The sequence below is a fragment of the Haemorhous mexicanus genome, chromosome 22, assembly GCF_027477595.1.
Source record: "Haemorhous mexicanus isolate bHaeMex1 chromosome 22, bHaeMex1.pri, whole genome shotgun sequence".
Lineage (NCBI taxonomy): Eukaryota > Metazoa > Chordata > Aves > Passeriformes > Fringillidae > Haemorhous > Haemorhous mexicanus.
The window spans coordinates 11,523,913-11,651,284 of NC_082362.1; the positions used below are offsets into that span (position 1 = coordinate 11,523,913).

At 42.4% G+C, this 127,372-nt stretch overlaps 8 protein-coding genes across 23 annotated transcripts; 4 read left to right on the forward strand and 4 right to left on the reverse strand.

Moving 5' to 3' along the window:
• Positions 1–2,869: 2,869 nt before the first annotated feature.
• On the forward strand, positions 2,870–5,039 carry MED31 (mediator complex subunit 31). Of its 2 annotated transcripts, none has more exons than XM_059865657.1 (4): positions 2,870–2,997; positions 3,348–3,425; positions 3,941–4,037; positions 4,763–5,039. In XM_059865657.1, the coding sequence occupies exons 1-4, from the start codon at positions 2,988–2,990 to the stop codon at positions 4,953–4,955; spliced, it is 378 nt and encodes a 125-aa protein (XP_059721640.1). In that variant the 5' UTR covers positions 2,870–2,987; the 3' UTR covers positions 4,956–5,039. The 2 variants fall into 2 exon arrangements, with proteins under 2 accessions (XP_059721640.1, XP_059721639.1); XM_059865656.1 differs by having other exon boundaries at positions 2,948–3,030.
• A 1,079-nt stretch (positions 5,040–6,118) lies between these two features.
• Positions 6,119–8,308, reverse strand: TXNDC17 (thioredoxin domain containing 17). Its single transcript, XM_059865658.1, has 4 exons — positions 8,129–8,308; positions 7,333–7,414; positions 6,985–7,060; positions 6,119–6,404 (listed from the first exon to the last, which is right to left on the reverse strand). The coding sequence occupies exons 1-4, from the start codon at positions 8,268–8,270 to the stop codon at positions 6,336–6,338; spliced, it is 369 nt and encodes a 122-aa protein (XP_059721641.1). The 5' UTR covers positions 8,271–8,308; the 3' UTR covers positions 6,119–6,335.
• Positions 8,309–8,358: 50 nt separating this feature from the next.
• On the forward strand, positions 8,359–20,482 carry KIAA0753 (KIAA0753 ortholog). 7 transcript variants are annotated; one of them, XM_059865653.1, is made up of 16 exons: positions 8,361–8,764; positions 9,277–9,397; positions 9,568–10,180; positions 10,676–10,782; positions 11,070–11,132; positions 11,972–12,187; positions 13,266–13,476; positions 14,540–14,739; positions 15,359–15,528; positions 16,290–16,379; positions 16,544–16,631; positions 16,835–17,008; positions 18,065–18,146; positions 18,797–18,917; positions 19,058–19,282; positions 19,379–20,482. In XM_059865653.1, exons 3-16 carry the CDS (start codon positions 9,718–9,720, stop codon positions 19,494–19,496), a joined length of 2,328 nt encoding a protein of 775 aa, XP_059721636.1. In that variant the 5' UTR covers positions 8,361–8,764; positions 9,277–9,397; positions 9,568–9,717; the 3' UTR covers positions 19,497–20,482. The 7 variants fall into 7 exon arrangements, with proteins under 7 accessions (XP_059721632.1, XP_059721631.1, XP_059721633.1 ...); XM_059865649.1 differs by lacking the exon at positions 9,277–9,397 and having other exon boundaries at positions 8,359–8,764; positions 14,543–14,739; XM_059865648.1 differs by lacking the exon at positions 9,277–9,397 and having other exon boundaries at positions 8,360–8,764.
• A 1,366-nt stretch (positions 20,483–21,848) lies between these two features.
• On the forward strand, positions 21,849–56,757 carry PITPNM3 (PITPNM family member 3). Of its 5 annotated transcripts, none has more exons than XM_059865746.1 (21): positions 21,850–22,039; positions 28,700–28,791; positions 29,434–29,639; positions 30,445–30,540; positions 34,511–34,618; positions 35,822–35,898; positions 37,815–38,050; positions 39,057–39,246; positions 40,882–41,001; positions 43,391–43,572; positions 44,852–45,021; positions 46,520–46,690; positions 47,755–47,949; positions 48,747–48,895; positions 50,491–50,607; positions 51,262–51,378; positions 52,538–52,686; positions 53,715–53,864; positions 54,688–54,871; positions 55,268–55,396; positions 55,789–56,757. In XM_059865746.1, the coding sequence occupies exons 4-21, from the start codon at positions 30,480–30,482 to the stop codon at positions 56,095–56,097; spliced, it is 2,814 nt and encodes a 937-aa protein (XP_059721729.1). In that variant the 5' UTR covers positions 21,850–22,039; positions 28,700–28,791; positions 29,434–29,639; positions 30,445–30,479; the 3' UTR covers positions 56,098–56,757. The 5 variants fall into 5 exon arrangements, with proteins under 5 accessions (XP_059721727.1, XP_059721729.1, XP_059721730.1 ...); XM_059865747.1 differs by lacking the exon at positions 28,700–28,791 and adding an exon at positions 30,989–31,111; XM_059865745.1 differs by lacking the exon at positions 28,700–28,791.
• A 4,733-nt stretch (positions 56,758–61,490) lies between these two features.
• On the reverse strand, positions 61,491–69,017 carry PIMREG (PICALM interacting mitotic regulator). Of its 3 annotated transcripts, XM_059865751.1 has the most exons (7): positions 68,886–69,003; positions 68,293–68,369; positions 67,620–67,939; positions 66,497–66,828; positions 65,661–65,756; positions 64,772–64,818; positions 63,437–63,572 (listed from the first exon to the last, which is right to left on the reverse strand). In XM_059865751.1, the coding sequence occupies exons 3-6, from the start codon at positions 67,908–67,910 to the stop codon at positions 64,788–64,790; spliced, it is 750 nt and encodes a 249-aa protein (XP_059721734.1). In that variant the 5' UTR covers positions 67,911–67,939; positions 68,293–68,369; positions 68,886–69,003; the 3' UTR covers positions 63,437–63,572; positions 64,772–64,787. The 3 variants fall into 3 exon arrangements, with proteins under 3 accessions (XP_059721732.1, XP_059721733.1, XP_059721734.1); XM_059865749.1 differs by lacking the exon at positions 64,772–64,818 and having other exon boundaries at positions 61,491–63,572; XM_059865750.1 differs by lacking the exons at positions 64,772–64,818; positions 68,293–68,369 and having other exon boundaries at positions 61,491–63,572; positions 68,886–69,017.
• A 2,053-nt stretch (positions 69,018–71,070) lies between these two features.
• Positions 71,071–74,318, forward strand: FBXO39 (F-box protein 39). Its single transcript, XM_059865785.1, has 3 exons — positions 71,071–72,084; positions 72,859–73,035; positions 74,067–74,318. Exons 1-3 carry the CDS (start codon positions 71,071–71,073, stop codon positions 74,193–74,195), a joined length of 1,320 nt encoding a protein of 439 aa, XP_059721768.1. The 3' UTR covers positions 74,196–74,318.
• A 587-nt stretch (positions 74,319–74,905) lies between these two features.
• Positions 74,906–81,762, reverse strand: TEKT1 (tektin 1). 3 transcript variants are annotated; one of them, XM_059865786.1, is made up of 9 exons: positions 81,611–81,762; positions 81,340–81,481; positions 79,225–79,468; positions 78,687–78,852; positions 78,349–78,477; positions 77,775–77,918; positions 76,330–76,552; positions 75,545–75,741; positions 74,906–75,279 (listed from the first exon to the last, which is right to left on the reverse strand). In XM_059865786.1, the coding sequence occupies exons 3-9, from the start codon at positions 79,412–79,414 to the stop codon at positions 75,120–75,122; spliced, it is 1,209 nt and encodes a 402-aa protein (XP_059721769.1). In that variant the 5' UTR covers positions 79,415–79,468; positions 81,340–81,481; positions 81,611–81,762; the 3' UTR covers positions 74,906–75,119. The 3 variants fall into 3 exon arrangements, with proteins under 3 accessions (XP_059721769.1, XP_059721771.1, XP_059721770.1); XM_059865788.1 differs by lacking the exon at positions 78,687–78,852 and having other exon boundaries at positions 79,317–79,468; XM_059865787.1 differs by lacking the exon at positions 81,340–81,481 and having other exon boundaries at positions 81,611–81,755.
• Positions 81,763–82,660: 898 nt separating this feature from the next.
• SMTNL2 (smoothelin like 2) lies at positions 82,661–101,331 on the reverse strand. The gene is made up of 9 exons (XM_059865784.1): positions 100,709–101,331; positions 94,692–94,782; positions 93,734–93,976; positions 92,988–93,041; positions 91,393–91,468; positions 89,192–89,362; positions 88,508–88,625; positions 87,037–87,188; positions 82,661–85,081 (listed from the first exon to the last, which is right to left on the reverse strand). Exons 1-9 carry the CDS (start codon positions 101,111–101,113, stop codon positions 84,955–84,957), a joined length of 1,437 nt encoding a protein of 478 aa, XP_059721767.1. The 5' UTR covers positions 101,114–101,331; the 3' UTR covers positions 82,661–84,954.
• Positions 101,332–127,372: the final 26,041 nt, after the last annotated feature.

Genomic DNA, 127,372 nt, shown 5'->3' on the forward strand with positions numbered 1-127,372 from the left:
AAACATAAAATGCTTTCTGATACATGACATTTAATCTTGAATTTATCTTTGAATTCTAGTGTTTGTCTGAAGCTGGAGGAGTACCACAGTCACAGAAGTACATGTTCCAGTGCCTTCAATACACCAGTCTTTTTACACCATTTCATCCAATTTGCAGCTTGCTTGGATGGTATTTGGCATCTGTGGATGAAGTGGTTCCACCATGACTGTTATTGGCTGCCTTCTGAAATGCACATTACCTGCCAGTTTCTTGACCTCAAAAAAGAGAACTTCATGAAGAGTTAAGCCTTTAATTAAATATGTTCTGACAATTGTTTTAGTCACTGAAAACTATGATTTTGTTTCTATTGAATTACAATTATAGCATTGGAGTAAAAAAAATTGCAGACTTTGTGCTGGCTTGTTATATATATAACATAATGCATACTCTGCTCTGTTATTTAACCATATTTGAAGTAGGATGCTCTCCAGTCTACAGGAGCTGTCTTGCATTCTGTGGGTAAAATCCTGTCAGATGCCCATGTTGGTATCAGTTTGCATTCTGTTCCAAAGCAGTGGGCAAACGCGGGTGAACAAGAGGGGATGTCTTGGGTTTCATGCACTGGTGTGAAACACGTCCCTGTTTCATCCCACTTGATCAGTTTTCAGTGATGAAGTTGCTGGAACTTTTTTCTCTCTGGTGCAAATGCACTGCACTGTGGTGTCACATAGGAATCTTTTGTAGCATTTCTCTTCCTCAGTGTTTACCTTCAAGATTCAACAGCATGCCAGATGAGACCTTATCTCGTGTCTGATAAAACCTTGGTGGCCTCAGGTACCAGAAGTGGCTCCATTTAAGAGCTTTGTCTCTATGCCAGTTGTAATGAGTTAAGATAAACTTATTGTCCTAAACCATCACACTTCTGGGCAGACAACAGCAATTATAACAGTCTAGTCTCTATGAAAGGACAAACTGATGCAGCAACGTCATCCTGGTTCTATGACAATAGGACAAATTTCTGGCTCACATTTATATTAACACATGTCCTGCAAGTCACCCGACATTTAAAAACAAAACAACAAAAATCAAACTTTTCTTAGAGAATGTTCTCATATATAAAATCCTTTATACTATAAAATCTCATATACTAAAATCCCGATTTTCAATTTTGTTCCTAATTTTGATGGACAAGGATTGAGATGTTTGACTTAACTCAGGCAAACCTACATAGTAATTTATTTTTGTGACCAATCCTTTTTTAGGGTTCTCTCCTCTGAAGTCAGTCTTGGGAGAGAAATCCTGTTCTAGAATAGCAATGCAGACACGTGGGATCTATTTGATCTCTTCTTTTAGCTCAAAGTCTGTGTTTACTGGGGAGTGACTTGTTATGTTTTTATATAGTAATAGTAGTATTCCACAACCACTAAAATGTTGTTTAAGAAAGCAACCCTTCTTTTTATTAAGAAAAAACTATGCACAGATTCTTTTTATATGGTTTTTGTAATGCAATTCCCAGGGAAAAATTCATACTGCCAAGGAAAATATAGTATTATAGAAAATTGCTATGTTGGATGCCAAAAATACTTCAACAAATGAAAATTGGAAATGATTAAACAACAAAAAAAGGAAGAAATTAGAAGGGTTTCAGGTAAGTCTGTAGAGATTGCTTCCACTGCTGCTGCTCACTCATGGAGCATTTGCTTATTAATGGTTTTACTCTGAGACTACTGTGTCTTAATGAAGAATTAAGGTTAGAGGTTGACAGAAATCTCCTTGGCTGTCTGTAAAGTCACTACGAAAAACAAACAAAAAAAACCTGCAAAGCTACAAACATTGTCCAATATCCAATATCTACCATTAAACTTTAAATACAGTTTAGTATTTTAGGGTTGGTTCTCTCCACTTCCTTTTGCTCTGGAAGTGATGAATAGTGGCTTTGTCTAGTACAAAGCTAAAATGAATGTTCTGCAAATACAAACAAAAGTTCATCCTCTTTTTATCCTTCCCAGCTCAAGGGCTATGTGGGGAAAAAGCATACCTGGATCACTGACCCCAGAGCCAAATTCTAATGGCTCTGGGACTGACTGGCCTCTGTGGCAAACGGACAAAGCAGTACCCGCGCTCCTGTCAGAAGGAATGCTCATGTTCGGGAGGAGTCGCAGGAGCTGGTGTCGCAGGAATGTCACTCTGAGCTTGCACTGGACCCCTGGCACAAGCGGCGCGTGTGTGACCGGGCTTTTGTACCCTCCGATGGGGAACTTCGGCAGGGCTGGAGGGTGCCGCAGGACGGTGCTGAGTGACGCCGTCCGGGCAAAGCGATTGATGTAAAACGGAATGCTGCTCGTTTAAAAATACACTGGTTTGTACTTTAATGATTTCCGAGTTCTCTGGGGTTTGCCGTGAGCTGCAGCAGAGCACCGTGAGAAGGGAGGAATTTGTACGGTGCCATATTCATTGCGGGGTTTATTAGGATACTGGGATCTCTGAACTCTCTTTCCAAGAGCAGCTACTCAATGCCCTGGTGCTGCAGCCCAGCAGAAGCTGCTCCCTCACCCGGGGAGTGAGGGAATGGTGTCAATCGTGCTGAGCTCCCGACACCCGAGTGGTTTGCAGGCTGCCCTGCAGGGCAGGCATGAGGGAAGCGCTCCGAGCAGTGCGCGGCCCTGGCGAGACCCGTGAGCTCGGGAAACCCAGCCCTTACAATGACCCGCACGTGTTAAAGGGGCGCCCTGTCAGTGTCCAGGGCGAGTGCGAAGGACTGCGAGTGGCCACACAACCGGGAGCGGGACCGGGAGTGGGACAAGGAACGGGAACGCGCGGCGCCCCGCCTCCGCGGCGCCCCGCCTCCGCGGCGCCCCGCCTCCGCGGCGCCCCGCCTCCGCGGCGCCCCGCCTCCGCCGCCGTTGCTAGGCAACAGCCGCTGAGTTCCCAGAGTGCTTAGCGTTGCGTTTCGCCGGGCTGTCGGCAGGGGAAGAGCTCGCCGCAGTCGGGTGTGCGCGCCCCGGACATGGACGCAGGTGCGGGGTCGGTGCGGCGCTGGTGCGAGGCCGGTGCGCAGCCGGTGTGGGAGCGTGCGGGGCCCCGTGGGGCCGCTGCCGGAGCTGCCCAGGCCCCCAGAGCGGCGGGTCTGACGGGACCGCGCAGGCCGAGAGAGGCCGCCGCCCGGCGCTCGGGCCCCTTGGAGCCCGCGGCCCCGCAGGCCCGTCCCGTGCTTGCCGTGGCCGGGCAGGCCGCGCACCGCGCGGTTCGCCGCCGCCGGCCGTTCGCCCACCCCGGCCCGCTTTGGTCCCGGGTGACACAGCGACTGGGATTACTTTCAATCTGTTATGTGGGTCCAATTCTTACTGTTTTTTTTTTCTTAAATCAGATGATACAGGAAATCGACTTCGATTCCAGTTGGAGCTGGAGTTTGTTCAATGTCTGGCAAATCCAAATTACCTCAACTGTGAGTACTTAAATAAATACCAGGACCTGGACGAGTTAATATAGTGTATTGATGTTTATTGTTACTGGTAACTGGAGAGGGAGCTAAACAAAGAAAAGGGTTTTTCACAGCATAAAGGTAGTCTGTAAAGAAGAAAATAACAAGTTTGAGTCTGTTATTAAAAAGTAATGTCAAGTTAACAGCATTCCTTTATCTGATAACAGAATTTTACTAATGTGAATAGTTTTAGGTACTATACATAACTCATTGCTAATTTTGATGCCACAGTCAAATTTTCTTGTTTCAAAAAGTTGTTCCATTCAATGGAAGATGCAAACTGTAAGGGAGATGAGACCAATCTATTATTTTGTTGACATAAAAATCTTATTTTGCCCTGTGTTTTTTTAATTTGCCAAATATAAATTATTGAAATTTGATTGTAATGAGAAAGTTTTGACTTTGTGATTTTTTTCAGGTGTGCTGATACTTTACACCCATCTGTAACTGTCAATTCCTTATTTGTCATTTTATTTCAGTTCTTGCACAAAGAGGCTACTTCAAAGATAAAGCTTTTGTAAATTATCTTAAATATTTACTTTATTGGAAAGAACCTGAATATGCAAAATACCTGAAGTAAGTGCTAAATTCCCATAAATTTCTGCATTTTAATGGTTTGGCATTGACCTCATTTTACACACTGTACAGCACCACGTTAGGATTTCATTTCTGACTTTAACATTACTTTTGTCCTCCCTGCAGCATAGATTATGCAAGATCATGGTTATATGCAATGTAGATTTTCCTGTTTCCAATAGTCCAATGTAGCAGCAATGGGCAAAATTATAAAAATTTCATGAGTTTTGCATAGAATCTTCCTTTAAAGCCTTAATCTGCACTTTCAATGGGTTTAAAAACAAACTATTGAACATTAGGGTAAAAAAGCAGTTAAGATCAATTTTGCATTATTGATGCTTACATGAAGCAAAGGGTGATTTTGTGTTTTTGCAAGTGTGCAAATTCCTTCTGTTTTTGGGAAAATGGTTTTGGTCATCTCTAATTGGGCTCTGGAAGCAGGCCTTGCAAAGCCTGTTGGATGGATGGATGGATTTGGCCCATCAAACCAAGCCATTGGGGAAGATACTCTAAGTAGGCAGGAATGTTCATTTATTACTGGGATTGGATTCCTTGTTTCCTGGCCTGATGCTGCAGTTACCAAGTCACAGTGTGCATGCTGAAGTGGTTTCACATTTGGGTGAAGACATACGAGTCAAAACTAACGACCCACAGAAGCACTGGAGACTCTAGATTTAGTGTCCCTTGTAAAAACCTGTATTAAAGCGTGTTTATTTTTAACTCAGGTATCCTCAGTGTTTGCATATGCTAGAGCTGCTCCAGTATGAACATTTCCGCAAAGAACTGGTCAATGCTCAGTGTGCCAAATTTATTGATGAGCAACAGATCCTCCACTGGCAGCACTATTCCCGGAAAAGGATGCGCCTCCAGCAGGCACTGGCTGAGCAGCAACAACAAAACAACACCTCTGTAAAATGAAGAGCACGTGGAGTAGTGGTGATAAAGTGTACTTTGTGTTAGTGAAGTGTTTACAGGAGATGAATGAAGCCTTGTGCAAGTTTGGCTCTGTGTGTGTGTCCCTTTTATTTGAATTTATCAAGTGACTGGGGTTGTTTTTGTTTCATCAACTCTTTTGAAGACTAACAAACACCTGCAATTTATTTTATAGCATGGACAATTTTGTAAGAGTTTTACTACAATAGTTATTGATTCCTCTTGATTTTGAAAACAAAATCTAGATTTGTTACTTACTATCTCAAAGAAGTTTAACTCTAAAGGCTGTTCCTAGGAAGCCTTTTCCCTGGAGAATGATGTGTCTCAAAGTGTCACTGAGAACTCCCTGCTACTTACAGCTCTGGGACAAGCAAAGGTGATGATAGACAAAGTCAAAACTGCGCAGGTTTTCCTTGAAACCAAGCTGAGCTATTACTTGTCACTTGTCTGTTTCCCTGGCAATCATTGTTGGTGGAAGTTAGTTTTCCTTACAGCACGTTGTACAGATAGAAATCAGACTGTACAGGGTAAGGTCTGGGGAGCGGAGCAGGGATAGGTGCTGGTAAACTCTGCAGAACAGAGAAAGAAACAAGCTGTAGCTGTCTGTTCTATTAAACTCAGCTTCCTTGAATCTTGTCCTCTGCCCGTGCAGCAGTGGCTGCTCTGGAGTCTCTTTACACTCCATGTAACAAGAACAGGGTGTGTGGGGAAACCTGCCATTGCTTGGAGTATTGGAGAAGCACTTGCCATTTATTCCTGTATAGTTTTTTTTATTCTAAGAACATAGCTCTTGGCAGCTGCCAGGGTTTTAATTTTCATATTTTTAGACTGTATTTCTGGTGCATTCATGTTGTATTTCCTGTCCTTGTAGGAGCAGGTACTCCCAACTGTTAACCATTGGGATCAGTGACACTACAGCTGCCAGCCATCACATTATCACACTTAGACTGAACAGATAAGCCATTAAACATCTTTGACATTGAAAATTTATCTTAACAGTTGAAGTAATTATGTGGTCAGGCTTAGGAAGGAGGTCTTTCTCTTTCTCCCCTTCCTCCTTACTCACTGTAAGTGTAACTTGCAGTTACACTTCAGTAAGTGTAGGCTAATCTGAGTTTCTAACATAAGCTCACTCCTTTGAAAAGAGGTTGTTCACAAATTCAAGTTTATTTGGACACGAAAGGAAAGATACAGGTTTTCTTTTAAGATTTTAGTGTAAGGTTTGGACCCAGAATTTCAGGACATTTATCTTTACTAGTCTAAAGTAATTAATCATTAAACTTTTCAAAAAGGTCAGTGATTCCTTGAAAGGACAGTGCAGTAATTGAGACTACCATCTTCATCGATGATTGACTAGTGAGGCCTTTAGTCTTCAGTAAACAACATACGCACAAGCTCTGATTTAAAACATTCTTCTTCAACCAGCTTCTGAGGCTGAAATAAAAAAGGTTTGTAATTATAAAAACCTGTTCTAGCTGAGAGCCATTTGTACATTAGCCACATCCAGCAACTTTGTCCTGGGGAGTGAGGTACTGGGGGTGGAATAAGAAAAGTAACTACAACTGAAACATTCCTGAGGGTTTTCTGGCCTTGGAAGAGGCATGTCTAAGAAAGTAACTGCTAATTTAACTAACATGTACAAGTTACAACTTGAGCTGCAGTCCGAGTGGAGTGCTCCCAACTTGTTTCACTCCTGTAGCTCAGTGTTTGGAATTTTCAAAAGTTGAGGAGCTGCAAATCAGGAACAGTAACAATATGTAGCTAAGAAGTTTCTCAGCCCCTCAAGCACTATGAGCCAAGTACACATATTCCCTTTACTGCATGTTTATTATAGACGTTACACAATAAGCAGAATGGTTCTCTCTTGAGGAAGTGGAAGCAGAAGAGCTTTGGTCTCCTTGAAGAAGAGAGGGTTCTCAGAGAATACAAGTGACTAATTAATTTACAGCCCTAAATTCCTGCCAGGTCCCCATCTCAATGCCTGTAGATCCAGAACATAAAACAAATCGCTTACTGTTCCATATTTAAGTAGTGTAGGCACTCCTGTTAATTTCAGATTCCTCCTGAATTCATTGTTGGGATCCTTCCAGCTGTTCAGAAAGAAGGTGTTAAGTGCAGCTTGTAAAGGGGCATTTTGAAGTTAAAATAGCTTCAAAATTATTCAAAGGCCTTTCCCTCACACCTTCCCAATGCCCTTCTCAAAACTAGCATGCAGATAGATTATGTCAAAGATAGTGAGGACCTCAAAAATTATTGACTCTTTACAGAAAAGGACAGCTCAGTCAGTTTTTTTCAACAGGTTAACCACCGGTCCACCAACAGAACAAAGTCATCCCATCTGTCAGCATTCAAAGGTACTTACTAGGCTCTATCTCCAACTAGACAGTAGATGAAAACTGACTCATCGGGCAGGTTATGAAGTTCTTTCCTTACAACTGGCTCAGCTAGAAAATAATTTTAAAAATCTGTTAGTACTAAATACTCGTGCTACAGAATCACATGGATTAACTTGGACCGGCAAGGCTGGTAATTAATGTTTTGTCTACTTTAGAGATCTCTATTTCGATTCAACTGGCTATGCACAAGTTTTTCAAAGTTTATTACATGCTTGAACGCTGACTGGACTTGTGTTGGAGTAAAAGCCAATTTCTTCTCTAACATGAAGAGAAACACTCGTTCTGTCCTGTCCTGGGTGTGGCAGCCCAGCACAGGGCTCTTCTGCAGGGTGACGCTTCCATAAGGCACCTTCACACCTGCTCAGACATGTAAAGCCCAGCAGTTCAGTGCGGTGATTCCTCAGAAGGAAATGCTACTGCTGGACACCGTCGGGGAAGGCACCGCTGCGCCTCGACACGTGCAGCATAGGTGAAACTGACCGCAGGGGTCAGGTCTGTTCGTCTGCTGGGCCGTGTACCAGCCTTCGCGAACAGCCCGTGCCGTTCGATGTGCGCAACCAAAGCGGCAGCGCGGCAGCTGCGGATCCCAGCCCGCTCAGCCTGTTCAGTTCACCAGGGGAAACTGCGCCTGGAGCCTGGCACCGGCTCTGGGGCTGCTGTGCCCGCCCAGCATTTCCCGGAAAGGCACCCGAGGCCTCTCCGGCTTCCTCGGGACCGACACGGCCCATGCCGGAGGCAGGGCGCTCCCCCCACGCGCCTCACCCGTCACGCAGTCGGGACACCAGCTCCTGCCCTCGGCGTCCTTATCGCCACAGAAGAGCGCGAAGATGGGCCGGCCGTGGTAGCTCTGCGCCGTCCGCACGAACTCGGGGTACCCGCGGACCTGCCTCTCCTCCCAGCCCATGGCGGCAGCGGCGGAGGCTCCGCCCGGCCCGGCCCACGCGGCCGCCGTAGCTCTGCCCGCTCCCGGCGTCCCGTGCGGCGGCGGGCCCGGGTTCGAACGGCGCCTGGAGCCTCCCGGCGCAGCCCGCCCGTCCGCCCTCCGTCCCTTGCGGCAGCGCCCGGGGCCTGCCGTCCCGGTGCCTCCCGGCACGCCGTGAGGGGCAGGGGCGGGAGCAGCCGCGGGCCCTGGGCGGTTGCGGAGAGGCCGCCCCAATCTGTCCGCGGCTCCTCGGGCTGGTTCTCCCTTTGTTAGTCACATCAGACCCGGATGGTTTTTGCCAGTCTGAATAACGGTTTATTGTGCTCGCATTCACAGCTGTGATCACAAGCAAGGGATAATAGCGGATTTGCTCTTGAGCTGATGAGATGGTGCCAAGCAAGACAGCGGTGTCTGATGATGCGTTTCCATTCACCAGCCAGCGATACAGGAATGAAGCTAAAGCTTTACAAACACAGGTACCATTTGCCGTTTGTAGCTATGCTAAATTGGTTTTCTTTGTGATTGTAACAAAAATATGATTCTGACCCACTTCGTGAGACAGCCCAGCAGGGAGTGTCATACTAGCTTTCCTCGTGCTGGCACACATGATCTTGACACTGTTCTTTAGTAAGGCTAGAGATCACAAACTGTATGTGTAATTATTCTTAATTATTTGTTGTGGTTCAATCCCAGTAGGCAGCTGAGCACTTGCTCACCCTCTCCCAGTTGGGATGGGGAAGAGAACTAGAAGGCAAAAAGTATTGAAAGTTATGGGTTGCGATAACGGCAGGTTAACAGGGAAAGCAAATGCTTTCCTGTTTGTGTGCACAATCAAAACTAAGGAATATAAGGCAAAATAAGGAATTCATTCTCTACATCCCATCAGCAGGCAGGAATTCAGCCATTTCCATGACTTCAGCACATATAACAGTGACTTAGGAAGAAAAAAAGCTGTCACCAGTTTCCCCTTTCTCCTTCTTCCCTGCAGCTTTTACTGCTGAGCATGATGCTACAGGGTGTGGAATATCCCTTTTGTCAGTTGGGATCGGCCATCCAGTTGTTTCCTCTCTAGCTTCTTGCCCACCCCCAGGCTACTCAGTGGTGAGCAGGTGAGGAGCAGAAAAGGCCTTGACCTCTGTGAGCACTGCCTAGCAAGAAGGAAAACATTGGTGTGCTGTTAGCAGTGTTCATCATAAATCCAAAACAGTGCCATCATGAGTTGCATTGCCTGTGTATAGCATTCTATATAACATCAGGGTTTTTTTTACACTTTGAACAGCTCCAGTTTAATAGAAATGTTCCTGCAGTTCCAGAGAACTTGGCTCTCAGATTCTCTCACCCCCGTCCAATTATAATAGAAAAACTGAAAGCATCCAGTGATCAGAGAAATCTCATTAGAAGTGAGGACCTCAGCCTGAGAAGCTCTGGGATGTTCTCAGTGGTATCTGAAGAGAGACTTAAATTGGCTGTTCAGCTGGCAAAAAGGGACATCAAACAAAGACGTCTTGAAGAACAAGTAAAACGGCAGGTATTTGGAGACGTCGTCAGTACACCGTTGTGGACCCAGAAATCACAACCACAGAAGACTGAAGTATTTGCAAGTCGAGAAAATAAGAATACCCCAAAGTCTCAGACTCACTTGACATGTCAGCAGAGGCTCGCCCAGCCTTCCCGAGGGGAGTCTGCCAGCTCTGGCACGAATGTTCATCTCTGCCTAGTTAAGGAAGGAAAGCCAATACCAGCTGTTTTGGACTCTCCTCCCACCCGGGACACAGGACCAGACCACGAGCCAAATTTAAATAAAAAAGAACATCAAAATATGCAAGAAGTTCAGCGTCTGCAAAAAGAATTGAGGAGCTATGTCCAGAAAATTGATGATTTTATTAAAAAAGGTGTAAGACTAAACAGTAATTATATAAATGTACACTAGTTTGTTGATTTTTTTCCCCTCTAACCCCTTTTTGGGTTGGATTAGAATTTGTATTTATGTCTGGACTTTTGAGAACCATCTATTTTTTTGAAAAGTAAATAAAGGAATAGCTAGCCAGCTTAAGCAGTTGGTTCTTTTGTAATAACTAGCAGGAGGTTTAACCGTTCCTAATTTTGAGTGCTTTATCTGTAACTTTGTCATAAAACTAATCATAAACATGATTTTTAAAATAACTAATGAGCTATATTGTATTAGACTGTTTAGTCAAATTCTAAATAGAAACAGGATGTAGAGTTTACAATAACTAACTTCATTACTGTTAAAGGAACCCCCACAAATATGTGGTTTGGTTCTGCATGGAGAAGGCTTATTGCTGAATTATGTCTGTTGTCATGATTTAATTGGCATTTTCACAGGTTAAATTAAGATATAAAACTTTATATTCTATGCTTTTTAGGGAGAGATAGAGAACTTCTAGATCCTGAAAACAAGCAGCGGCTTTGCACTAGGAGACAGCAACAAGCTGCACGGTCAGCTCGGATGCTGTATGTGCTCCAGCAACAGGTAGGAACTGTGATTTTTAAACTGGGATGCATAGGAGCTTAGTTTGTTGTGACAAATTTGTCAGAAACTAACTGAAACAAGAGGAAGTCAGTTGGGTCATCTCTGAAGTTCCATGGCATTCTAGTTTAGATCTGAATGGTGCGACTGATTTTCCCCCTGGCTGGACAGAGAGATGAGCATCGCTGTTGGAAAATCTCAGATGCTACAGTGAAGATCTATTGTTCATTTATAGAATGGAACTAATTCTGATTGACTTGCTCCTCTCTGTCTTCTTTCTTGATAAACAGGTAAAAGAAATCCAGGATGATTTAGAGAAACTGAGTCCTCATACAATCAAACATACTAAAAAGGTAAGATGTAATTATCCTTCAGGCTGTAAGTGACTTATTGACAGAGTTTTCTGGATAATTGGGTTTGATTGTCTAGGGTGCAGCTAAGCCTTCTCCAGAAAGGAGATTTCCTTTGTATCTTACGTATTTCATCCCATTCTCCGAGAAATATGGCTTGCTTGGCCTGATACTGCCTTTGCTGCCTCTCCTCAGGTCTCATCTGCAGTAAATGAGAGGAAGGTAGTTGGTCTTCTGAGTTTATGTGGCTTCTAATTCCTTCTTCATTCCAAGTTCTTTTTGCAAGGAATTAACAATGTGTTCTACTCCTGACTGCTTTTTTTAGACTTCTGGTTGATGACACTCAGTCTTACCAGCCTTCTTTCTGATTTTTTTCTCTGCCCAGCAGCTTTCAGGGGGATGGCTCAGGTCATGCCCACAGTCTAGCCAATGGTGCCCTGTTGTTCTCTTGTGCTTTTTCAATCACCTGCATTTTCTTCTGTAACAAAACAAGGAGGATTGAGAATATTCTTGTTTGTGCAATTGTTGCACGTTAGACTCCAGCCAACTGTAAATGGCTACAGTTCTGTGTTGGCACAGGTAGTAGAAACATCACAACCTGATATACCCAGGCTGTTTTACCTGAGCCCAGCATGATGGTAATAGGAGTACTCTTGTGAGGAATCTGGAGTAAATTGCTTCAATGCCTGTTTTGTTTTGTCTCACAAATGGATTAATATCAATTAAAATTGTTCCAAGCCTGAGTGTTTCTGCATGACATTTCGGCAACAATTCTTCCAGTAGTATAAGTATCCACAGAAACTATAGTTATTAAAGCATTTATTTATTTTTCATTTTTCCAGTCTCGAGCAGTATCCAGGTTGGCAGCAGCACACAGAGGAGCTGTACGAACCTTACAGGCATTTGCCAATCAGTTTACAGATCAAACAGATGAGCAGATTCCTGCCCATTACAAGGAACTGGGCAGTCTCATTCGTCAGCTGTCTCTCTGCTCCGCCAAACTAGAAGGGGATTCTTCCATTTCTGAAGCTCTCATGGACATTTTGCTGCAAGTTGAGGTAGGAAAAAACCACTTGTTTTTGCTAAGGCAGGGAATAGGTAGTGAAATAGGAGATTGTGTTAATGAAATGGCAGAATATATTACTGGGTTTGTTTTTATTTTTTAAAGGCCATATTTTCTAATGTAAAAATGTACTTCTAATGTTCCTAAGTAATGGTGGTCTAAAAGAGACGTGCATACTAAACACAGAAGCTACCTACTGCTGGTTTTGTTGATGCTGTTCCTAGCTTTCTTGGCTGTTGTGGTAGAATGAGGACTGGTAGTGATAATTGTAACAAAGCATCAGTTTCTAATTCCTTAGTCATTTTCAGGACAGAGAGAATTCATTTTATACATAGGTGTGCATTAAGTGTTTTATTACTCTGGATGCATGCTTTAGTCACCAGCATCAGTGGTGAGCACCTGAGCATCTCATACAGTGTTGCGTGCAGAGTTGTCCAGGCAGAAGATAAAGTTGTGGCTGCAAGAGTTACTTGGCTCTGTGCCCTTCAAATATTTTTTTTACTGATATCTGATGACTTATACATGTCATTGGTATCTCAGAAAAGTTCTGATTTATGTTGTCTGCTGCATAAATTTAAAAAAGCAGTACCAGAGCCATAAGATATTTTCCTTAAAATACTGTAAGAGCTATGGTTTTAATTTTAGTGTTATGACCTGCTTATGAGAACAGTAAGAGTGCTAACTGCCTGGGAACAGAAAAGGAGGTAGTTGTTTAAATTTGGACATAGCATTGGAAGAAGTGTCTGTGTTAGCATAGTCATGTGACTGTGAAGTTTTTGTTGGTCTGTATCCCTTGTGTTCAATTCTTTTTGAGCATTCTGTAAGCAAATGGTTTGCTGGAGTCAGTTGTAAATACAAAAATGTAAGCCTTGTCAGGAAGATTGAAATAAATAATGTGAAAAAGCTTCTACATGAACAGGCTATCAGTCTGAAAAAACCTGAAAGTTATCATCTTAAAAAAAAAAAAAAAAACCAAAACCAGACCAAACAAGCTCCAGTGCTTAGAATGAATTTGCTTTTCATTGCATCAGATTTACTGAGAGAGTAATTAAAACTCTAAATATTTGCTGCAGGATCTGAATTCACTGCTGGAAAGCAAGCAAACACCAAAAACAGTGAAGAAATGCATTTCAGCTTCTCAGGCCAAATCTCCAAGGAACACTAAGACATTTCCAGACAGAAAGCACTTTCTGTATCCAAAAGGAGAAAACAAACCTCTCACCTTAAAGAGACAGCATGGACAAGAGTCTAAAAAACCTCCATGTGCCAGGAGTCTTTTGACTGGTTTGTATTTTGAATAACTAAACACATTTTTATCACTTAACTTGCCATCTGCAGTGCAATTTTTTAGTATAGTATTGTTGGTTAGAGGTTAGCAAATCAGTGTAACAAAAAACAGGCTGTAGTTGTTTAACTGTTCATAGTGATTAGTTATCCTGTGTCTTTGGCTCAGAATTCCCTTGGTTGGTACAATTTCTCTACTTCTGGGAGAAGTGGCTGTTTTATCCTGGGCAGTTCATTACTTTTAATATCTTTTGCACAGCAGTCTCACTTTTGTACCTAGAGACACGTGAACTGATGCTTAAGCTGAAGACTTGGGGGTTTTAACCACTCTCTTGCAGTGCAACTGTTTGGAATTGGCTTTCTATATCATTCTTTTGCTTTGGATATGAAAGGAAAGGAGTTTTATTCTTTCTCAAGGTGTTGTGAGATAAATATACCTGAAGTGTTTTGGCACCTCATGAAAGCCACTGTAAGTTCTCACATTATTATATAAACTATATTAACTGTTTTTCTTCTTTGTGTTGACTTTCTCATACCTCAGGCTGGTTTGTACTATAATAGTAAGTATTCCCTACTACCCCCAGGTAGCAGAAATTCTGTATGCTGAATTCTGGCAGTCCAGGGAAACAGTATATAAACATGTAATGGTTTCCATGTGTCTTGCTGTCTAAAAGAGGATGCTTTGTTATCACCACCTAGACCTCATATAGCAATTGCTCCCAAAAGACTTTCCCATGACTTGCATATATATGTACATTTTCAGGTAATCTCTGTACATATAAATATGTATATGCACACAAACCCCAAACCTTCCTGTTCATCAAAACAATGTTACAAAGACAACTTCTTTAATACTTGTCAGGAAATACAAGGCTTGAATTTTTCATTTTGTCTTTGATTTTTTTTTAAATTATAGTAGAGCTTAAAAATTCATTATAAGGTATACCTAGCATAACAGAGGTATCAAATGTAGAAAAAAGGACAATTCTTGCCCCTCTCAACTTACAGTTAACAGTTAATATGTTTAGTATGGATAAACACTGACATGTTGCAAATATTTCAGCAGTTCAACAGGCAAACAGTTGTGCTCGTATATTACACAATAAATACCAAGAAGAAAGTGGCCTGCCTACTTCAGAGAGAAATGCCGCTTTGCAAGGAAGGACAGATGTACTGGTGAGAGCTAAAGCTGTAAAAAAAGAGTCTGTCCTTGAAAGTGCTGCTTTGAAGAAGAAAGGTGTGTTATTGCCTGCAAAACCACAGGTATGGAAGTGATAAATCATTCATGCTGTCTTCTACCTGTTTTCTGGGATTTGTTGTATAATATAAGTAACTGTCAAAGCTTTGCACTTCCTCACAATATTGTTATTCTGAGCTAGGAGACATAGGGGGATAAACTATGTCATCTGCTATGTAACTTTTACTGCTTCCTATCCCTGTGGATGAGTGATGATCATAAGCAGGAAGGTTAAGCATTTCAATAATTGATATAGAGGGGACAAGCCCAAGTGACCTTTTAACATGGGGAATATTATAGTTTTGGGGCTGAATACAGTGTTACCTTGGAAATCTTCTATTTGGATTTATAAATAGTTGACATAGAGTCTAATTCTGAAAAATCAAATGGAAGTTTTTTCCCCATTAAGAGAAACACTGGAAAAGTTGGAACTGTTCACAAAAATAATAGTTGCAGTATTAAGCATATGTTCTGTTCAGGCACAGCTATACTTCCCTTTAAAGCACTTGTAAATTCTTCACATACATCAACTGCTGCAAAGCCAGCAGGCGTGATTTCAAGATAAAGTCTGAAGCAGAATGCCAAATACTTTAAAAATACAACAACTGGAACAGGTGTTTTTAATATGATCATGTTAATTTTAAGGGAATGCTGAAATCTTTAAAATCAAGACGGGCACACCCTCCAGGAAAGCATGCCGGATTTCAAGAGCCAACTATAGCTTTCCAACTAAAAGAGAACAAACGACCTGTTAAGGAGAGCAAAATGCCTTGCGTGCCTTCAAAGCCCTCACCTCGGTCTGTTTCACCTAAGCGGTATGTTTGCAGTCCCCTGGCACCCACCTTTGCCCTGCTTCCCAGTGGAAATGCTTCTGGATCTGTGCTAGTGACTAGGACAGAGTTGGCCAGGCTTCAGTCCAGTGGTACAGCACAGCCTGCTGTCACATAGCTCCTCTCCTTTCCCATTTGGCCCAGAGCAGCCCCATTCCCTAAAGCCTGGGAAGAGACAGGGGTTTAGTCTTTTGTCTGAGTAGATGCCTGGGAGTCAAGAGCAAACTGTGCAAGGCGGGGCAGTGACAAAACACAGGAGGAGGAGTGGGTGTTCCCAGCACTGCATTAAGAAGGTAATTATCTTCCTGTTTCAGAAGGACAAGATATATATATTTGTCCCAGACAATAATAAAGTGCAGATTTGTTTACTCTAAACTCTGTTCAACATACTGTTAGACAGGGGTCTCCAAATTTAGGTTGGTTTGGGACTGGTGTTTGTGGCATTTGAAGCCAGGAGATCCAGGTGCTGGATCCGTACTAGGCAGTGTACATGGTGAGATGAGGAGCTGATTTCTCTGGACAGTATTTGTGGATAAGCATGTAGTTCCTGTTACAGCAGAAACATAATTCAAGATCCCTCATTCTCAACAGAATTTTCTGGATTATATGGTTTTAAAGTCTATTAATTTTCTCTCTGAGATTTCTTGTAACTCTTCCAGACTAATACTGAAAATTACACTATTTCATTCTTCAGTTGTTAGAATGTATATTTTGTAACTCTCTATGCTACTGTGCTATTTTTAAAGACTAGCAAGGCTTGAAGCAGAAAATTCAAGGGGAGTGAAGGTTCTAACTGACCTTTGCAGAGGAGAAATGGAAAAAATACAGAAGTTAAGGTAATTACTTTCTTTGAAAAATCTCATAAGAGGCGTCAGATCTGATATGAGCTTCTCCCCACTCCCAACAGTGGGAGTAAATGTAAAAATACATTTATGTAGTTTGGTGTTAGGAGGCATACCAGGTTTCAGAATGGCATTGTCTTGTGTTCTTCTTTGTGCAGGTCACAAACTGTTTCTCCAGCCCGGTGTGCAGACAAAGCTGAGAAGGAGATACGGGAGTGGTCAGAGCTTCCATTTGACAGGACACAGGTAGTACAAGCAAGCTCATGCCACTGGGTGAATGATGCCTTGAGAACTGTCCAACATTTGTGAAGGGGCGACAAACAGTTCATTTTCAACTTAATGCAAGTCACTTTTGTTTTGGTTTGGGTTTTTTTCTTTCTTTCTTGTATTGGGTTTATGTCTTTTTGTTTTCTGTAACATTTGTTTTTGGGATTTGTTTTTTTAAGTAGCAGGTTGCAACAAATGCAGATATTCTGAGTGAAAAGCTATTGGATGATCTTTTGGAAGATACTGCTCAGGAACTGTGGAGCATGGATCAGCATGAGAGACTCCAGTCCGAGGCCCTACCTGTGGCTGACACTCATAGCCTGGAGTCAATGTTGCAAAGAATGGAAGAAATTGAAGTAAGATTTTCTGTCTTGCTCAGTCTCATTAGTGTCAATTTCTTATTTACTATCCATAAATTATAATAGCTGTAAGTATCTACATTCTTAAATGAAACAATGTCTGACTAAATCAGTTTCTGAGATCAAAGACCTGGATGGAGTTTGTGCTTCCAGAAGACACAGTATAAGAACAGAAGCACAGTGTTTGATTAATGTGTTGCTGTAAAGTTGGCAGACCTGAGTTTGCATCCCATCTCAAGACTTTGTGGCTTAAATCTTTGTGTGTGAATGGGTGAATCAGTATGGAGATTATATTGATTGTCTAGCAGAATGGAAAGTATATTAATATTAATTTGAATTTTTCCCTTTTGTGTGCTATGGAATCTCAGTGTTCTAGCAGCATGACTATCTTGAGGAAATATGCTCTGGCCATCCAAAGTATTTCATAGGGCAACATGGAGAAGTCAGACAAATACATGGTTATCCGTGCCTATATAAATATTTAAATATTATATATATATAAATATTCTTAAGGTTATCATTTACTTGACTTGAGTTTTCTCATATATTGCTTTCTTTAAAAGTTTTCTTCTATTTTTTCATAGTGTCTGGTTTGAGTTCCATTTTGACCTTCCTGTTCTCTGAAATTTATTATGACTTAGAACTACACAGTTTAGTGCCATTTACTCCTAGAGATCTGTTCATCAGTTGGAAGTGTGAAGTTGCAGTGTCCTTGTCTCTGAGGCACTGGAGCACACACTTGGATTCACTGTTGGTGAGGCAGGAGCAGCTTGAGAGCCCTTCAGTGGTTTGGCTAAGGGCTGTTGGTCTGAAATGGGAGGAGTTCCCATGGGACTGGCAATTAGTTTTGTATTTGAGAATGACATCTTGAACAAGAGAAATGTCTGTGTTTTCAATCTCCCACCTCTTTTCTATGTTGTGTTACTGGCCAAAGTAAGCCTGCTTAGCCCAAGGAGGATCCTGACTTGCTTTGCTGTTAGTGATAATCAGTACAGCTGAGCTGCCAGGTCCATGGCTGACTGACTGATGTGTGTGTTCTGTGTGTGTGTGCAGATGTACCAGGAGGCTGTCCGCAGGAGAGTCACTCAGATTGTCTACAGTGATTCCCAGTTCTGGGCCCAGGAAGACAAAATGGGTAATTGTCTTTTTTAATACAACTTGGTTTCCCTGTAATCTGTAGGTTTAAATTTAGGTGTTTTGAAATCAAGGTAATTGGATTATATGTGATCAAATAGCACCACTTGGACACATTTTTTTACCATAGGTGCTTCTTTCAGAGGACAGTTTCTAAGATGTAGTTCTAAAATCAGTACTCTATCAGCACTCCTTTTCTTTATCCTGTGGTTTGATTGAGTAGCACAGTGAAGCTACATTTTTTGGATCACATGCAACTTTACTGAAACTCTATTGTTAAACACAAGTTGGAAAATCTCCCAGTAAGACTGGTGCAGATTTACCCCAAATCTTTATAGATTCTTTTTCCATGTGTTGGATTTACCACTGAATTTGACAGACTGTGCTATTTTTACAGTGGTATTTTCTGTCTCTCTGCTAGAAGTACCCACTGGCAGCACAAATGATTTATACTAAAGGTAGTATTTCTAAAATGCTCAGCTTTAATACACTGAGCTGTATTTATGAGTTTTTTTCTAATTTCAAATACTTTACTTACCTGGAGGACTTCCCCTTAAAAGAAACAAAAGTCTTTGTGAAGACTTAACCTGCAGTAGACGTAGTTTTTCTCTTTCAAAAAACCAATTTAAAATAGTATTTTCTTCCTTCTAGAACTACAAATGGCATCAACAGCTAAAAAACTCACACCTCCTCATCCAGTTCAGATAACCAAATTAATCAGACACAGAGAGCTGGAAACAGACATTTTATTTGAGAAACCTTTTGACAGCACGTAAGTGGAATACTTGGCCCTACACTAAACTGTGGTGCATAAGATCTATATGACTTCATTATAGTGTTTTCATTACACTGACTCTTCAAAAAGAGACTTAAAAATTTAGCTCTGTCTTGATGATTATTTTATATTTTCAGTGATATTGATGAAAATAAAGAAGCAGAGGAGAAATTGCAGACTGGAAATGACATTCTGCAGCCCTCGCTTCTGAATTCTCTAAAGAAAGCATATTCTGTGTCTCTCTCTGTGCCAAGCAATGTGCTTCAGAGCATCTTGGATTATAACAGCAGATACAAGCATCATTTAAAGCTGATTTCCCATGAGATTGTGGGCAGTTTCGATCCATGGCAGATTGCTGAGAGGTATATGAACTGTCTTTGTGGTTTGGAAGTGAAAGACTGGAATTTGAAAGCTGACTTTCTGAACCTTCTCCTTTTTTTGCCCTTTGTCTCCCTCAGTCTTGCAGAGCAACTGACAGAAGAAGCCCTGTGTGACGTGGCAGCGGAGCTGCAGGATGTTTGTGAGGACTATGCAGAAGCTGTATTCACATCAGAGTTTCTGCAGCCGGTGCAGTGAATTCTTTCCCACCTGTCCCATCAACATCAGCCTCAGCCTGACAGTCCGTGAGATTTTCTGCACTGGCTCTCCGTCAAAGATTCATCTTAGGTTTTTTATAAAGCCATTAGAATAATATTTTCCTTTTCAGAAAGGACTTTCTTACTTTTCCTTTTATTGGCTAATCACATTAGCACATGCTACACTGGAGTGAGTTCTTTTTGGAGATGTAGCAATCCAGTGAAGGATTCTCATGGCACACCACAAATATGCAAACACTTGTCACTGGCTGTACTTGCAGGCTTGCTTGGGCTCTTGCCATCGGCTTCAGAATGGAGTTCCTGAGTACCTCTAGTACATAATGCACAGGCAAAAGGAGAACTTCCAATAGAAGCATGTGATAGAGATCTTACTTTCTTTTTCTTAAACTGGTCTAAAATGTTACATTTTTATCAGCATTTAATGAGTGATTCAACCCCACATTCCTTTCTCTTAAGAATCCCATTGAAATCAAGAACAACAAAATAAATGAGCAATTGGCATTTCTGCAACATTAAATTAACTTGTTTCAAGTAATCAAGGTACTAGTTCGGATTATGTCTGGAGTCAGAGCAGTGACTAATAATTATTTGAGGTAACCCAAAGAACATATGACAGTCTGTTTCCTTTGTCAATTTTTCCTCCAATCTATAACACATTCATTTTTAATCTTCTAAAATTATTTTTATTTCCTCCAATTAGAACATGTATTTAAAAGTAATTTAGTTTATCTTAAAGCCTCATTTACTATTTCAATTGTCTTCAAATTTACATCAAGTATAATGATGCAAATGTTACTGCTGAAGTGGAACTTTGTTGATATGTAATTTCTGTAATTTAAACCAGCTGATTTCTAAAATTATAAGTCAAAAATACTAAAGCAATAGTGTCTCTATGTGTATATATGTGTGTGAAAGTATTTTGAAGATGTTTTATTTTTTAATAAACACTTGTTTATTTTCACTGAACACAGTTTTAATTTAAGATAACTTCCCTCTGAATCCATTTGGAATAGCCCAGCATATTCTATGATCCTGTTATATCCATGGTCTTTCTCTAGGATTGCTTTCTTTGATGGCTCAGTGACACTAGCACCTTTGGGAAAGCAATCCTTGTCAAATCTTTTAAACAGGACTTGTGTCCAGCAGCAGAGGCAGTGTGACTCGAGGGCAAACTACTGCATGTACTAGCACTGTCACCCATAGCTGGGAGAAGGTGAACCATAGTTTACTTGCAGCTGTCTCTGGAGGTGGGAACTGCTGGGTGTTCTGGCTATTCCACTTAAGGCTCAAGCAAAACCACTTAGCTTGCCATGCTCTCAGGAGTATTTGCTATGGCTCTTGAATGAACTGCTAAGCAATACCCCTAGCAAATGATGCAATTATACGTACCAAGTTGGTGTTGGCACAGAGCCTGTAAGTTGCTTTAGGACTTGGTTGCGTTGTTTGCTTAGTTCTTTAATTGTACAATTTTTGGGGCAAAACTTTTGTTCACTGCCCTTTATTTAGTGGTGTTTTGAAACCCTGTAGTAACATACAATCCCTCCTAAGATCTCTGCCAGCCTCCTCCCATCGTTTCTAGAGGAAGGACTGTGACTTAAGTCATTCCTGAAGATTAATTTCTCCCGGTTCTTGGGAGTTCTGGAAAAGTTCGCTTCTCTGCTTTTAGAGACATGCTGCTAGCGAGGCTCTTGAAGAGGGACGAGCCCTGTACATTCCCTAATTCAGCTTTCAGCAGACTCTAAGCCATTTGCCTATGGCTGACTTAAAAGGCAGCTTTGCAGTTGTTCAGCCACTGCATTGGCACGGGGCTTGGCAGCACCCGGAGGAATTTTGCTGTTCAAGTCCAGAGCAGCCGCTCGCACGAGCACCTTGGCAGGGGCAATACCGCAGCAGCAGCAGCCGAGCCGTGCGCGCCCCAGCACCACGGGTCGGCGTGGGGACAGCGCCTCCCGTCTCCCGGATAGCTGAGGGCGGGAACCGGGCACGGTGCGGGGCTCACCCCCCTCCCGATCTGCGGGCTCGCAGCTCCGAGGGGCGCCAGGACGGCGAGGGAGCCGCGACCCCTCCCTGGGAGGCGTGTCGAGAGGGCTGCGGGCGAAGCGTGCTCCAGGCAGAGGGTCCTTGCCGGCAGCGGCGGGGCGAGACCCGCCGCCGAGCCCCTGCCGGGGCGGGGGGCTGCTCGCACCTCGCGGCCGCTCTCTCCAGGCCGTATATGCGCAGCCACGTCCCCGTGCTGGCCCGGCCCGGCCCGGCCCCCGCTCTCCGCGGAGCCGCTCACTGCGCCTTGAGCGACGGCGGCTGCGCCTTTAGCGGCGGGCGGGCGGCACCGGGCGGCGGCGGCGGCGTCTCCCGGCCGCGTCTCTCAGCGCCGCAGGCAAGGGGGCGGCGCGGGGCCTCTGCTGAAAGCCGATGGGGCGCCGGAGAGCAGGGCGCCGGAGCGCCCGGCAGGCGAGCACCTGACACGGCTGAGGACGGCTCGGCTGCGAGCGGACAGCCCTGAAATGGCGAAAGCTCCTCTCCCAGGTAAGTGCTGAGCCTGCGCGGCGCAATGGGGCAGTCCCGAGGGGAGAGCGAGGCCCCCGGGGCGGGATGGGGCGGCCCCGAGGGGAGCGCGGGGCCCCGGGGCCGCGGCGGGGATGAAGCTCCGGCGCGTTCCCCGCCCACCCGCGGCTCCGTGGCAGCCCCGTGTCCGCGTCCTTCGCCGTCGGCCCCACGGAGCAGTGAACGCGAACTCGTGTGAACGAGGCGCGGGTACATTCGACCTCGTCGTCGTTATCGAGCACGGCCCGCTCTGCCTTCGGCACCCGCATCTGCCGGTGCCGTAGTCAAGGCGCGGCCGTGCGGGTTTGCGGGGGCATCGCAGGCGCCCGCGGCCATCGCCGCTGTCCGGCCTCCTCCCCGCGCTCCGCCGGTGCTAGTCCGGGAACGGTCTCTCCCAGCTTCAGGGAATTCCGGGGCTGCCGCCTCGTCGGGCCAGTGCTCGCTGCCGCCCACTCGGGAGTAACAGACCGAGAGGCAGCAGCCGTGGTCAGAGAACAAGACAGGTGTGCAGTTGGGTGGAATTTGGCGAAAGCCTGCCCTGCGCCTTGCCCATTCATGTAACTTGTGCTTCCTCTGGAGCCTGAGCAGTGTGGAGGTTGGAGGTCGGTTGGCTGGGGCTGAGACCGAGGCTTGAGGATGCTCAGCAGCCGCAGCATCCAGATGTCCCGTGCCCGGTGGCAGGTGTGGCCTCAACAAGGTAGCATGTGTTCTGTGTGCACGAAGCCAGAACAAATGAGAGTGCAGTTGCTGATGCAGAAGTGGTTTTCTTCTAGGTTGCGCACAGAACCCATTGCCGTTGCAGGTGAAGGCCCAACTGCTATGACTGAATGGTCAGTATGTGACATTTCTGGTGTTTGGTGCCAGGTCTGGACACAGCTTCACAGCAGCATGGCAGTATTAAAGCTAAACCCAAAAGGATGTATTTTTCCAGCACTGTTTATTTATTTACTCTCCCAAAATAAACATGGATTGGTGACAGCCCAGAGATGTAACACTCAGAAACATGAGAGCATTAATAATTTCAGAGGATGCAATTATAGGATTGAACTATATGTTTCTTTTCTGTCCTTGGAAGATGAAGACGTAATCAAATAGGCAAAAAGTCTCGTGGTTTTTTTTTTTTTTTTCTTTTGGCATTAGCTTGCAGTTCTTTTAAGTTTGATAGGAAAATTAGAAGAGGGTATTGCTTTTGCTTTCCGTGATACATGAATAATGCAGCCTGCATACATACTTTCCATGTTCAAGTACACAATTTTGCGCAGGAATTTTAAAGCATAGTAGTTGTCTTGGATGTGATTTCACTGAAAAAGTGTGTATTTTGAAAGAAGCTTTGTAATGGCAATACTTATTGCAAAGAAAAGTAAGAGACCATTCACAAAGAAGGTCTGGAAGAAACTATCTGGTCTAAGCATAAGGAAAAATGTGCTGCTTTTATAAATTGAGCTTACTGAGTTTATCAATGTGAGCTGCAATATGCACAAATATTAAAAAGTTGTTTTGCTTGTATGTATCCTGCCTTGCAGCCCCTGCCAGTACTGTAGCCTTACCTCAAATAGAAAGGAAGGCCAAAATTGTAGTGAAAATGTGCTGTTTGCTCGCTGTTGAATGACAGGTGTGCTTGTGAAGGGCTTTTAGACATGGTCCACACTTGACTCATTTGAGTAGCCAGATCTCACCTAGTGAACTCCAGACCCTAAGCACTTGAAGTTGTCCCTATGCAGAAATGCTTGAGCATTTGCAAGTGTGGATTGTAAAACCACATAAAGACAATTGCAGATCACCACCTGGCATGTTCCTGTGGGAGTGGTAGAGTATCTGCTTTTCAGCTCTTACTTCTTTTTTTTTTTTTTTTTTTTTTTTTTTTTTTTTTTTTGAGCACAGTGACTCAAAAATGCCAGAGCCTCCTCAGAAAGCCAGAATCTCTGCACTATGAAAGTAGAGACTTAGAGATGTGTTGCAGGCAGTCCACCTACAGTCATTGCAGGAAAAGATTGGAGAATATTCATATCTTCTCTGGTTTTGGGGAGTTAGTTTGGAGGAGGTGATGACACTGCTGAGAGGGAGGGTGAAGTTAATTTCGGCTGTGGGGAAGCTGGCATCTGAAGCATCAAGAAACAGCTCTGGGAGATGTACAGTGTTTACAGGAAAGTTTGATCTAGGATTTGAAGTCTGAACAGTCATGTTAAACCTCTTTTCTCTCTTCCTCCACCTCACTAGTAATCCTGTAAAGTGCAACACTGCAAATGTCACTGATACTTTAAAATAGGGGCTTTAAGACCGGCATGGCTTAGTTTCTTGATTTGTTTTCTGTACTCGGTATTCAAATACATGCCTATCCTTACCATCTGCTGCAGAACTGCCAGTGGAGGGATATAAACAGTGGACAACCAGGGATTTCTCACTGTGAAATTGCTGTGGCATGGAAGACACTGAATGAGGAATGAGGGAGGAGCTGGTTGTGTTGGCCACTTCTGACCACAGTGGCCATCAGTTAGGTCTTTCACTTCTTGACAAGAGAACCTGCAATTTTTGTGGACTTTTTTCTATCTGTAACTATGTCTGGCTTTGTCAGCTCTGTATTTTGACAAGGGAGCTTGACATCTTGACTTGACCTTCCACTTTTTTCCTCCCCATCCCCTTTGGCATTCTATGTTCTCTCTACCCTTCCTCTCACCTCCCACTGTTATTTTTCTTCCTTTTCTCTGTTAGCCTCACAGTGTTTTAGGCCTCCCACTCCATGCCCCTTCTCAGCCCCTTCTGCTGAGTGTGTTCCATTTCAGCTTCAACTGATTTTATTTCAGTTCCAGTCTCTGATGCAGATTCATTCTGTGATTTTGGATGAGGAGGCCTGCTATCAGTGATGGCATTTATGGTCCATCTTTTTTGGTGGTCAGTGTGCAGGCAAGGACTTCCTCTGATCAGCATCTCCCTCTGTCTTGTATGAGCTCCTGAGTCTTAGGAGTGCCTCCAGTAGTTAAATTCAAATGCTTGTAATGTACGTCTTCAGTTTTACGATTTCCAAATAAGAAATAAAACATAAGTAGGAAATAATTGTGGGTGAACTTGGCCTCCAGTAAGTCTTAACTTCATAGTCACTAGGTAACACTGTGTGGGTAGCTCAGTTAAATCACTTAATGGGTAGGCAAGAAGCATCTGAAACCAGCAAAACAGAAGGAAATATTGTTATGCAACAACAGTCAGTAGCAATAGCAAAGGTCATTCCTCCTACCCAGCATCTCTATCCAAATGGAAAAATGACTTGTGCTTTTAAATTTTATTAGGACAACTGCCCCTGAATTCAAAATGGTGTGCTTCTAAAACAAGTTTTGACAGGTGGAAATTTTTTAATCTGTGTAATAGAGTCTATTTTTTATTATTTTTTTAATTGAGATTAAGTCAGTCCTCAATATTTGACTGTGTAAAAGACTGTGTTTCCAGTAGCTATGAGAATACTGTGTGCTGTTTCATCTCTACCTAGGTGTGGTGATAGTATTCAGGAGTGCTTCCTTTATCATTGCCTGTCTTCTGGCATGTGCTTATGTCTAGGCTTGATCGGAAATTGGAAAATGTTACCAAGTAAAAGATGTAGAAAAAGGCCGGGCCTCCTGCAAAGCTTGAAATCTGTGATAATATGACAGTGAAGTAAATATAATTGAATTCATTTTACAGTAAAACCCAGTGCTGTAATTGCATCCAGTGAAAACTGCAGCTCTTACCCCAGTCTGCTTGAATGCATTTTCCTGGCAAGTCTGGTGTGAGCACCCCTGGGCTGGGATGGCCTCTGGAACCAGCCTGTGATGCTGCCAGTACACAAGGGGCTGGTATGGCTGGCTTTTGGGTCATCCTGCTTACTTTCCATCTGTCCTGCTTGCCTGGAGAGGTAGCAGTGATACGTGCATTGGTAAGGAGAAGAGGGAAATGCTGGAGTGGCTCTTAAACTGATGCTTCTAGACTGAGCCTACTGTGCTGCTGCTCTGCCCTCACAAGTATGTTTCAGGAAAGAAATCAACATACTCTCATTCCCAAAGAGTATGTGCTGGTCCTGCCCATGAAGTGCTTCTGTAAACAGTGATGTGATGACTCCAGTAATGGGGGTTTTTTTCAGTTTCAGTAAGAGTTTTTAAAAGCTGTTTCAAAATTAGGAGAAGGCAGAACCAGTGAAGAAAGGTAACATGGCTGTGGTTTCACAGCAGGGCTAGGCTTACTTCCTGCTGCATTTGAAAATTAATTTTCTGCTCATTAGATCCAGTAGCAGATTCAGCCCTGTACCTTGGTGAGGTGTGCTAAGAGGACATAATTTCCACAGGAAAATGTTCCTTCCTTTTTCCAGAAGATATTCTTGTGCTCTCACATGTTCCACCTCTAGGTGTATGCCACCTAAGGACCTGGGGCCCATACTGTATGGTGTTGCTTTGTGCTGTCAGAATTGATGCCAGTTACTGGAATGGAAATGGAAAGTAGATGCCTTTTCTTTCTCCTGACTTGGTGTGCATTTTGAATACTATCTTTTCTTAACAGGTAATATTGAAGCAGCATTTTGGTACTGGTAGCAGAACATGTGCATACTATTGAGTGACAATGGTGAGCTGTTCTGTCTTAGGATGCTTGGGGCTTCCGTGATGAGTGTGTTTTGGACACTGGGCCTTCCAAAGGATATAGGAAAGTGATTAAAGTTGGGAATCAATATCATTAGCTATTTACTTTTCAGAGGAAAACCTTTGCTTCTTAAACTTTTTCCGAGCCTCTTCAGCCTTTCTTTACTTACCTGTTTTTCTGTTTCCATTTCCTTAGTCCTGAGAATGTTGGCTAACGACCAGTAGGGTCACTTTAATTCCTCTTGTGTTTTTCTTTTTTTTGTTCTCTTTTAGAATCACCCTCATATCACATGTAATGAAGCGTGCTCATGCACTGCTTTATTGTCATATCATTGCCAGCTTGATAAAAAGAGACACCTTTGGAAAGAATTTGGGTTTATGCCTCCTAACCAGAGGAAGCTAGAGCTGATTCTTCTCTTATATATACTTTGCAACTGCTGGTGATTTCTTATGGAACTATGGTAGAATGAGCCCTGCTGGTGTTTGTGGGTGAGAGTAGAATTGGCATTTTCCATTACTGTTCTGCTCCTTTGGTCTATTTGTGGAACATGTCAGAGATTGCATCATTTTAGTGGGTTGTTCCTTCTCTGGCTGGACAGCATTAGAAGCTGCTGGTATGTGAGTGGGAACTGTTTCTTCTGCTGTTTGCTGGAATTATGTACACTCACTAAACACCAAGGATTAAATTTGTCTTGCATCTGAATTAGGATGACGTGTACAGACAGAGGTGCAGTCTGATGTGCCTTCAACCGAAGTGTGAGCGTTGCATAATAGAACATGGAACTATTTCTGTGGCAATTTTTAGCCAAATAAGATCCTGGCTATTTTGCTGCTTATCACAAGAGGTTGCAGCTGATTATGATCTGTGGCTCTTTCCCTTATGGAAGCTGTTATGCAGGATAGATTGCAGTTGTGATCCTTACTTATTCATAGTAGAGGTAAGGAAATCAGTATCTATCATGCATCACAGCACCTCCATCAGTCACCAGATCACTGATGCAGCAAAGTACCAGTGAAATTCCAGTTGTTCTTTGTTGATGGAAAAAAGACTTTTTTTTTTTTATTGAGGAAAATCCCTCATTGTAGTCTTAATTACAATTACTTACGGTTAGTACTAGCCTTACTAGAGCTTCGAGCTTCTGCTCATAGTGCTGCAACGATGGCTCTGCTCTTGTCTTCTCCCTTGCTTTTACTGTGCCTCTGTGCTCAGGGCAAGCCCCGCCAGCTCCCTCTGTGACAGGTGACTGTCACAACTCGGAGTCCTGTGCAGAGAGAACAGGTTAGATAGGAAACTTTACTTCTGTTTCTTCTAGAAGAAAAGCACCTGTGCATTTCTGTGGGCTCCCCTTCCACCTCTGGGAAATGTTACTCCTATATCCTACTATCCCTCTGCCGTGCCGCCCCGACAGCTTGTGGGGAACTACTGTATGTGCTTCCAGTTCAACTATTGTGACTCCCAAATTGGTCATGTAGTGTTCAAGGCATTTCTCCATGCTTTCCCCTTCTTTGATCATAAATTGTGACACTGAACAACTGAAATGAAATGAATGTTGCTACCCGGGTGCAAAAACTTCTGAAATCTGGTTGCTAAGAGTCAGCTGACTGATCTGATAAAGGGTAGGTTCACTGCTGTAGAAGCATAAAGTGTCATTACCGAGGAGCTCACCTGTGCTCAGAAATAGGGCTGGTCTATTCATTCTCCGAAACAAAATTATAAAATAAGATATGCAGCAGTTGACAGTGTAATCACATCAGTGAGCCTAGGAAATGCCAGTGTCTAATAAAATCAAGAAATGTTAATAGAGTCCTCTGAAGGTGCCTAATGCTAATCTGCTGGCAAAGAAGGAAGCAGACTCAATAGGACCAATGTATTAGGGCAATGCAATGCAGTCCAGCCAGCAAATCAATCTAGATGTGGAAAGCTGTTGCAGTGAGCTTTACGCATATTTGTGCTGCTGACTGTGGTTATGTTTAAGCTGCTTCTAAATCTAGAAGCATTCCCAGTGCAATATAATAAAACTTATGCTCCCAAGATCTTTTCTCATAGCCAGAATTTATGCCTGGATATTTGTGACACTTTTCCCAGCCCTCCCTACATCAAACTCCAAGGTCCCTGGAACCATGGGCTTTTTTTGTGGGGTGAGTACTATTATTGATTTTCAGCCAGGCTAGTGGCAGTTCTTCTCCAGGGAATTGCTGTTTGCTTTGGAGTACCTTTGAAGTTCTTAAAATTTTTTATTTTTATAGCCTCCTCCCTCCTTTCGTTCTTCCTTCCTCTCTCTCTCCCTCCCTCCGTCCCTTCCTTGCTCCCTCCCTCCTTCTGTCCAGCCCTCCATTCATCACTCTGGTTTTTTTGTGGTGCTTCCCACCTAGTGCTTGTAGAATTTTGGAATGCCTGCTGTTCCAAGCATTGACCCAATGCAGACTTTTTTTCATTTGAAGTTCAGAACAGTGTTCTTTCTACCACTATATTGATGACTGTAGTGATGCATTTTAGGATAGATATGTATCTGAATGGAGGGGGTCCAGTAGCTGCCAGATATCACTGGACACATTCCCAATACATGCTGTACTCTTGTAATGAATACTGACTCCTTAATAACCATTTAAAAAAATATATCAAAATGGTATTAATTGACTATTATTTTTACTTACTTCTTAATAACCAATTTTTTAACCCTATTAAAATGCTATTAATTGATTATTGTTTTTACTCACGTCTTGGCCAGCTAAAATCTGCTGCTTCTTACCACCCTTCACTTATATTTCTGATTAATTCAGCTATAGGTGGAGTAAATGAAGAACAAAAGGCTGTGACCTAGTGGCATGTTTTCTCCAGAATAATACAGAAGGATGCATCTTCTGTTTGAGTTGCTCTTTTACTACTGAGAGAAGAAGAATGCTTTTGTGGCCAGGGGCTCAGGATATTAGAATCAGGTCTGATGTCATCATTTGCGGAAATGAATAAAACGAAGGACACTATTCTGGTGGGTAATGAGTGTCCTTTCTACAATAGTGTTGTTAGGGGTATGGTGGATTTGATCCCTGGTTCTCCACTGATTGTGGGGAGACTTTGTTGTTAATATAAGGAATATATTTCACTGCTTCTTTCTAGTGTCAGTGTTGCTTAGATGTAAGGAGAAATCAGATATTTAGACAAGTCTGGCTTACTAACTACAAATTAGTTTGAGTATGATAATCCGTTAGGACCATCTAAGCTGTCATGACTATGTCTGTTACTATACCTATTCTATTGTGGTTTTCCCTTCCTGTCTTCAAATGGGAAACTTCCAGTGCAAGCCCCAGGCCCCAGCACAGCAGAGCTCTCTGATGAAACCAGTTCAGTGAGTGAGAATTAAGTAGCTTGTCTGCAAGTCTGTGAGCCAAATAAGATGGCACTTATTTTAGGAGTTAAATTGAATTTAAGTGGGAGCTACTGTCATGTCCTGGGGAAATGCTGCTTTGTGTCTTAGAAAGAATGTGCAGTTTGAGTGTTGGAGTGGAAGAGTCAGATGAATTCAACAGGAAAGAGTTTATCTTTTGAGGTCACTGCATTAGCTGAATGCAGCCTTATCTTTAACACAAACTTGTTTTAATCACTTTTGTTAAGTGGAGGTACTTTTTTGCCATCCTGAGAGCTCTGGCTGGCTGACAGTTGAGATTAAAGTGTGCATGATGACCATCCACCTGAGGCACCTACGCAAACTGGTCATTAATGTGTTGGGTCAGGGTCTTTTCTGGAGCAGAGGTGAGCATTCCCTTGTGTTAATGTGGGTCTCCTTGTGTTTTCAGCTGGCCCGTGCCGATTTGGTGGTGCTCAGCGGCACATGCAGAGTGCTCTCAGAGACTCTGTAGAGAGCTCCGATGAGGAATTCTTTGATGCGCGGGGTGAGTACACATTTTTGTCCTCCCCTCCCCATCTTTCCCCCCAATTTTGCAACAACTAACTAAACTCCTTCATGGGTGAACTGACAGCATTGTCCTCATCAGACAAAACCTCCATCAGTTCTTCTATCCAGGATTTGTGAATGGACCTAAATTTACTGGAGTTTGGTGAGGTGCTGGGGTGGATGAGTGAGCTGCCCTGAGCTGAGTCTGGCGTCAGAAGCAGCAAGACACCACCAGTGCAGACCTCATGGGGTCTGAGCCTGGTCCTTCCCAGCTCACATGGTGTATGAGGTTACAATGGGAGTGTTCTTGTTCACTGTTCTGATCAAGGCCATTTTACTGATGGCCAACTTTAAAGACCAATGTCTTAGGTTTTGCACTATCAAAACTTTTTCTGGAGGGACTGGGATCTTTGCTTGTTCAAGGAGCAGTTTTTGAATGCTTGCAGATTTCATCACAGGATATTCTGACTTGGAAGGGACCCACAAGGATCATTGAGTCCAGCTCCTAAGTGAATAGCCCAAATGGGGATCAAGCCTGTGACTATGGCACTGTGCTCTAACCAGCTGAGGTAACTGCAGCACTCCCTACGTCATCTGGGAGGCCGTGAATCTTGACATGGTTGGTAGCATGCCAAGTTTTGTTCTGAAGTGGGAGAAGAATCTGTAGGTTGTGTGCATACACAATCTTCTACCTCCAGTGGGAGGCTGGGGCTCTGGTTTTAGTTCTGTTTCCAGGAACCGAAATTTACACTTTTCTGACACATTTCACTTGCTTTTTTCTGAAAGAGTTTTCCTTAAATACCTAAGTTTTAATGTCAGAAGTAGTCTATGTAGTCTGAAATGCTTGTAATGACAGTTGCTATAGTTTTTATAATGGTTACTTGAAATAAAAAGATGTAAAGATAATGAACAACATCTGTTGCTGTGTTGTTAATCCCCTAATAACAGACTTTTAGTGAGAGATAATAATACATGATAAATTGCTTCTGTGGATCAAAATTAAATGTGCATGGGAGACATCTAAGCATGAAGAGAATGAGAGATGATGATCTTTTCCCACTGGGTATTCAATGAGAATAGGATACCCAAATTGTTTAAGCTTCATTTAAATCTTAAGCTTTAATGAATGAAAGAGTTGGAAATAGAAAATAAATATATCCTATCCTGATCTTCCTCCACACTGCCTTTGTGCTTTGAAATGTTCTACCAAGTGCTTAAAATAGCTGTCTTGGTGATTTCAGCAATGTTTCCAAATTCCGTGTGAAGCTGCACTTGTAACTTTGAGTGCCAAATCATACTTCAGGTTTTTTCTCCATAAAGAGAACTAAAATGATGATGTTTCAGACATTCTAGATGGCGTAGTTTTCTTTGATGTGAATAGATCAAAAGTGGGACTGGATTCTGTCTTTGTGAGTATGATCACTTACTGTTCTTGATGGAATATTCTTTTGAATCGTCAAGATCCATTGTTCAGTAATGCTTTGAAGGTCAGTTTGATGCCTGCATTTTTGGAGCTGGCAAGGCATGCATTGTAGACTGAGAACAAGAAATGCACTTTAAATTTGCTGGACATAGTCCATATTGAGTTGACACAAGTATTTCCAAGTTTAGATTACTTGATAGTTAGCTTGCAAAAATGCTCTTCAAAGCAAGTTTTGTTTAGATAGATTTTCATTTCTTCATATCCTGTCAGTGGTCACCAGAGAGATATCAGCAACTCCCTCTTCATGGCCCGCGTTGAGGAAGTTGCAGACTGCAATGAGGTCTCTTCTCTCTTCTTCTCTCTTCTTCTCTCTTCTCCTCTCTTCTTCTCTCTTCTCTCTTCTTCTCTCTTCTCTCTTTTTCTCTCTTCTCTCTTCTTCTCTCTTCTCTCTTCTCCTCTCTTCTCTTCCTGAGAGACCTCAATCATTCCTCATAAATCTTGGTCATGAGGCCATTCAGCATCTTGGTTGTCCTCGTCTGGACGCTCTCTTACGGCTTTAGATCTTGTACTATGGCACCCAAAACTAGACACAGGACTCAATGTGAGGTTGTGCCAGAGCAGAGTGCAGCAGTCATCTTCCTTCAGCTGGCTAGGGTGCTGTGCCTGATGCACCCCAGGACACAGTTGGCCTTTCTAGTTGCCAGGATGCACTGTTGACTCATATTCAATTTGCCATTAACCTAAACCCTCAGATCTCTTCCCCCATGTCTTCTCTTCAGCCCTTTCTCCCACAGTTTGTAGGTCTACCCAGGATTACCCCATCCCAGGTGCACAATCCAGCACTTGCACATGTTAAATTTCATATGGCTGGAGATTGCCCAGCTCTGTGGTCTATTCATATCTCTCTGCAAGGCCTCACTGGCCTTGAGGCAGTCCATAGGTTCTTCTAATTTAGTATCATCTCTGCTTTCTCCTGACCAGCCTTTTAGAAATAAAGTGTTGAAATGTCAGGAAAATAAATGTACACAGAAGCATAAATACTAGCAAAAGAGGCAGAAGGCGTTTCTACACTCAGAAGCTCTCTTGGTGATAAGGGAGCTTGTGGTTTTGATAGAGGAAAACATATGTGTGGGCTGAAGTAATTGGCATTATCAGTAGATTAAATTTATCACCAAAGACACAAGAGGAGTTTATCACCAAAGAAACAAGAGGAGTTGTGCTGGAGTGAGAGAGACCTGTCCAGGACAGAGACTGTGGCTTTCACCTCCTAAAAATGAGGTAGTTTGATACCCTTTTTCTGTCTCCAGCATAAAATTTTCTGCAGTGTTTCTTACCTATATTCCTCACCCATTGTCTGTAACTTATACAGAGTGCTTCATCAGTGTTTGATATTCTTGGAGCTGCAAAGTGCAGCTGGAGTTGAGTACTGAGGTTTCTTCATGGGAGAATTTTGAATCTATCCCACATCTACCCATATGTAATTTGTACTTCATAGACAGGCTGAAGTAGGAAACTGGGCACAGCAGTCAGCACCATTAAAACATAACATTAGTGAGCTGCTTTTGTATTCTGAAAAACAGCTGGGGTCAAATCTCAGTTTCTCAAACAAAGAAATTTCTGGCTGGCAGCCTTGTAAACAGAGAATCAAGCACCTGTGTTTGAGATGAAGCAGCTGTACATGTTTTGACTGTTGATTCATCTGTCATAGCTAACTACTTAATTCAGTGAAATCCATATGGAAGGGGAGAAGTAATATTTTACTGTTTTATATTGCCTGGCTTTCCCTTGTTTCTTGCTTTCCATGTGACATGCCATAAGTTAGGCAGGAATTTTACAATGTCGGCATGTAAAATTATACTTGATGCAGGAAACTACCTTATAATTTTACTGCAACGTACCTCTGATCACAGAAGATGAAAATTACAGCTGAATACATCATCACAAAATTGTCAGAATATGAAATTCCATGGTTGACTAACAATTTTTTTCTCAGATTTGAAAAGCTGCTCAGAGAATCCTGCACGTTCCCATTTGGCTGTTTTATCAGACTTTAACAACCGACAGGCAAACACCCCTATACCGATCTCCCCACACATCTGCCCCACAGCCTTTAAGCTGAAAAAAATCTTCCATAACGGCCCTCTCATTTGTTTTCAGTTCTTTTCACTGGTCTTCGTGCCCGCTGCACACACCTGCCAGTGTTCTAATAAAAAAAGTTTAAAAAAAGCCCAAAACCAGCCAACTACTCTAACACTCAAAGTGATTATTATAGACTTTGTTTTGCAGTGGCTGCTCAAGAGAGAAAAGACTCAGACAGTTCTCTCTTTTCCATGTTTTTCCTGCACATAATCTATGAAGCATATAGGATTACTGTAAAGCATATGAGTAGGCAGGAAGATTTCCTGGGTAGTCCTGCATAACCTGTTACATGTTCCCATTAGGGGCTCTAATGAGCATTTATTTCTCTCTTGATCACTAGTTCTCACCCTGTCTTTTTTCTCTTTTTTTGTCACAGCAATTTATTCTGTTCTTTTTCCTCTTACAGAAGAGATGGTGGAAGGAAAAAATGCTATTCTCATAGGCATGAGCCAGTGGAACTCAAATGACCTTGTTGAACAGATAGAAACAATTGGGAAGCTTGAGGAAAATCAAGGTAATGTTTAGCTTGTATTACATAATGCTTAAGAGTTAACAAAAACATCTGACTACTGAAGCAGTTCACAGTGAAATGTCAGTTCTTTATTCCTGCAGCTATGTTCATAAGCACATTGTCCCTAGGTGTCAACTCCTTCCCTTTTGGAAATCATACTTTTCCCATCTAGCCTGGTCTTTTAACTGGAATTGTGGAGCATTTTGAGTTGAGATCCGCAGCTAAATCCTCCGTGTTTCTTCTCCTGTGCTCTGTAGTAGTCATTTATGAGATCTAGTGGCGTGTGTATGTGTAAGACTCATTCAATGAAGAAACTATGGAACTTAACACAGGAACTATATCATGCTGTGATTTTCAGAGCAGGATTGGACTCAGTGATGCATGCCATTATTTTCCTATAAACAGTGCAGTCTGCAAAACTGCATCTGCAGTATATTTACAGTATTCTTTCTCATTTGTTAATAGAAAGCATATGTCACAGCCTTCATGTGAACATATTTCTTATGACAGATTTGTCATTATGAAGGGCTAGCAATAGTGAAGCAGATGGTAAGAAACAGCATCATTTCTCATGAGAGCGTGATAATGGAAATAGCAGTTTTCTTTTGGGACTATCACCCCTTTATGCTTTGTAGCCAACACAGTTCTCTTTTTCTTTTTTTTTTCCTAAATCTCTCCCTAATTAGCATGGCAAAATATTAGGGATATTTGAAATGGTCTGTGTAATTAAAAAAAAAAAAAAAAAAAAAAGAGGACCTGTCTTGATTCTTAGTATGGGTTCAAACTTTACCTCATGATCTCAGAAGTTTAGGAGTGGTCATATAAATTGTCTTCTCCTAGATTCAGGGTACAAACTTATTTTTTTGGTCATGTATCAAACCCATGCCTTTCATGCCTGCTTTAGGGTGTTGAATCACTTGGTGTTTTTCCTTTCACCTGGCTTTCTTCTTGTGGTGATCTTGAGATCTGATGTACTCCACCTGAAGAGGCAGGGCAACAAGTTACTTCAGGCAAAGCTAGAGATGCAGAACTTGCTTAGTGTCTCTGAATCACTGATGAACGTGTATTGTTCTGTTTGTCTACAGGTATTTCCTGTGAACAGAACTTTCTGTCTTGAAATCAGAAATGGGCCTTACCTCCACAGATGTCTGTAAAAGATGTAACAGGCAAATATTTACATGACTAATATGTCTCTTTTCCTTTCAGGTGAATTATATAGAACCTCTTTAAGAAAACAAAGGTTCCCTGCTCAAGGCAGTATTGAAATACATGAGGACAATGAGGTGAGATTGTTTCCTAAAACAAGCTGTGCTGATTTTCAAGGAGTAGGTGTGTGGAAATACTCTCATATTGTGTTATGTAACTGTAAACTCATCTGATGCCTTTGTGTGTTTTTCCCTTGTTTAGTAGGTGCACATGTACTCACTGAAAATCATCACAAGATTTTTAGACATTACATACTTACATGGAAATAAGACTGAGTTTTCTGAAGACAAATTGTTATGTCTGCTTAGTACTTGACTGGAAATGCAGGTTTTGTGAAGCAGATTCAGCAGCAGTCATGAATTTGATAATAACAAAATTGCCTTTATTTAGAAGCAGGAAAGAATCTCAACACGTGGTCCTTCCAGAAAACTGATTAAGGTCCTCTGTCCACACATAGGACACGTAATGGAAATGTCTACTTTACCGTTTTTGAAGAACTCAGTCCTACAGCCCCCTTAAAATGATGACAGTCCTTGATTGACTGCAGTCAATTAGTCTTTGAGCACCTTGTCTAAGTCATGGCTGAGCTACTCCTGAAGGACAAATTAATTTTATTATCTTTGAGTCTTCCTGTGAAAGATACCAGTTAAAGTCAGCTGAGAGACTTCTCATACCAGTGACTTCAGAAATATTGACCCACTTGATTTTTTTCCTTTTTGAAGCTTTCAGTTCCACCAACTCCTCAGCAGTGGTGCTTATTTACAAGGAGACCATGTCCATGGAAGGAACTATATTTAGTTTTTAAAGGGAATTAAATTTTTCTGAAAACTGGAATGAAACCTTACGGAGAAGGAAATTGTAAATTGGTGCATAGAAAAGGGGAACCTGAAAAATGCTTGCATGATTCTCCTGTATTTAAGCAGATACAAGTCAGGTCAGCAAAATGCCTTCAGAATGAATACTTCTACTGGATACTAAAATTCATGGGTTGAACAGACATAGTGGAATAACCTACAATTCTCTCATTTTCGGCCATTTCTCTGTCACCATAATACAAGTGCTAAAGTTACCCATTTCCTTTCATTCCAGAGCTTAAGAATGAACTCTCCAGAACATTGCCTGATTCTGAGTAAATCACCCAATCTAGCATTTAATGATCCTTAGTCAAAAAACATTACTGTTATTTTTACAGTGTGTTCATATTTGGTCAGGAACTAGAAGTCTTCCGGAATCCTGTCATCCAAAGTGAAGAAGAAAATAGCAGTCAAGATTTAACAACAGAAAATCTAACCTTTTAATGTATTACTGAGTTCTTGGAGTACACATGAGTATCAAGGGGTAAAGAGGAAAAAAAAGGTGAAATTGTGAGACATTCAAAATGCTTTTCTGGTTTCAAGCAGGAAACATCTTTGTTATTCTACGAAACATGCTGATTATTGTCTGTGTATGCACCTATTCACATATTCATAAATTTGTTTGTGAGTTTTATGGATATCAGCAATGATGCATTTTTTTACTTTTTCAGTAAGTGTCTTCCATTTTTATAAGAAGCTACCAGTCTCAAAAGCCTGAGATAACTGCATCATCTGCTTTTGCTGAATGCTTTCATGGGCAGAGGAATTTGTCTTTTTTGGACTTGTGATGATTTGAATGAGAATCTTGTCAGTAAATTAGGCAATTACTAGGATACCTAGACAGATAATTGCTTATGCTGCCTGTAGAGTTTGGAATTTTTCTCCAGTCTCAGAGTATTTAAAGTAACTTCTGATATACACAAAGCTGTCTTAATCTTTGTTGATCTGAAACCTACATCTATGCTGCACAGAGTTTGTGTCAGAGCATAGTGGGCTCTACATGATTCAGACATACTTGAATTAAATGGAACGCAGGACATGCACACACATGCCCCCACCCACTCCAGTGAAAGCAAATATCAAACTAACAAAGTCCGTAAAAATGTCTCCTCCTTTCCTTTTTCATGTTTTTCTCACAGGAAGGAGTTCAGCACCAGAACTGCAAAACTCATGTGTTAATTTTGATCCTACATGGGGGGAACATATTAGACACTGGAAGTGGGGACCACAGCAGCAAGCTGGCAGACATCAACACCTTCAGTTCTGTGTTTGAGAAAGTGACCCGAGCCCATTTCCCTTCCTCTTTGGGCCACATCTTAATAAGACTTGTTCCCTGCCCAGCAATTTGTTCAGCAGCTTTCTCTCTCGTTTCCAGGTAAGCTGATTTGCATTCCCAGGTGTTTGGTTATGCATTTTGGTTTTGAATGGTTTTCTGTGACCTATATATTTCATAATGAAATTTTGTGATTCATTCTTAATCTTCTGCTGACTGGAACACATGCAGCGATCTTTCATCCTTTTCTAAGTGGATTCATTTGTTTTAAAATAAATTTTTATTGGATGTATCCACTTCAGAAGTGGCTCTTCCTCAGCTGCTTTTTCAGTCTTGAAATTCACTCATTGAATGAGAGAATATTTTCAAGTAACCTTTCTTTCCATGACATAAGTATTTTAAATGGCACGATAGAGAAAGATGAAAGAAACATACTCCTGCATCAGTTGTTCTACAAATGCAAGCCAGGATTAACTGCTGAACTCTGGTGAGGGAAGGAGAGAATGAGACTTTCTTGGTTTCTGTTTTTCTAAGCACAGAGACACTTCTCTTGGTTTTGTCTGGGGCTTCCTTAAGTGATACTTGCTTTTAGAGTATTTTTATTTCAGTATAGTGCCCAGGGTTACATTTGAAGCTCATGATTTCAGATTGTGTGCAGCTTTGTTTTATCTTTTTGAAAAGACTGGACACTGGGAAAAATGTCTTAATATGCTTTTGAGCAATACACCTGTCCCACTTGTGTTCTCGGAAATTATTCCATTGTGATGGTTGCATTCTGCTCTCTGGTGTAGTGAGTTATTGCACGGGGGGAAACAAAAGCTGAAATGTAATCATGTCATTGCCATTTAAAATTATGTCTAGTTGTATGTAGAACAATTGCACAAAGTGTGTTTAACTACAGAAATGCCTTCTAGTGTGATCCCATTCACCTGAAGCAGTAATGCTTTGGTTTTTTTTAAGGAGTTGAATTCTCTGAGAAAATGATCCTTCCTGTGTTTGCTCATTGTGAACTGCAGTAGCCCAACCCTTTTCTGCTAGTAATTGCTCATTCTCTGATGCTGTGTGCTGCCTCTTACAGTTTTCCTGATGATAACATGTCCTTTTCTAGCCTAAATCCCTACAGCTATGATGAGAGCTGTCTCAGCAGCAGTGAAGACCACATCCCACTGGCTGCCTTGCCTTTGCTGGCTGTTTCATCTCCTCAGTACCAGGATGCAGTTGCCATGGTGATCAGTAGAGCAAATCAAGTTTATAATGAGTTTCTCAAATCTACTGATGGAGCTGGTTTTAATGGACAGGTAGGACTATTTTCTCTTACATCAAAGTAAAATTTCTTCAGAGCAAGGCTGTTTGGTTTTAAGCCATTATGTTGAGGGGTTTGAGTTATGAGTGTGGGACACTACAAATATGATGGATGAATGGGATCATCTACACAAAATGCCTTCTCCGTGTCCAGCACAAGGCAGGCACTTTTGGAATCCTGTGCACTATCTCACGTGGGTTTACTCAGCTGGTGGAAGATTATATACATTCTCCCACAGGCATTTTGACTCCTAACCTCTTACCGTACAGCAAGTGAGGTACGTAGTGAACAAGCATGCCAGCCTGAGACAAATGATCATCTGTGTTAATGAGTTCTTAGACATAGCTGGTGGAAAAATTGGGACACCTTTAGGATCCTAAGAAATCCAGTATTGAACTATTATTTCTTCTTTGCCTCCATCACTGTAGTAATAAAGCAGTAGAAGAGAGAAGACTCAGTTGCTAGCAGTGTTGCAGATTTCCTGTCTAATTCTGGGGAAATAATGGGATTTTTCTGGTATGACCTGCGCACCAGCGAAGTCACCTATAAGTTTCTTTCAACTGAGAGTAACTGTCCTTTACTGTTCCTGCTTTACCATCTTTAGTCTACAAAACCTCCTGCTTCACATACAAATATGATATTGATACCCTATGTGAGTTACTGATATTATTTTGTAATGGGGCCATCTACAATGGCTAGAAACATGCACTTCCTTTAAGTACAGTGACCTCCACACTTCAGAAAAAGAAAGAAAATACATTTAATATAGAGTACAGTGTAAACTTTGAAGGGAAGCAAGTGTTTTATTACACAAATTCTTTTCCATGGTACTAATAAGATTATGCTGTGATACATCAGTATTTTTAGACTATAATTTGGTTGGAAGCCATTTTTACTGTGCATAGGAAACCGTTCTTGGTTAAAGCATAAGACCAGCCCAGCTGCAGTGACGGAACATTATGAAAGGTGAAATTATGTAAAGAAGAATTATATCAGTTACAAAAATAGTATGAAAACTTTCTCAATAGAACTTTGGTGTTACGATTTTTTTCCTTGACAAAGCTACAAAAAAGTCTCTCTCTTGTGGTTTACAAATAGTATATGTTACTTACTGTGGAAGACTCTGCTTGACCTCTATATGTTCCACAGAATTTTCACCATCAACTACCAGCACAGTTAAAATACACATGACTTCTCTCTGTTCTCTAAAGTGCTTTGCTTTGTTTCTTAGATAGAAATTTCAGCTCTGACTCAGAATGAGCCCTGTACTGATTGAATATCATATATCCTGACATGCACCCTGTGTGGATCTTTCCTTTCATATTTTTGTCCCTTCTGTCAATTTGCATTCCAAGTTCATCAGATCAGATATTGCCTTTTTTTATTTTATATAGTATGTGGAACAAATTAACTCCCACTCATCAAAATAGTCGCTGGCACAGATATTCTTTGCATAGGGCATATTTCTGGTGATAAAAGAAAGTAGAAAAAAGTAGCTGCAATATAAACCAAAGTGTAAAAACCAGTAACAAGGGGATGAAGTAAAACAGAAAGTCCTCTGCAGTACTGTGATGCTTTTTGTCTCTTTTGAAAACACTTGCTACATCTTAAAAAAAAATCTTTTTTTCAGGTGTGTCTTATAGGTGACTGCATTGGAGGAATTTTGGGCTTTGATGCCATCTGCTATAATTCTAATACAGCTTACGAGAGTCGGAACAGTAGCAGGAGAGGAAGCATCAGCAGCATCCAGGTGAAGAGAAAAAAACACACAGCTGAAACCCTATAGATGCATTCCATGGAGGAAATCAGCTTCATATAAACCAGAGGAAATTTAAGGATTTGGTAAATTACCATGATAGAATGGGATTCTACCCATGTATCAAAAATTTGCTGATAAAAATTAAATTGTCAGCTTCAGTTTTATGATACACAGAAACCAGTAGTGAAGGGTTTATCTGTTAGCCTTTTAAAGTAGGGTTTCTTTTCTCTCTTCTCTTCTCTCTTCTCTCTTTTCTCCCTTCCTTCTGTCTTTCATCTGGAATTCCTTACACTACTGCCTGGGGGTCTAGCATTAGGACATATTATGAATAATAGAAGTGCTGCATTTGTGCAGAAGAGAGGATTCATTCTACCTGTGATCTGGGAAAGATATGGTTGTAAAAGTACAGGTTTTTAAAGTAATGCTAGCATGTAAATTTCATTATTGTGTGCAACACACTTGAGAAAGAAAATTAAAGTTCAACTGATCTTATGTATTTCAGACTCAAGTAGGTGTGATGAATTAGAATTGACACTGTGTGAGGTGCCTATGCTCTGTTCTTTGACTTTGTGACCCTGGCAAAATTGTTTCATCTCTTTAGTTACCTCCCCTCAAAAATGGGCTCAGTGGTACCAACCTTCTTGGTTCAATTGAGAGCTGTGTGTGGTGGGAGTACTCTCACGCAAAGAGACATCCTCTAAATTTTTCCAGGAAGGACAATTACCATTAATAACATGGCTTTTGGGAATAAGACTATTCACTTGCCACAGAAGCCAGGAGATCCTCTTGGCTGTTGGAGACAGGTAGAGCTGTGTTGGAAGGTTCATATCATAGCTCATATGCCCTATGAACTTGTTGTTTCTGTAGCTTCAGAGAAACAGATTCAGTTTGCGTGTTTTCCGTGGTCTGTCTGCATCTCTTTTAATCTGTCATGGCCCAGGCCTGATCTGTAAGCCTTGCCCTCTCTTTTCCTCTATCTTGTCTAGTTGTAGTTTTACACTTCCTGCAAGTTGCTTAAAAGTACCAGCCATGACAGTATAATTGTACTCAGGGCACTTGATGTTAGGGCTTGTGAAGAGTGTTCCAAGGACACTTTGGGAGCAGAGGGTGGTGGTAGAGGAAATGTAAATGTAAATGAGTTTTGGGAGAAGATGTATGCAAGAAGGAAGAGGAAAAACCATGAATCCTGCTCTCTTGTACAATGCCAAACCAACTGTCCAGTGACCTTCTCTAGAGTCATCTCACAAACATCGAATCCCATGTCCTTCTAAAACTGTGTTTTCTTTCCTTATTGAATTTGCCTGTGCCTGCCCCTCCACTTCCTCTCATGAGGATGCTATAGACTGCTATGAGGTCTCCCCTCAGTCCCCTTTTCTCCAGCCTGAACAAGCCATGAAACCTCAACTGTTGCTCATATAACTTCCCCTCCAGACCCCTCACCATCTTTATAGCCCTCTTTTGGACACCTTCTAATAGCTTTTTTATCTTTCTTGTATTGTGGTGCCCAAAACTGCATACAGGACTCAAAGTGAGGCCACACCAGAGCATAGTAGGACAGTCACCTAGACTGGCTAGGAATGCTGTGCCTTATGCACCTCAAGATGCAATTGGTCCTCCTGGATGCCAGGGCACACTGTTGAGTTGTATTCAACTTGGTATTGACCACAACTCCAAGGTGCCTTTCTGTGTGGCTGCTCTCCAGCCTCTCGTTCCTCAGGTTTTATGCACACTTACAAAAAATCAGGTCTTGCATGCTTAATGCACATGGATCTCCTGCATGAATGAGATGCGAGGTTCAGTCCAATGGCATTTATTTTGAAAAGCAGCATCTGCGGCATCAGGGAGGATGCTGGTGCAAGCTGCGTAAGTGCTGGAGGAAATGAAAAATAATTTAATAATTAACAATAAGTAAATAATCTTAAGGATATGGTACCAGTGGTCTCCTCTTGCATCCTGCAGAAGCTAACATTTTCAGAAAATCAGATCCCATATCCATGGAACATGATGAGCAAGATCATTAATGTTGTAATATGAATTTTGTGTACTCAGGTAAGACCTCTTCTGATTACCTTATGATATTTATAGTTCTCTAAGAATGATGAAGTCATGAGGGTTAAAGCTTTTGTTTTACTACTTCTTTCTGTCCCTCGCGACCGCTCTACCCTCAAATTCCTGATTCTGCTTCCGGCTTTAAGCTATTATCTTGAAGGGAAATTTAGTCTTCGTCTCTGTCCTTCTACTGCAAAGAGAAATTTTTAATCCCTTCCATTCTTTGTTGGATTAAGTGAGGTCATACGTATAAATGCAGGCATTTCATATAAGCTCTTTTGTATTTTGTTATCTGTCTAAATCTTCCCTTTGCTCTGTTAATTTTCTGAAGGATAATCCACTCTTAGCAGAGGACTCCAGTCTGGGTGACAGCAAACACCTGAGCAAAAGCAATATTGACATCTCGGGAATCATGGAGGATGAGAAGCAGAGGACACCGCTGCCTCGGAAACAGAGTGACTCATCCACTTATGAGTGTGATACCATAACCCAGCATCACGCATTCCTGTCCAGGTAACCCGATGACTGAGTAAAAGAAATGGGCTTGCCATTGAGAGGAACCTGTTAGCAGCAGAGCACAGAGGCATTGTTGTTGTTTGTGGTATGTTTCTGGAGGTTTGCTTAAAGTTCTTGTCTCTCCCTCAAAGAAAACTCTGCATTTAGTGGGTCTGGTATGAACATATTCACATCTGGAGAGTTTTTTATTTGATCTTTATTCAGTTGTGAGGGTTTCGAGCATGCAAAAATGAATGCACATAGTTCTATTTCTTCAGTACAGCCCACTCAAAACAAGATGGATGAATACTTGATAATTATAAATTTCTGTTACCTATTTCTTTCTAATGATCCCTCTGACTTCACTTTCAGGACTTTTATTATTCTCTAGTGAGATAATTACTTTAGGTGCTCCCATTGGCCTATAAGCTATTCAGATCAGCTTTAAAACAACAGAAAAAAAAGCCCTGCATAAAGATTTGGCTTAAATGAGGAGGGAATTGGGGGGAGAAGTTAACTTAGTTTTCCTTTATCCTAAAAAACCTTTGAAATACGTGGGATGGGAACATAAGCATTCCTTTTGTCTCATTGTTCCTGCTGGTTCTAAGTTGGTTTTTTACTTACCTGAACTATTCAGGCTTTTGTTTCCTCTATCTATCTTCCTATTTCCTTTATTTCATTGTGAGTGATGCAGAGGAGCAAGACTTGCTGTGTGTTGAAGTTGCAGTTCTGCTCGAGTTGAGTATAGTGCAGACTTACTACTGTGCTTTACTTCTAGTCTGGCATTTTTCTTAGTAGCAGATAAAGGTAATCCTATAGTCTTGCTTTGATGGAATGTCCTTTGCTTTGTTTTCTTTGACTATTCTGCATTTGAAACCATTGCATTTTCCTCATCTCAATGTGTTGTAGATTGTTTTTCCTCTGATTCAGAATGGTTGTTTTTCTCTTGTCTGCAACTGAAAACATGAAGATTTGTTTGGTCAGTCACTTTTAGGTTTTTTATAGGAGAAATACTGTGTTATATTTAAAACAGTAAACTTGAATATTCGTGGTCCTTGCAAAACTTTACCAAGTATTGTGTAGAATAATTGCAGGAAGCTCTTGCATGTTGAAGGCAATAAATTTACTGAATAGCTGCACTGAAAATCATGGCTGGTATACTGAAATATCATTTTACAATTTTAAGGCTTGTATCTAAATGCCATTGCTAGAACTTTCTAAGTATCCTGTTTTGGGACTGTTCTTTTTTTCTGAATGCCCTCTTTATTATTTTTGATTCAATATTTTCTGTGTTAAGCATCCACTCAAGCGTGTTGAAAGATGGTGCAGAACTTCCTCCTGTGGATTCCAGTTTCTCAGAAGTAAATCTGGGCCGATTTGAATTTGAGGTGTCTGATTTCTTCCTTTTTGGATCACCGCTTGGTTTGGTGCTGGCCATGAGGAGCACTGTTCTGCCTGGTCTGGATGGTAAGTTCTTCTTGGGGTTAAAATACAGGACCTTTGTAAACAAAGAAGCTCACACAAAAAGGAGGTAAATAAAGGAGCCTAGTTAAAGTTAGGGGGTGAGGTAAGTTTCTTCCTTTAAGAGATGGGAATGTTGATGTAGGTAGGTACTGAGGTGATGAGGGTTGCTCCAGGGATGTCACTCCTCTCTTACAAAAGTGTGTCTTAAGTTCTGCTGCTAATTATATACTCTGTGTCATACATCATGAAACTCACACTTCACCAAGGATGAGTCCTTGAAAACAATACCAAAAATAACATCTCTTCTTGGTTCAGCATTACCTCTTGTTCACGTCTGGCTTCGTGGGTGGGTTTGGCCCTCGGGTGTGTTGCTTGTGAGCCATTCTTCCTCTCTAGTAACAGAGCCTACTGATCAGACACAGAGAAGATTTTTAAAATTTTATTTCTAAAGCATCTGGATTTTTTAAGTTTTTCAGTTAAAAGATTACTTTTCATTATTCAGCACATGCTTTGTCTCTTTGCATGGTATGAGCTTTGGATAGCACAGCATCTTTATAGGAAATGATGCATTCATTTATTATTAGGTGAGGGAGAAAATCTGTTGCAATAATGAGAAGAGACAACAATTCGGAGCTCCAAGGGGTTTTTTTTCTTAGCCAGTCCTTTCCACAGTTTCTGCTCTGCTACCCTCCAGGCATCTTGAAAGGAAAATTTCATGTTAATTACTAGTATTTTAAACTATTTTCTTCAAATTAGCTCTCACTTCCATCCTTCCTCGAATATCCTGCAAAGGAGTATGCTTTGAAAGCAGCTCCACTGATGGGCATTTCAAACACATTCTGAGGTGAGCAGTGTCTACTTGAAGCATAATTAGTCATTAGAGGTGCATATGATAAAAGAATCCCATTTTAAAGTGATAATTGTGACATAGTTGAGAGGAAAACAGACAAATTTAAATCTATCATGCAGACAGTCGGAAATTAGTTGAGAAGAGTCCGGTGCCCTCTTTACTGAAATGAAAGGTAGAAAGCTACCTGAAAATGTGACAAGTAAAATTCAGATGTATTTATTTGTTTTGTTAGAATTAGTTTTTACAATATAAGGGAAGGTTCTGCTGTCCCCTAGGTTTAAATCCTCAGGATGAGACAAACCCATCAGACTGTTTTGCTGGTATATATTTGAAGTGCTGAGCATCACAGCTATAATGCTCAATAATGTATTTACAAGATTTTTTAATTTTTTCATTTCTCCTTTACTTCTGTTTCTCTTCTGCTGTTCTTCACATTTCATATGTGCCTGCATTTCAGATTGTGATGTCTCTTTAAACTCCTATGCAGTGAAGTGTTCCTTACTTATGAAATAGGAAGCAATTCAATTTGGCCAGCTGTGTGCTAATCTGGAGTTTACAGAAGACCCTATTAACTGTGTTTCTGCACAGACTCCTTGAAAATTGTAAAGCAGCAATACTGGCCTCTTTTCCTCTGTCTCATTCTCATCCAAGTATGCCAGGTCCGACCAGCCTGCAGCCAAGTTTACAGCTTCTTTCACTCTGCTGACCCCTCTGCCTGCAGACTTGAACCATTGTTGGAGAAAAGATTCCATCTTCTTCCTCCATTCAGTGTCCCACGGTACCAGAGATACCCACTAGGGGATGGAAGATCTCACCAGTTAGGTATAGTGCCTGTTTGCATAGCTCTCATTGCCTGTTGTTCTCCTTAACTGTTCTCTCCTTATACAGCTCAAGAGAATAGCAGTGTGCCAGCATGGTAAAAAAAAACTCTGGGACTGAGTAGCACAGACATACTTAGCAAGTGTGGAACCAAAGAAGATTACTAAGAAAAATTTTTCTTAAGCATGAGGTTTGTGATACTAGTTGTGTTAGAGAGGAGTTTGAAGGCAATACCACTGTTCTAGTTGAAGGGTCACTTGAAAAATTCCGTGTCCTTGGCTGTCATTTTAAACAATTTATTTTTACAATTAGTTGGCCTTTGCCTAGATCTTCACGTATTGTTTCTTTTGGTCACTTGTGGTTGGTTTGTTGTTGATATCTGCTAGGGCAAATCAGACCACTGAGCAGTCTTGATTGCACTTCTCTTAGGTGGATTACTAAGCAATAGTTATGTTGGTAATAAAGATTTGAATCCAGGAAAAAAAAAAGCCAAACAGAAATAGATTGATTTCTGGGGAAGAAAGAGGAAGGGGTGGATGAGCAAGGTGCTAGTAGAAGGAATTGTGCTTTTTTGACTTAATAGAAAATAAGGTAAAATCATATAGGCATGAAGTATCTTTGACTTGTCACGTTATGCAAAAAAGGACATTTTGCTCATGTCAGAAAGAGGACCAGAGAAGTATCACAGACTCCCAGGACTATGTAGTTCTTCTCAGAAAATTACTTTAAAATGAGTAGGATTGAGTGTGAACTAAAATAGCATCCCAGCATCACTACGCAGTTTGGAAGATCCTGGCCAAAAGCACTCCACTGCCATTGCACGTTCATGGCAGTAGGGTGTGTGCTTCCTCCATACAGTCATGCTGTGTCATGCTATTCACACTCTGAAGGAGGAAGTTTCATCCATGGGCATTAAATGAGATATTATTCAGGAAAACACTCATTAGCCCCTCATTTAAAAATAAATGAATAAATAAGGATATAAGTTATACACGGAAGCACTAACTTCAAAACCATGGTGTGTGTCCTTTTTTTTTTATTGTTATTTTCACTTTTGTAACCTGCAGGTGATGCTCTCCACAATCACAGTGGTCTGTTCCTTGAGACTAGCTCTTTGAACATACCTTTCTCTCAGGAGAGTCCTGGATCTCCAAATGCATCTGATCAACCACAAGGGAAAACAAGAAAGTTGAGCTTGGCCAGCACAAACAGTGAAAACTCGGGGTCAACTGAAAGCTTGTCATCAGCATGCCTCACCAACAGTGAGTGAAGCTTGGTGCCCTGTATATCCTGCTATTGGATATGGCAACAGCCTTTCCCTTCGCATTGTTTCTGTGAAAAACTTGATTATGAAAAGAAAATATATCTGCTTGGAATTTGGGGAGAATGAGAATAGCCCAAGTTTCAGCAATTTTACATAACACAAGTTATCTTTCTTTTCTGTTTGTAATTAGATAGATAAAGTAATAGTAAAGAAGTCAGTTTTATATTATGGTGTTACTCATAAATAGCTGCAGGAGTTTCACAGTAACAGGGGTTTATGATCATGTTCCAGGCATGAAGCAGTATAGATAGATAAGATTTGTTACTCATAATTAGAAGTGCTATAAATCAGTATATTGTCCTGCTATGGACTATAGTCATATGTGTGTGTATATATATGTATCTATGTATTTATGTCTCTCTCTCTCTCTCTCTCTCTCAATATTTGCTTCACTGTTCTAAAGGCATTTGCAATTCTTACCCTGTAACATGATCATAAAAGTAATAGTCTTTCACTGTACATTTTCCATGGACCAGAAAGCAGTGAGGATCATGCTGTGTGGTGATTCCTGCTTCCCAAAACTTGAACCCAGAAGAGCTCTTTAGATGTTAGGCAATCAAGTGATGATGCAGTCAATAAAAACTGTACTTTTGTGAACGATAGATAGCTTTAGCAGACTTAAAATGTCAAGATTAAGAAAGCAGAAGACCTAATTCCATTATCTAGATTAAAATCAAGACAGCAAGAAATTTATTGATGTAGAAATGTTATGCTATTTTGTTTCATTTTTTGTAGTTACTGCAAAGTGGTGGGGAACAAAACGAATAGATTATGCCTTGTATTGTCCAGATGTGCTGACAGCCTTTCCAACGGTGGCCCTGCCACATCTCTTTCATGCCAGCTATTGGGAATCAACAGATGTTGTGGCCTTCATCTTAAGACAGGTAACTGATCTTTTTTTTTTTTTTCTCTCTGCAGCAGATAACCTTGTGATTGTTAATTGCATTTTCCAAAGGTCAGTCTTTAAGTCTTTTGGTCAATTAGATGGCTAAGTGTGGATGCATCACATACAAGTGCATTTAGGAGAGACAGATCTGGATTTATTGGAGAGATAAAGGGGACAGTGAGCCCACCATTAGCACTGCTGACTTTGTGACCAGTAATATTGTGCCTTTATGCATACCTCACCCCTCCCGTGCCCCAGATCAGTCTAACCCTGTATTATATATTAATTTGGTCCTGGTTCTGAAGGAATAGGCTATCTCCAGCCTTGCATAATTATATATCTCCCTATTAAATATCAAATTACTAGCATACATCTGAGAGTAAACCAGTTTGAAAGTACTGCTTCCATAAGAAAGTCAAGTCTCTCTTTTACAGGACACTTTTCCTAGCCTTGTAAGCGCATTACAGCTTTTAGAATTTAATAAGCCTTTCAAGCACTTCGAACATATCTCTAAAGCAGAAGAGCTTACAGCTCTACATAAAGGACTAGTTAGTTCCAGTACAGTCTGGACCTTCTATGCTTGTTGGGGGTTAAGAATAAGACTAATGGCTCCTGAATGCCCTGTGGCTGCAAATATTGCCTGCACATTACCTCTAGTGAATAGAATTTATGCCAATTTGTTAAAAACCATGCTTACTTCTCAACGCTACTGTAATTTGTTGCAAGCCAGCTGCTTTTCTGACTCTGATTGCAACATGATTTTACTCAAGGGACTTCATGTAAGACATCTTTTACAAGGGTTCTAGACCACTCTCTTAGCAAGGGTACTGAGATTGTAAAACTTTAGCACAGAAAACCAGCTGTTCAACTTGAAAAATTTCTTAATCTATTTCTCATTCGAAATAGCTATTTGTGATTGCAGGTATAACCCACAGATTGCAGTGAGACAGAGCTTCTGGTTTCAATTGAAATGTGGCATAACGCACACCCAGATTCTGAATTCTGTGGGTTGTGTTCTGAAATCTGAGTTGGACATGAAAGTTTCTTGGTAAATGTATGATGTTTAGGTTGTAAGAATGTGTATGACATAAGGTTCTGCAAGTTTAGTTGGACTTCAGTGGGTCCTTGTGGGTCCCACAAGGGATAAGAAACATTTTCTCTGAGTAGATGTGTAGAAAATCAATATATATGAAGTCAGGAGTCTGATGTCTGCCACATAAAGGACATTAAAAAATGCTTCTGTGGTTTTATGCTTCTTTACTGACTTTGCAGACCATAATCAAGACAATGTGACTTGTCACTTGGTACCATCCTAATGTTTTCACTGTTTTCTCTGGAGGAATGTGCAGGCTATGCTGTGAAGGAAAAAGCTGTTCAATAAGTATTTGAAATTAGGTGTTGGCCAACAGAGTGAAAGCAGTTTCTTTGTCTGTGCAGGTTTTGTGAACGTATGGCTTTACCACTCTACTTCCATTGCGCTTTTGGCTCTGCAGTGTCACTCAACTGGGGCAGCAGTGTAATTTCTTTTTCTTTGCCAAGTACCAGGACTCCTCAGGCCACAAGCTGTTTATTAAAGTATTAATATAATTTCAGGTGATGAGGTATGAAAATGTAAATTTCAAGGAAAATGACAACCTGGATCCAGAAACACTAAGTCCATCCAATCCACGAGAAAAATGGCTACGCAAAAGGACACATGTCAAATTGAGGGTAAGTTTAACACTGAATATATATGGCAGCTGTGGAACATGAGTTTGGCAGAAATTTAAATGGAGTTTGATCTCCCCAAGTAAGAGTTAACATAACTGAATATCACTAAAGAGCTGAAAACTGATAACTTAATCCAGAGCCAGGCAGATTAATGGTTAGGGAATATGAGCAATTTCATCTTGGTTTATCACTTCATGTTGGGAGAAAGTATATTTCTTTCTTTAAATAACAAACAGGCCCTAAGTTTACATTATGCAAAGAGGTTTCTTTTATGCTAGACAAATCTATAAGCCAAGCAAAAATATTTCCTACATTCTTCAGGTACTAAGTCAATTAATAATGTCAGTTAAAATGTATGTGCCCTGCGCATAATGATGTGGATCTGTGGCACCACTTGAAATGAAAAAGAATTGGCTTTCCCTCAAACGTTCTCTCTTATTTGGTCGTTTTGAGTACTCTCTCTAGAAAGTCTATTCAGGAACCCACCATAAGTGGACATCAGGCTCCAGCTGAAATGGGAATGCAGTGCACTTCATGTACCTCAGACATACTGCCCAGGACTGTGTTTCTGTGTCACCGTTCATAACAAAATAGAGACAGCAGCCTTGTGACAAAAATGAACCGTACCCTTCTCATCTTCTGCTCTTATTTCAGAATGTGACTGCAAATCACCGAGCTAATGATGTCATTGCAGCAGAAGATGGTCCTCAGGTACTAGTTGGGCGCTTTATGTATGGACCTCTGGACATGGTGGCTTTAACAGGTGAAAAGGTGAAGTCTGAGTAATCAATTTTCTTAGTTTTACTTGAAACAGTGGTTGAATATAGCACACATGTACAGTGTCAGAGAAAGCCTTACAGTGAGGGGAAATGTCACTAGTCTCCTACTACTTAGGCAGAAACATGCTATGAAGTGGGCTTTCCTGATGGCTGACCAGTCTCTGAGCTCTCATCTCTCTTTACCTGATTATGGGTATCTACATTGGTTGGTGGTGAGTGTGCTGTGCAGTGGTTTCTGAGCCTGCCATCCTGCTGTGCCATCCTGCTGGAGACAATTAACTTTCCGCGGAAGAAGGAAAAAGAATTTTATAGTAGTTGACGTAGTAATAAAAGAAAACCATGTATCATCCAGGTACTACAACTAGATAAAAGAATAGGCATTCTAGAAGCTAGGGGGCTGCTGTATCTTACACATGGGCAAGTAAAGATTAGATTTAGAAATTAGTAGTAATGTGACACAATTGAAACAGTCATTCCTAAAACTGCCTACGGAAGCCAGGCTTACAGCTAATAAAGCCAAGCATCAACTGAACATATTTTTTCATATTCACTGAGATTGTAGGAGTTTCTGAGCAAATTAATAGAGCAATTCTGCTGAGCTGATGGCAAAACTGAAGCATGTAGGTTTCACTTGGCTTGTTTCAGGCCTAGCAAAGTATTTAATATAGTTTATGTTAATTTTGATTAAATGAAGAAAATCATATTGATTAAATCTTTTGATAATTTGAACTGTTTTGATTGTAGGCGAGGTTATGATTTGAGAAAGATTTTGTCTCAAGAACCAGATGCAGGAGGTTTCTTTGTAGGTTTAGTGTGTGAAAAGGTAATACAGCTATGCAAGGTAAAATTATCTTTTTCCTAGTCTAAGGCTCCTCCCAAATTTCTGACCTCTGTGTTTGACACGTGCAGTGCTAAGACCAGGGCTTTAAATTATGAAGACAATAAACTCTTGTATGTTAGAAAGGATTTGCTTATTAAGAGGACTCTCTTTGAAGTTCTTGCTGAGTAGTGAAATTCCTTCAAAGTTCCTTGTAAGCTTTTACTACCAGACATGGTTGGAGATACTAATATTATCTAGGCTTGGCAGGCCTTGCACATAGGGTGTGTTTTGTTGTCTATCACACTAGATTACTGTTTCATTGGTTTTGCAGGTGGATATCTTCATAATGACTGAGCCATCTTCGGGTAGGTGGGTGTATTTTGACACAGAGATATCCAACAGCAGTGGACGAATATCCTACAATATACCTGAACAGAAGAGACTGAGAGTTGGTGTGTATCCCATCAAAATGGTGGTCAGGTAATAACTCCAAGCTGGAACTAAAGCTGTCACGGGTTGTGGCGATCAGGAAGGAACTTCAAAACTGAGTAAAAACATCATTTGAATCCCTGCTTGGGAGAGTAAATCAATGAGGAGAATTTAGCTGAAATAGAATGTGTTGTTATCCACCAGTTAACAAAGTCCAAAGTCAGCTTACAATCCTATGTAGTGCAACTTGAGAAGGAGAAAATGTTTTACCTCAGTTAAATAAAAAAGGCAATCAATTCAAGAAAATAGTTACTGAAACACAAATAAAATTATATTCAAAAATGAAGATTTAGAGTGCAGGAGTAAGTTTCAGAGAGGAGCAAAATAAATTGTCCTGTCTTTGTTCATTAGGCTGTGAGCACATATTTGTAGGAATCTTCATCACCAGACATGAACATGGTCTTTAGATTACAGGTTTTAGGGAACATGAGATGGTGGGATGAGAAGAGCTTTGGATTTCCTTGTCATTTATCCATTTTTAACATCCAATTCTCTTGGGGAAAATACATCATAAGGAAATGGTTTTTACATGTCCTTCCATGACAAGAGTGATGTATGACTGCATTGTTTTTTGTTTGTTTATTTTTTGTTTGTTTGCTTGCTGCCCTTGTTTTTTGTTTTTTACTTTTCTCAACTGGCATTCCCATTGCAAGGGGGGATATTTGCAAGAGGGTGGCTAATGTCCATTAACAAACTGTTAAGCTTATGGAGAAAGTCTGAGTAGTAATTAGAATACTTCAAGGTGTTTTGCAGGTTTTTTTTTTTTCTAATTCTTTTGGTTATCTGTATGCATGTGATTTCTTATTAGGATCAGCTTCCAAATTTCTCTTTGAAAAACTATTTCCTAAAAGTGTAAGTTTTGATTGTCCCACATAAGACTGAAATCAGAAGCCATATTTGGCAGTGATTTTTAAAGCTGTAGGTCTAGAAAGATCTAATTTCAAATCTTAACTAGAACATGCAGAAAATACATTCCGACATTTTACTTTTCAAATTCATTTATTGCTTCGACTCTGCAGAGGGGACCAGAGCAGTGCAGCAAGTTACCTGACTGTACTGCCCCGAGGAATGGAATGTGTTGTGTTCAGCATTGATGGCTCCTTTGCAGCAAGTGTTTCAATTATGGGAAGTGACCCCAAAGTCCGAGCGGGGGCCGTTGATGTTGTCAGGTAAATGAGGTTTGAACACTTCAAATCTCTGACTTTCTGCTTGAACACAGTAGAAAGGAAAAGGGTTGTTATACTAAACAGACAGCAATTTTCAAAGGGCCAAGATTCTCTGCAGATACATTTCTGTATTCTCTTGCACAGCACATCTGCCTGAATTTCAGAGAAATATTAGAATGCTGTGGATTACCTTGAAATTTGTAGTTTAAATTGCCTAATGACAAAAAGTTGCTTCTTGGGAATATGATCTTGAAGTGTGTGCAGTGAGTTAATAATGATTCCATGTGTATTTTGTGTATCACTAATTTCAAATAAGGACATATTTGTACTTAAAAAATATCAGGTGCCATGAATGCAACAATGGTTTTTGGAGGAAAAATTAAAAGACCTTTTAATTCATTCTTGCAGGTCTGTTAATGGTGCACTGGATGGGAAAAGTTCATTTTGGAACTTGCATGAGAATGTAGAAGTGTCAGTTTTCAAGGGTTTCCATTCCTTATAGCTGAAATGGCAGGAAACCTCATTAAAGATATCAAAAGTAGCAGTACCTGATGTGTTGCAAGGTTTATTCTAAGTATATTTTTGAATGGCTCTTATATTTTAGATAATATTTTGTATAAGAATGTTTCTTACTTTCCTCCATCTCCCCTGAGGTGTAGACATTCTTTCTTACTTTCTGGATTGGAGCAGAGACTTAGGCATGCTGCTTTCCACTTGTTGAAGGATATCATATGACTTATAACTGGTCTGAGAAAAGATCCTTACCTGACCTGTGAGCATTGTTGCTCTTTCTGCACTTATATAATTTAACCGCTTCTTCTGACAGGCATTGGCAGGACCTGGGATATCTGATTATCTATATCACCGGCCGTCCAGATATGCAGAAACAGCGTGTAGTTTCGTGGTTGTCCCAACACAATTTCCCACAAGGGATGATCTTCTTCTCAGATGGACTCGTTCATGACCCACTGCGACAAAAGACCATTTTTCTCCGGAATCTCATGCAAGAGGTACTAGAAACATATTTGTAGCCTTAAAACGACTTTTCAGGGAACGCAATTCAGTAGAGATCTCACTTCTTTCTGAACAGTAAGTCTTACTGAACATCACAGTCTTTTTGCCACTCCTCACTTATTTTCTCACTTTTTAAAGAGTAAGGAAAGCTGATAAAACATCCAAAGGGACCTCCAGTCATGACAAATCAGTAAATGAACTGCTTGTCCTTTCCTGTGCACATAGCTGTAGTTCTTGCTCACATGCAGGCAGATTGATTTAGCTTTCTGTGGTTTACAGATTGAAATTTTTAACAGGGAACTCATATGCTGCTTTACTGTAAATCAAGTGCCAGCCTTGTAGTTGCATGGTGTTCAATAGTGTGTTCACTTTGGAAGTAATGTTTGTTTCAGTGCCACATCAAAATCTGTGCCGCATATGGTTCCATGAAGGATATTTCTGTGTACAGTGTCTTGGCTCTGTCGCCATCCCAGATTTACATAGTTGGACGATCCACAAAGAAATACCAGGCACAGTGCCAAGTAAGTAACTCTTGCTATTCAATCAGGAAGTCCTAGGAAAGACAAGGCAATGCATGCAAGTGAATGCATGTGCAAACTTACAAATGCACAAATCAGTGACGGTATTTCAAAGAAAGGCAGTTGGGGTTACAAATCAGGCATTTTCTGGAAGGGTGAAAAGTAAAGAGAATCAGGTGGTGGCAGGTTGTATCTACAAGTGCATGCATTGCATATTTCACTGCATATTTTTTTAAATGAATTGGGTCGCTTGAAAAAAAACATTGAGGGGAGAGGAGTATTCGTATTTTGTAGGTGTCTAACTGTGATGCCAGTGATCAAAACTTAATGCCTCATAGTACTATTTGGTCAAGGCAGCAGTAATTTGTCACTCCTTTTTTTTCTTCCTATTTCAGTTCCTCAGTGAAGGTTATGCAGCCCACTTGGCCTCGCTGGAGTTCAGTCTCCATTCACGACCCAAAAAGAACAACTCTCGGATGATCTTGAGAAAAGGCAGCTTTGGCCTCCACTCGCAACCTGAGTTTTTGCGCAAGAGAAACCACCTCCGCAGGACTATGTCTGTACAGCAACCTGACCCACCTTCTTTAAACCCCAAGCCAGAGCGCGCTCAGAGCCAGCCTGAATCAGACAAAGATCATGACAGGCATTTTCCTTCCATTGCTTGGGTTCGAGGTGGAGTTCACAAATTTGAATCTATTCCCTAGGAGGATTGGGACTGTAGATCTTGGATGCACCCCATAAAACTTGTAGGCATGCCTGAAAGGTAGTATTTAGGCAGCTCCAAATTAAGAGAGGTGGACAGGAATTTGTACCTTGGAGTCTTCCCTGTTCTGAAATCTGCCTTCTTACACCAACTGGGGCACTTCCAGTCTCTTCCTCTTATCATGTTTATTGGGGAAGTTTAAAACAATCTAAAACTACCACAAGTTTATCATCATAGCAACAGGTTATTTTTGGGAACAAATATAATATGTGCAATAAGAGGAAAAGATACTGATTTTGCTCAGAAGGATTGTGGTATCAGCTAATTAGCTGCACCCAAACCAGCATCAACGGTAGGTCCTGTAGGTTACAGAGGAGGTTTACACTTTAAACATTAAGTAGTCATGTCTGTTTCCACTTCACTTTTCAATAAAAGTGATAAAAGGGAAGCAGCAGAGGGAGCTACAATAACAGGTGGTTAGGACTTCTACAACAAGATGCTTTCTGGGTGCCTTAAACCCAAGGTTTTCTTTCAGCCTACAGTGTTGATCAACAGACTCCAACATGGGCCCTCACTGGACAAATAAATGCGAAAACTTCACTTGTGAACCAAACATAAAAACTTCATATTAAAAATAAATGTCAGCCACAGTTTGAACACAGTTAGTGTTGTTGTAACCAAAGTAGTGTGCAACTGTACAAAGATCACATTGTTTGTGGAACTCAGTGACTGTGCAAAAATGTGTGGACTACTCCAAAGAAGATGGCTCTGATGATCTCATTCCGAGTGTCAGATCCTAAGAGGGCAAGCTAAAAGGAACCGTTTTACTAAGGGATCTGCAAACTTCGGGACAATTGCTTTTTAATTATTCAAACTAGAATATTTACACTGGAGGGGAAAAAAAGTAATTAAGTAAATTGATAAATTGTTTACCTTCTCATGCTTCACAGCAACTGCTGCATTAAGACAATCTGTAGCATTCAGAATTATAGCATTTGAGCTTCAAAGAGTGGACATGCAAAGATACAGGTGCCACATAGACATTTCTCTACTGCTTTAAATTTCTCTCTGATCTCTCAATGGACTTACTAGAAGTAAAATGTGTGATGTTTTCCCTAAGTAGTAATATTTCTAGAGTGTTACAGTTACTTTAACATAGTAGCAGTTTGCAGATTCTTCATGCAGATACTTCCGTGGAAATTCATTAAGGGAATTTTAATGACTGAACTGACGCATGTTTTAAAACCTGAAATGAAGTTACAAGTGCACATAAAACCCCCTTTTTTTTAGAGTTAAAAACATACTATTGACACTGAGAAAGCTTGAAGTCAAAAGAACATTCCTTTTTCAGGTTTGTTGTTTGTTTTTTATTCAGGGAATTGGGGTAGAGAGGGTTTGGTGCCTCTCCATCCCCGTTTCAGGTTTTGCTAGACCAGACAGAGTCTCTCACCAAGTCGGTTAATGATTTTGAAAGTTAATATGTAAAACAATAAATGCAATGGAAAACTATTAAGACAGTTCAGAAGTAAAGTAAGTCTGTACTTTCTGTTAACCATGAAGTTTCAGTAGACTTTTGGAATGGTGTAAGAGTGTAGCTTTTGCCTTAAGAGGCAGCAAAATAGATTATAAGTGGAGATGTTTGATTTATATTTTCAGATATTACTTGGCAGGATTGTCAGTTACCTATTTCAAACTTCCTGAAACATCTCTGGCACATCAGAAGATGGTTGTTTTGTTTTGGTTTTTTTTTTTTTTTTCTAATGCTTCCTTTAAGGCAAGGGGTAATCTCTGCTGAAGATTAAGGAAAGATGTAAAATGTTTGGTAGCAAACACTCTGTGGGAGCAGGTAAATATGTTACAAGGGGCTAGGGTTTTGTGATCTGTTGCTGCAAAAGCTAAATGAAAGATAGCTTGCAAACTACATTGAAACACTCTTAACAATTACAAATGCTTTCCCAGTAGTGTCATAGTTCTTGAGCCCGTGAAGTTGGAGGAATTATTCCGTGTTCTGTCTCAGCCCACTGCACATACTAACTCTAGTCACATAGTCCATTTCTTCTCTGCTTTGCACCATGATGAGGTTGCACGGGTGCACCGGCCTCCATCTCCTTCTAGTGAATTTACTGTTAGCACGCTCCTCCTTGTTAGTTTTAAATAGGCATGGAAATACAAGGCTTGTGAGAGGAACTTACTAGGAAAATGTTAAGTTTGATGAGGGGTCTAGAATATTGACTGATCGAAAAGTTCTTTTTAATCATTGGATGTTGTTTAGCATGTCTCCTGACTGTAATTGCTGTTCCTGTTCAAAGCTACTGTTGTTTTAGCCATCTACCTCTATCACCCAAGAGACTTGAATACCTATTTTTTTTGTTCAATTGCTGTAGTAGAAAGGTCTGCTTCCTTTCAAAAGAGGGATCTGTGTGTAATTCTGTGACTGTATTGAAGGAAATAGTGTCTAAGTACAAGGTCAGAAAAATCTCCTAGGTTATAAAGGGCTGTCTTTTACTCTTGGAGACATAATGTCATTTTACAGGGTTCCATGTCATCAAGACTCCGATTTTGTGTATTTCTCTTAATAGCTGGGTCACCTTCACAGTAATCACTGTGCTGGCTTCCCTTAAGAGTATGAGGAGCTAATAGCAGTAAAACAAGTGTGTGCGTGTGCATGTGTGTATATGATTTAGTGTGGTAACAATTTCAACGTTTCTACACATGGTATTAAAATCAAGCTGAAAATACTCTCCCTAAATTTTTCATACAATGTATGAGAGCTTATATGTCATTTGCATAATTCCAGCACTGCTGATTGCTCATGGCTAGAATGGTTTATCTTATGATCCCACACTCCACTTTGGCAAAATAGTGACACAGGCTTCTTAGTTACACACTTTGTCCACATGAAACTGCATTCAGTCATTCACAGGCATTCAGCTTGCAATTGGATTTCAGTTCTACTTGTGTATTCATGGAAGATCAGTCCCCTAGGAAGCCATTCACTGAGGGTAAGTTTCATCCTACAGTCATCTTATTCTTGATTGCAAGTCCTCATTGCTGCAGTTTCTGTGCAGTCAGCACGCACTTAAACTACACAGATTATGAAAGTGTTTTAGCATACACAGAAGGGAAAGGGACAATGAAGTCAGGTGGGTGTGCCCACTGAACATACATTAGACTCATCAGTTGTTTCAGCACCATCTTTTGTTTAGTGCCTCCAGTGTGTAACAGAAAAGCACATTCTTTTAACGTGCTGAATGGAGGAAGCATAAATGAAATTGTAAAACACAAAATTATTAGTCCAGTGGGTGCTAAGGGTACAGTACAAGTATGCCACAGTTGGAAGCATGTACTTCTTTGTCCTATTGATATGGATCCATTTTAAATTACTGTAAAAAATGGCTGTGATTAATAGCAGTGATAGAGTTATTTGAGATATTGTGAAAACACACCTTCACAACTGTGGTGTTTTGGTTTTGTCTGTGTGTATCTGTGTATAGCTACTGGAAGACACTAGTTTTGGTTCTGCTTTCACAGCAAATTTGTAACCAATACACATAAAAAAAAAAAAAAAAAAAAAGAACAAAACCAACTCAAACACAGCAACAGTGGCTGTCTGTTCAATTTTGTTGTCTAGCTAGGTAGGTTTGGAACAAGATATCATTGTATAGATTGCAGAATTGAATAGTGATGCTAATCCAAATCTGCTTATTTTGAATAACATTTTTGTTTGCGTACACTAGTGCTCTTGGTATAGATTTTTGCTTGACCAAAGTATTCCTGTTTAGTTTTGTGGCATGGTTCGTATCTATTCAGCATAAAATTCTGTTAGGTGTAAAAATGACAAAATACTGGTAATTCTTATTCATTGGGGTTCATGAGAGCTGTCATTTTTATTTGTTTACATTAAACTAGTCTTAATTTATACAGATTACTTTACTTTTTTACTCTAGTACCTAGGGAAGTCACTTCCAAACAGCTAAAACTTTCACTGGTTATGTAGAACTATCAGTAAACTAGAGAGAAAAAAAAATTACACACCCTAGTTTATACAAGACAAAGACTTTTTTTTCAGAAGCCCCAGTATTCTGCAAAATAGCCTTTGTTTGCCATTACTAGTGAAAAAATTGTCCTGTTTATACATTGCAGTCTTTCTTTAGCCAGGACAGTACTAATGCGTGTATTTAACAAATCCTCAATACTTAGCTCTATAGTATCATCATGGAATCTATAGTGTAATTTATGGAATAAATTTAGAAAGGGAAAACTTTTTCCCTTCTTTCTATACCATTTCTGTTTTAAACTTGCTAAAAGCTTTTTTTATAAGCATTTAAAACAATACCTGAAACCAGTAGATATTTTATGTTTTAAAATTTGTAGGTCCAACAGTTGTTACTGAACAAGAAGGATTTTCCTCAGTTTTTGGGTTTTTTTTCCCCTATTGCCATCTAGGCTGCAGAAAGGTGAGTGCATCATCATAGGACTAGCTGATTGGAGCATGGGTATCTTTTTAGTAAACTCATTGGCTTGATAATGAAGAGATGAGGATTATGCACCACAACGTCATGATTTTTCTGATTAGTTTGACTTGTGGCATTTGAACTCAAGATTTCTGCATTGAATTGTTTACGTCAGGCATGCAGAGGGGAAAGTGGCACTTTCATCCTCATGTGGAGTTGGTACAGGACAGAATTCCTATACACACAAAACCCTCCAGCCTACCTTTTCAGCATCTCTAAGAGCAGTGATTCCTTATGGTCTGTGTTCAAAGCTTAAGCAGAAATTGAGTTTGTGAAGGTAATTAAGACTTCCATTATGTTTAGTCACTCAAGGTAGCAATGTGTTCCTATAGATGAGCCTAAATTCAGAACCCCCATAAAAAATGGAAGTAACAACACATTTTTCTGGATGAAAATATCTGTTTTCAGAAATAAGGCCTGGAACAGCTAGAGTCCTGTGCATGGACACTGGAATTGAAGTCATGTGTTGGCTCTTTCACTCATTTTAGGTCAAGCCCAAACAGAGATTATTACAGTCTACCCACTACTTGTATTAATCTCAATAAGCTATCCTTGAAACTGAATGGAATTTTGGGGGGGTTGGGGGGAGGTTAAATTTCACAGTTCATTTGTATGGATGTATAGAACATAGGAGGGGGAAAAGAGAGAGGCGGGTTTACTGTGACATGGTGGGAGATGGTGTGTTAGAGATTGCAACATTGAAACATGATTTACAGATAGCAAGTTTGAAAGGCAGTGTTATACCTGGATGACTGGTATACAGCCCAGAATGGCAGTCCTCTCACAGAACCCCGAGTCTTATGCATAACTTGTTTTTCTATTTGTTGGGGTGAAAAGGGGCAATCCCCTTACAACTGAATTCACACAAGGAAACTTGAAATTGTAGGTGTTCTTTCAGTCTATAGTTTTATTAAGTGCATACTTTTAAATATTGTCAGTGAGAAGGTTCTATCTGGTGACAAATGTTTATATTTCTTAAGGCTGCCTTGTAAAGATTCAAAAATGTACAATAATGAATTTCTTAATATGAAATAAGGAGTAAGATTTCTACAACTGCTATAGATTTTGATGTGAGCTGGTTTTTAAAATCTTAAAACAGATTAGCCACTTAAATAAAACTTTCCTTGCCTTTAAACAAACAGTGTCACTGATTTTTCTTACCAGTAATTTGATAAATATTGGATCATGATTGTACATGTCCAAGTAGCTGGTGGAAACATTACAAATAGAAGCTGGTTGATCTGTTTGAAATAATACTTAGATTGGAGGTCAACTTTTCAAAAACCTCCAACCCTCCTTCCTTTTCAAAAGTCATAGAAAAAGGCATTTCACTAATGAGACAACATATTTGTGAAAGCTTTATAGAAGTACTCTCAGGACATACAAAGAACAACTTGGAGATACTATACTTGTACTTCCATATAGAAAAGTTATTAAAAAACCCACAAAACACACACAAACACTAGATCAAGAAATAACACAAGCTATAATTCTCAGTCATCTGAAAGTCTAGAAGTCTTCAGGCTGGAAGGGTTGCTTTCATATTTCCAGGCCTCATTAACTGTTCAAATGTTTTAAAATGGGTTCATTTGACAAGAAAAAAAAAAGAAAAATTCAGAGCAAGTTTAAAAATCAATACTTATACATAAATCATACTTTAATGCTTTTCATATTTATACCTGATACCATCAAACTTTTAGTAACACTGGAACTACTAGGTCACATGCACATTTTAAAAATTATCAAGTAGAGCAAAGTTTCCCAAATCAGTCTTTTGTTTGAAAGTTCATTTTAGAGTGTACATAATTGGAGAAGCCTGCACAAAGCTTACCATGGAAAACAGCCCTGCAGTTGAATTCTAAAATCTTGACAAATCTTTGCTTTCATGTGAAAGACTAAACTTTGTTATACTGAACGACAGACCAAAAAAGGCTTGTCAAATGAATGTTAAATTTTTTTTAAAGTAATTAGAAGCAAAATACAGGTATCAAATGCTAAGTATACATAATCAAAATACTTCCACTTCTACTTGCAACAGTAGTTGCAAGACATTACATTACTTGTAGTAACAAATTTCTGTGTATAACTAAAAGACAGATGCAGCACAAAAGCAATGTTTAACTCAACTGCCAAGATGCTGTCTAAAGCATTAGTAAGAAATTACAAAGTTGCTTTGATTTATCTGGAGCCAAACTACCTAAGATAGGATTAGATGGCTAACCCTTAAGGCCATGAAGTAAGAGTCCTAAAATGGCTCTGTTCTTGTGGCATGAGTGACTCCACAGAATCCTGTTGCTTTGGAATGGCAGTTTTGCTTAGAACTCAAAGAAGCCACTACTGTTTTATTAACTTCCAGCTAACATGATGAATAACTTTAGTTTGCTAGTAGCAAAAAAACCCCAACAAGTTAGGCTTTCAAAATAATAGACCAATCTTTTTCACATGGAAAGTGTGCTAAATCTCGTGGCTGCTGGATACCAATTTACTTTTACCTAGGATTACCCTTCATAAGTCTGTCATAAGACCTTGCTTTGGCCATTCTTACTGGCCAGTTCCACATAATTTTCTAAGTACTTACTGCCTCATGAAAGTCACTTTCAATATGGTTCCCTCATCTCAGCAGGGATAGTACACAGTGGTTGGTACTATTTTGATTCTATCTTTACTTGAAAAGAGAAAGCAAGGGAAGTCCTGAGCTGTTTCATTAAAAAAAAGAAAAAGTGTAATGGCTTATTTAAGTTTGTAGAGCGCAGCCTTTCAGGTGCTTCTCAGACCTCTCCCTTATATGTGCTCATAAACTTGGAAACATGAAAAAATAATTACAGCCATCTCTGTCTAGGTACCAAGTGCTTGATGGAGTTTCTTTGCTTGCCTTCTGATAGCTTGAGATGGTTTCAGGGATCGATGTACAGACTGTGAGTTTTGTGCCATTAGACAGTAGTAGTTTGATATTGCTTGTTGCCTGCAGAAGAACAACAGGACTACCATTAGCAGCATGAAGTCAGTAGAGTTAATCAACTGGTTATCATGCAGATTGCTGGAAAACATGGGAGAAAGGAAGAGGTCTGGTACACTTTCACTGTGTAACTGTTCTAAACACTAGCAAGAAAATATTTTATTATCTTCATTGAACGTAAATGGCAAGTACACAAATTAAGTACTGCGATATTTTAACTAGCAACGGGAGTATTTCTTGTGATATAATCTAATTCATTTAAATGCAAAACATTAGAACAGTACTTTGAATTGGAAATAATAATTTGAGATCAAGATTTGCTTCATCAAGAAAAAAATGAAAAGGAAGCACTAACATTAAAACTCATGGCAATTGGATATCAGAACAGAAAGTCTCATGTAAGACTAAAGGCACCTCCAAAAAAGTTCATTTCACAATTATTCCAGTAGGCAACCAGGCAGTAACAGAGCACAGTGCAGTGCATCTACACATGCAGGAGTACTGGACCAAATTGTGGAAGCAGTACAGATCTCTGTTGAAACCATCAGTCCAGCATTTGAAACTGCTCTCATTTTTCTTGAAAAATTACAACAAAGTGTCTTGCACCTATCTTTGTTGCTAAAATGGGACATAGTATTCAGGAGGTACCTTTCCCTCTAACAAAAAGAACACTTCCAACATAATGGGTGAAGATATTTATGTCACATCCACTTGGGTACAAATGCTGTGTTTAAAAATGCCGCCAGTACATTTACGAGCTCCTGTTAATCGTGATAGCATAGACTAAACTGCTATGAAATTTTGAGGGATGGAAAAGAAAGGCTGTAACATCAGACAGCTCAGGATAGTGGTTGGTTCTCTCATGCTTTGTGATCATTAGTAACCAGTGAGAACTGAACCTGAGTGACAAAATATTAGTACTAGTAATTTTTGGTCTGGAGTGAGAAAAGCTGATGTTTGCATAGGAGGCTCATTGTGAACCCATAAGGACTCACTAATCCACAATTTAGAGGTGAAGTTTTACAACTGCACAATGATCTGCTGTAGCAGAGATGGCCACAGAGAATATGAAGGAAGAACCCTGTGGTTCTACGTAATACTGCCTTAAAGCAGCATGAGCTAATAAGCCCTTCTCTCTATAAACAGCAGGTTTTCTCCCCACAGATGCATGCAGGCATAGCCAAGGTAAGTGAACAACTATTTACCTGGTTGCTACTATCTTCAGTTACGAATGAGAGAAACTGTCACATCACTAGCAGATGGGAGAATATTAGGAGTGAGATTTAGTGAACTTTCAGTGGATATGATAAAATTACCTTGATACAAGTTTTAACCTATCGTTATCTAGACATGGTCCCATTTACAAATTTACAAATTTTTGCAATTATTTGGGATGTTAAGCCCTTACCTCTTTGTAGGTAAAGTATTTGATGCTAAACTCTATTTAGAGAATTTGAGGCGCTTGACATTTAGTTATTGAATATTTTACATGGTCTAAGAGAGGAAGAAGTTTAGGGAATCACCCTGTGACAAGATTTCAGACCTTTAATTTTTATTTTCTTAATATGTCTAATTCAGAATGACATAAGCTTCACAAATACAGCAGCCTACCACCTTGTGAATTAACCAAGGTGTTTTATAAGAGGCTTCTTCATTTGGGTACCATGGACTGTTTGTTAACATAATGCTACCTAATAAAAGGGTTTTTTAGTAGATGTGCATCATCATCTGTGACTGTGCCAGTACACTGGAATTTTCCCACCTCCTCCCCCAGTCTGGATTGGCACCTCTTTTAGACAAGAGTCCGGGAGGTATTATTCTCACACAAGGTCAAAGGTAGGGTCCTTCTGATAAAAATCTGACTTCCACAACAAGGAAACTGAAGACAAGTAGAGCATTTGGCAGGTTTTAGAAGCTGCAAATCCAACTGCAGATTTAAACTTCCCAGGTATCTTTAAGAAAAAACGGATATACTACATTACACTTGAAAAAGTTCAGCAACTATTTCCAATCCTGAGTTACAGGGACTACTTGGCCTGCAATTGGCTATGGTCAGGTGGCAGGTAAAGTTGAGGAACACTTAGCAGTATTTACCTCTCTTCTTTCACAATGGCATCATCGAATGCTTGGGAGATACGCTTCAACTGGCAAATCCCTGAGGAGACCAGTTCCAACTCAGAGTCAAACTCTCTGCAAACAGAATGGTCATTGCTACAGATCAAACAGGACAGGCTGACTAGGTGACACTACTCAAGTCTTCATCCCTGAAGCCTTCATACCACTCTTGTTACCTCTAGACTTTACCCAGAGAAGTTTAGGGCCGTGGAAATTACACTCTTAATTCCATTGGCCAATGGCTTCACATGTCCATTCATCCCCCAAAGTGCTATCGTCCAACCGAGACATAGGATTCAGGTTCACAAGGCTTGGATTCAACTTCTAGCTTTAACCTTTCTTGTGACTTCGACCAAAAGAAAAACCTGTGTGCACATTATTAAATATTTCCCTAGCTCCCAACCCTTGATCTAATTTGTGTTTGTTCTTTGAGGCAGGAATCTCTCTATGTTATACAAAGAACTCAGCATAAACAGAGTTATTCCTGGTATCTTTGGAATACAAATAGCAACTACAATTAAATCAGAATGAGATACAGAGTGTTTTCCTTTACCCAAAAGGCACCAGCAAAAAACTCAGGTATGTCTCTAAGAAAAAATTACTTTTTATGTTTCAGCTTTATGCATAGCTCAGTCCCTGCCTATAGAGGGAGCTGGAACTACTTTCTTGACTATTCAAGCAGCACACACATTCAGGGGAATAGGACAGAAAACTTGATACCTTGCCTTTCACTTTACCAGATACTCTAATCAGTGTAAAAAAATTAAAAATAAAAATAAATTTTTAAAAAAAGTTTACCAAAGAACGTGACTTACATCTTTCTGCTGGAAGGAGCAGGAGATGAATAAGGGCTCTTCAGTGCTGCTGCTCTTCTGGATCTCCGGAGAGATAGAGCATTTTTACCAAGCCAGCAGGAGAAATCCCTCCATTCTCTATGTTCTGACACCCTTTTTGGCCCAAGTAAGGCCCTTTTGCTGGACCTTGGAGTGCCTTTGGAACTGGCTGCTGGAGTAACACTCTTATAGCAAGGTGTTCGAGGTGTAGCAGTTCTTTTTTTGGTAGAACTGGTCGCACAGCTTCTGCTGATGGATTCAGCTGGAAAGGTCACCATTAAGCGTACTGGGCTTTGGCAAGACTTCTGTATTTTCTGAAAGAAGCATTAGATATGTTAGGCTAAATTAACTCAATTTGCCATGAGTTTGGAACCAGGAAGAGTAGGAATATTTGGGCTGAATTGCTAGTTCCATGCTCATATATCAGGTTTCAACTAACATGAATGCATCTCAAACTCTGTACTTATTTGCACAGGGAGTCTCTTGCTTCCCTAACTCTTGGCACTCATCAAGGATTTCAGAGCAGGCATTGGACAAAGCTCTCGCTGCTCTTAAGCTGGAAACATTCAGGTTCCCCAACACAGAATGCATGCATTTAAAAATCTGAGGTCTGCAAGAAAGAGAAGTGTTACCTGCTACCCAGTAGCAGGTTTTGTCAGTCTACATTTAGATTAACTATAATGAAGAACATGCTAGTAAATAGTATGGGTACAGGAGAATAAATAAAAGAAAAAAAGTCCAAAGTGCTGCACATTTCTCAGTAACAATTCTTTGCAAATTATTGCAATTTCTGCCCAATTTCCTCCATGTAAAGGCTGTTCTGCCATATATGATTAAATACAGGAGGGGAAAAGCTCTTTTAACAAAATAAACTGTTTTCACCTTCCTCCATGTTCTGCCACATCCATAATTTGCCTGTCTATACTTTAGGAAAAGATATTAAAGATTTTAAAAGTTAGTAGCTATGAGACAAGTACTAAGGTGTGCAAGTGTGTGGGAAAGGATTCTCTGGAATACAGCACTGAGTACAGAATTCAGAAATCTTAGTATTGGAATTGGAGCAAAAATTAACCTCTATCTATGTTCTACTGCAAAGACAAAATACCTGGGACACTGTTCCAAAAGCATATTTTGCTGTTCTTTTAATAGTCTGAAGAGTTTGGCACCTCTGCCTTGGTTCCAGACTTTCCCTAGCTGGGGTTTTATGAAAATCCAGCTCAACTCGTTTTAGTGGTACCCGTTTCCTTAAAGACATGCGGATGGTATTGAGAGAACTCAGAGAGGCCCTTCTCTTGAATTTGTCAAGCACAGGACTCTCATCCTCGTTGAGGTCAGCTAGGAGCCGGTGTTTCCGCCACGCCACTGCTGCTTTGACATTATGGAGCACGGATGCCATCTTGTTCCAGTTCTTGGTCAACTTTATTTCTAAAACAATGAAAATGAGAGCAAAGCTTAGGCAGAACAAGGTACAAAGTGGTGTAGAAAAGATAAATGGAAACTGTTACAGAATATATTTTCCCGACACAAGAAAACCAGAGCTGAGCAGACTTTTAGTTGGAGTCTTAAAAGAGAACAGGGTTGATTTTTAAGGCTATTTAGGTTTGCTCAAGTCCACCAAGAAGCCTTGTATTGCAATTCCACTGCAAAACTCTAGTTTGAGAGGTAGAATGCTCTATGAGTGTATCTTTTTGGTTTGTATCTCTGATCAAGATCTGATACCTCAAATTTTTGCCTTCTATAATCAAAACAACCTTCCACTGCGAGACAAGTTTATGCACCTGCTATTGTCTTCTGCTGTACTTGCAAGCTGAAGGCTTCTGCTTCAGTCCCAGTTATGACTGTGGATATGTAAATCCTGAAACAGACAGGATTATTACTGGCAGAACACTTTGGTGAGAAGGGCGAAAATGCTAGGTATCTATATGACATATGGCAATTTAAACGTATATACTTTCCGTTCTTGATTTTCACTTGCTAATAAATACGATTGAAATGAGAGAGAGCCGCTGCTGTCCTACGGTTACAATGATCTGTTTATTAAACGGGAATTGCACAGGACAGCGCGGTGCCTTCTTTCTTCTAGAGGCCACGGCGGTCTGGGGTAGCCCCCGGCCGGGCCCCTGGACACACCCAGGCCCACGGCTCGTCCGAGCCGCTCTCACCGCAGGCACTGGCCGTGCTCTCCGCCGACAGCCGCTCTGCTGGCACTGGCCGTGCCGCCACATCGGCCTAACGGGACTGGGCGGGACCAGCCAGTGCCGTTTTTGCGCCTACCGGGACAGTAGCAACAAGAGCGAAAAGTGCCGCCAAGGCCGGAGGAGATGGGTTCGGGCAAAGGGAGCCGCGACCGGGCCGCTCTGGCAGTACTCACTCAGCACGCCGGACGGAACCGGGACCCGGATCGGGACGGAGCTGCCACCTCCCTGCAGCAGTTCCTTTCTGCGCCGCCACCGCGTTTGAACGCCGCGCCGCCCCCTCCGAGCCCCCGGATTGGCGGCGCCGCCGCCGCCGCCCCCGCAATTGGCTGGGCCCGCGCGCGTGCGGCTGCCGTTACTCGGCTCGACGCGCGCGGAGCAGCCGGCAGTGAGGGGGTGGCCCGCGCCGGGCTGAGGGGAATGTCCCGGGCCCAGCGGCACAACCGCAGGGGCTGCGCTGCGCCCCCGCCCGCGGCTCTGGCGCCTTTGCGGACCTCGGCCCAGAGATCCGCGTCAGCTGGACTAGTAAAAGGACTCAGGCTGGGTTGCCCACTTGGCTATCCAAGCCACAGCTCCTGTTACTTCTGGTAATTATCGGTCAAAGTCTTAGAAGGTTTTGCTTTTACTCCACGGGCTTCTGCAGCTCTTGCTGGAGGAGACAGCTAGTGTAACTGTCCGTATGGGACCGTAAACCATCCGGGATGCCCTCTGAAGCAAAGAGGGCCAAAGGCAAAGGATGTATACGTTCAGCGGTGGGGGATTTTATTTTGATTTGGTTTTTTTTTTTTTTTTTTTTCTTTCTTACCTGAGTGGCAAACAAGACATACAAAGCATTCATTTATCCTGAAATTACTTCTTCCTGAAAAACTTGTTCTAGAAAGAACTGTAGCAGTGGTTTTTTCTAAAGATTTGTTTGCCCCCCACCAAGTTAAACTCAGAGCTGACAGCTAAAACACCCCCTTAGCTAAATGGAAAAGCCAACCCAACACTGCAGGATACCTCTTGAATCTCACCACTGGCTTATAAACAAACATACTTTTTACAGATTCATAAGAACTCTGGTTTTAAAAAAGTTCCACGTGACGGTGTTCGTGCCGCTTTGTGTTCACACACTAATATTGATGAGTGCAGTGTAATAAACATCCTTTATTAACAGATGTGTTTCTATGTATTACAGCCCTATATTCTGTTGTTTTCCTCTGTCCATTGCCTTCAGGGCTTCCAGGTAGCTGAAGTGTTAGACCTCTTCCCCTGTGTTCTCCCCCCTCTCTATAGCAAAAGTTTCAGGGGTTCTTCTCACTAGCAAACTGGAGCTTCAGCCACCATGTTTTAAGACTTGGTTTGGATTTTAGGATATTGATTTAGAGACCTCCTATATGACTAATAGTTCAGCAAAACAAAGAGCTCTTCTTGGGGGTGCTAAATACAAGAGAGAGAGAGAGAGAGAGAGAGAGAGAGAGAGAGAGAGAGTCAGGTAGTAAGCAAACCAAATGATCAGTTTCTAAGGGTTTTCTTGATAGCTGGGGATGTGGGTTGGTACTTTGAATGGCAAGAGTGGGCAGAGGAATCGCTAAGAATAGAAATGGTGCTAATTGAAAAGAGTATTTGTACAGGCAGAGAGATTCTATGTGACATAAGAACTGTAGGCAAAAAGACAAACAGCAGACTGAAGCTTAATTGTGCTATCAACCTGTCCTTTCATGCCTGTTTATACAATCAAAATAGAAATATCTGAGCTTTTCTGGTTGTAAACAGACTCTCAGGGATCTGCATGTTTTCTTCTTCTGGTGCACTTCTTGCTTCCATCCATTTCAACTTTTTTTTATCCAGCCTTAATCTAAGGCACGGTACTGATTGTCATGGAATGGTACCCCAGAAGACTATGAAAAGTCATTAGTGCTAATTTTGCAGTTAATGTCCTGTTCAAATGTATACAGCCCAAAGAACTGAGTACTTTTAAACGCTAGGCACCAGATCACACAGACCATGATCAATTAATTGCAGCTGATGCTAACCACAAGTTTTGCAGCCGGTGTGGCCACTGTAGCAGCAGTTGATACCATTTCACTGTTGAGCTAGACTGAAGGTGAAGGTCCAAAAGTTAAATATGCATCCTGTGCTTGTACTGAGATTGTTCTTCACTCTTTGTTTTTTTCTTTTGATTTAGGTAAGACTATAGTTTAGACTCAAGGGCTTGTTTGACAGCTGGAGTACAGAGGCAAAGGGTTGTTGGTTTTGATTGTGAAGAAACAAACTTTCATCCATTTGTTTAGAAGCCTATTATGTTGGGATTGGCAAGAAATCCACCCACAGCTTTCTGCATGTTGGTTTGATTTAAGACCCAGAAGAGAAGTCCTCTCAATGGAAGATGACAGTGAACCCGAGCAAAGCTCCTGGGCCTATCTACCTGATGTCTGTCTGAGGCATGTCTTCCATTGGTTAGATGACAGAGACAGATCTCGGGCTGCCTTGGTCTGTAAAAAATGGAGTTGTGCCATGCACTCTGGATCTCTCTGGAGGTGCAGAACCATCACCTTTTATGGCCAACCATCAAGGGCACGCACACTGGAGTTTCAAAGTGCACTGTGGTATACCAAGAAATTTGGCAAATATTTGAAGCACCTTGAGATCAAGTTATCGAATCCTTACAATACTCCCTTTATAAAAAAATTTCAAGTGATTATGAGAGGTCTTCTTTCACACCTGGGTAAGTGTAATAGTCACCTAGTATCCCTGAGCATCAAGTACCTAGAATTAGACTGCTTGACCTGGAAAAATGTAGTTAGGGCTCAGTTTATCAAGAATTTAGCTGCCTTCCTGAAAAGAATGAGCAATCAACTTGATTATCTTAACTTAAAAGGAGCAAGAATAACTTTGGAAGAAGGCTGTGAGCTTCTGAATTCTCTAAGCAGTTTGACAAATAGAAGCTTTATATCTGAAATCAATATTGAGGATTTCTTCAGTCTCCACCTTTCTGTCTACAGCAGTGCCTTGTTCCACCAAACTATGTCTAAGTTCCACAGGCTGACCATACTGACTTTCAATTACAACTGCATCTCTGATGAACTGCTGGACATCCTGCGGGAGCGCAGCTCTCATTCCCTGTGCACCTTGAATATCAAGTGTCATATCCATGACCCTCATGGGCAAGTGGTCTCAGGAATGTCATGGGCAAACTTGGCCAAGAGAGCCCCCAAACTGAATGTGAACTTCTTCTTTGAAAGAGTCATGAAGCATGATCACCTAGCTAGGATCCTGCTAGAGGAGATCCCAGTTAGGAGCATCAGCCTACGGAGCTGTTATTTTAGTTACCCAGACTGGACAATGAGACCTACCCTCACCAACCTTCTCCCAGCTTACTGGCATGGTCTGCAGGTAAGGGAAACAACAGAGACACCCTACTGAAGTATCACAAAGCTCTACAAAGCAAACATGTAGGCCTTCTACATAACAGCAGTCAGCAACAGATGTTCCTGACTGCTTTAGTTTTACGTTCAGAGGGCTGTTTTCATAAGTGAGTCATTTCAGTGTTTCATCCATAATGTCGTTAATGAAATTATCCTTGTCCAGTTATAACCCTCCATAATGCTATCAGGCTGCTCTATTTTGGCAATGCACAAATGTCCTATAGCATATCTAAATTAATGCCCATGTCAAAGCACTTCGGTGTCACAAGGGGTGTGTCATCAAAGGTTTGCAACAGCTGACCCACATAAGTGAGCATCAGATCTTTGCATGCCAGAGGGAAACAAGTGGCCTTACACCTGACAGCTGCTGACAGCTTTCTGTAAGTCCTGTTCCATTACAGAGTTGCCAATAAACACCATAGACATGTAAAGCTTTCTAGAAACCATCATTGGCTCTACTCTTGTCTCTGGGATAATGTTATGTCAGATAAGATCATGGTATGACTGTAGGTGCAGCATTTTCTAATAAATGCAGAAGGGATCACCCCATCTTAAGAGGAGAGTGATTTACTGTAGCACATACACTGTTGTCATAATGCAAAACAGATTGTCAGCTAATATCAAGGTACAAAATTGATCTGCTGACTTTTTTTTTGGTAACTTGGAAAACTTATTTGTTGAATTCTAGTTACTGCATGCAACATCTGTTCAGAAGTACTAACAGTGTTCATTTTTTTCCAAGAAATTAACACTTGAATTAAACAATGACCATGAGTTGCTGGACAATGAGCTGCTACAGCTTATCTTATCATGCAAGAGGTTGTTATTTCTGAAAGTCTGGGCATTTCTAAGTGTCAGCTTTATGGAGAGGCTGCTACAAAACCGTGCAGAAAGGAAATGCATTTTGACTACCATAAAGGTAAGACTTTGTGCTTCAAAACTCCCATTCCCATTCTTGCTCCTATACCCAAAGGTCCCCATGCCCAGGCAAAGATCACTTACAGAAATGTTAATGTAACTATCTTCCCTATGTTATGCCTTAGTACCAAAGAGCTTGGGAGCCACTCACAGAAAGGAGGTTTTCCAACCCTACTTAGCCACATACAGATACTATAGAAGTTTATTATGAAGTCCTGAAAATTCCAGAAGCCCTTCCTAGACAGGCATTCCCTCTGTCACCTCTAGTTCAAGCCCTTTCCCACTTCCAGGGTTTCTCAGTTACCTCTCAGGCTCAGTGCTTATGTCTATAACCAAGGAAGGTGGACTGAATCCCACTAAACTGCAAAAAGATATAAACACATCACACCCTTCAGGGGTCCTGTGTTGAACTGGGACCAAGCCACAACTGTAGCTGGTGTAAACCACGCTGACGTGCTACAATCTAAATTCAGTAGGTCCTCACAGATCTGTGCAGATCCTAGGGATGCATCAGTTCTGGGGGTAAAAAGAACCTTGTCTTTCTGTCTGAGTCAGCACAGGCAGACAGCAGGGACAACCACAAAACCACAGCTAAAAGACAAAGAGTAAATTTACTTCCCTTCTTTTGCTCACTGAGGCATCCCCAAAGCAACCCCCAGGCAGACACACACAAATGGAGATAGAGGCACAATTAAACTCACTCCGTGTCAGAGGATCACTGGCTGGCGTTCATACTGGGTTATCAAGGGCTATTCCCATCTGCAAGGTCACCTGAGTGATTTACAATCCTTGTTGTTAGTCTTCCACTACTTAATCCATTCCTCCCAACACTTCCCAAAGATTCTTTGGCAGGAGATGATGTTTTCAGTCAGTTGGGAGTGGGAAGAGAGCAAAGCCTCAAGATTCTATTCCAATCCAAGGAATTTTGCTTCTCTAGATTCCTTATTAGTCACAGATGCTTCTCATTGCCATGAGCTGTAACGGGTTGAGCTCCCTATATCTGAGAGACATGACTGCTGTTTGTGCATACAGGTCAGGATTTATACAGCCCAAGATGACAGCACTGAGGAGGAGCGATTGCTGGCTGATATTTACAGGAAATTCAAGTACCTGATTGACTCAGAACTTAATTATTTTGTCATCACCTACCCAATGGTATAAACTACAGGAAGAGAACACCCAGTGACATCTGCATTAATGGATCCTTTGGAGTGCTTTAGTAAGGGATTTGAATTTTGACAGCAGTGCTTCCAAAAGGGAGTTATCATTCCAGCAAGTGAGAAGCAAGGGACAATTTTAAACTTCATGCATTAAAATGTTGGACTTGGGAACTGGACTCCTTTGTCTCCAGCATTATTTATTCTTTCCCTTGCTTTGGTTTTCCTTGACAGAACCAAAGGAAGCAGTGACCCCTTTTGCACCCTTACAGGCAACTCTGATAAATATAAGACCCTCCTCTTTTTTCAGCACTTCTCATTGTAGAGCTTCAAACACTTTACTACTGAAGCCCATCTCACTGTTTCCATTTTACGAATAGGGAAACTGAGACATGGGGTGAACAACTGATTTTCCCAAAGTCAGTCTTTACTTGATCCCGATTCAGATGCAGATGGATGCACTATCTAGTCCATCAGTTAGGTAAGTCAGGCCCTGTTAAGTTGGCCATACTGTCTATTCTTAGCAGCAGATGCTAAGATAAAAACAAAACAGGGCATGGCCAGTCCTGAGAGACATCCCTCCCACTTGCCCAGCTGTCCAATAAGTGATTTATGAGGACACTCCTGCTCTGGCTTCCACACAGTTGCCTTTTGACACCTTTCAATGGCAAAAGATATCACTGGTTACACATGAAACATGGAAGAAGGGGCATCTCTCATTATTCTGAATTTTATTGCCAAGTGGAAGATTTCATCAAACATTTTAGAGCATAGATAGTTCAGAGGCAGATAGCTGTAAGTAGTAGGTCTGTTTTAATTACCTTGTGCAACTAGACAGCATTGAGCCAAGCCAATAAATTTGGAAGCTTGCAAATAAAATTTCAGCAGGAACTGGTTCTTTGGAGCACAGTCTCCCAGTATAATGACTTCAGTAACTGTTTATGCAAACGGACTCTCTCATTTGCATGCACAGCACTTCATCAATATACAGTGTGTTCTCCTTGACCTTGATCTCTTCCTCCAAGGAAAGCTGTCGGCGGCTCAGGCCTTTCAGCTCTGTCTGAGCCTGCGCCAACGCACCCTTTAATCTAACAGGGAAAATAGAGGCAGGCATTAGTTGAAAACACGTGGGTAGGTTTTTTTTTCTCATAAGGGTTAGGAATTCTGAGCAAGAACAAGAAAGATGGAAAGGGATTCACAAAGACAATATCCATTAACTTCCCTTAAAGTGTCCTGCCCTTAAGAGAAAAGCAATTCCCAACTTTTCAGGGAGAATAGTTGGGACCCATTGTTATGCTAACACATCTAATTAACCAATACCACAGATTTTCCTCTTGCATCATTTCCACTTGCCTTTGAATATTTTTCGTGATCTCTTGAACTTCATTCATCAGGCTGCTGTGCACTGTGTCATAGCACAGTTCCACATTGGGGCGATGGTTCCTCGCTTCCAGGCGGGTTTGAGCCACTTTTACAGGTGCTTCCTTATCAGCGATTGCTTTCTTTAAGGCTGCAATGTTCTTCTCCTGTGAGGCAGTCTCATCCATCACCTTAACAAATCCAATAATGAAATTCTGCACACTGCCTCTTACAATGTGTGAAACCATCATCGTCATCTTTAGTAGTTGTAACAATCACAGTAACACTCACTATGTTGTTATCTCATCAAACAATATTTTGCAAAGCTTAGCCAGGAGTATGATTCCTTCATTGGAAAGCAGATTACACTGTTCTGGGTGAACCCAGAAATTTATGCTCAGCAATTAATATTTTTTAATATTAATACTCAGTTTTCATGTGTCAAATTTTGAGCACATTGACCCTGCTGTTATCAATTGATCAGGCTCTTACATCACAATCCTGAAAAAGCTATAGGAGTCTCATGCAACTAAAAATCACAAGGAAAATCCTGTCTTTACTGATGGCTACAGCAACATTTAGATTGAATGAATGACTCCAGAAATTCGTCTCTTTGGTGGTACACGCAGAGCTAAGAAAAAAATCTAAAATTACTTTTATGGAGAAGGGAACAAAAAGGAAAATGTGGCAGATAAGTGCAAGCCACTGGACTGGGTAAACTGGTAGATAACCCAAGCCCTGTGTTTCCACTTTTTCACTGACTGTCCCCTATGACTTACCATTGCAAGAAGCGTCTCTAGCTTGTGCTTGGCATCCTTGACTTCCTTCACCCTATTTCTAAAAGCATTATTCACCATCTCACATTGCCTGCGCATGTCATTTGCTATCTGTGAGAGGATGCCATCGATAAGTGCCTTCAGTGCCAAAGAATTGTTTCGCTGCTTGTCAGCCTTTTCAACATTTATGTTTGAGAAATCTATCCAGTCCTCAGGGCTAACAAAACTGAAAGGGAATCAAAAAAAGAGGTCACCAACAGGCAGCAGCAGGCCCTCTATGACTTCATAAATCTGTTATTGTGCCACAAAATCAAGAATAAAGCAGCACTTTTAACTGCATGTCCCAGTAAGTGCCATATGTCCAGGGAGTGCTACAGATACAAAAGAAAGACTCTGTTACAATAATTTTGTAATGAAGTAGATGAGAGTCCGATGAAAACAAACCTGCTAGAGTCATAGAGCAGCCTTGCTGTTACTTTCCCCTGGTGAAGGGGAACTTATAAGTTAACATGGCGGGAGACACACATAATAATCAATATTTCTTAGAACATCTTTCATTAATAAAGCCGTTACTATTAATAGCAGGCAACTATTTACACAACACAGTCACTTATTCTCTCACAGAGTTTACCTATACGACACTTACAGTACCTGCCTGGAATAACAGTTGAGAAGCCCAGCCCCAAAAGTATCCCAAGAATTAGAGGGTTATGCTTGTGCAGCTTTGGCTTGCAGGCGGCTGTTTGAAAACCCTTCTTCAGAGGGTTCATTCCTTGTTTCATAGGGCGAATATATAAAGTTGTAATTGTCATTTGCACATAGCAGGCAACACCATCCTGGGTGTGGTCTGAGTTACATAACCTGTTGTAAGCGCTGGCAGCAAGGGCTGTCAGCCTCTTTGTGTTGCAAGTTTGCCAGCTGTTACATAGCAGCAGTGACTTTATGAGGCTCTTGCACACACTGCTTTCTCAGTATAGTTCCTCTTTTCAGCCCATTTTTCTGTGGTAGCTATTTTTGCATTTAAACCTTTCACACTAACTAACCCATGCAGAGTGGGCACATTTGACAGCTTAATGTCTGAGTCAGAAACTGGCTTGACACCTCATGGGTCCCAGTACAGCATTCTCCCCACTGGGACACCCTGGGAGAGGAAAGAAGTTAAGATCAGTAAATCTATTCTTTGTTTAAGCAATATGTGAAATTCTTCCCTAGCTAACTGTGAGCTTAAAAAACTTTTTAAAAAACTGCAGTTCCCTGGGAACATAATTATCATGGCTTATTTCACAGACATATTACACAGATACAGAAGTGATGGACAGAAGTATAAGAAACAATTAGACGGCAAAAAGATAAAGCCTGTTTTACACAAAACTAATCTTGCTGTTACTGGGACAGCCCATATTATCTGTATAATTATCGTATGTTTGTAGAACCAAAGAACCACTTACTTTCCTTTTAGTTTCATTGCATTATCAGCATATATAATATGAGGAGTGTCGTTTGTCAAGCTAGCACAGTAATCATCAATCGTCAAAGCTGTGAATTTGTCCTTCAGATCCATGTCCAGATCGTATTTTGCTGAACGGTTTCGTCTAGGAGAAAAAACAACCAAACTCTATGACCAAGTGTAGGCATTCACAGGTGTCCTTAATATGCATGCATACATGCATTAGGTAATTAAAATGCTGTTACAGCATTTTAATGTAAGAACTCTTAGTTGTCAAGTCACAAAATCTACAGTATGAAGCTGCCTTTCTATAAATTGATGGAACAATTCTCATTGAAATTAAAGGCACAGGACTGGATCAGGAGAAGACCAAGGATCAAGTGCAAGTACTTTGTATTCTACATGCAGAACCTCTCACCACTACTGATTGAGTGGTATGAATCAGGACTGACCTCCTGCTAGTGTTTAGCATTGAAGATAACTTAGGACCTGTGTTCAGCCTGACAACTTCTCAGTATTATGGCTGTCTTAACTTTCATCTAATTAGTGTTCTGTTATGCTCTCTGCCTCTGCACCTGATTTGCTCATTTGCTTGTTCCAATGTACGTCCAAGTAAAGCAATAATCCCCTGGAGGACTTCAACTTCCTTCAGCAGTTCCTGTTCCACTTCATCATGCACCAAGTCAATCCCAACTCGCCTCTGCCTACATGAAAAAAGGAAAAACAATCAGCCACATTGTTCAAATGCCTGCATCAAACAGAAGATGATAAAGTTCCACTCTCCTCAGTGCTGTAACACCTAAATCAGATTGTGACCTCACTGTAAAGAGGGGTGGGCCTTTAGTTTGCAATGTTTTTTCTTATTTGTTAAAGGTTCATTACCTAGACTTTTTTTGTCTCCTTGAATGCTCACCTGTACAGGAGACACTTTTGGGCAATGACAAGGGGCTCTTTGCAACCCTCCAAAGCTCTCTCCAGCCTGTTCTTGAAAGTCAACAAAATCTCTGTCTCCTGAACAATTTGTTCTAGCTTGTTATCTAATTCTTGCTTCCAGAATTTTATCTCTTCCCGTCTCTGTTCTGTAGAATCAAAATAACAAACATGTATTAATGTGAGCCCATTTTATGAGCAAGGGGGCTGCAGCTCAGGTCCTAGGTATGGCTAAAAATAGACTTATTCTATAGTGGAGTGCCTGTAGTGCTGTGGGCTGTGTGGAAACAGTTTAGCAACCCTGTGTCAGGAGCTTTGGTTAAGAGAGCTTTTTGTGTGTTTTGTTCTAAAAATAAAGAGTCTGCCTCAAAATATTTTATAAAATATTTTTGATTTTTTCATGACATAACAAGCATGGCATTGACATATACTCCTGTTCATTATCAACTAATTTGCTAAGTCCTTCTTGAACATATAGCTCAAATAACACATTTTGACCCTTGCAGAAGACATAGGATTACCTAATTTCTTGTTGACATCACTTTGGGTTTTTTGAGTTGTCTTTTCTATTTCATCCACCAGCCTCCAACTCTCAGCTATTGTGCATTCTGACCTGGATTTCTGGGACTCTGTACTGGCACGCTGCATCTTGTTTGCAGCGTACCATTCTGAGGGATGAAGTTTAGATGGATCTTGCAACAATCTGGCCATTGCTATTTGGAAAGTTTCTGGATATAATGCAGGTCAGTTCTTGGAATATCGAACCTGAAAACAGAAATAGCATTATATTTGGCTTGCCAAAGCAAGAAGGGGAGAAGACAGGTCTATAAGGATGAGAAATATTTTGTTCTTTTTACCTGCAAAATTACACTGATATGAAAAAAAGATTTTTTTGCTCAATGCTCCCCAAGTCTTTGCTGATGAGTAGGGAAGAATGTGTTGATGTGTTTGGAGTGGGAGAATGAAGAAACAGAAGAATTTGTGAGTGGAAATTAGGAGGAGAGAAAAGATGGACTATGCAATAGGAAGGAGAAGAGAAAGGAGACCTATGGAGAAAGATGGAATTACTAAACAAGCAATCACAAAAAAAACCAAGAAAACAAAAAAAAAAGTGAACAAATATAAAAGATAAATAGCCTCACAAAGGTTGCAGAAGCAAACACCTTTCAATAATATGGTTGGAGAAATGGATAAAATCTAGACTGTAAAAAGAAATGTAACCACAGAATTATTAGCGTTGGAAAAGACCTCTAAGATCATTGAGTCCAACTGTTAATGCAGCACAGCTGTGTTCACCATTAAACCATATCCTCAAGTTCTAAATTCACATGCTTTCTGAACACATCCAGGGATGAGAATTCCACCACTTCCCAGGCAGGCTGTTCCAATGCTTGATTAGGTGATTTTTTTTCTAATGATGATTAGGAAAAAAAACCTAAACAAAAAATAAACCCAAAACAAAACAACCCCCCCCCCCAAAAAAAAAAAAAAAACCCCACAAAGAAACCCAACCTCAACAAAAAAACCTACAACCACACAACCGACAAAACAAAACACCAAACTCCAAATCAAAACCAGACACGAAAAGCTGAAGGAAAAAATTCAGCAGGCAAATGAGAAAATGGGAAAGTCCAGAAAGGATTAAAGAAGAACAAAGCATACTGAGGACACTTGTTTAGTGGAGGGTGAAACCAATGTCCCGAATTTGCAGAAAGTAGTTTGATTATAAATTTTCCTATTGTAGTATGCTCATCCAGTGTTCCTGAGTCAGTTCCTGAGCCCAAATGCACACAACTGCGCAGCAACACACAGCTGTGCCATTCAACACAGCTACCCTTAGCTCCCTTCACCCTCACACACCTCTAGACTGACCTTGACCCTCGACTGAATTGCTCTGAAGTTCAAAGCCTGGCAAAGTGCCACGTCCACAGTTCCCCTTCCCTAGGAAGGGTCTTTCAGCCTCAGAGACCCCTCAAGGGTCTCTCAGCCTCCTCAGCAGCAGCACAGGTTCTTTTTAAATGTGCGACTAAATACTGCAGGAAGTGTCTCGAACTGCACGGAAGGCAAACAAACTGGCTGCTGTGGGAACTACAGCAGCAACCTCTGTTAGCACCTTGGTGCTGTGGCACCGGGTGGAGGAGGCACAGCACACACAAGTCCATGGTGCTTCATTTCACCCACTTCCTGTTACGATTTATCGGGAAAAACCCCACGTGTTCGCTGCACATTATGTTTTTTCATAGTTCCCAGAGCTGTGGACAGTAATTCTCAATTGATTTGTTGCAGAAATGCATAAAGATTGTGAAACAAATAAGAGGCGTATTAAGTATCCAGCTACCTAAAATGTCAGTCATAAAATATCCTCAATAGCATGCTCTATCTTTATGTCAACAATATTCTTTCCTGGGAGAAAATATTCCGGGAGCCAGACAGAAGAGATGAAGGCGATAAAGAGCTTGACATCAGACGGTACAATTGCGTCCCCTCCGTACAGCTCTGCTATAGTTTAGATAGAGCAGAGTTTCTCAGAGTGAAACCCGACAATGTTCCAAAAGATCGCAAAATGATAAAGAAGAATTACTCGAAAGGAAGCTGAGCAGAGATAATATCATGTTTCTGAAAACGTGCTCAGTCACCTTGAAAGCTGAGGGAACTCGCAGCGGTGGTTTTCCGCGACGTTATTGTGGGACCAGTGGGATTTCATGCCGGTTTGTTCTGAAAACCCAGTATCTCATGCTGTCCTGCCCCAGACTGTAGCGACACTGTCACAAATTAAAGCTACAAACCACAAATCCATTCATCAATGTCAGCTACCGTAAAAGACAATTTCCTTTCACACTGTTAATATGAAATTTACAACCGACCCTGCAATATGAACTTTACGACAAAAGAAAGCTTTAGTTTTACCTCAGATGGTTTTCTCTACCGACTCACAGGGCTAGAAAACGGCTCCACGGCGGCCGGGGCTGCGCGCACCGGGCGGTCCCAGCGCGCGCCCCCCGCGCGCCGAGCCCCGCGCTAACGAACAGCCGCGGGCGGGGAGAGCGGCGGAGGCACCGCCCGCTGCGCCGACACCCGCGTCGCCTCTCCACGCCACGTGTAAGCGCCCAATTACGGCCGGACGCGAAAGGAAGTCCTCTTCTGCCCAGCAGTAGGGGTAAGCTAACACCAGCTTGCTTACCACGTTACATTGCAATGCCTTTAAAAAGGATTTTACAAAGAAGCGGTTCCTCACATTGTGAATTTTGTCTGGATGTAGAAAATAGGGTCACTATTTGTGAAATGGCCAAGTCCTCAGTCTGGTAATGTCTCACGTTTTCTGAGGAGGAGTCTAACCAACCAGCATTATTGAGACTAGATCTAAATTAAGTATGTTGCCATATTCCTTGTTGGGTGCATGAAAAATACCATAGTCTTATTTGTCAGAGAATCAATCAGCAGAACTGCTGCCACTGTGTTGAAGTAGGAGTGTTCTCTGGTTGAGCTCACACTGCAGCATCATCAACTGCTTTCTTTCAATGTTGCTGAAATCACAAAGCACACTAACGTAATAGGTCTGAACACTGGTGTTCCACTAGAGTCCAAAATAATCCATGAAGAAAGGCTGAGAGGGCTGGGGCTGTTCAGCCTCCAGAAGGCTCATCAGAGAGCTTTCGGCAGCTTTTCAGCATAGTCTTAAAAAGTAGATGATGTCTCTGCTAACATTATCTTGAAAATATTGCACAGAACAAACCGATTTAGCCTTTAAAAGTAGGATCAAGTTGTCAATAAACAACCATAGATATACTTTTAGATAGAATACAGAAACATTAGAAGAGTTAAGAAACAGCCAATTGTGTAAAATATATACTATGCCAACTTAACAGATTGTTCTTTTATCATTCATGGTAAACACACTGTCATATATATACACACATGCTCTGCATTTTTTAAGAAATAAAAATACTGAAAAATCAATTGGGGGCTTACATTATATACTTTAATTTCAATTTAATCATACAATCAAACAGTTGAGGTTATTCATATAGAGCAGACCTCTTAATGCACAAAGCTGTAAGTTTTTCTGAAAGTATGCTATAGCACTATCTGCCTAAACCCTTACACACAAACCATCAATAGATCAACTCAGCTTACAGTCTTCAACTTTCCTGCCAACAGGTGGCTGGTAAGTCCCAGATATCTTTATGATCACCTCTCTGAAGCGGGAAGACTTTAGAAAACCTGTACAAATACCTTGTGGATAGCTGCAAAAACTAAAAAGCCAAATTACAGAAAGCATGTAGATTCAATCTGTTGAATAAGCAGTAATTTTACAGTCTAAAAGTTCCTTTATATAATTATATGCTATTAGGCCTAAATTGGCCAAGCACTTACCTGCGTCTTCAGCACTCACATCATGCAGTAAAATAATCTATGACCTCAGACTGTGAAGGAATGCGATGTATTAAGCCAGTATTGCCCCTCTTGTGGTAGTTATGATGGACCTTGGCTCTGCTACTCAATAAAAAGTATTCTACTGTAAGAATGTAAATAGGTGTATTGTGTGTGCCAGTTTTAGACAGATTTCTCCTCATGCGTAATCAAAACTCCTCCAAAACATAAGTACAATGTGCTTATTCTTACAGCACATTTAGCAGAGTTATAAGCACACACTTACTCCTCAGAATTATAGTCATTCAAGACAAAGTAAAAAACTGAAGGCAATGGCATTTATATGCTAACAAAGCAGTTGCTCCATTCATGGTTTTTAAGTAAACTAGACTAGAAAGGGAGACTGAAGTAAAATCATATTTCAAATGCAGTTGAACTTATGTACTTTTTTAAGTGAAATTCAGAGCACACAGAATCATGACTGGAACAAAAATCTTTTAAGTAAAAGCTCTGTGTTGTTTTCACTGATTTTACTTGGTTATCTGTCACATCATTCTAAAAAGATGCAATAAACCTGAAGAATGCTTGACATATTTTATTATAAATGGTCATCAATACAGAACCAAATTAATCTTTCTAAATATCTACAAAAAGCACAAGGGCAGGTTAAAAAACATTCTCTAGCATGAGCAGATGATTTGTGGCTTTCAGTTTTTTTCTTTCTATGAGCCTGTTCTTAGGGAAGAAATAATTTTAGAAGGCTTTTTTCAGTCCAGTAAATCTGGAATAATCTAACTGTACTGTGGTTTTAATAGTAATTTAACTGAAAACTGAAACTAGAGCAAGGCTTTTGAAATTATTTCAAAACTCCCACATCTTTCATATATATTTTTCATGTATTGTTCATTTGCCTCAGAATCAGCATCTGTACTGAACAAGTTGCAAAGAGTTCACTCTTGTCCACACTGAAGAGCTGCTGTCCCCCTGAGTCCAGGTAAAAGGACATTACAGGCTTGTTTCTATTACAACTATTCAAAGGATTGCGTACCTTGCTAGCTCCTACCTTTTCCTGCAATCGTAAACCATGCAAGCACACGATCTTAGACAAAGAGGAGTCCCAGCTGTTGCTAGTCTTATCAAGAAATTAATCCAGGACTGCCAGTAGAGGCATTAGCAACCCTCTCAGCAAATACTATTAGATTTGACCATTACAGACAAATGCCATTATGTAACATAGTAATCTGTCACCACACACATCACACAAGAGGTTATGCTCTCTTTACGATTTAAGAGAACAAAACAATGCCTGTTTGATCTCTGTGTGTGTATGCTAGAGTGGAGGAGTAGGGTTGGAGGAGAGGCATGATTGCCCTAATGGTTGAGTACTCTAGGTCATTATTTGCTAAACAGAATTTTCCTTGTCCATCTGCTATTTCTTTTATACTATGTTCAACAGAGAAGTGAAACTGAAGGTGCTATCTTCTGGAGTTTTACCTGCATTTTAAGATGGAACATCTTCATAGCAGAATCACTGCATAAAATTGTCGTTAACCTTACAGACAGGAGAAGTACATTTGCTTCCTGTGATCTTTAAACATAAAAATCCTAAAAATCCAATCTACTACTAGCACCGACAATACTTGCATTTGCCAATGTCTTTTGTCTTTTTCAAACCTATTTCATATTACTGACATGGTGATGTGATCAACACTTCAGGGCACTGCTCAGCAATACTTCAGTCAGCCAGCTACACAGCTGATTGTAAGCAAAGGGACAGTACAAAGCAAGAAATAATACTGTGTTCCATTTGCAAAATGTCAGTCTGTCTTCCTATTAGCGTGCTGTACTTGACCCTTCTGGCTGGAGAGGTGTCGATGGTTTTATTCAAAACATCGTAGATGACTGTACAGAGACTGGACATAGGTGAAGACGCACATGGGATCTGGCTTGTGACCCATCACCAGCATGTCTTCCACTTCTATCAGACGGTCACAGTGAGCCATTTTCCTGTATTAACAATAAAACAGATACAACAAATCAAGAGTTATATAACTGCTTCCAGGATTCATTTGATGCTCTGATTTGAGCACCACTGAAACATCTAAGAAATCCTGAGGTTTACTGGCAGCATTTCATTTCACAATTAATTGAGCAGGGTCAGGCTGGACATTGTTATTTTTATGACCACAGAATATTCCTGTTCTTTCTGTCTCTTGCTTTATACTGGGATCTGATCTAAAGCCCTGGAGGGGTGGTGCTTTTTTCACTATCATTCACATTCTTTATATCTGTAGCATGTAGCCCAATCTCACAGTACTCTTCCCATGTCTCAGTTCTTGGTTAATATATAGGGAGTTTCAAAAGAATGGAAAAGCTCAGGAGGAGATGAGATGTGCTGATGAAGGCCCATGTGGCTGTGAATTGTTCTCTACCACCTCTATATCTTCAAGATGTGAGTGATCTGGACCAGCAGAAAGGAACAGATCTGCAGAGGCTTAAGATGAAAAATCAAAAGGGCAGGGATCAATTTTATCAGCCTAGCTAGTACTGGGGTAAACAGCAATAGCTGAGAAAATAGCCTTTACTGACACTCAGATAAATCACTTTAAAGGCAATCATAGCTATGAATAGTAATTTCTGTAATTTTCTCTCACCAAATGTTTCTTAGTGTTGTGTTTATGGTGTCTTTTGTTCTCCCCTAAACTTACTTTATATTTTATATAAACTGAGGTAGAAGAAGACTGCAGCTTTCCTTTGAGAGTTGTAGATAGTTTTTTAGAGATCAACCACCTAAAAGTATCACAGAATCTCCTTCAACTCGCTGACAAGCAACAAAAATTTTTTATATATACATATATATGTACTTATAAAAATACTTGTATTTCCCAGAACAATTCCTTTGCTAGAGCCTGTAATAAGGAGAAACAACATTATGTCAAAAAATGTGAAAGGTTTTTTCTGAATGGGGAATGGCAAATCCAGTTCTTTAAGTTACCTCATTAGCCATGTGTTCCTGCTGCCTGTTATCATTTGGAAAAAGTGTACCAAACCCAGCTGCATACCACATGAAGAGGTCTTACCCTAAGAATCATGTTGATATCAGCTCAAAAATGTTAATATCTCTGACTGGCAGGTTCATAATGACTTTAACAAATAAGTTAGCATTTAATTACCTGCTATACAGCATAAAAAAGAAGCTGGATAATGTGACTGAGGGTATTAGCTGTGCCTGTTTTCAGAAATGCAGTTACCTGGCTGAGATACTGAGAAGCTCTCAGCCTTGATCTGTACTTACACTGAATTCAACCTTTGTTCTTTTTCAAGCAAAACAAGGTACAGTTAGAGACAAAGTCTCCCACATGTTCTATGCATTGTCTCTGCAGAGCTTTATCATCTTTTTTTGCATGATACATGCAAGCTAGTAATGCTAATGCCTAAAGTTTTGGTTTTCATATTATCCAGATTCTGTACTGCATTAGTATGTAAGTCTGAACTTCATAGAAAGTGTTAGTAAGTTCTCCTCACAGTTTAGTCAGACAATACAATCCTCTCCCAGCCTGAGAACCAAGGACACCATTGCAGCTTCAGGCCCAAAGAGTATAAACAGCAGCTAATTGAGGAGAGCAATCTGGGAGGATGGGGCTTCATAATCTGAAGGTGTAACTGGACAATTAACCCCAATACGTAAATGGACCAAAACTTAGAAAAGTGTGAAAACGTGTGATCCATCATCCATCTCTGGTGTAGCCTTGGCCAGGCTCTTGTACTGTCCAAGGTGGATCCTTTGAAGGCCTTTTTACTAAATACCTACTTTATTCCTTTAACACTGTCTAGCCTCTGTTCTAGGTAGCTTCCCAAGGCATCAATAGAAAATCAAAAAGAGTAATAATGAAACTCTTCACTGCCGCTCAGGTGCATTAGACTTGAACTGGAAGCACTTCACAGAGCGCTAATGTACTCACTCAGCCGTTGTGAAGGCCAGCTCAAAGTTCTGCTTGCGGTTAGCCGGGTCAAGCTTATTATAATCAAAAGCTTCAGGAAAGAAAGAATGCACAAGAGCACAGAATGCCATCCCATCATTCCAGCTTGAGGAGAAGTTCTGGAGATCAATGTGCTGTCATGATGAAAAAAAGACACATGTTAATGCAGCACAGGGGAACAAATAAGAGCAGCTGCTTTTGTTCAATGCAGTTTTCTGTCATTCTTTCCCACCAGCAAAAGCACAGGCTTTATTTTTTTCTTCCCATCTTTGTATGTCTATTTCATTGTTGACATTCTGGGAAAAAAAATGGCACTAAAAAGCAATAAAAGCTCTTTGCCTGAAATATCCAGATGCAAAGCAGACACATAGTCAAGGTCCCTGATCCAAAGCCCACTGAAATTACTGTGAAGAATCTCATCAACATCAGTGAGCACTGGAGCAGGCCAGATGCACCAGCTCAGTATCTGTGGAAACTAAGGACACTGCTTATGTATTACCATAATCACCCTATGGAGGATTTAAAACTGAAGAACAGTTCATTTTGTGAATAACACTAGATAAAGACTATGCTTGCTTGCTTTGCCCAGTTCAGTATCTGTTTACACACAGATAAGGTAGAAATATAAGAAAAATCATACCTACTGCACAACCTGATTCTCAACACAAATTCTTATTGTTACGTTCAAATGCCAAAGTGAAAAGAAAGATATTTGTGCTCTTGTCTCATGCTGCTTTCCCATCATATAAAATTCAAGCCCCAGCTTTTCTGATAAGCAATTAACCGTAATTTTAATTAGTTCTGCTTATTTATACTATAATCTACAGTTTAGCAATAATTATGCACATTTAGTAATGTTGAAAAACATACTAAACACCTGCCAAAAAATCCCTAGAAAAAAATTTCTATATTTCTTTGACAGTTGCAGTTTAAGGCCAGGTGAAATGAGTAAAATCTCAACTGCTGTATTCTCATAGTGACACTGATGCTACCTCATAAAAATTCTCACAGTATGATTCAAACTCAACCATTTATTACAAATTCATTTGTTGAATACTAAGAGAGTACTTGGGTCTGCATGTAGCAAAATGGCCGTAGTCTCCATGTATTCAGAACTTGTCATGTATAATGTGAATAAAAAATTACAGCCTGCAACTAAGAAAAAAAAGTCTGAGTGTATACTGAAGTTTTTATCCATAAGCACAAAAAGGTCGGCTTTTAGAAAAACTAAAGCATTGCCTTAATAAACATACAGAATCTCATTCATGCAGTCACTGACAGTCTCGAATTGCTGCCTACGCAAACCGTATTCATGTTACCCACACAAAAATTGATGACCTTGAGGAAGTTAACTCATTCTCTAGCATATTTTACATTCATCCTCTGAGCACAGAATTTGGCAAATTCTCTTGAAACAAAAAAGAGAGCGACGGAAATACTAGCATATCTTTACCTTGTATCCTATGGTTTTTGAGCGACACCAGTCTAACAGAATTTGTTTAATGCTGCTAGCGCTGGCAACCCCAAAACTCAGCGACCTCTTCAGCTTAGCTCTGGATTCTCCTTTTCCTCTGGAAAATTAACAGAGACCAGATTAAATTACATTCTAGAAAAACTTAAACCTATTTGTCAGGAACATGTAAACAACTTTGCTCAGGTCAGCCCCTGTCCAGGTGATATCTGAGAAACATGTTGCTGAAACCTTGACTTGTTGGTCCTGCAAGAAGAACTTAGTTTTTGTTAAACAAAAGCCAGAATTCCAATTCCAAGCCCTCTTTTCTTTAAATCATACTCCCAACAAGAAGTGTCCATATTTTGATCCTTAATGAGTGGCAACAGAAAGTCACTATATTTGCAGTCTCCTATAATGATGGAGAAGGCACCTTTCACAGAACTCTTCCCTGATAAAAGGGAACCTGCTGCTTCAGCTGAACAACTCCAAAGTCAGAGGACTCTGTCGCTGTGAATTTCCAAGGCTTGGTCTGTAAGTCAGTGAAACTTTAGGGGCCTCATATTGTCCCTTAGCTCCAAATCCTACACGAAGAGAGTTCTCCCACCCAGCTGTACTCTCCTGGTAAAAACTGACAAATTAGTTTCCCATTAACAAACTATTCTGGAGACAAGGACTGAGACGTACTTTCCATCATCGCGTTCAAGTTTTTCAAAAAGCGCTTTCCTGGCCTGCGTTCCTATAGTCCGTGGCAGCGTCTGAGACCGCACCAATTCTCGCCTCCTTTCAACTTGGCGATGCACAGTAGGAGGAGGTGAGTGAGAGCTGGGGGTCACCTCACAGTAACTGTCAATGGCACTGGAGAAACATAACGTGAAAAGCATGTGGTAAACGAAATAGTAACTCTCTGCAGTGACAAAAGCAAGCATAAAGGTTCAACTGTTGTCTCTAAACCTTCCAAAAGATCCACTTCAAGAGGACCTGCATAAGTCAAAAGCAATGTTAATAAAAGTAAAATTATTGACACACAACAGCACTAAAGTATTGAAGCCCCTAAGGTACTGTTACAAATAAGACACAGCTGGACAAGCCACAAGCAATTTGTAGCACTGAGCAGAACAACAATTAAAAACCTTCAAGAAAAAAAAATAAGACAAAAAAAAAGTTGTGGCCACACAGGAGCACTAAATCCCATCGATTTCCAACTTCAGGGTTCTTGGAGGCTGTGACATTTTTAAAGTGAAACTTGAAGAATAAATCAGGAAGTACTTTTGAAATTTTTACTTGTAGCACACAGAATTCTGACCTTCTGACAGCGTTGCTTTACTGACTGCAAGATGTATATGTGATTGATATTCTAATTTGTGTTTGTTTGAGCCATATACTGCTTCATTGGCATTAATGAAGCAAGCCAAACATTGCATTTGGAATTATTCCATATCACAGAGATCAGGAAACAGGCAAAGAACAATGACATCAGTGTCACGCATTAATTTCTGGTACAGATGGAGGTCAGGTCAGACATGACACCAAGTTCTCTAGGGTGCTCAGTGTATCGTGACTCAAATACTGAACTGCTGATGTTGGAACTACCTCAGAGGAAATGAAATGCCTAATTTGGGATTGTTTTCAAGGTAGATACAAGCTTAATTTAAGAGATTTAAACTTTCTTCTCTCCAATTCTTTTCTTGATGGCTATTTTGCATGCTAAGCATGTCTGCATATGCCAGGAATAATTGTGATACCATGTAATCCTCTACTGAGCAACTGCAACTCTTGAGTTAATAATGAATGTGTAGTAGTCCTCAGCAAGGCATTTATCTACAAATTAAAATCTAAGCTAGCCAAACTAAGGATATTTGCTGGTAATCATATGTTGGTTTCCAAAAATATACCCAAAGTACTAATTTCAACACAGATTGGTATATTTAAAACTGTTTTCAAAGGACCTAACAACTTCCTCCTCCTAACAAAAATCCACCACTATTGAGCATTGATAATCTTACTGATTAAGACTAAAACAATGTGGAAATCCACAGTTAGGTCTACTTCAAAGTGCTCTGTAAAATTTTGTCCTTTCTCATCTCTGTTCCACTTAGCCCAGAGGAAAGCTCACAACCTTTAACACGCTTAAAATATAGCACCAGTGACTCATTTGTTCTTTGGTGCACTGTTGGGGCAGCCTGAAGAAGCACCAAAAAAGGAGCCAAATGTGCTAAGGCTATCCAAAGCTGTAATCACAGGCGTGATGTTGATGTACAGCCTACTAGATGCCTTGAGAAAAGAAAGGTGTGAGGATTAACCAGGATACGGCCCTGATATAGGAATCAGAGGCACAAAAGAGCAAGTCATGCAGGGGGTTTAGGGGGAACGAGTGATCCTCAAACTAGACATATGGCATGATATATACAGCAGGTTGCTGATTTCCCATGAGAAATACAATCAATAAATAACCTGGTATGCTTCACCTGAGAACATTCAGGGTATGTATATAAGCACTGCTGTGCTGAATAAAAATTACTACGTACAGTACATCACTAGGCTGGTTTTAGTACAAATAGTGTGATTATTCCAGTAGTCATTGACATTGATTGGTTACTTGCTGAAAGTAAAAGTGTGGTTAAGAGGAATATGGCCATTTACATGTTGATGGACATAGCACATACATTACATACATTAATGTAATTTAATGTATGTACATACATACATTAAATGAACTACCTATGTTAATGTAAGAGATTATGGGGCAAGTAGATTAATGGACAATTATATATCCAATGCTTAAAACAGCATCTGGGACTCATCTGTTTTCCAAGTCAGCAGAACACCTGTCCCTTGAGACTACATTGACCACAAGGGCCTAACAAAATGTAACGAAAAATGCATACCTGTCACCAGTTTTGGCTCCACTACGCAGCCCGTAGTTCACAGTTGAGACAGCCTTGGTGACAGAAGTAGCATTCTCTATATAAAACCAAAAAAGATGCATTAGTGCAGAAACTTTCCTCATGTGCTTTCAAATAGAAACTTTCCTCATGTGCTTTCCTGATGGATAGACACGCATTGATTTTTACTCACCACACTGTAAAGCTGCAGGCCTCTGACTTCCATATGAGCAAACAGGCTGGGGAAGGATTTTCCCCAGCAGTTCAATTCCTCTGTAAAACTGCAGCAAGGGTAGTGTTGGCATACCAGAAAGAACTCTGAGCGGATGTCTTTGATAAAAATGCAGTTGGAAGGTCAGATCACTTCAGGCCCTCAGGGGAGGGCACACTGCCACTGACATTTCAGTTAAAGGTAAAAGTGGCACTTGCAAAAGTCACTCTAGCAGACAAGCCCTGGGGAGTTTAATGTAATTGAGCACATAATTTAAATTATCTCATTTCTACCAGAAAGACATTTTAGTTTGTAAAGCAGAACAGACTTGAAGTTGCAAATGTGGCTTAAAATCAACTTTGCATCTTCTTCCCTCCACCTCTGAGGTTCTACCTTATGCACTTTGCCTCTTAGGGCTCAGCTCTGGACTCCAGCTATGCTCTATAGTTGCAAAACAGTGGAGTGTCTTGCCCAGTTTTAACGCACAAAAGCCAAAACTTGTTGCATAAACCAGCAACTAATTTCTTGAAAGCTCCTTCTATACACAAAGGACTGCCATCTTAGAAGCAGTCAAACCTGATCACTGTCTTACTCTCCGAAAATGCAGAATCCTCCCCTCTTCTTACAAAAGTGATCCAGATCAACTACACTTCTCATGTAAAACACACTGGTAGATGCCAGCATACACGTGTGACAAATTTGTGACCACTAACAATTGCCAGATATTTATGCCAATCTCAGATGTTTTCAGATGAGAAGGAATGTAATCCTTATTCCGGAAGGGCTACCTATTTTGCTAAATAAACCAACACTTGAGACCATGTGAAATACCAGTACATCGTGCAGACAGTAACAACTTGGTGACAGCAGAGGTACTTTTGGAGAGAGCTCAACTTATCTATTTCAACTGAAATCAGAAATCCTTAAAGCATTTTGTCCTTTGCCACATTGTATTACAAAGGAGATGCCTTACCTTTATCTCGCCCAAAGTAATTTACTTCAGTATATGTGGGTGGGCACACCACTTTCCAACTGCCTTGTGTGCAGTCAGAGTTTTCACTTGATCAGCTGAAATCTTCACTGCTCAAGCTGTCTGCCTGCCTCACTTTTCTGGCACCTATGGTTTCCATGCAGAGATTGCCTAACGGTACACATGTACATCACTGTGTAAATAGGAGTAAGTACCCCTCACTTTGAACTTATTGAGAATCTGATGGAATAGAGCAAGTGTTCGTGATTCTATGAGTCTGCATACATACTTGTTAGCAACATTAGTATTACCGTGTACCTACAAGTCAAGACTACATGCTCAGATCTGAATCCCCCAAAGAGCCAAGAATCACTCTCAATTTTTATTGCATAAGGGCATGCAGATAGGAACACTCACCTCCAGTGACAGATGAATCCATTGTTTTCATTGTAATTGAATTCCAGTCCTTCACTGTATCAGCACAAAGACAAAGGAAGTGTTTGCTACATTTTAGTTTCAGTAAGATAAAAATTGAAAGAATAATCTGCAAATAATCCCTATCTCTTGCTAGCAATCCCATCCCAGTCTCCTTCTGTAATTTCTGACCCATATATATAGTCCAATTTGTAAGTCACAGCCAAGGATGAATGGCTTCCATGTGAATTTTTTTTTTTTTTTTTTTAAACTCAGTTTCAATATAACTAAGCTTCTGCAATCACTGACATGTGTATATGTGTCAGACAGCAGTCAGTCATCCCTTCTTCCAAATGACTACTGGAACCTGCTCGACCTCGACAAATATCGGCCTAACTTCACACAGGACCTCCAGTCCTAAAGCACGAAAAATGTCCACAAATTTCATGAGAAGAGCTGGGCATGTTTAAGAGATTCACTAACTTACTGAATTCAGTAATTGTGCTGTAAGATACGCTTCACTAAAATCTCAACTCCGTTACGCACAAAAATTCTCTGCAGATGTGACATTACAGCTGAAAGCTCCAGCTAGGACTCACAGTATTCCACAATGGAATGTCCCACAATGGGATACAGAGCCTTAGAAGCAAGGTTTCATAATGACTACTAGGTCACAGGACAATACTCATAGCACCAGCTGAAGAAAGGAAACAGGATGCAGCTTCAGCAAGTTATTTTTTTTCTTTTACCTGGCTGGTTGGAAGATTTTACTCCCATTTTATTTGTGCTCTTGCCCTGTCCCAGCAGGCAAGAAGATGTATTAGTTGTTCCTGTTGGACAGATGTTCTCTCCTGAAAACTTCTCAGATATCCTGGTGACTGCAGTAACGGGAAGGTGGGGCATCTGTAAGGTGACTGCAGGGGCATGGGCTTCGGGGGACGAAGATTCTGACATCTGAAAACAGGTCAGTTCACGGGAGACTTTTGCCTGACCTGAATAAAAAAATGAAAGAGAGGAAGTAAATTTGTTTGCAGTTTGTAACAAAGCTACAAACCAATGTTCATACAACAACTTCATTTTACAAGTCATTGGACCTCCTCCTCTTTGAAACATTATACCATTTACATAGCAGAAACAAGTCTAGCCCAAGTGATCCTTGCAGTGATCACACTTACTCTACGTGAATCTCAGCAGAAGCAATGTCTTCAGATCATTAATACGCTAGCATTTGCATTTGGTAAGCTTCTCTTCCTCTGCGCAGCCCTCACTTGCAATCTCCTGCCCTGGTTAAGGAAGCAGCATTTTTGTTTGTGGTTTTATAAAACACCGTATGATTCTCTCTAAAGGGGAGATGGTAAGTCCTTCCTCCACTGAAGAATGACAGAAGCAGATGGGTGACTTGCAACATGTTTTGGGATGCAAGACTACAACGGCACCCACCACAGAAGGTCTTATCGCTCGTGTCTCAAGTTAATGCAGGAGTAGTAGCCTCCAATTTATGAAACACCATAGTAACATGCTTAACAGTAAAGCCAAAGTTTAGAAATTAAACTCCTAGTTATGAAATAAAGTACTGGTGCCACCGGACAATATCCATCCTGAAACTATAGTAGATTCTAACCCTTCCAAAATGTGAGTCCTGCTCTATGACTGCCAGGATCAGGTGTTTTACAAGCAGTGCTGCTTAATTTCACGCCCTGTTCCTACCTGATGATGAAGATCGATGCCCATTTTCAATGATGGAAGAACTAAAAACTCTTCTAAACTCAGGTTTCTGGTGGTCATCCAGGTCTACACTCTGTCAGAACAGAAAACAGACATGACAGCTAAATTTTAAACAGCAGCAAAAGTGAGAATATCCAGAAACACCTGCCGAGAACAGGTCTTCCTCGTGCAAGTGACCACAAAATAAGAAAGGAACAATCACCTAACCCCAGGAGCCAAGCCTGAAAATGAAGCATCTGCAATGCCTAACTTAAATCAATCTTCACACACGTGTCCTTAACGGACCCCAAGCAGCTATGGGGTGTTATCTTTTGTTAGATAAAGGTATCACCATCCACTGCAATGGTGATAAACAGAAGACTTGATGTATCAGTAAAGAAATTGAGATTGCATGGTATAATGCTGTGCATTTTTTTCTATTTGCTGCAGAAAGTAAATAGCGTATAAAAACATATTGTACAGGCTTTACAAAGTAAATTCAATCCTAGGACGCTACAGCTATTTTATAATCTGTAACGTCTGTAAGGATAGCTTTTTTCTGGCAAAAGCATAAATTATCCTCATAATGGCTGTCAATATAATTCCAGAAAAATCAGCCAGGAACTCTTTTGCGGGTTTAGTAGGAGGTTGTGGGGGTTTTGAGGGGGGGTGGGGTGGTGTGTTTGTTTGTTTGAGTTTTTTGTCTGGTTGGGCTGGGTTTTTTGGGGGTGTGAAGGGGCATGTTAAACCGTGAGGAACTATGTTATTTTTGGCTGCATAACTAAAGGAAGAAGAAACTGCTTCACAGATACATGATTACTGCAGTTAGGTTTCCAAGAAGCAGCAGCAGCTACAAGTAGTAGAGAGACATTCCCCCCCACACGGTCCACGAAAACGTTTTTTAGATTGCGTAGTTATATCCAGATATTTTAATTTCTGGGAGAAACCCCCTATTTTGAAACTTTTGAAAAAGGTACTGTGCATGAATAAACTTCGTTATCACCAGCTGCCAGGATTGAGAAAATTACAAATTAAACAAATACTAATTATAGAAACCACGCAGAATCAGGGGTTCAGAACCTTTATTGCTGCATTTAGTGCAATTGAGATCCCAGTCAACAATTAGTGCCCAAATTCAGAACTGAAATGTAAAGCATAGCTAAATGCAGCTCCCTAGAATGTACCCATGATACACAGTTAGAACTGTTTAGCCATTCATGTCAGCCTTTATGACCTGAATGTGAAGAATGCCTGTGTAGGCTGTAAACATGAATCTACTTTCATAAGCTGGGGAGGTGTGGGTGAGTAAAATCGTCAAATGACATGATTGTTGCAAAGGTCACGTAGCATTCTACACACTGAACTGTCTTTCTAATGCAATGTCAAGTGCTGTGTTACCTAATTTCATGCAAACTTGACTGCTACAGTTTGGCTAACAGTGCCAAAGAAGAAACTGATACCAGGCTGGAAGATGGGGAAGAAGGCCCATGTGCTGACAGAACAGTGGGAGGATCTGAGATCAGATTCTGATGTGCATTTTGTAGTGTCAGACTGAAGTACTTTCGAAAGTCACTGTGGAGATGCCAAGCTTCTGACAAACTCATGTGTTTAGCAATACTACTTCTGTCAGTGCTAGTTACATAGATTATAAATAGCAGAGGGATAACTACACGTATCTGTTCTTAATAATAAGAAGTACACATTTGTACAACTCATGTGACAACAACACGATGAAGAACTGATGAAACTGAAGAAAAGAAAGTTTACACTGATATTTTGGATGCCTTGTCCAAAGCTGGCTTGTAGAGCTAATCTCTGTGTAGCTCAGAGGTCTCTATGTAATGAAGGGTGATAACACTTTCCACAGTTATAGAGCTGCTGAAATTCCTCCTTTGCTGCAAAGAAGTTACCCTTTGGAGATCCTTAACTGGAAGCTGCAATTATAGCAAGCCAGTAGTAAAAATTCAATGTTTTCAGAAAAAATAAGCACCAGTTCACAATATTAGGGGGAAAAAAAAAAGAAAAAAAGAAATACAATTGGTATTTCCTCGCTGAACTTCTAAGGCGCATGTCTGTTATGTCTCTTCAAGGTTTTGTCTGCAGTGAGGTCAACTTCTAGAAGAATGACAGACACAAATGATATTACTGTCACTCAAATGACAGATTTAAGTCATTCAATGTCATTCATAAAACCACCAACTAACACAAGGGTCACAATACAAATCACTGGTTCTAGAAATGCTGTTTATGTAGGAGAAGTAAATTCCATTCTTAAATATGATAGGTGAAATTGTTGCTTCCCTTTGATGAACAGCAGTATTGCCACTGACTGCCACAAAGGCAAAGTTCCACACTCTGTTCCTTGCATATAGAGAGATCACTGAGATATCAGATACTAGGAACAATGAAATTTTGAGGAAATGGAAACAAGCCAGCTAGACACCAGCAAGAAGTGTATGACATTTACCCCTTAATTCTACTACTAGAAAGCCATTGCCAACAAGACAATACAAGTATTCTCTATCTGTAACTGACCCGGCTACGTGAAGAAAAATCCTCGAACCATGAACATATTAGAAAAGCTATTGCACTGAAGAAAAACAATAGGAGTACTGGATATAAACGGATAGGAGGGAACAATTCTGTCTTAGCAGCTTCAGCAGGTGCCTGCGGCTATGCCACAGTGAATTAACACAAACAACAACAAAAATAATCTAGACAAGGATCAAGGCAACCATGAAATGTCATAATTCCAAAAGGACACTTGCTAGAAGTATAAGAGAATAATAAAGCAGTGAAACCAACAGACTTCCTTTATCAAACATAGGAGTTGAGATAGTTTGGAAATAGAGTATGTAATGCTCTATTAATCATGTACTCTCCCTGTCATTATAGAAGCATAGAACAGTTTGAATTGGAAGGGATCATAAAGATCATCTTGTTTCAAGACCTTGACATGCATTAGATCAGATTGCTCAGGAGCCCATCCAACCTGGCCTCAAAGACTGATAGGGATGGGGCATCCACAACTTCCCCGGGCACCCTTCACCACCCTTTGAGTGAATGGTTTCTTCCTAACATCTAATCTAAACCCGCCGGCTTTCAATGGTTTAAAACCATTGCCCCGTGTCCTGTTGCTATCTGCCCGTACAAAAACAAGCACCTCACCCTCCTTTTTGTAAGCCCCCTAAAGTATCTGAAGGCTGCAATGAGGTTTCCCTGAAGTCTTCTCTTCTCCGGACTGAATAAACCCAGCTCTCTCAGCCCATCTTTGCTGGAAATACTTACGTCATTATATAGACCCAAGTCATGTCTTGCGCAGTTACTCAGAGACTGCCTAAGTGCTGGGTGCCATCAGGTCATCAGGGAGAGATCCCAATGGGTAGTAATACTTGTTTAGACCTTCATAGGTGGTCATAGCCAGCTATCTATCTCTTTGACCACTGCAGGCAGATTCCCCGCAGCTGTCTGTACAAGTTACACAAAAACTCTTCTGACAGTTTTAAAACGGGACACCCTTAAAGTACTTTTAGTCCCCCCTCTAAACAAAGGCATCATGCTTAATCACAAAAACTATGGAAATATCGTAAGTTATGAAGCTCTTGCCAAAATGTAAAATCAGACCAACAAAAGAAAGATCAAAACTCTTCCTTCGTAAATGCTCAGTAGTGCAGGTATGGCTCCATATCCAGATCCAGATCCTTGAAACTGCTTCTTCAAATATCCCCTATTTTCCACCTTTGTGAAAGCAGCTCTCAAGACTCTGGTGTGGTTAGGAGAGCTGAGTTGAAGTCTGGTATCAAAATTACAGAAAGACTCACCTCCAAATCAGAGCGGCTAATGGTCAATTAAAATTCCACCAAAACCAGCATTTAGACTGCTCTACATCAGCTTTCAAGGACATCATAGCAGAAATTGCCCAGATTAGAATTAAAAGGAGATTTGTGTCCTTGCTTCTGAACTATGCTTGGAATTCCTGGATTCTTTTTTTTTTTTCCAAATGAAATTACCATGAAAAATAATCTAGCAATATTAGAAAATAATGGCTCAGGTACCAAAGATGATCAGAATCTCTGGTATCCAATTAATGCTGCATCGACTGCACAGTAAAAAGGAACTCAACCAATAAATCTTTTCAGGAGCAACAGAGCACATCTTGATATGTACTATTTCCAGGTCAGTATTATTTGCTTCTCGTGTCTCGCATTATAGAAGTACTCACTAAGACTAGAAGCGTCACCAGTTTTATTATAGGTGCTCGTGTATCTGAAAACATACACAGTGCCATTTATGGTATTCTGTTTCAAATACTGCGGTCATGTAACCAGAAACTGGAATCAACCGAAGGAACAGTGTTCATTACAGAGAATCTAAGCAACCGTCCCAGCAACCAAGGCTTGGTCTTTCCCCGTTTGCGTGCAGCCACATCGGAACCCGACCCACAAACTCATGTTTTCACTGCACAGATTTGGCGTGTATAGCTGTAGCTGCACCTCCCATACTTCTCAGTACTGAAATTCCCTTTCGGTCAGCTCTGCTAACTTGGGAACTTCTCCAACCAAAATTGTTGGGAGGGCACTGAAGAACGATCAGCACTTAAGTGATCTTCCTTGAACCCCCAAAGCAAAGCAGGAAGGTTCCCACCCAAACAAAAGGTCATACAATGCTTTAACGCAGACCGATACCTAAAGCTGGATATTGGCCGTAACACTGATGCAAGACTTTCACATACTGTGAAGTGCGCGCCACGGCGTAGACCGTGGTGATGGAGCGAGTGAAACAGAGTGACGGACCACAATCCCTCGTCCCTTTTGTGTCACTCATCTTATTTCAATTCCTTGCAATACAAGCAAGTGTGGATAGCTCTGCAGAACAAAAAGGAAGCAGTCTGGAAGTTGTAGGGATGCTGCTTACCTTTGTCACATGGGGGAAAGGCAGCAGTTGCTAGAATGCATCAAACAGCAGTTTTACCTTTCTATTTGCCCAGAGGTAGGAAGCCCAATGATCCCATTCACAGGTCAGTAGGAATGAAGAGGGCTGGAATGCAATACAGACTCTGCTCATTCCCACCAATTCTAGTAAATTTAACTTTCAAGCTTTTCTTCTTTAACCTCGAGCCTGGATAGACCACAGACCAGTTTTTTTAAAGCCCCAAGTGTCTTAAAACCCTCTTAAGACATGCTTAACCAAGAGGACGTGAAACAGGTTGTCATCTGTGAAAGCCAAATCTCTAGTATCTCAGTTTTATGTGACCGAATCACAGTGTACTGACTGGTTGTGCTCTCCTGGCGTCAAGGGTGGCACAGGAGCTCACAATTCTTATCGCAGAGACAGACGCAGAAAAAGAATTACACAAAACATCTCGGTAACAGATGAGGTTTCCACTTTTGGGATTTCTGTGCACCAATTTACAGTGCTCCATTACACTGCATAAAGTTTTATCACTGGGAGGGATGACTACATTTGTGCAAGTTTAGGTCACGGAGACCACAAAAGCTTGTGTCAACCTCTCAGGGATGAGCTGCAGCAGTGAGGGACAGTGGCTGGACAGCAAAACTGACTCACTGTGGGATGTTATCTAATGGAAACTACTGCCTGCTATATGCTAAGCTATTACCCTTTGCAAGCTTGCCAACTGGCAAACAGCATTGCTGGCACACAGATCCCCCAGAATCCAGTCCAAAAAGGATACAAAAATATTCTCGTACACACGTACATTGATAGCCTAGACTGCCCTCTCTCCTCTTATTTCTAGCCACAGGGAACTGACAGGTTGCTACCACTCTAACCAAGATCCCAGTCTGACCAAAGAGGGCCATAATCAGGTAGATCTCCAGGTGGTATCACAGCCAAGACCATTTCTCAGAGCACCTCCCAAAATACCACTGACCCCGCGCCGCAAAAGAGGAACCCCGTGTACCTAAACATTACCCCGTGCCAACGCAGTCTGGCAACACCCGTGAAGCATCCCTTCATGCATGCCCTTGGCCCGCCCTCCTGTCGTCTCCCTGGCCGCTTACTTGGCTCCGGCCAGCGACCGGTAGCTTGGCACGACCCGAAAACGCGCCGTCGGCCGAACCTTGCGCCGGCGAGCCGGGCCCCACGACCTGAGGGCTCTCCGCCGCCTCGTTCACCCACTCCTGCGGCAGCCCCGCCGACCTGCCCAGGGCCTCCACCTGCCGAGACAGGCGCTCCAGCTGTACCCGGAGGCGCCGGTTCTCCTGCTGCAGCTCAGAGACAGCGTGTGCCAGGGGGCTGGCGAGGCGCAGCACCTCCTCCACCTGCCGGCCTACTCCTTGCTTGAACAGCTGGATGTCCACATGGATCTCCCGGACGGCGCCCCGCAGCGTGTCCTCGTAGCGTTCCAGGCCGTCACAGACAGTCGGCGCCTCCCGACTGTTCAAATCCTCGATCTCGCCGGCCATGGTGTCCGCGCACCGCAGGCTGCGCGGGCAGGGACGCAGGAAGGTCGGGAGCGGCGATCGGCACACGCCGGACCGTCCTCCCCCTTCGCCGCCGCCTCTCCTCCTCTTTGAGACCTCCCCGTGCCTCCCGGCGGCCCCTAGCCTAGCCCTAAGCCCGGCCCCCGGCCCCGCCGGGCACGGCCCGTTCTGCTGGGACGAGGTGGCTCGGCGGGGCGCACGCCGCGCCCGGGGCAGCCGCCGCACAGGAGCGGCGCGGGTGGTGCGGGTGGTGCGGCTGCCCGGTCTGCCCCACTCAGCGTACACACCTTCCAAGGGGGAGATGGAATTTCGGGAGGCAATGGTGGAACAAGCAGAGGGAAGGGGCGGGGCCACGGGATCGTTCACAGCTGCCCGGGGACTTCAGGGCCCGAGAGGGCCGGGCGCGATGGGCTGCGGGCGGGGCCGCGGGAGCGAGACGGCTCGAATCGGGCGGCAGCACCTGTGTGGGGCGAGGAAGACGTGGGAGATGTGGGTCGGGAAGGAATCGGAGAGAGACAGAGCGAGGGGAGGAGGCGTTAGTACCAGGTCTTACCCGGGTTGCTTGGACGATGACGATGTCAAAGTGTGAGCAGGTTGTCTCTTTAGCGGGGAACACGGAGGAGAAGGGAGGAGAGAACGGTCTTTGAGAGCATAGAGACGGAAAGGCACGCACATGCACCCTTAGACTGCCAAATTTCTGCGCTTTCATGGGCAGAAACTTGTAACGGGCATGTTCGCACTTACACGTTTCCCACAGTAGGCTGCAATTCCGTGGGCATTAGTATTGAGCTGCCAAGTCGTCCAGCAGATGCAATCTGTGTGCATGGTGGATGCAACACATTTCTGTGAAGCTAACCAGAGCCACGATGCAGAACCCTTTCAGGCGCATTCTTTATTGCAGCACAAGACAAAAAAAGCCTCACAAAAAAGAGAATCTGAGAAATATTTTAAGCAAATTTGCATCATCGGGTAGCCTATACATGTCAGCACTTTATGTCAGGAAGCTACAACTTCTTTGGTACCATTTAACAGTTGTCAATAGTAGCTAAGCCTGTAAATCTGGAATGTGCAGGGAAAAGTTGGCATTCTGCCCTAGTCAACTACCATTAGCTCACAAGCAATTTCTTATCATATGCAACCTTATCTAAAAACAATACGTGTGTGTGTGTGGTTATTACTGTTGACAGCTCATAGCTATTAGCTAATGGTACTAATAGTATAATTCTTTGGAAAAGACTCTTCTCTAGTAAATATTTTCATTTTTACAATTTTTTTAGTTGCTAAAGAAAACTTCTACTTTTTCACAGAACAATTATCTAGTAGACATTTTAGTTTTCTGATAAAAGGTGTTTTGAAAGAAAATTTCCAACCTATTCTCAGCTAGGTCTAGCAGAGCTAAGCAAAAAAAAAAGTTTGGCTGTTTACAGACTCAGCAACCATAGAGTAATCACAAACTGCCAGTGTTCTTAAAACTGCCTGTCATTCATGCTTTTAGAGCAATTTACAGTACGGGTGAGGATACCAACAGTTAACGTATATCCTAATTTCAGAAAAAAATTAAGTACAACTTTCTGTCTGTCTCTCTGTCCTGTTGCAAACAAGGCATTAGCTTTATACGTCAACAGTCTGAAGGCACACCCACCTTTCTGTTCCCTTTGAAATCTTCTCCTTTGGAGCTCTTGCAGGTGGACAGAGCATGGAAATATGTCACTCTCCAAAAGCCTCTCAAAGTAAACAGCACAGATGAAGCCCAAACCAGTGATTCAAAGATGGAAAGATAATGCTCAGATTTTCAGAGCATAAACGGAGAGATTTAGACTATTTTGATGCCCAAATCACACTAGGTTCTCTGTCTCAATATCTCATGGTTTTTCTTCTTCAGTAAAACTCTACTGGGAAATAAGATTTCTTTTGAAGTACAGGCAGTTAAGGACCTCTTTTCAGGTCTGAGCCACAAACCAAAGACCAAGATCAATGAGCACATTTCTGTTCAGAGTGTTTCAATAGCTCCCTAAGCACTTGTGGTTATCACTTTTTAGAATCAATCTGGAGTGCTAGAAAAAAAGTGAAAACTATCCAAGAACAGCAGCAACGTGTAATTTCATTAAAACAAACTCTGTTTCCTTCCCAATGTGTCTCCATACAAAGACACATGCACGTATAACAGAGGTGGGTGTACACGTGTGCATTCAGAAGCTGAACCATGAGCTGGGAAGTCCTCACCTGACAATAAGTTCTTTCCAGACTTGTGTTAAAAGCATACTCATTTCAGACCTTGAGAAAACACAACCTACTGAAACGTACTAATCTAAAAGCTAAGCAATCCACTGGTAGTTATGCAACAAGGATTTAAAGAGGTATCTTAGATGTAGAAAGATTTGGGATAGTTTAAATATCAAAAGCCCATTCTGAAATCGGATCAGTTGAGTGCATGGGTACAATCACTGCTCAGATGAAGTTTCACAGCCCGTCTGCATGTGAAACAGCAGTTTTTTAGCAACTGAGGAAGGATAAACCTTCTAAATATAAAACATGAGTTATATTCTTAGTGACTTATCTCGTTCATTAGTTCTAATTTGCAAAGCTTATTGAAAACAGCTGAAGATAACAATCACTCCAAGCAGGCTAACAGCCAAGAAGCCTCAGTTGTTTCTTATAACTGACAGGCAGCTTTTCGGTGTGGTTCTGGCTTGTACCAGGAATTATTGTAACATTGGAATCACGGTGGCAGAAGGCATCAGAGCATACGCCCGAGGCACGTGTCTGCAGATGTACGTGCAATTGCACGCACCCAAAGGCAGCAAGAGGAGCGGCCATTCCCTGACTTGTGCAAGCTATGCAGTTCCTTTGGCCGTGTTCACTCACCACAAGAAGGACTAACAGTCTCCGTTACACCTAAGGATGCCAAGCCCTGTAAAGGGTAACATTTAAGAGACAACAGTCGCTGCCATGGCTGCAAACTTTGTTTTCTCAATACTGATCTCGGGTATCTGAGACCTGGTCCTCCTCTCCTTAGCAATCACTATGCGATCATGTGTCGGACAGCATTCCACGGGCAGTTCCAATTCTTTCCAGATCAGAGTTCTAGCTTTTCACGGCATAAAGCAACCTGATACTCTGGGCTAGCTCCAGCTTACACAAGACTGCCAGCCAAAGGGAAGGCCTCAGCAATAGGACATTTTTTGTCAGCACCTGTCTAAAAGCAGTCTATTACAGAAGAAGTGGAAAAATTCTACAGTCACTTCACACAAACCAGTTCCTTATTCACATCTCCTCCTTAGCACCTGCTTCAGCAAGCACAGCATCTTACAATGTGGCTTATTATTTATTTTCCAGAGCACTCAGCTCACCCCATCTGATAAGAGGTGACACTACTTGAAATTCTGAGACCAGGGCAGAGGTGGGTAAAAAGGAGAAGCAACCGCGAGACTTACGGGTATCTGGTGCGCTGTGAGAGCGATTCGGGCCGAGCGTCTCACAAGCAAATATTTCATTAGGAGGACGAAAACCTGCTATTGCATTAATTCACCGTTGGGTTTTGCATTTGAAAGGAGTAGGACTGTCCAACACTATGGGAAGGCAACAGCACCCTAGCATTGTTCAGCTGGCGTGCTGCTGCACGCTTTCACGGCTGGGGTACTTCCCCTGCGGAGTTGCCAAAAGACGTACAAAATGCCAGCTAAAATCAGCTAATTACAGTCTTCATTCTAAGAAGCACCTTTACCGAGCATCTGGAGATTTTCAAGAATATCAAAAGATCAGTAGCAGGCTGGTTTTGCTCATTCCTCCTGTGGAATCTTCTGCTAGGTACCCCACTGTCTCACTTTGCATTATGTTATGGAATTCATCAGTGATATTTGACCATTTATCAGGCCAGAGCTTGGTAATGGCTTTCCCATCTGATAATGCTGGTTGACGAGCTCCTCAACCACGCTTCCTAAATCCTCCAATACATTCCTATGTACCACGTAAAATTCCCACAGTTTGGATAGAGGCCTGACTGGTACGTCTGTTTGTCTCTTTTCCTGGCTGGGATTCACTTTTTCCTGAATGCTCTGGTTTTCCAACTTCCTATTCTTCTTGGCTCACTACAATCTGCCCCTCTCTTTCTTGTTCTACAGCAAACTGATTCCATTATGCCTCCTTTTAGGAGGGAGATCCCAAGTGTTAAAACATGCTTACAGTCTGTCACAAACCTGTACAAAATCGATACAGCGCCAGAGAGCGGTCAGCTTCCTTCCTTCAACAGGAGAGCTTTAGCCCTTGGCTGCTGCTGTGGCCTTTTGGCCTGTATGACCCAGGTAACACAGTCAATGTTCATTGTATCGCTGACTGTACTTAGCAATTGAAAATAGGGTCAGACATCTGCCAAGGCCAGCCATGTAATGATCACAGTACGGTTTCTAAAGGGCTGAGAAAGACTTCTACTGCAGATAGAACCCAGACTTTGCATTAAGCTCAATGGAGGGAATGATCTGAAGCTCCTAATTGAGGTAAATATGCACATGCTATGCTGGTAATTTAAAAGTTAACAGGGCAACCTCCAGTCTCAGCTATATTTTATCACTAATGTGAAATTATTCTTTGAATTCCTGAAGAAACCTGATATTTACTGTTACCTCTCTAAAATCAGAACGCAGGCTTTGGTCTTGATTTTGAGGGTTGCCCATGCCAAGTACTGGATTTTTTCCTCCCTTACGTGCCAAAACATGAGCAACAAAGGTAGGCGATCCATATCTAGGCTTAGAAGAGCATTCACAAAAAGAAACAGAGGAAAACATTTGGGTTTTGCTTCATCAAAAATATTTTAACCCAACTATTATTCATTATCAGAGCAATGAACACGGAGATGTGGACAGCGGCAGTAGTGTGTTCAACAATGACCTTGCTTCAACTCTTTTAATATAGAGCCAAACTCATAACTGATTTCTTAGATGCATATGCTTCTTATTGCAAGCAGAAGGCATCATTAAGTTCCTTAAGACTTTTCTCCTTTCCTTATAGGCAGGACAAAAAGAGAAGCATTTTCTGAGGCGATCTGTCTACAGCACCAGTGGTTAAACCACTGAATGAGAACTCAGCTTTGTACAGTTCCCAGCTGGCTTTCTAGCACCAGGCCTCAGCTTTGCCTCTCTGCTGCTTCAGCGAGCGTCCCAACGACCAAGGAGGATGCCAGGGCAGTGCACCTAGCCAACTGCATCTCTCGGTGCCCTAAGCTATGTCCATTAGCAAAGGAATATTTAGGACTTCCCCAGTAGAAGTAAACCTATGCAACTTCCTCATACTTCATCCTAAAATCAGAGAAAATATGGGGACATTCATAAGCTTCTGGTTTAAAGTTTTCTCATGAACATCAGCATGAAATCCTTCCAGAATCCCCCTGACACCATTCCTTATGACAGGTTTAGAAAGGTGGTGTTTTCTTCTGTAATTTACATAATTTTGGCAGCTCCTTTACCAGTATCCTGTGCTGCTTGGTACATGTTGGAAATTTTGTTGCAAAATAACTTTGCAAGCAATACCCAGAAGTGTTGAGATGCACAGAAGAATAGCAGGCATTTGACAAGCATTATCCTGAAACCTGCGGAATTTACAATGCCTAGGTTCCCACCCTGCTACTGCACTCCTAATGAGCTTCTTTACAGCATAGAGCAGCACTAGGCTGCCCACACCAACAGTGGGCAGTCTGTGTTACGGGCAACAGCAGTATGCCTCTTTCTACATGGGAGCTCGCTTTCCTGCTGTGCGCAAACCAGAAGCCCTGTCAATGGGATTAACCAGTAGTACTTAGTACCAGTAGTCAGGACCTGAAGCTTACCTTTCTTTGGAGTACATGCAGAGTAAACTAGGCCCTGCTTTGAGAGATCTTTGAAGATTTGCTAAGATTCAGAAAGCTCACAGGCAGTTAAAGAGCCTGGCTCATACAACTAAGGAACACAGAACTTTTCTCTGAAGGTTTTTAGCAGTCAATAGAAATTGCGCTTGGCAAAGGTCAGTAACTCATCTTTTCAGACTTAATAGCAATAACAGGGCCAGCAAGGTTGTTCCGTGATGACACCCACAGTGATTTATGACCTACAAGGTCATAAATCCAAGCAGGAGCACATAAAATATGGTAATGCTAGTTGCAGCTCGGAGGGGTTAAAAAAAACCTGTGGCTGAGGGTAGGAAAAGCTATTCTGACCTTGTTAGCTAGTGTGTCTGTGTGGCTTTAATAGGCTCCTTCTCCCATAGAGAACTGAGATCCAGTGGAGCCAAAGAGTTTGGCAAGAAAGTTGTGAAAAGACTGGGAAGATCAGCTTTTGATCGTTACTTGCAGATACACTTTTATGGCCTGCAGGCAGTTCTTTTTTCACGTGTATTTTGTTGGCTGGGAAGAAGAGAAGATGCCAAAATTGACAACTTATCGACTGAATAACTTGGTTGGGGGAAGTGCAGGGCAGACTTGCATGCTGGAAGGACCACTTTCTAATTTTGTGCCACAGATGGACAGATGGAAAACTATTCCTGACATCTGAATGCAACGTGCATTTATTACTTGCAGCTTTCCCTAGTAAGCATGACACTGTAGCATCAGGAATGAAGACCGAATTGAAGAATTACCTCTTATCAATCAAATTACAAAAGGTTTGGGGGTGGGGAGGGGCAGGGAAGAAGAAAATATGAAGAAACCCCAACCAAACTCTCCTCTTGTCTACACCAGGTAGACCCATTAAGGGGTCTAGACTTTATAAGAGAATGAAATAACAAGTGAGTGAATTCCTCCTCAGCACTTCATCAGCACAGCTGTGGAACTGACATGCATAGAAAGGAAGAACAGCAGCATTGACAGCCTTGATGATAAAAGGATAAAGTTGCCAGCTGTCACCAGCTGTCTTCCTACAACCCAAGTAACTGTCACTGAATCCTCTCTGGAGATGGCACACGCTCCACAGATAGCCTTGTCAGTCATGCTGTGCTTCCAAGGGCAAGCTCAGTCTTTGACCATGTCACAATTTTTCTAAGAAAGGCAATAACTGGCACTAAATGGAGGTTCCCTCCAGAGTGGAGACACTAACTAAATGTGGAATGCAGAAAAGCCTCTGTAGGAAGGATCCTCCGCTCACCCAACAAACTTGAGCAGGTATCTCGTGTGGAAATGCGGAAGTCAAGACCGATACACTGAAGATACACTGAAAAAGGTCTTGGAAAAACTGGATTTAACAGCCCCATACCAAAATAGGCCACTGACAGCTAAAGGGACAGCAAGCAAAACAGCCTGCAAATTCCTTTCAGTGTCCAAGAGACAACACAAGCTAAATACTATTGAACCTAGATTGCATGGACTCTGTCTGAAGCCAAGGGACAGCACAGAGTGAAGTCAAGAAGGGTGTGTCAGGGATCAGAATAAGCAGTACTTCCCTCTGCAGCAGGTCCTAAGGCCTCTTCCTCACTGGCATCTACCACTTTTGCTCCCAGTAAAGGTTACCATAGCCACAGCAGCTGTGTGGAAATGACAGTTATTTGGTTTTAAAAGAAAAATCTCCTCCCCAAGTATTTTTACATTTTCATTTTACAACTCAATCGCTTTATGTAACCCCATAGAGGTATGCACATTAAGACCTCCCAAGGTGGGTCAGAGCCTCTTAATCCAGACCTACAACCCATAAAATAACTGTAATTGTTACGTGCAACGCAATACAAGACAAAGAAAGCAGCTGCAGGACATAGCTAAATCCACCATGCGACCCAGCCCCACTCATCCTGTGCAGCTACCGCAGCTCAAGCACCACCTGCGGAGCCTGTCCTGCGGCCCCAAGGGATTCTGTCCCAAACAGATAGCAGTCGGCTTTCTCCCTTCCACAGGATTGTCCCCAGTGAGGAGCCTCCAAGCACTGGGGAAGCGAGCCATCTCGTCAGTGGGAAAGCCAGCCTCTTCCTTCAGGGACTAAATCCACGGACATGCCTTTACACGAGAAAATATTTGTGAGTTCAAAGACACTACTGGTACTCCACATCAAACCCAGAGAAAAGGCAAATTTGTTGCCAGTATGAAAAAACTGATGAAGAATTTCGCTATTTGGAGCCTGCCTTTTTTTTTGAATTGCTTCCTAAGTAGTTACAAATGTGGCTTTCTCAGGTAAGGCAATGAACTGACACAGATATAGAAAAACATGGACCTGAGGAGCTCATGACAGAATGCAAAGCATATTGATCACTGTTTCTAGAAGGCATCCACGTTATTATCCAAAGACATGGCTCAAATAAAGAGCAATACCAATAAAGCCCACAGATAAAAATCTTAAGGTCTCTGTGTTGGGTAATTTTCTCTTGAAAAATTCAACTATTTAAGTATGGCTCTGTAATTCAGGTGAGTTTAGGGTTAGGGTTTAGGGTTAGAATTTTTAAGGGCTTGAATTGAGGGGGAAAATCCCCCTTTTTCCATCATATGACAAATTTAAAGTGAGGAAAACTCCTCTTTTTCCAATATTTCAGGAGATTAAAATAAAGGGCAGAAGCCATTTATTTGCCAGTGTATCAGTTTCAGCGGAGGTAACTGCACCATTTCCTAATTTTAAGGGTTTTCTTTTAAGAAGCTCTGCCTTTTTCCACAGATCCTGTGCTTACGTTACGATAATGTATATGCCTAAAAAGGGCAATCTATTACCACAGCTACCGGTCACCATCAAGCCGACCCCTCACGCGAACAGCGCCGCCGCCTCTGCGTCCCGCCCCGGACCCCTCTCATGCCGGCACACACACCGCCCCCTCCCGGCAAACACCACGCACTGCATTCTAAACACAAAGTTTCATTTCTTACCAGTTTTCTGTTTTTCTGCTCCAAGTAGTTGTAGCAAAAAAAAAAAATATTGTTATTTCTCTAAAGAGTTTTCTTCTATAACAAGACCTTTACTCCCCCTGAATTGAAGTCAGAGGAGCCAAACAGCTGCAGCTGCTCTGAGGGTCTTTATACCCGATGGGATTTGCCCCCTCCCTTTTCCCGGGCATCATGGGAACGAGAGGTGGGCACAATCAGGGGTATATTAACCCCAGCCTTTGCTGAGGGTCTTCATTCCGTCTTCTTTCTCTGGGATGTGGTAAGATAAGAGCTCTTCTCTCATGTCAGTGAAAAGGTTCTTTCAGCTTATCTCTGCTTGTTTTCAGCAGGTGCTTCTGGCCATCTAAAGCAATAGAGGCTGTGAAGAAAACAGCCTTGAATACGAGGAGTATTTAAGTTTGCAATTTTGGAGTTTGTGTTTTGGGGGTGGTAAAGTGCATTTTTAATTTCTTGTTTTGTTGTTTTTTTTTTTTTTTCAAGGAGGAGTGCAGCTTCCAGAACTTCTGGGTTGTATCAAGTGCAACACTTACTTCAGCAGATTCATCCTGTCATAAGAGGCATCTGCCCAGTGTCAAAGATGATGTTTGAGATTGAGGCTTCAGATGAGTTGAGGATTGTGACTAGGAGAGGGAGGGTGAGCAGGTATCTGGTTAGGAGTTATTGGGGGGGGGGGGGAGGGTGGGCTTTGAAGGCAGTAGGGTGAGAAACTGTCTACTCAAGGGCCCCTCAAGGCTTTTTACCCGTGTAGTAGAGGCATTCACATGTCTTACAGCATACAAGCTTATCCATTGCAGTCACAGAAATGCTATGTAACTTTGCCTCTCTCTAACCCAGGTGCCGCTCATAATAACAGGCACAGCCTTGGACTCAGGATGAAGCTGGAGCATCGAGGACCCAGGTACATTCTGGAGAGGGCAAGTAGCTGACTTGCTGGGATTTGGCCCACATAACACTAAACTCATACATTGTTTTTTGCTTTCTTTATTGTAGCTGAGTGAGAGGCTAACAGGCGATCGTGGGGCCCTCCGAGGCAGACTCATTTGAGGTCAACGTGGGCTCACATCACCGGTCATCCAAAATATAAGCCAGGGGCCGTGGCCTGAAGATAGGATGATAGGAGAGGACTGGGTTGGAAATTCCTGGGACTGATGTAAAAATTAGCAGAGGGTAAAGGGATATCCTCTAAGAGGTCTCTTAGGACAGCTAAAGGGAGAGGCTCTACTTTTGATTGCAGCTGTAGGATGTGCAGTGCAGAACAGCTCTGGTCGGTGTAGTGTTGTGTACTGTGTTACCTGGTGTGTCTTTGGGATCGGATATCTCTGCCTTTTCCCCTCGAGGCCCTTATCACAAGCATCAGCCGTTATCTCTAGGGTCTCGAACTTTTGCACTCCTTGGCCTGATGTCCGAGTCGCTTCTCAGAAGCATCCAGTTGGATGTCTTTTGAGGCCGTGTTCCCAGCTGTATCACCATCCATCCATTCTGGCTGTGAGTTGTAATGTCCTGAGGCTTATAAGATGGTCTGATATGGAGAGCATTCTAAACATAGCATTTTCTCACAGCCATCTTGATCATCGTGACCAACAGTTCCTATAACAGGTCACTCTGTTCCAGTCTTTTCTTCTGCTCCTTCGAGGAGCCTCATGCATCCGCTGTCACGTTAGCAGCAGTCATCTCTTTTGGCATCCTCTCGCTCCTTGCCATTATTAATCTTGCCAGGAATTTTTCTCTCATCCTTGTGTCACGCTGCTTGCAGCATAATGTGTTGTTTGTGTTTAGCGTCCCCTTGTTTGTCGTATTCTGTGTCATGGGTGTCCACACATTTGTGCCGGAGCTGCTCTGCCCTGCTGCATAGCCTGTTATAATAGGACAAGCCTCAGGGATCTGGAATTTGTAATGTGGGGACTCTAGATGCTATTCCTAGATGGACATAAGGTGCTTGTGGCTGAGTTATCCTGCAGCTGTTTGACTTTTGTCCTTTCTTTCAGATGCAGAAGGATAAAATCTGTGTCAGAGGGCCCCATTCCGGACGAGGGGGCTCTCACGAGCAGGTCAGTCGCTGTTTGTACCTGCAGAGGAAGCATAAATGGTGGCTCTGTTTCAGCACTGTTCTTTGTCTTTATTTTTAGGAAGTCAAGGCAGATAGCAGCAGTTAAGGCTGAGTGGGCAAGGTGAGCATTGAGTAGTGTACAGAAGTAGTTGTTATTGCTCAGGTCTCACCTTCTGGTGCAGCTCCAAGCATCCATTCTCGTTTGTGCGCTTTAGGCAATCGACTTGGCGCGTGTCCAGCCCCCGTCACCAACAGGCCGATGCACCGGGTTTGCTGCTCCCGTGAGCCCTCTGAACGTATTACAGAACTTGATGATGAAGCCTTCAAATATTCCGTTTCACGGTCCAGTCTGGGTAGCCCCCGGGAACGGCCGTGGAGTTGCGGTGAGTCTAGGAGGTAGGGGATAGGAGCAAGGGTCCCCTCAGGTTTCGGCAATGCCAAATCACCTTGTCTCTGCTTAACCCAGGCAGAACCTGCAACGACAGGGTCAGCCTCAGAGTCCGGCTGAAGCGTGTGACCTGAGGAGCCGGGCATTCTTAGGAGAATGGTGAGTAGCAGACGTGTTGGGTTTTGTCCAATGTGCCGCTCAGCTTGTGCACTGATGTTTGGTTTTCCTTCTCTTGGCAGAGTAAGAGGCAACAGCCTGGAGACAGCAAGGACTTGCCAGATGGCGAGGCCTCTTTTGCACCTGACAGAGACTGGCATGCCCACCTCTCTGAGAGATAAGTAGAGGGCTGCGACCCACAGAGGGGATGAAAGGGGGGTGCCGGGTCAGGAGTCACTGGGAGGGGTTTTTGGGTCAGCTTTGTAGACCGGGATGTCCAAGCAGTGGCCCCTTAGGCCCCATAAAGTGTCACTTTTGATCACAGCGCTGAGGTGCGCAGGGCAGGGCAGTCCCGGCGTGTGTCACGTCACATATTTATCGTGCATTATGTGTTGTCTGGATATCCCATGTCACATGTCTTTTACCTTAGCCCTTTGAGGGGCCTATCAGAAACCCTGGCACCATTCTTAGCATCCGTGATCTCTGCGTTCCTTGGCCTGGCACCAATGCCATAGAACTTTTGACTTGGCAGCGCAGCCAGGTATCAGAATCTCTTCTCTCTTTAGAAGCATCCAGTCAGATGTCTTCTCAGGTCTCGTTCCGAGCTGTATGGACAGCCACACCCCACAAGGATCCATTACGGCAGATTAGGACTTGTCAGAATGCGAGCTTAGGCAGAGGATTCTGACCGTAGGATTCCCAGGCATCCATCTTTGCGGTTCTTGGAATAAATCATTCAGTTAGCATCTTCTTTCTCCAGTGTTCTCTGGGCCTCATCAGCTCTCCATCGGTCCAACCTCGGTCATCTCATTTTGCATTCTCTCGGTCCTCGCAGTCGTTCCTCTTGCCAAGAGATTTCTGTCTGTGTCGTGTCCCCCTTGTTTGTCACGTCCTGTCTGTCCTGTGTCACGGGTGTCTGCACATATTTGTGCCAGAGCTGCTCTGCCCTGCTGCATAGCCTGGTATAATAGGACAAGTCCCGGGGACTTGAAATTTGTAATGTGGCGTGCAGTTGGAGTCTAGATGGTATTCCTAGATTGACATGGGATGTCTGGAGCTGTGTAGTTGTCCTGCAGACCTTTGACTTTTGTCCTAACTTTCTTTCAGATGCAGATGCATTACATCCGTGCCAGAGCGCCTCATCCCAGGTGAGTGGGTTCCCCTGAACAGGTCAGTCTCTGTTCTCTGCGGGGGGAGTGTAAAGTGTGACTGTTACAGCACTGTTCCTTGCCTTTATTTTCAGGAAGTCAAGCTGGATAGCAGTGGCCAAGTTGAAGAGGGCAAGGTGAGCAGTGACTAGTGGGCAGAAGCTTCTGTTATTGCTCAAGTCTCACTTTCCGGTGCAACTCTAAGCATCCGTTCTCGTTTGCGCACTTTAGGCAATCGACTCGGCGTACGTCCAGACCCGTCACCCACTGGCCGATGCACCGGGTTTCCTGCAAATGTGAGCCCCGTGGAAGTGTTACAGGAGTCTGTGATGATGAAGCCTTCAACTTTTCTATTTCATGGTCCCATCCTGGCAGCCCTCAGGAACGGCCGAGGAGTTGCGGTGAGTGGAGGAGGCAGGGAGGAGGAGGGAGGCTCCGCTCAGGTCTCAGCAATGCCAGATCACCTTGTCTCCACTTTAACCCAGGTGCACCCTGCGACAATGGCGTCAGCCGCCGAGCAGGCCTGAAGCGTGCGGCCTGAGGAGCCGGGCATTCTCAGGAGAACGGTGAGTAGGAAAATTGGCACGTTTTGGCCGCTGTTCTGCTAAGATTTTGCGCTCACGTTTGGTTTCCTTTCTTCTGGCAGACTAAGAGACAACAGCCCGGTGTCAGCAGGGACTTCCCAGATAGCGGGTCCGCTTTCTTTCCACCCAGCACGGATCGGCACGCCCACCTGTCCGAGAGATAAGTAGAGGGCTACGACCCACAGAGGGGATGAAAGCGGGGTCTGGGTCACAACTCACGGGGAGGGGATTTCGATTTGGCTTTGGAGACGGGGAAGTCCAAGTAATGCCTCCTTAGGCCCTGTAAAGGGAAAGTATCGCTTTTGATCACAGTGCCGAGGTGCACAGGGCAGAGCAGTCCCGGTGTGTGTCGTGTCACTTGTCTAGCGTGCATTCTGTGTTGTTTGTATATGTCATGTCTTTTACCTCAGGCCTTTGAGGGGCCGATCAGAAACCTCTCTTGGCATCTGTGATCTGCGTTCTTTATTCTGGCACCAATGCCTTAGAACTTCTGACTTGGGAGCTCAGACTGCCATCAGACTCGCATGTCTCTTTAGAAGCATCCAGACAGATGTCTTCTCAGGTCTTGTTCCGAGCTGTATGGACAGCTGCGCCCCACAAAGATCCATTATGGCAGGTTAGGACTTGTCAGAATGCGAGGTTAGGCAGAGGATTGTGACCGTAGGATTCTCAGGCATCCATCTTTGCGGTTCTTGGAATAAATCATTCAGTTAGCATCTTCTTCCTCCCAGGTTCTCTGAGCCTCATCGGCTCTCCATCGGTCCCACCTCGGTCATCTAATTTTGCATTCTCTCGGTCCTTGCAGTCATTTCCCTTGCCAAGAGATTTCTGTCTGTGTTGTGTCCCCCTTGTTTGTCACGTCCCGTCCTGTGTCACGGGTGTCTGCACGCATTTGTGCCGGAGCCGCTCTGCCCTGCCGCATAGCCGGGTGCAGTAGGAGAAGTCCCGGGGCCTTGAAATTTGTAATGTGGGGTGTTGTTGGACTCTAGATGGGCACAAGATGTCTGGAGCTCTGCAAGTTAAGTTATCCTGCAACGGTTTGACTATTGTCCTAACTTTTCTTTCAGGTTCATATGGATCAAATCTGTCCCAGAGGGCCCTATCCTGGGTGCGGGCATCCTCCTGAGCAGGTCAGTCACTCACTGTTTGTCTCTGCAGCAGAAGTGTAAATGGTGACTGTTACAGCACTGTTCTTTGTCTTTCTTTTTAGGAAGTCAAGGCAGAGAGCAGCAGTCAAGGCCAAGTGGGCAAGGTGAGCATTGAGTAGTGTACAGAAGCAGTTATTGCTGAGGTCTCAGGTTCCGCTGCAGCTCTCAGCATCCGTTCTCATTTGTGCACGTTAGGCAATCGACTCGGCGTACATGCAGCCCCCGTCACCAACCGGCCGATGCACCGGGTTTCTTGCAAATGCAAGTCGTGTGGAAGTATTACAGGACTCTGTGATGATGAAGCCTTCAAATTTTCTATTTCATGGTCCCATCCTGGCAGCCCTCAGGAACGGCCGAGGAGTTGCGGTGAGTCGAGGAGGCGGGGAGGAGGAGGGAGGCTCCACTCAGGTCTCAGCAATGCCGGATCACCTTGTCTCCACTTTAACCCAGGTGCACCCTGCGACAATGGCGATGGCCTCCGAGCAAGCCTGAAGCATGCGGCCCGAGGACCTGGGCGTTCTTAGGATAGGGGTGAGTAGCAAAACTGTCATATTTTGGCCGCCGTGCTGCTGAGATTGTGCACTTATGTTTGGTTTCCTTTCTCCTGGCAGACTAAGAGACAGCAGTCGCTGGTGTCAGCAGGGACTTCCCAGACGGCGCATCCACTTTCCTTCGCATCCGGCACGGATCGGCACGCCCACCTGTCCGAGAGATAAGTAGAGGGCTATGACCCAGAGAGGGGATGAAAGCTGGGTCTGGGTCACGACTCACCTTGAGGGGATTTTGATCCAGCTTTGGAGACAGGAATGTCCAAGCAATGCCCCCTTAGGCCCTGTAAAGGGAAAGTGTCACTTTTGATCAGAGTGCCAAGGTGCACAGGGCAGAGCAGTCCCGGTGTGTCTCGTGTCACTTGTCTATTGTGCATTCTGTGTGTTTGGATATGTCATGTCTTTTTCCTCGGGCCTTTGAGGGGCCTACCAGAAACCATTCTTGGCATCTGTCATCTGCTTTCTTTATTCTGGCACCAATGCCATAGAACCTTTGACTTAGGATCTCAGACTGCCATCAGACTCGCATCTCTCTTGACAAGCATCCAGTCAGATGTCTTCTCGGGTCCTGTTCCGAGCTGTACGGACAGCCGCGGCCCACAAAGATCCATTACGACAGGTTAGGACATGTAAGAATGCAAGCTTAGGTAGAAGATTCTGACTGTAGGATTCCCAGGCATCCATCTTGGCAGTTCTTGGAATAAATCATTCAGTTAGCATCTTCTTCCTCCAGGGTTCTCTGAGCCTCATCAGCTCTCCATCGGTCTCACCTCGGTCATCTCATTTTGCATTCTCTCGGTCCTTGCAGTCATTCCTCTTGCCAAGAGATTTCTGTCCGTGTCGTGTCCCCCTTGTTTGTCACGTCCCGTCACGGGTGTTTGCACGCATTTGTGCCGGAGCCGCTCTGCCCTGCCGCATAGCCTGGTGCTATAGGAGAAGTCCCGGGGCCTTGAAATTTGTAATGTGGGGTGTTGTTGGACTCTAGATGGGCACAAGATGTCTGGAGCTCTGCAGGTTGTTATCTTGCAACAGTTTGACTATTGTCCTAACTTTTCTTTCAGGTTCATATGGATCAAATCTGTCCCAGAGGGCCCTATCCTGGGTGCGGGCATCCTCCTGAGCAGGTCAGTCACTCACTGTTTGTCTCTGCAGCAGAAGTGTAAATGGTGACTCTGTTACAGCACTGTTCTTTGTCTTTCTTTTTAGGAAGTCAAGGCAGAGAGCCGCAGTCAAGTCCGAGTAGGCAAGGTGAGCATTGAGCAGTGTACAGGAGCAGTTGTTATTGCTCAAGTCTCACTTTCTGGTGCAACTCTAAGCATCCATTCACGTTTGTGCACTTTAGGCAATCGACTCGGCGTACATGCAGCCCCCGTCACCCACCGGCCAATGCACCTGGTTTCCTGCAAATGTGAGCCCCGTGGAAGTGTTACAGGAGTTTATGATGAAGCCTTCAACTTTTCTATTTCATGGTCCCATCCTGGCAGCCCTCAGGAAAGGCCAAGGAGTTGCGGTGAGTCAAGGAGGCGGGGAGGAGGAGGGAGGCTCTGCTCAGGTCTCAGCAATGCCAGATCACCTTGTCTCCACTTTAACCCAGGTGTGATGACTGTGTCAGCCATCGAGCAGGCCTGAAGCGTGTGGTCCGAGGAGCAGGGCCTTCTCAGGAGAACGGTGAGTAGCAACACCGTCGTGTTTTGGCCGCTGTGCTGCTAAGATCGTGCACTCACGTTTGGTTTCCTTTCTCCTGGCAGACTAAGAGACAACAGCCTGGTGTCAGCAGGGACTTCCCGGATAGCGGTCCGCTTTCTTTCCCCCCAGCACGGATCGGCACGCCCACCTGTCTGAGAGATACGTAGAGGGCTATGACCCAGAGAGGGGATGAAAGCGGGGTCTGGGTCACAACTCACGGGGAGGGGATTTCGATTTGGCTTTGGAGACGGGGAAGTCCAAGTAATGCCTCCTTAGGCCCTGTAAAGGGAAAGTGTCACTTTTGATCAGAGTGCCAAGGTGCACAGGGCAGAGCAGTCCCGGTGTGTCTCGTGTCACTTGTCTATCGTGCATTCTGTGTTGTTTGTTTGTATATGTCATGTCTTTTACCTCAGGCCTTTGAGGGGCCTACCAGAAACCATTCTTGGCATCTGTGATCTGCGTTCTTTATTCTGGCACCAATGCCTTAGAACCTTTGACTTAGGATCTCAGACTGCCATCAGACTCGCATTTCTCTTTAGAAGCATCCAGACAGATGTCTTCTCAGGTCTTGTTCCGAGCTGTATGGACAGCTGCGCCCCACAAAGATCCATTATGGCAGGTTAGGACTTGTCAGAATGCGAGGTTAGGCAGAGGATTGTGACCGTAGGATTCTCGGGCATCCATCTTTGCGGTTCTTGGAATAAATCATTCAGTTAGCATCTTCTTCCTCCCGGGTTCTCTGAGCCTCATCAGCTCTCCATCGGTCCCACCTCGGTCATCTCATTTTGCATTCTCTCGGTCCTTGCAGTCATTTCCCTTGCCAAGTGATGTCTGTCTGTGTTGTGTCCCCCTTGTATGTCACGTCCCGTCCTGTGTCACGGGTGTCTGCACACATTTGTGTCGGAGCCGCTCTGCCCTGCAGCACAGCCTGGTGCAGTAGGAGAAGTCCCGGGGCCTTGAAGTTTGTAATGTGGTGTTGTTGGACTCTAGATGGGATTTGTAGATGGGCACAAGATGTCTGGAGCTCTGCAAGTTAAGTTATCCTGCAACGGTTTGACTGTTGCCCTAACTTTTTTTCAGATCCAGATGGATTAAATCTGTGCCAGAGGGCCCTATCCAGGGTGAGGGGGTCCCCTGAGCAAGTCAGTCACGGTTTGTCTCTGCAGCAGAAGTGTAAATGGTGACTCTGTTATAGCAGTCTTCTTTCTTTTTAGGAAGTCAAGATAGAGAGCAGCAGTCAAGGCCAAGTGGGCAAGGTGAGCATTGAGTAGTGTACAGAAGCAGTTATTGATGAGGTCTCAGGTTCTGCTGCAGCTCTAAGCATCCGTTCTCGTTTGTGCACTTTAGGCAATCGACTCGGCGTACGTCCAGCCCCCGTCACTCACCGGCCGGTGCACCTGGTTTCCTGCAAATGTGAGCCCCGTGGAAGTGTTACAGGAGTCTGTGATGATGAAGCCTTCAACTTTTCTATTTCATGGTCCCATCCTGGCAGCCCTCAGGAACGGCCGAGGAGTTGCGGTGAGTCGAGGAGGCAGGGAGGAGGAGGGAGGCTCCACTCAGGTCTCAGCAATGCCAGATCACCTTGTCTCCACTTTAAACCAGGTGCACCCTGCGACAACGGCGTCAGCCGCCGAGCAGGCCTGAAGCGTGCGGCCTGAGGAGCCGGGCATTCTCAGGAGAATGGTGAGTAGGAAAATTGGCACGTTTTGGCCGCTGTTCTGCTAAGATTTTGCGCTCACGTTTGGTTTCCTTTCTTCTGGCAGACTAAGAGACAACAGCCCGGTGTCAGCAGGGACTTCCCAGATAGCGGGTCCGCCTTCTTTCCACCCAGCACGGATCGGCACGCCCACCTGTCCGAGAGATAAGTAGAGGGCTACGACCCACAGAGGGGATGAAAGCGGGGTCTGGGTCACAACTCACGGGGAGGGGATTTCGATTTGGCTTTGGAGACGGGGAAGTCCAAGTAATGCCTCCTTAGGCCCTGTAAAGGGAAAGTATCACTTTTGATCACAGTGCCGAGGTGCACAGGGCAGAGCAGTCCCGGTGTGTGTCGTGTCACTTGTCTAGCGTGCATTCTGTGTTGTTTGTATATGTCATGTCTTTTACCTCAGGCCTTTGAGGGGCCGATCAGAAACCTCTCTTGGCATCTGTGATCTGCGTTCTTTATTCTGGCACCAATGCCTTAGAACTTCTGACTTGGGAGCTCAGACTGCCATCAGAATCGCATGTCTCTTTAGAAGCATCCAGACAGATGTCTTCTCAGGTCTTGTTCCGAGCTGTATGGACAGCTGCGCCCCACAAAGATCCATTATGGCAGGTTAGGACTTGTCAGAATGCGAGGTTAGGCAGAGGATTGTGACCGTAGGATTCTCGGGCATCCATCTTTGCGGTTCTTGGAATAAATCATTCAGTTAGCATCTTCTTCCTCCCAGGTTCTCTGAGCCTCATCGGCTCTCCATCGGTCCCACCTCGGTCATCTAATTTTGCATTCTCTCGGTCCTTGCAGTCATTTCTCTTGCCAAGAGATTTCTGTCTGTGTTGTGTCCCCCTTGTATGTCACGTCCCGTCCTGTGTCACGGGTGTCTGCACGCATTTGTGCCGGAGCCGCTCTGCCCTGCCGCACAGCCTGGTGCAGTAGGAGAAGTCCCGGGGCCTTGAAGTTTGTAATGTGGGGTGTTTTTGGACTCTAGATGGGATTTGTAGACAGACACAAGATATCTGGCGCTCTTAAGTTATCCTGCAACAGTTTGACTTTTGTCCTAACTTTTTTTTCAGATGCAGAAGGATAAAATCCATGGCAGAGCACCCCATCCCGGGTGAGGCGTTTCCCCCGAGCAGGTCAGTCACTGCTTGCGCCTGCAGGGGAAGCAGAAATGGTGACTCTGTTACAGCACTGTTCTTTGTCTTTCCTTTCAGGAAGTCAAGGCAGGGCGCAGCAGTCAAGGCTGAGTGGGCAAGGTGAGCGTTGAGTAGAGTACAGAGGCAGTTGTTATTGCTGAGGTCTCAGTTTCTGGGGTGGCTCTAAGTTTCTACAATTTTTTTTGATAGGTGGTCCACTTGCTATCTATCATGGCCAAGCACGCCTATGCCAGGTGGGTGTAAGCTTAAGGTATCGGTGTGGCATACTTGTCAGATTAGGGAGGTTGGGTTTTCACAGTATCTCAGCATGCTTTTCTGCTTCGTTTCTTTGCAGGTGCTGTCGCTGCCCTAGGCATGCCAAGGAACAGACGAGAGCAGGTGAGTCGGTGTTTAGGCGGGGTGACTCATAGGTGAGTTTTAAGCAGCAGCATGCTAAGCGTGTACCTTCTCTTTTTGCAGGCGCCTTCTGGGCAGCTTCCGGAGTCAAATCAAGATTTGAGGTGATCTGGGGCAGCGGTGGGGAGGAGTCCTGGGGATTACTCCTTTTGAGGGCAATAGTCACCTTTTCTGTTTTGTCTTAGGCACCCCGTGGAGATTCGTAGCCAAAGTTTGCAAGCGGCAGCACCGAAGCACACGCGGAGAACGTCTCGACGTCCACGTCCAACCGACGATGGAATTCGTCCGCCCGTTTTCCAAAAGCTAAGTGTCGGGGCCAGTAGTTGGGAGAAGGGGAAAAACCTTTACTATCACGGGGGGCAATTTGATGTCAGCTTAGCACAGAGGTCTGTAGTGGGACAAGCTCTCTGGAAGTAAAGGGAGAGGGCTTCTCTTCAGCCTCACCAGAGCCTTTGCCGGGCAGGGCAGTTCCGACCCCTCTCCACATTGTCGTAAACCGAGTCATCAGCCTTCTTCAACTCGACATCGTCACGGATCTTTCACCCGAGGAGCTCGCCTTCAGGTCCGGAGCTACGGCCACCGTCAACCGGCGGTCTCCGCTTCCTTCTCTAGGCCCACCGAGCCTCTCGAGCATCCTCTTAACTGCTTTGGCACTAACTTCTTTTAACGAGTTACGTTTCATCATTACATCCTACCGTCATAGGGCTTTCTTTCCTTTGGCATCATCAGCCCCCGGCTCATCTTGCACTAGGAATCTCGGGTCCATAAGGTGAAAGCGCCAGGCGGTTTCCACTCGTCTCGTCTGTGTTATGTCATCCGTGTCTGTGTTATGTCATCCGTGTCTGTGTTATGTCATCCGTGTCCACTGTCTTCCACGTCATAGGCCTTTGTTCCATCTCAACTCTTTACGGGCACTATTTTGTGCCATATCAGCCGTATTTTACACACATTCCTTCACTTATTCCGCCATCTTTACATCTTTACTCTTTGAGACAGGAAGGATTACACAAGATGTCCTCATCCATCTTCCTTCTCACTACCGGCTTTGGTAGTGCCTTTTCTTCCATGCCATTCTCTTGGACTTTTAGAGGGAGTGTCTTACACCCTTTTCATGTGACTGCAGTAGTTCTGTAGTTTCCATCTTCTCAAAGGGTATAGGGCTCAAGAATTAATCTTTCAGAGAGTTATGTCAAGTCCTGGCTTATACCTTATCTACCTGTGTTGGCTTATACTCTGTGTACTTATACTGTATCTACCTGCGTTGGCTTATATTGTATGTACTCTATATTGTCTGTAATTATGTTGGCTTATAGTGTATGTACTCTATATTGTCTGTACCTATGTTGGCTTATATTGTCTGTAATTATGTTGGCTTATAGTGTATGTACTTATATTGTCTGTACCTATGTTGGCTTATAGTGTCTGTACCTATGTTGGCTTATAGTGTCTGTACCTATGTTGGCTTATAGTGTCTGTACCTATGTTGGCTTATAGTGTCTGTACCTATGTTGGCTTATAGTGTCTGTACCTATGTTGGCTTATAGTGTCTGTACCTATGTTGGCTTATAGTGTCTGTACCTATGTTGGCTTATAGTGTCTGTACCTATGTTGGCTTATAGTGTCTGTACCTATGTTGGCTTATAGTGTCTGTACCTATGTTGGCTTATAGTGTCTGTACCTATGTTGGCTTATAGTGTCTGTACCTATGTTGGCTTATAGTGTCTGTACCTATGTTGGCTTATAGTGTCTGTACCTATGTTGGCTTATAGTGTCTGTACCTATGTTGGCTTATAGTGTCTGTACCTATGTTGGCTTATAGTGTCTGTACCTATGTTGTCTGTACCTATGTTGGCTTGTAGTGTCTGTACCTATGTTGGCTTGTAGTGTCTGTACCTATGTTGGCTGTCCCTATGTTGGCTTATAGTGTCTGTACCTATGCTGGCTTATAGTGTCTGTACCTATGTTGGCTGTCCCTATGCTGGCTTATAGTGTCTGTACCTATGCTGGCTTATAGTGTCTGTACCTATGCTGGCTTATAGTGTCTGTACCTATGTTGGCTGTCCCTATGTTGGCTTATAGTGTCTGTACCTATGCTGGCTTATAGTGTCTGTACCTATGTTGGCTGTCCCTATGTTGGCTTATAGTGTCTGTACTTATAGTGTCTGTACCTATGTTGGCTGTACCTATGTTGGCTTATAGTGTCTGTACTTATAGTGTCTGTACCTATGTTGGCTTATAGTGTCTGTACTTATAGTGTCTGTACCTATGTTGGCTGTACCTATGTTGGCTTATAGTGTCTGTACTTATAGTGTCTGTACCTATGTTGGCTTATAGTGTCTGTACTTATAGTGTCTGTACCTATGTTGGCTGTACCTATGTTGGCTTATAGTGTATGTACTTATAGTGTCTGTACCTATGTTGGCTGTACCTATGTTGGCTTATAGTGTATGTACTTATAGTGTCTGTACCTATGTTGGCTGTACCTATGTTGGCTTACAGTGTCTGTACCTATGTTGGCTTATATTGTCTGTAATTACGTTGGCTTATAGTGTATGTACTTGTATGTACCTACGTTGGCCTACATTGTCTGTAATTACGTTGGCTTATAGTGTATGTACTTAGTGTCTGTACCTACACCATATGTACGCTTGCACTGTACGCGTCGGCTTATATCGTGTTTACTTATTTTGTACCTGTTACGATTGGAGCTGCCCTGCCCTGGCACTTAGTCACAGCTAGGTAGAACAGTTAAAAAAACTTTACCGCTCATCTGTCTTCTATGGGATTTTGGGTAGAAATTTTATTGGTCCGGAGCGGGGACAAGTCCTAGCTGTCAGCCCCTCATTGACCACTTCCTCTCGTCTCGCAGGTCCCTGAGGCTACCGATTTCTCCCCAGAATCTACCATTTGACATCAAGGAGCAGCAGCCAGAAGATGCGTCGAAGCACGTTCTCCAGCGTTTCAAGTAAGGGCCGCAGTGAGCATCCGAGTCAGAAGCGTGTGAGAGCACGTGGCTGTCTGTGTCTGCTCGTCTCTGCACGTGTGAGCGCATGCTGACCGGAACTAACCTTGTGTGTATGACCTTTTGCCTTTCAGGTTTTTCAACTCATTTTTAAATTTAGAATAAAAAATCCCCAGCCGGGGGTTTTTTTTTTTTCCCCCCCGGCTGGGTTTTTTTTTCCTCGGTCCCGGTCGGTCCGCGAGGCGACGTTCATCGCCAGAGTTTGGGCGCGGACCGTCCAGGGGCCGGGGTTTTTGTCAGGCAGGAGGATTGTTTTTTGGAGGCTCCTGGGAACCATGTTCCTGAAGAGCGCTACGAATGAGTGCCGGGGGTTAGCAGAGGGATTTAACGTGTGAGCGAGGGTGGGTTTGTGTGTAAGCTGAAGGAAGCGTGTGTGTGTGTTGAAGGTTTCTAACACCTTGTATGGCTTTTGCCTTTCAGGTTTTTCAACTCATTTTTAAATTTAGAATAAAAAATCCCCAGCCGGGGGGTTTTTTTTTTTTCCCCCCGGCTGGGTTTTTTTTTCCTCGGTCCCGGCCGGTCTGCGAGGCGACGTTCATCGCCAAAGTTTGGGCGCGGACCGTCCAGGGACCGGGGTTTTCGTCAGGCAGGAGGATTTTTTGGAGGCTCCCGGGAACCGTGTTCCCGAGGAGCGCTGTGAATGAGTGCCAGGGGTTAGCAGAGCTGTTGAGGTGTGAGCGAGGGTGGGTTTGTGTGTAAGCTGAAGGAAGCGTGTGTGTTGAAGGTTTCTAACACCTTGTATGGCTTTTGCCTTTCAGGTTTTTCAACTCATTTTTAAATTTAGAATAAAAAATCCCCAGCCGGGGGGTTTTTTTTTTTTCCCCCCGGCTGGGTTTTTTTTTCCTCGGTCCCGGCCGGTCTGCGAGGCGACGTTCATCGCCAAAGTTTGGGCGCGGACCGTCCAGGGACCGGGGTTTTCGTCAGGCAGGAGGATTTTTTGGAGGCTCCCGGGAACCGTGTTCCCGAGGAGCGCTGTGAATGAGTGCCAGGGGTTAGCAGAGCTGTTGAGGTGTGAGCGAGGGTGGGTTTGTGTGTAAGCTGAAGGAAGCGTGTGTGTTGAAGGTTTCTAACACCTTGTATGGCTTTTGCCTTTCAGGTTTTTCAACTCATTTTTAAATTTAGAATAAAAAATCCCCAGCCGGGGGGTTTTTTTTTTTTTCCCCCCGGCTGGGTTTTTTTTTCCTCGGTCCCGGCCGGTCTGCGAGGCGACGTTCATCGCCAAAGTTTGGGCGCGGACCGTCCAGGGACCGGGGTTTTCGTCAGGCAGGAGGATTTTTTGGAGGCTCCCGGGAACAGTGTTCCCGAGGAGCGCTGTGAATGAGTGCCAGGGGTTAGCAGAGCTGTTGAGGTGTGAGCGAGGGTGGGTTTGTGTGTAAGCTGAAGGAAGCGTGTGTGTTGAAGGTTTCTAACACCTTGTATGGCTTTTGCCTTTCAGGTTTTTCAACTCATTTTTAAATTTAGAATAAAAAATCCCCAGCCGGGGGGTTTTTTTTTTTTTCCCCCCGGCTGGGTTTTTTTTTCCTTGGTCCCGGCCGGTCTGCGAGGCGACGTTCATCGCCAAAGTTTGGGCGCGGACCGTCCAGGGACCGGGGTTTTCGTCAGGCAGGAGGATTTTTTGGAGGCTCCCGGGAACCGTGTTCCTGAGGACCAAAGATTGCCAGTGTGTAATTTAGCAGTTGTGCTCAGAGTGATGGTGATTTTGTGTTGGAAGGGGGTGTTAATGGTAGATGAGCGTTGTTTTCAATCTGCTTTTGTTGTTTTGGGTTTCCTGTAACAATAAATCAACCTGTAATGAAAATATGAAAAAGGTTATCATAGTGTATTGCTCTGTATTGCTCTGTATTGCTCTGTATTGCTCTGTATTGCTCTGTATTGCTCTGTATTGCTCTGTATTGCTCTGTATTGCTCTGTATTGCTCTGTATTGCTCTGTATTGCTCTGTATTGCTCTGTATTGCTCTGTATTGCTCTGTATTGCTCTGTATTGCTCTGTATTGCTCTGTATTGCTCTGTATTGCTCTGTATTGCTCTGTATTGCTCGTCTTGGCATCAGCTGCTGCATTTCCCTGTATTGCTCTGTATGTAAATTAGACTTTTACCAGTGTGTCTATAGATTGTATCTGTGCTTGCATTTGTATAGACCGTTTCCATGTATTTTGCTGAAGTGTAAATAAAAATATTCATTTAATAAAGTTGAATCAACCCTAATAAAGACAACCCCTACCCCCACCCTGGCCCCTCCCTCCTTTCGGTGTGGTTTTGTCTTTTTCTTTTCCACTGTATTTCTTCCTTTTGCTCCTCACTTCACTTTTCTATTTCTGACTTGATTTAATTTCCATCTGTCTCTAACCTTTTGTTTCTGTTTCTCACCCTTTTTAGCTCTGTGCCTCTGCCTCTGTAACTGTTTCCATATGCTTTCTTTCTTCTGTTTGTCCATTTCCCTATTTGTCTCTGACTGTATTCATTTTTCTGTCTGTTGTCTATAATTTGCACCTTATTTCTCTTCCCTCTAAACCTTAACTGTTCTCCCTTCTTTTCCGCTCCGTGTTCTCTTTTTACTCGGTTTGTCTTTTTTGCTCGTACTCTTTTTGTTTTTCACCCTAGCCCAAGTCTTCACTTCAACTCTAACCCTAACCACTTTCCCTTCTAACTCCTCTTCTCCTTCATTCTCTCCCTTTCCTTTTTATTTTCATTCTAACTCCTAACTCCTCTCCTTTAGTTTCTCCCTCTCCTCTTTCTTTTCCTTCTCCTCCCTTCCTTCAATCTTTTTTCTCTCTCCCTCTCTTTTACTCACGCTTTTCTTTTCTCTATTCTCTCTCTACCTCTGTTTTCTCTCTCTCTACCTCTTCTCTCTCTCTCTACCTCCCTCCCTCTCTACCTTTCTTTTCTACCTCTTTGTGTTCTTTTCCCTCTCCTCTCTCTCTCTCTGTTCTTTTCTCTCTCCTCTCTCTCTCTGTTCTTTTCTCTCTCCTCTCTCTCTCTGTTCATTTCTCCCTTCTCTCTCTGTTCTTTTCCCTCTCCTCTCTCTCTCTGTTCTTTTCCCTCTCCTCTCTCTCTCTCTGTTCCTTTCCCTCTCCTCTCTCTCTCTGTTCATTTCTCCCTTCTCTCTCTCTGTTCTTTTCCCTCTTCTCTCTCTCTCTGTTCTTTTCCCTCTTCTCTCTCTCTCTGTTCTTTTCCCTCTCCTCTCTCTCTCTGTTCTTTTCCCTCTCCTCTCTCTCTCTGTTCTTTTCCCTCTCCTCTCTCTCCTCTCCTCTCTCTCTGTTCTTTTCTCTCTTGTCCCTCTCTCTCTTTCCTTTTCTCTCTCTCCCTTCTCTAACTTTTGTCTTCCTTTCTAGCTTTAGATTACAAATGCAGCAGTAGAAAATTTCAGGCTCCCCGGGAATAAAAGAAAAAAATATTAAAAAAAAAGAAGACACCCTTTTACTCCCGGGGAGCCTGAAATT

What these genes read in the sequence shown, in the direction of transcription:
- PIMREG (XM_059865750.1), bottom strand. Translation starts at nt 67,910, where the DNA reads ATGGCATCCGTGCTCCATAATGTCAAAGCAGCAGTGGCGTGGCGGAAA. An exon ending in CTTTTGGAACAGTGTCCCAG is followed by an intron (nt 66,829 to 67,619) that starts GTATTTTGTCTT and finishes TGCTTCTTTCAG; the next exon opens with AAAATACAGAAGTCTTGCCA. An exon ending in GCTCCTTCCAGCAGAAAGAT is followed by an intron (nt 65,757 to 66,496) that starts GTAAGTCACGTT and finishes TTCTGTTTGCAG; the next exon opens with AGAGTTTGACTCTGAGTTGG.
- FBXO39 (XM_059865785.1), top strand. Translation starts at nt 71,071, where the DNA reads ATGGAAGATGACAGTGAACCCGAGCAAAGCTCCTGGGCCTATCTACCT. An exon ending in CTTACTGGCATGGTCTGCAG is followed by an intron (nt 72,085 to 72,858) that starts GTAAGGGAAACA and finishes TTTTTTTCCAAG; the next exon opens with AAATTAACACTTGAATTAAA. An exon ending in GCATTTTGACTACCATAAAG is followed by an intron (nt 73,036 to 74,066) that starts GTAAGACTTTGT and finishes TTGTGCATACAG; the next exon opens with GTCAGGATTTATACAGCCCA.
- TEKT1 (XM_059865786.1), bottom strand. Translation starts at nt 79,414, where the DNA reads ATGGCCAGATTGTTGCAAGATCCATCTAAACTTCATCCCTCAGAATGG. An exon ending in TGATGTCAACAAGAAATTAG is followed by an intron (nt 78,853 to 79,224) that starts GTAATCCTATGT and finishes TTGATTCTACAG; the next exon opens with AACAGAGACGGGAAGAGATA. An exon ending in TAGAGACGCTTCTTGCAATG is followed by an intron (nt 75,742 to 76,329) that starts GTAAGTCATAGG and finishes GGATTTGTTAAG; the next exon opens with GTGATGGATGAGACTGCCTC.
- SMTNL2 (XM_059865784.1), bottom strand. Translation starts at nt 101,113, where the DNA reads ATGGCCGGCGAGATCGAGGATTTGAACAGTCGGGAGGCGCCGACTGTC. An exon ending in GCATCGATCTTCATCATCAG is followed by an intron (nt 93,977 to 94,691) that starts GTAGGAACAGGG and finishes TTTTTTATTCAG; the next exon opens with GTCAGGCAAAAGTCTCCCGT. An exon ending in GGATTCATCTGTCACTGGAG is followed by an intron (nt 91,469 to 92,987) that starts GTGAGTGTTCCT and finishes GGTTTTATATAG; the next exon opens with AGAATGCTACTTCTGTCACC.
- PITPNM3 (XM_059865744.1), top strand. Translation starts at nt 22,018, where the DNA reads ATGGCGAAAGCTCCTCTCCCAG. An exon ending in TGGCTTTAACAGGTGAAAAG is followed by an intron (nt 51,379 to 52,537) that starts GTGAAGTCTGAG and finishes TTGGTTTTGCAG; the next exon opens with GTGGATATCTTCATAATGAC. An exon ending in AATACCAGGCACAGTGCCAA is followed by an intron (nt 55,397 to 55,788) that starts GTAAGTAACTCT and finishes TTCCTATTTCAG; the next exon opens with TTCCTCAGTGAAGGTTATGC.
- TXNDC17 (XM_059865658.1), bottom strand. Translation starts at nt 8,270, where the DNA reads ATGGGCTGGGAGGAGAGGCAGGTCCGCGGGTACCCCGAGTTCGTGCGG. An exon ending in GTGTCCCGACTGCGTGACGG is followed by an intron (nt 7,415 to 8,128) that starts GTGAGGCGCGTG and finishes ATTATTTTCTAG; the next exon opens with CTGAGCCAGTTGTAAGGAAA. An exon ending in CTAGTTGGAGATAGAGCCTA is followed by an intron (nt 7,061 to 7,332) that starts GTAAGTACCTTT and finishes CTTTCTGAACAG; the next exon opens with CTGGAAGGATCCCAACAATG.
- KIAA0753 (XM_059865648.1), top strand. Translation starts at nt 8,675, where the DNA reads ATGGTGCCAAGCAAGACAGCGGTGTCTGATGATGCGTTTCCATTCACC. An exon ending in GGCCCAGGAAGACAAAATGG is followed by an intron (nt 18,147 to 18,796) that starts GTAATTGTCTTT and finishes TCTTCCTTCTAG; the next exon opens with AACTACAAATGGCATCAACA. An exon ending in GAGAAACCTTTTGACAGCAC is followed by an intron (nt 18,918 to 19,057) that starts GTAAGTGGAATA and finishes TTATATTTTCAG; the next exon opens with TGATATTGATGAAAATAAAG.
- MED31 (XM_059865656.1), top strand. Translation starts at nt 2,988, where the DNA reads ATGGACGCAGGTGCGGGGTCGGTGCGGCGCTGGTGCGAGGCCG. An exon ending in GCGGCGCTGGTGCGAGGCCG is followed by an intron (nt 3,031 to 3,347) that starts GTGCGCAGCCGG and finishes TTCTTAAATCAG; the next exon opens with ATGATACAGGAAATCGACTT. An exon ending in GAATATGCAAAATACCTGAA is followed by an intron (nt 4,038 to 4,762) that starts GTAAGTGCTAAA and finishes TTTTTAACTCAG; the next exon opens with GTATCCTCAGTGTTTGCATA.